Genomic DNA, 106,055 nt, shown 5'->3' with positions numbered 1-106,055 from the left:
AGATTGTGCCTTCATTTCCCTCACATGAACAATAAACAGGCTTTGCCTACTGCAATATTGCTCACTAAGAGATCCCTTCCTATAATGATCTCATCCAAGACAAAACCCACATTCCTTTTTCTGTGCAAAAATCTGAAAGATAATCTGGTGCTGCACGAGGCTTCACTAGTCAGAATTTGTCAAATCACATGAGTATCTTACATAAGTTGTTCTAAAAACAACTGTAGCGTCGGACGGCATCACTTGATTTAGTAAATTCAGTGGGCTGAGGTCTCTTAACCTTGGATCAACTTTGGAATACATTTTTGTAGGGATGCCAACAAAAGGGGACCAAACAAGTGACCAAAAAGTGACAAGCATAGCTAGAAGACATTCACATAATGCCTCTTATAATTTGGCTATAAAAAAATACCTTTTTAAATGGCTCATAATTGAAAGAATTTGAAAGCAAATACATTTTCACTACAACAGACATAAAAATGTCTCACTTTACTGCTTTTTGGAAAACTTTTTCATGTGAAAAGCACAAGTGAGATTTTAAAAATGATCTCTGCTAACAATCAGCATGTTTGTCAGCATTGTCATTTAGAGCATTAGATCACTACTACAAATATGAATTTACTACCTGCAGCAAGTTAGTTTAGCTTAGCTTAGCTTAGAGGAACTTTCATAAATCCATTTGTTTTCTTCCACTTGTCTAAATCAGGATCGTGGTTGGAGCCTGTGTCAGCTGTCATGGGTCGACAGGCAGGATACACTCTGGACAGGCTGTCGCAGGGCTAACACAGAGAGACAGACGGCCATTCATGCTCATATTCACACCTACAGCCCATTTAGAGTCACCGGTGGACCTAACATGCATGTCTTTGGACTGTGGGAGGAAGCTGGAGTATCCAGAGAGAATCCGTGCAGGCTCAGGGGGAACATGCAGACTCCAGACGGGTGGCCCCAACCAGTCATGGATTCAAATCTAAGATTGTCTTGCTCTGATGCAACAGCGCTAACCAACCCACCACTGTACCACACTACTGAAGCTAGTAAATTGAAATTAAATTAAAACTACATTTAAAAAAATGCAAAAGAAAGTAAATATTGCATGTCTCCAGGATTTTTTAATTTTTTTTTTTTAACAGAGTGACAGGAAATCAGAATATTTGACTGGAAGTAAACATAATGTTGGCTTAGAAAACATTGGGGACAATTTTGAAGCTAATGTGCAGCTTTGTTTCCTTATACAAATGTATTACAGGAAATGAGACACTGCACAAGACTGAAATGAATTTTGCATTGAGTAGCTTAACTGTTTTACAAAGTGGAGAGGCAGGTATTTACAGTGATAATCCTACCTAAGTAAAAGGAAAATATTAGCTGTAAGATATACTTAAAGTACATAAAGTAAAAGTAATCATTATGCACAATAAAATATATTATGTTTAATGGATTATAACTTTTCGTGTACATCAAATTAATGCCACAACTGAGGGATGGTTACTCATATACTGTTGGGTAGTTTCCTCTTTAATAACCTGGCGTCATACAACAGTAGGTTTAAATTTAGCTAAACAATAAAGAACTAAAGCCTTTGAAGAATGATACTGGCATTCAAAATATAGTGGACCTGAAATATAAAGCAGCATAACATAGAAATACTTAAATAAATGAAAGCACCGTGAAACTTGACTAATTGTACTGTTATTTTCCACCACTGAACCTTCTGTGTGCTCATTCAAAGCTAATGAAAAAAAGAAAACAATAAGAACGGGCTAGTTTGTCTTAAATCCCAGTATTGTGACAAAGCATAGTTGATCTTTGGCATAAGCATAACAGCCTGTATATACTCTCAGAACCTCATACACATGCAGCATGTGCTGCGGCCATGAAGACAATTAGAGAGAACATATATCAGTGAATTTGACCCTGACTTCCAACTGTAAAAGCTAATGTTTTCTTTCTTTCTCCACCCTCCTCCACATTTTTTAATTCCACTCTCTTGTCCATTGTGTGTGTATGTGTGTGTATGTGTGGGCAGTGAGCAGTACTTGGATGCTGCTCTCTGCCTCCTCCACATATCCAAGCGAGTTATGTAAGAACTCTAAAGAGTAGCCCGTATGGTACCAGGAGAGTATTTATAAATATGCCTCTGTCAATGCAAAAGAACCCCACTACCCCGGAGATGTGTTAATGCTAATGCCTGATGTATAAATGCTTACTTATAGAGCACCTCCCTGCAGCACCTCCCCTTGTTTCTGTCTGCATGCCTTCTGGCATTGTTAAGAAACAGCAGAGGATTCAATATATGTACAGAGGAGGAAACTAGAAGCGCATGAGCCACTTATCTCAGAAACAAGAGCATGCTGTCCTTCTATGTGTGAGCATATGTTAACACCTTTCACCAACACTTGAGTGAAATTCATATGCATATCGATGCAGTGAAAGAATAGGAAAACAACAGTTTAGGAAAGATTTTTGCCCGCTGAAATAAACATCCTCAAACTACATTTGATTTGTCTCTGCTCATCTGCATGTGTGGTTAAATTATAGGGAAAGTGTAGTAATTCTAATTCTAGGCAGCGGGATAACTGTTTTACATCATGAAATCAGGTTTGTTTAAGCTTGAAAGTCACTTCATGTAACATGTGCTCCAGCTGGGAAGATTGTGATTGTGTGAAGCTTCCACACAAACAGACTGCCCTCAAGTGGCCAGTACCAGAGCATACACCTCTAACCTTTAGTGTTTAGTCTCGGCAACTTTCCAAAAGAAATGTTTTCCAGAGATCTGCAGTGAATAAAAGCATTTGACATTTTATGCCCACTTTTATGAAAAAAAACTGCAGTTAATATATGTGTATGTGACTGACTATTGTTATAGCATTCGTTATACCTAATAATTTATACCTAGTAATTAGTAAACACAATGGCAATAGAGCACATCACATGCTAAAATACTTGTGACAGAGCACAAATTTCCAGTGTTTTGAAACTGATCTTTCACCATGATAGCATCAAAAGGTTGAGTTCAATATCTTAAAAAATTCAGGAAAATAGCAAACCTCTGGTTTGGCAATATTAAATAAGATTTAGTGAATAAACGGTAAGGAAGAAGACGACACATTTATAAATCTCAATAAGAAATGTAATTAATTTATCATTTTAAATGTAATTGTCGGATCTCTCTCAATCAAGATGACTATCAATAATAAGTAACTCGTCTCCCATGAGTGTGATTATTTACGGATTTTTTCCAGAGCACTAAAATACACTTTAAGACCGACCCGTCAGAATTTTCTGGCCCGTGATTGGTTAAACTGTACGTCCGTCAAAACAGACCTTCAGTCAGTTGGAGTGAAGGGAACAGGTTGGAAAGAGCCCGACGGAGGCTCGTACAATCAAATACTGTTGGTTGCAGGTTGTAACCGGACTTAACACACAAGCTGGTGAGGATTTGTACTGTGTTTTGCTTAATTTATGTGATTTTTTTTTTTTTAAATATATATGGCTTTGTTTTATGCTTGCCGTGAAGACGGACTTGCTTTCCGACGCGTGAAGAATCAGCTCGCGCATTCAGGAGCTTTGGCTTGGCAAGATTATTTTTGTTGAGCTATCGCGTTAGTACTAATGTTAACGCAGGCTAGCCCACCGCTATACCATCATGTGATAGCTATATACATTTTGATATTAGCTGGGGTTGAATGGTGTTTTATTCCTGTACCTAGCTTTGTATAATAGACATTACAGTCACAGTTTCACCTCTTAGATTGACTTCTTAACGTATTAATTCCCCAACAACAAACGGCATCATGCTCAGTGAAATCCTGTGCTATACGACTTTACGACTAGCTTAGCAACACGAGGAAGCTAATGTCGTGCATATTGTTTATACCTCCTATTATATGCGTGGGATAGCTTATTAAACCCAGTGTACCACCTTAAACAACATTTAGCCTTTAAATAAATATTTAATAGGGGAAAAGCATGTTTATGTTCCTAATACACGTGCATATAGATTCATAAAGCAAAACAGACGTGTTCACTGAGAAATGTCAGACAACGAAGAAAAGAAGCATTTATGAACTTTTATAGAAGATTGGCATTTAAGTAGATTTGGTTAGTGTTGCTGGTGGGTACTAAAGAAAAGACGGGGCCTTTCATAATAAAAGCTTATTCCCGTTTTCATGATTGGCTCATACACTATATTGCCAAAAGTATTCACTCAGCCATCCCAATAATTTGAGTTCAGGTGTTCCAGTCACTTCCATGGCTGCTTCTACAAACATCTGTGAAAGAATGGGTCGCTCTCAAAGCTCCGTGAAGTACCAGTTTTCAGTGTGGTACCATTATAGGATGCCAGCTGTGGGACAAGTCCAGTCGTGAAATTTTCTCACTACTAAACAGTAGACAGTGGTATTATAACAAAGCGGAAGTGACTGGGAATGACAGCAATTCAGCCAGTGTTTTCAGTGTTTTTGTTGAAAAACTGGGGGCTGCATGAGCTTATAATGTTGTAATGCTTTGTATTCACAAGCATCCTCCTAAATACATTTCTATTGCAGGTCTATTTTAGTTGCTAATTGGGGATTAAAGCATAAAAAATATTTTGACAGAGCCCCTCGGTACTGGATGGGCAACCACAGGGGTTTCCTGTCGTTAACAAATGGTCTCTAGTGTTAATGGAGGCACCCGCTAGAAATGTGGTGATAGCGATCCATTCTGGTGTCAGCACAGCCAGCACAACACACACACACAGGTGTAGAGAGCAGTGGAGACATGGAAAAACGTGTCGGTGTTGATCCACTTGGTGTTAATGGTTTTCCAAATGACAGAAATCCGTCTGTCACTTTAATGCTGCTAATGTAGATGAAACGCTCCGCTTACATGGTGACATCTGAGCTGCACAGTTGAAACGAAGCATTGATGCAACAAATTTGTGCTGAGTATTTTTTTTTATAATCGAATCATTTGAGTTACTTGAGGAACTGTTGCAGCCCGAGTTGGATGCAGTGGTATAAAGCACACAGCCACTGGACTCTAGTGCAGTGGCTGTGTGTTTGCTGGAGTGATGAATCACGCTTCTCCATCTGGCAATCTGAAGGACGAGTCTGGGTTTGGTGGTTTGCCAGGAGGTACTTGTCTGACTGCATTGTGCCAGGTGTAAAGTTTGGTGGAGGGGAGATTATGGTGTGGGGTTGTTTTTCAGGAGTTGGGCTCGAACCCTTAGTTCCAGTGAAAGGAATGAATGAATTGGAGTGGAGAATGCGAGCCAGGCCTTCTCATCCAACATCAGTGTCTGACCTCACAAATGTGCTCCTGGAAGAATGGTCAAAAATTCCCATAAACACTCCTAAACCTTGTGGAAAGCCTTCCCAGAAGTGTTAAAGCTGTTACATGCATCCAAGTTCATATGCATGTGAAGGCAGGTGAACAAATACTTTTGGCAGTATAGTGTATTTCTGAGGCATCTGCCAGTAAAAATGATAGGAATGATTAAAAAAGGTCATATCTTACCAAAAAAACCCACTAAACATATAGAAGATGGATGGATGGTTGGAAGTTGTTTGCAATGGAATCCAGTATTTGCAGTGGGTTACTGGATGAGTAGTTTGTTCACTGTTAAAGTAATTCCCTACACAATCTTGTACTTTTTTTTTTTTTTTAAGTTATTTCATTTTGTTTTTCTTCTAAAACAAGCCTTGGCTTGGTAGCTGGTCGGCTTGGTTCGAGACTTAAAACTCTTTATGTAAGGATTTTTTGAAATGTCAATAAATGAATGAGAAATTTACTTCTGGAACCGGAGCCCTCAAAAAGATGGGCAGTCACCATTGAGTTTTATAGGAGTCTGTGGTAACGCGGCTCTTGGACTTGACCTCAGTAAAGACTTTCCTGAAGAGGTTCTGAGCTTATTTGCTTATTTTGGGTCATGCTGTGTAAAACATTAAGTTCATTTTGTAAGTTGAGGTCATTCTGAGTCTCAGAAAGAAGGATTATTCAAGATATACCGATTGGCTAACAGCTCCAGTTTCAAAACACCAAGCTGGTGACAGTGAAAACGCTCATCTCGAGGGTTCAGAACGGTCTCTGGATTGGATAAACCAGTGATAATTAGTCAGCACACCATTAATTGACTGTCTATTTTTCAGGCTCCATCCCACACAGATTTAGTTCTTAATGTGAACGGGGCATAAACTGATTATTAAGTTATGTGGTGGTGTAGTAAGCTGGCAGTAGTCTTAAATCTAAGAGTTAATGGATTAAATTTTTCCTCTTTCCTACAACATTTTTTTAGCGCATTACAAGTAGACATGTTTAGCCTATAATTATGGGTGTAAACTAGTGTGTTAAGTGATGTTGCTGTCATTAAGTCTAAAACCCGCACTTTGACTGTACTTAAGGACTAAACCAAATGTTTCCTGTTTCCCTTTTACTTGACGCTGTTTTTTTTTTTTTTTTTTAAAGGAAGTGACTGCCTTTTTCTTTTTGCTACAGGAAGGGCTCAGTGCAGCGTGGGTGCCCAGGGATCCACTGCCTGAGTGTGGGGAGAACAGCGGCCGAGACCCCAGAGACATGAACCACACTAAGGGTGGCCTGGTAATCTTCACCGCCAATTCACATCCCTCAAGCCGCGAGCTGGGCAAGAGGATTGCAGAGTACGTACAGAGGTCATTGGTGGCATATTAGACATGTAGAGCAAACAGGTTAGCTTAGAGTGAACAGCCCATTATAAGTCCTTCACAAGCAGGTCTGTCTCCTTCCTTTAGTCTCATATGATAGAAAGTAATATTTAAACTTGAATGTACCACATGTGTCAGGAAAACAGGGTTTGCGCTCACTTCCTCAAAGCTAAATTTGGATGTGCTTTGTTTCCATCCTCCATACAGGCGTTAGTTAGCATTTAGAGCATGGCTGAGCTTCACAATGTCCATTCATACACAACAAAATTTAATTACTCAGCAAAAATAATGGTTTCAGAATGATAATTTCCTGCAGCTTGGTATAGTGCCCAAGGATAAGTGTGTGTTTAAACAGTGAATATTTAAATTTTGCAAAGGAGGTGGAGACATTATGTTTATTTCACTTTTTAATAAAAAAAAAAGGTGTTATCTATGACAGCTGACTGTGGTACCCTGAATGCAGTGAAAAGGTTAATTTTCAGTTTTCTTGCTTACATAATTTGCTGAGAATTTCCAGTTAAATGCAGTAAATTGTGTTGCATATACAACACAATGGCAAAAATCAGTCTGCGTTTTGCCTGTGAACATGAATTATTACTGAGGATTATAATTTCAATTCTAATTTAATTCTGATTTTAAAATAACATGTGGTTGCATCATTAGTATTTTGTCATGTTAGGTCTAAACCAAACATGCATGAATTTCAGAACCTACTTTAAATGCACACAGTCCAACCCTGGACTCCACATGGACATTTTAGTCTGTTTGTGTTTATAGGACAGTCTTGGGCTTTGTGTATTGGACATTAATGCCTCTTTTCCACCAGTACCTACTCGGCTCGACTCGGTTTTTAGGGTTTTCCATTAGGTGACACTCAAGCGAGTTGAGTTAAGCTGAAAATGTAACATCAACAGACTGCATGCCACTGATTGGCTAGAGAGTGATGTTGCTAGATGAGTCATGAGAGCGACTCCTTCTCAAGAATTGAACTCGCCGTCTTTGAAATCCGGCAACAAGGGAAACTGCTATACAGTAACCAACAAAGGCACTCTTGTTCTTGGTGGCTGATGACAGAATTCAGAGGAAGCTAGACGAACCGACCGTTTGTGTTTGTGTGGCATACAAATGATGTCACAGGAACTTTTGGCCCGCTGTGCAAAAACGACGCCACTTGAGGTGGTACTGAACTGTAATGGAAAATGACCAAAGTTGAGTTGAGTGAAGCTGAGTAGATGTACTGAAAAAGAGGCTTAAGCATCTCACTGTGTGTGAGGGGATGCGAAACACTGCTTGTTAATACATTTCTAAATGAACAGTAGATTTTGTATGGTTTAAAGATTATATGTGGTTATTTCTTTTTCTAATGTGTTCTTGTTTGTTTGAATTTAAGTAAACTTAATTGCTCCATCTTGTTTTGTCATTTTCTTTCTCAGGCGGTTAGGGGTGGAGCTTGGCAAGGTGCAGGTGTACCAGGAAGCTAACAGAGGTAAGATGATGTCTCAAAGCAGTGTTGGGTAATACATCTTACAAGATTAGTTTAAAAAAAAAAAAAATCATGCAGTGTATTTTCAGTTTGACATATGCTGTGGTGGCTAGAAAACTACAATGATGCACCAGCAAAATATTCTAGGTGTAAATTGCTCTGAGAATAAAAGTGTGGTGCTGTTGAAGTTCTGCAGAAAAACTCTAAAGGCAGATTATGACCTTAGACTTAGTTGGAGTTATAGCAGAGTTGTAAACGACTGTATCATCTGCTAAAATCTAAAACATTTGATGGCTCCACAAAGTTAAGTGGAGAATATCTCTGGGCTTTTGACAGATAGCCCAAACAAAATGGACAATGGGCATTTTGTGATGGATAATTTGTTATTTCTGACATTTTCTGAAACAAATTATTTCAACAGTAATCTGAGCAAATGGCAGAATAATACATTGTAGAAAAACTGTTGGCTGCACCTGTCATTTTAAATGCATCTTAATGTAGAAAGAAATATAGAATAAAGTATACAGGCATTTGGTTGTATCACAAATATGCATGAAATCAGTACTAAGAAAAAACATCCAAGCCAAGACAGACGAGGCCACATGGAGGACTGCACAGTGATTAATACCACAGTCTTTCTGTGCTTGTCATCAGGTTAATTGTTATGTTCAAAGTTAAAGCTTCAAGTTCTTTGATTTATTTTAAGTCTGTTACATAATGAATAAAATGTAGTGTTATGACATTTGGCTTTTACCAGTAATGACTGCAGATTCATTGGATTAGTAGTTTAACATGCCCAGAAGTGTTGCATTTCTCACACAGTTTGTATTTAGGATGTGTGTGACTAGTCAACTAGCTCATTAACTAGCTAGTCTGCACCTAAAATATTAGTTGGTTAAATAGGTTTTTCATATTTTATCAATACAAACTGTTGTTCTGAGATTTTCTGTGATGGAAGACGTTAACAAGCAGAAGTAACCAGTGTGGTTCTGCAGTGCTTTGATATAGAAAATGAATGATTGTATGGGTGCGCTTTCAGAGTAAACTGACATGTAACCACTTAATCAAAGTGGTGCTTAACCACACACTTCCTGTTTGGATATAATAGTTGTATGGACAACCTTTAATGCTGTCCATTAGATTGTGCTCACTTTAGAATGTTTTCCTTACTTTTAGACTAGTTGACTGGTCTTTTTTTTTTTCTTTTTTCTCCCTTGTTAAAACAACTGGTAAATTAGTCGCCTGGAACTTCCCTAGTCTGTATATATATAAAAAAAAACAAAAAAAAAACAGAGGTAGCTTACAGGTCTGCAGCTAATGCAGAAGTGTGTTAAACATGCATTCTTTCTAATGGCTAGCAAGAAGGCAACTGTTCTGCTTGCAAAAAAAGTTTGATTGTATAGAAGCTTATGGGAAAATGATCCTTAACTGCCTTGATCTTTGACATGAATAAACACTTTGAGTTTATGGCCTCTTTTGCTAGTTTCATGTTTCATTTAATGAGACATGGTAGTCATTTTTGTAAATTATGGTCTTCATTAGAGGAAAAATTAAGAATAAAGCAGGTTATGCTTTGTGGCAGCGCTACCTTGTGATTGACAAGTAACTACCACATGACTGTACAGTGTTCCTGCACCAAGATGGCGATGGTGAAAATACTCAGGTCGAAGCTTCACAATGGGATTTTGCTAATGTGTGATGTCACTGTGGCTACATCCATGTTTCATCATCTTTGGTTTGTCTGCATGCTTTTGACTTGAGGAAACTCTTAGATTTTTTTTTTTAGTGAACTGTGCAGAAGCCCTTATCTGGTAGGTTATGAAACAGTCAGATATATTTCATGTTACTTTAGACCACCACATCAAGTATTCCTTTAGCTGTTGTCAACCTAGCTCTCAATTTTGTAAGAAAAGGGTAACACAAAGACAGAGAAATAAAAGTTTCGTTTGGTATCCGATTTAAGCGAATGAGAAGTCCAAGCCCCAGCTATGTTTTGATTATTGTAGGATATTTTAGTTGTTGCACTTAATGTCCTTCATGCCTGATGATTCCTTCTAATTTGGTGATTACTTGAGCGTATAAGAAACTTTGTATGTTGAATTTGGGGGAGGAAGTTGCTGTTTCTGTGGTTCTCAATTCCTAATGGTATAGCTGTTGAGGAGGCCACTGATTCTCAAGCATTATTTTTGAATAGCTGCTGCTTGAAGCTGTTACCACACAATGCTGGAGCAAGTTAGACAAAGTATTTAATGTGGCAGATGCATATCTTAATGACAGTTCAACTATGATAAAGGATTCAACAGTGTTGTCATCATCATCATCATGTGTCATACATAGCCAGATGGCCGTTGATGCCACATGGCATTCTGCACTATGGACTCCAGCACACAGTTTTCTGGTGCACACAAGAGACCCAAAGGTCAATCCAGTCCATTCTTTTGACATCATCTATCCATTTTCTTCTTGGGCATCCTCTCGCTCTTCTTCCATCATCCGAACCATAGAGAATTGTGTTGTCAAGGGTACCTTTGGCTCTCATAATGTGTTCGAACCATATCAGTTTCTTCCTTTTGACCATATCCATGAAACTTTCATGGGTGCCAAGAACCTTTGTAATTCATTTTCTGATCTCGTGGTTTGAGGTGTAGCTTTTTCCAGTTTATGTTGAGAATGCACTGAAAGCAGTTCATCTCAAAGGCACCTGTTCTTTTTGTGAGATGTGCATTATAGGAGGACTGCAAGCACTATTGTGCATAGCAGCTGGATTTTCGATTTAAGGCTGATTCCTCTGTCTTGCCAAACTGTTTTCATACTGGCAAGGGCTGCTGTCGCCTTAGCAGTTCTGGCTTTTACTTCCCTAGTGGAACTTCCATCTTCAGTCTGGATGGCCCCTAAGTAGGTCACTTCAGGCACTTACTCCAGCCTTGTTCCTCTTATGTCAGTTGAGACTTGTGTTGGATGCTCGGACACCATTACTTTGGTTTTCATGAAACTGATCTCTATGCCAGACCTTCTGCTGGTGCTATCAAGTGATGGTATCTGCTTTTCGTGATCACTTTTGTAACCAATGATGAGATCTCTATCGTCGGCAAACTGCTGATTGCTTAAGAGTCTTTTGCCAACTTTCATTGATTCCCTGTACACAATTAGAGCTTCCTGAATTATGTTCTACAGAAATATATGTTGCAAAGTGTTGGCAAGAGGAGGCATCCCTGACTAACTCCAACAGAAGTAGGGAAGCATTCACTGAGCTCGCTGCTGCACAGTAGATGAGTTAGGTGCATTATAGAATTCCTGGATACTGTTGATGAGCCCTCTACGTATGTTGAACCTTCTCATCACTGCCCAGAGTCCATTGTGCCATACTCTGTCGAAGCACTTCTTGTAGCCCATTAAGTTATGGAAAACTGTTTTCTAAGATCTCTGTACTTCTCACAGATATTTTAATAATTTTTATTTAACTGTATTTTTCACAGATGGACAAAATTTAAAAATGGGAACAATTGGTCATGCATGTACTTAAAGTATCAGGAAAAAACAACAAGAGAACAAAACCAGAAAAGGGGAAGAATTGCTAGGGATATCACACTGGCTTACATAATGCATCCATTCCTCCCAGGTTTTTGTAAATTGGTCGGCCCATAAGGTTAAAGAAAAGGTAATTCTCTCCATTTCTTGAATGTTATTCACTGTGGCGAGCCATTCATTCTTAGTTGGGGATTCATTTTTCAGCCATTTATGGGTTATTTCTTTCTCAGTGGCTGCAAACAAAATCCTTAATATATAATTATGACTGACAGATAAACTGCTCACAATGCTACACAAATAAACTGTAGAAAAAGAGAAATCAATTTCTCCTCTAAGTACAGTCTGAATGTTGCCCCCCCCCCCCCCCCCCCCCCCCCCCCCCCCCCCAGTAGTGCAAAATTCAATTCAGTTTTATTTATATAGCACCAAATCACAACAAACAGTTGCCTCAAGGTACGTTATATTGTAAGGTAAAGACCCTACAAGTTGACTGGGCAACTTTAAAATGTATGGTAGTGGTCTGCCAGCTGTTCCCGCACTTTCACCAAGACAAACCACTCATTCTTTCATCCGTCAGCGCATACTTTACTTTCAGGGTTATAACAAATCTTAACAAGTTTTGCCTACAAAATTCTCTCCAGGCACCTGTACTGGTAGAGGTCAAATGCATCAAGCAGGTATTCTGCCAGTCATCCTCTGAAATGGGAACCCAGACTCCCACAGACTTTCTCCCACTTAGTTACTTAGCTGAATGGTTTGTTTTGTTTTGTTTTACTAATTGTATATTTGAGTAGTGTCTTGAGACAACTTTCTGATTTCTGTTGGTTTTGTATGTGTCAGTAAATATGTCAATTACACTGGAGTCCTTTTGTATTTCTGATTTTGATCTTTTCATCAACATAGGCTCTGACTTCTAAGTACCTAAAATAAATAAATTAGGTTTCAATTTACACTCCTTAAACCAAATTCTGATTGGTACCCTTGACCATTGATTTAGGGTCTTCGGGAGTGCTATATATGTTTGGTTCCCTGAAGAGATTTTAAAGCTATTTCTAATTGTGAAATTTCTATGTTCTTCCATTTTGCAAAGTAACTGGGATCACAGCAGCATGCTAAGGATTGGGCAGCTTTATTATAGTCAAATAGACATGGCAAGGATCTTCCACCTTTTTCTTTAGGAAGTCGTAATATTTTTAAACTGAATCAGATTCATATGGGCGGGCAGAAGCCCATATGAATCTGGAGAGCCACTTGTTCCTTCATCTGTTCTCTTCCGCTTATCCTGTTCAGGGTCGGGGGGGGCTGGAGCCTATCCCAGCCGTCATAGGGCAAGAGGCAGGGTACACCCTGTCCATGTCGCCAGCCTGTACAGGGTGTACCCTGACAGACAACCATTCACACCTAAGGGCAATTTAGAATCACCAATAAACCACTAACTGCATGTCTTTGGACTGTGGGAGGAAATTGGAGTAGCCGGAGAGAACCCACGCAGACATGAGAGAACATGCAAACTCGACACAGAAAGACCCTGGCTATGCTGGAATCAAACCTAGAACCTTCTTTCTGTGAGACAGCAGTGCTAACCACCACGCCACCATGGTCTCGTCCCGTTCAGATTGTCCCGTTCAAATTGTTTTGATACTTCAATCAGTATCGATTGAAAAAGAAATAAACATCGCAGAAGTATATTCATTTTTATTATTTGAATTCTATTATGCATTTCTAAGGGCAGTTGGGACCACCTGCTAATATCTGCCTTGATGGATTTATGTAGAATATCATAATTACTTTCATATATTTTACATGTATCTTTAGGTATTTGTATCCCTAAATATTTGATACTTGGAGAGCCCCATTTAAATTAGAAGTTTTCCATTAAGTCCCCTTGAGGGGCAAGATGGTCATTTAAAATTTGTTTTTAATTTGTACCCCGAGTAAGTTCCATATTCTTTGAGGAGTAACATGAATTTAGGGATGGAAAACTGTGGAGCAATTAAAAACAAGAAAAATGTCATCAGCATATAAACAGGTCTTCTGTTCAAGGTCTCTGACCATTATTCCTTCTATCTTCTCGTCATCCCTTATTAACTGCGCTAGGGGTTCAGTGTGTAAAGCAAATAAAGCAGGGCTAAGAGGGGCCTTCCTACCAGCAACCCCTCTCTAAGCTTGTATTCTGAGAGAGGTTCTTGTTTATTTTAATTCTGGCATTTAGCATTCTATACAGAGTTTTAAAGTCTTTGTCAAAACCAAATCTGTTCAAGGATAGATGTAGGTATTCCCACTGGACCGAGTCAAACGCCTTTTCGGCATTTTAACTAATTACTGTTGCTCTAACATTTTTCTTATTCACTAAATCAATTACATGCAACAAATGACATACGTTATCCTGGGTCTACTTGCCACGTACAAAGCCAGTTTGGTCTGGTTCCACAAGTTCAATTACTATATCTTCCAGTCTTTTAGCCAATATTGATGCATATAGTTTGTAATCTAGGTTTAATACTTGGTCTCTGTGAACTACAATTTTTCTTGTCTTTCCCATATTTAGGTATAATTGAGATTCTTGCATCCCTCCAGGTTACTGGTGTCTCACCTTCCTTAAGGGTATAATTAAAGCAGCCAAAAAGTATTGGCATTATTTGATCCTTAAATGACTTGTACCATTCAGCAGGGTATCCATCTGTTCTGGAGTCTTGTTAGTTTTTAATCTAGAAATTGCTTTCTCTACTTCCTCCTTTGTGATTTCTGCCATTAGGATCCTGTTCTGTCCTTCTCCAATAAAGGGTAAGTCTGTCGATTCCAAACGTGTATTTATTGCCTCAGGGCTGGTTGTATTTGGCCCCTTACACTTCTAGTTTTTAGTTTAACTTATTGATCTTATGATTTCTTATTTCATATATGGTGCTTTCTGCTTTCTTAATCTCCACGCTAATAGTTTTAGGCCCTTGGGCCATTTTCATAATATCTTTGTTTAACAAACTTGGCGTTTCACTCCAGTTCCTCATCGTATGTTTTATTTCTTTTATTTTATTTTTTTTTAATTAATTTGTTCTAATAAGTGGGGCCCCATTTTTAATGAGTGTTCCCTCTTTAAAGCTGCAAGTTTGTCTTGCAATTCAGACAAATTTTTACGTTGTACCTGTTATATCACATGTAGGCTATGAGCCTGATCACTGATTTTATAGCCTTCCACGGGATACTGGGCGACACATCCCCAGTATTATTGCTATCCATGTAATCTTTAAATTCTTCTCTATAATTTCTTTACATTTCTTATGATTTAGAATGCTTGTGTTAAGTCTCCAGAGTGCAGTTTTCTTTTTATTACACAAAGATAAGTTTAAATAAACAGCTGAATGATCTGAAAGGGCTTGAGACCCAATCCAGCAGTCTGTGATTGTATCGTAGTTAAAAGTGAAAAAAGAATCAGTTCTGGAATTCACCCTCTAAAACTTCTCCAAACATCCATCATTCCCAATTCAGTTAAATTCATATTAAATACTTCTCAGATAAAAGAACTGCCCTGGTCTGGGGGTATGTACACATTTGGTAGTGCGATTTCTTGCTGATCATAGTGCCCCTTATACCATCCCTCTCTGTCGCTGATTTCAGATGACACTTGAAGGTTTACTGTGTTAGAAATTAGTATTGCAACACCCCTCTTTTTATGATTCTTGTAGGATGAGTAAAAAGTGGTTTTGAATCCTAGTTTAATCTAATCTAATTCCCCTTTCCCGCAAAATATTCTTATTTGTGCAAAAGTCTTTGCCAGGAGTTCTGCAGGATAATCATGGTCGAAGTAGACCATGGTCACCATGGAAAATCTCCATCTATTTCCATGCGGTGTGCAGCACCATTTCCTTGGTTCGAAATTCCTGGACGCATACAGCTATTTTCTTTGGTGGCCTTGAACCAAGGTCTCTGTGGCACTGTTGTATTCTGAGTATGATCGAGGGGGTCCAGCTCCTTTTTAATAAAATTATCTATATAGTTCTGGATGTTGTTTCCTTCCAGGCCCTCCTGTATGCCATATATGTGGATATTGTTACACCTGGAACGAGCCTCCATGTCTGTTGGCTTCATCTGTAAATTATCTTCGGTTTGTAAAGACTGACTTAGCGACTCTTTAAAGTCCGAACTCCGTTCTTCTGTGCTAGCTGTGCGACGCTCGGTTTCCCTCACCCTGTCGGTTGTTGTCTTCTGATTGGTTATTATGTCACCTAGCTTCTGATGGAATTCCGATCTGTTGTTGCTTAATTTTTTTCTCAGATCATCTCTAATGTTGTCTCAGAAGTTACCCAGGCCATACTTCACCTCTGCACCCATTAGCCTTATGTTTACACGGATGATGGCAATAATAGCTTCCACATCCACCGCCAAGTTTGGCTCATGGCCGCCATCACAGATATCATGATCCTCAGTACCAGTCCCTTCGATCGTTGTTTTTTCAGTTTTCTCCATTCTTATTGATAAAGTTCCGTTACCCCTCTTTCGCTTTTCCCCTTTTAGCATTATTTGTTACTAGTTTTGTTCATAATATTAGCTGATTCTGGGGAACAAAATCCGACCGACCGGGTAAAAATTATTTATGCTTCCATTTGCCTTGGCTCCTTCCTGGAAGTCTGTACTTCTCACAGAGGAGCCATAAATTGAATAACTGTTAACATGCGAACCCTCCCTTAGTTACACTGCAATAGGCCGAGGCTACTGGGGGTTTCTTCTTCACTCACCTCTTTTCACTCTCTACACCACTTGGCATTTAATCATTAGTTATTATTAATTTTTGGCTCTCTACCACAGTGCGTCTTTTGTATTTTCTCCCTCCTTTCACCCCAAACCGGTTGCAGCAGATGACTGGCCCTCCCTGAGCCTGGGTCTGCCAGAGGTTTCTTCCTGCTAAAAGGGAGCTTTTCCTTCTCACTGTCGCCATGTGCTTGCTAATAGATGGTTGTTTTGATTGTTGGGGTTTTCTCTGTGTAATTGTAAGGTGTTTAACTTACAATATAAAGTAACTTGAGGCGACTGTTTGTTGTAATTTGGCGCTATATAAATAAAATTTAATTGACTTGAATGTAGAGCTGCCCTTCCAGAAACCTGTTTGCTCCTCAGCTACTTACTGCTTGGGGCAGTAAGCGCTTCAATAAGATCAGGAGTATCTTGATGGCGTGACTGTCTAGACTAATGGTTCTTTGGTCGTCACACTTGAATTACCTTTCTTGGGAAGTTGAATAACAAACAAAGTGGTCCTCTCTTCAGGCCATTCCATAGTCTGCACAACTTTGTTGTGTACTGAAGAAAATTGTAGGGTTGGGGAAATGACCTCTTTAGTAGTAGTAGAGATGATTAGATATAAATTCCACACCATGGGTTGCTTGATTTGTTTGCACCTTTGTGGCATTTGTGGACGATCGTCTCCGTTCCTTCCGTGTTTTTTGGACATTTGGCTCAGTTTTGAAAGTATTTTGTTTTCTAATCTCTTTTCTTTGGGAGGCACATTTTTGGAATGCCAGTATCTGTGATTTCACACAGTGAGGAGGTGGTGGTGGTGGTGGTGGTAGTAATGAAGCCGACAGGCTTTTGTAGGCTTTGTTACGGGATAGGAGTGTGTACCGGTGCGGCTCAGTGTGTGTTTGTATGTGCATATTCTTTCGCTGCTCTTTCCTGCTCACATCCTGTTTTTGTTTCCATAGAAACGCGGGTACAGATCCAAGAGTCAGTGCGAGGCAAAGATGTCTTTGTCATCCAAACGATGTCAAAGTAAGAGAGAAGACAAATATGCATTTGGAAGTTTCCCCCTGAAACATTTTGCTCATATCTGCTGTTAATACTGCCCTGCTTGGCTCTTGCTTTGCTTTTGCTGTGTCAGGGATGTCAACACCACTATAATGGAGATGCTGATCATGGTGTACGCATGCAGGACATCCTGTGCCAAAAGCATCACGGGCGTCCTCCCCTACTTCCCCTACAGCAAGCAGTGTAAGATGAGGAAAAGGGGATCCATCGTGTCCAAGCTCGTTGCCTCGATGATGTGTAAAGCTGGTAAGTCCAGGAGAATACCTTTACCAGTAATGCAATTTCACATATAGTAATATTTCAGATACATAATCTATATAAACCAGTGGCATGTTACAATCTGACTGTGTTTGTGTAGGCCTCACCCACCTGATCACCATGGACCTCCATCAGAAAGAGATTCAAGGCTTCTTCAACATCCCAGTGGACAATTTGAGAGCCTCCCCGTTCCTGCTGCAGTACATCCAGGAAGAGGTACTTTTTAAAAAAAAAAACCAAAAAAAAAAACATACCACACAAATACATAATTTCCATTTTTATTTTTTCTAATCTTAAGCTGGACAATTTTGATACTTGTTAAATTTGCTCCATCCACCTGAGTCATAGATACTTGATACTACTCATGCAGTTTACGATTATGATGGTAGATCACACCTAATGCTGCGTTTCCACTGGTACCTACTCAGCGCGACTTGGCACAGTTTGTAGAATTTTGCATTAGGTCCAGATACCAGTTACTTTTTTTTAGTACCCACTCAGCCAGGGCTCCAAGTGATCCGAGGCGATCTGAAAATGTGTCGTCGAAGAACAGCATGCTACTGGTTGGCCAGCGAGTGTCGTCACTAGCTGAGTCACGAGATCGACTCCTTCGCCAGAATCAAACGTGGCTTTTTTTAAAACCCGACAGCGAGGGAAATGGAGACCCACAAACCAACACTGTGGTCCAGAGACAAGGAGCAGACAAGAAATGAGGAAGTGTATCAGGTGGTCTCAGAGCTAATGGACGCGTTTGAGTAGCATGCAAATTACATCATGTGACTTCTGCCCACATTGCTATATTGACTCCGCCCACATTGAGGTGGTACACAATTTTAATAGAAACAAAACCGTGCTGATTCGAGTTGCGCTGAGTGGAAACATGGCATAAGATTACACAAGTAGTTTTGTGATTTCAGCTTTGTGTTTTTTTATTTCTCATTAATAGAGACCTGTTTTTTTTTCAAATTCATATTTTTAATCTTAGAGCAACTTTAAAGTTCCAAATAATGTCACAGTGGGTATTGGTGCAGCCCATTATTTTATCGTCTCTGTAATTTTAGCTCCTCTCCCTTTAAAGCACACTTTCTTCTGATTGGCTGACTCTCACTAACAAAAAGTTTGAACAGCAGGTGGGAGGGGCTGCTGTGCCAGAGAGGGCCACGTTTTGTTTATCTGCTCTTACTGATGTCATTCAGATACCAAAGTAGAATGTCTAAAACAGATAAATAGCACTCTGAAGGGAGTACTTGTATTTTGACCTCATTAGTTGACACGTTGACCATATTTAACATGAGCATCCACCACTGTAACAGCATATGTATAAGAAAAAACAAGGAAGCGTTCCACTTTTATTCTGATCCACATCCTGTCTGTTGTGGCTCTGTGGGTTGGATTAACTTAGAGATTCAAGGAAACAAAGACAAATGTTTTACAGCACAACCTTCTTGCAGGTTTTCCCCCAAAATATTTTTACATTAATAATTTTAAACGTTTGATTTTTTTTTTTTTTTTTTTTTAAGGCTGATGAAAGTGCACAGAGGGTGAAACCCTAGAGTGGCTGTTTTACTGACTGCTTTAGGGCTTTTCTGGAAGTGCATGCCATTACATATGGTATTGAGTTCACTGAAATGGAAACTGCCTATTGAGATCATGGAAAACAATGGATATAGGGTTAGAAGACTGAGTCAGATTTTTTTTTTTTTTTTTTTGGTTTGTTTTTATTTTAAGGCTTAAGCACACCTGAAGTAAACAACATCACTGCTGTCAGTTACAAGTAGCAAAGAAGCTCATTATGAACAAGGGTCACTTTATTCAATAGATCTGTCCTTTCAGCATTTTTGGTTTGTCCATTGTATTGCTGTGATTGTTTATGAAGGCAGATTTAATTTAGAAACCTGTAACCCCCACAAAACATTGCAGTACACACCTGCTGAATGATGCTAGATTTCCACTGTGCCAAACTATCTGAGCAGGTGTTAACTCCTGGAGAAAAATATACTGTACTTCATTCACCTGACCTTCAGCATGTAGAGAAATGAGTTGCTTTAGTGTTTAGTTCTGTTGCTAAACTCTGAATGGATAAGTGCAATTGTGCACTTGACTGTACACAAATCTGACACCAGTTTTGTGTGTTCCCCTCAGATCCCTGACTACCGAAATGCTGTGATTGTTGCCAAGTCCCCAAGTTCTGCCAAAAGGTATGCTCGCTCCGCTCACACGAAACCACCTTTAACCTGTGCTGAACTGAGCAGCATTATAATAAATGTTACTTATGTTAAGTAACATTAATTATAATGCCATGTTTTTGCCTTGCTCATCGCTTTCTTTTTCCAGAGTAGTTTCATTTTTCACACAGTATGGAGACAAGTCATGGCCTGTATCTTGTTTGTGTGCATTCTCTTGTATACAAACCTCCAATCCTTACATAAAGGAGAGGATTAAGTTATGAAATGCTGCTGACTGTGTGTTTTTCTCTGTGTGGGTGTGCAGGGCTCAGTCATTCGCCGAGCGGCTGCGTCTTGGTATAGCAGTGATCCACGGCGAAGCTCAGGACGCAGAATCAGACCAAGTAGACGGGCGACATTCCCCGCCCACCGTAAAGACCACTGGAGCCATTCACCCCAGCATGGAGATACCATGTAATGCACACAAAGCAACAAAGAACTGCTCACACACTAGACTTTGCACACCCTGTGTGAATAACAACAGGACTCGCCCTCTCTGTTCCAGTGTTGATCCCTAAAGAGAAGCCCCCCATCACTGTGGTAGGAGACGTCGGAGGACGCATTGCCATCATTGTGGTGAGAGATGGCGCACGGTTTCCAAACTTTGGGTGTGAATGTAGAAAAATGTCTTTACTCTGCAAACTCGAAAATACCTTTGAGTGAAAGCGGCAGCAGTAAAGTGATCCATCACTTTCAGAAGGTAATTTCAGTGGTAATTGGAGCCATCTTTGTAGTGTCGTTATTTTGAAACCTTTATCTCAGTGAATGAGGAGAAAAGCCATAACCTGAATTTCAGTAGCCTCCGGGACATGAAAGCAGCATCTATAGATTCACTGCTCAGAAGTGACTAAAAAAACTTGGTGACTTTGCCCCAAAATAAAGTTTAAAAGTATTTTTCCCCTGCTCACACCAGTAACAGCAGTGAGCCCTGCTTAACCCTGCTAACTCACACTGTGAATACAGATAGCCAAGCACGGTTACCTCTAGTTTTTCCTTAAACTGTATATATGTATTTTATGTACAGTCTATTATTTTTCATGTTTTTATTTTATGATAATCAGTAGATATGATAACCTCAACTTTTGAAACTGTCATGAACCAATACTGTGTGCATGCAGCAGCTCAAAATGCTGATATGTGTCCTGGTTTGACTGTTGATTGGATCTTTAGGGCAGAGGCGTGCGAGCCCCCACCTTCCCTCACAGAATCCTCTCATATTTGTTAGTTCACCAAACATGAAGCAAAGTTTCCCCCCGTGTTGTTCATCTGAATTCAGTCACATTGGAAACCTGCAAAAATTGGCTTGTAATGTCCAAGAGGGTGAAAAGGAGTACAACCAAAAGCTGGAAACTGTTACAGTAACACACTTTGATAACTTACCATTAGGTCTTCTGATTTCACTTTTCTTCAGCCCTCTTATTTTTGCCCCATCAAAGTTGAACCATACAGCTCGATCTGAGCTCAGACAGCAGTAAGCTTGTCCTCCATTTCTAAAGGTAGCATCAGGAGAGAATCCACTGTTTGACTGTTTAACTCGTTGCATAATCTTTGTGTGCAATCAGCTCTTGTGAAAACTTTGCTTCGGGTTTGGAATGAACACACCATTATAGTGTAGACAGGAAATGGTGACGCATGTAATCAACAATCCCTAACGATCAGAAAGGGCGGGATGTAACTGAGTAATGGGAACATAATCACCTGTTTGCATTTGATGTTTTTCTTTGTCATATTTCAGTAAACTGAAATCTTGCAAGGTTCTGGCTGGGTGTGAGTTTGCAAGTCAGTTAATCCTAAAACTGATCATTAATAGGAGCACTAGAAGAATTACTGAATGTAAGTGTCCTGAACAAATTGCCACTGATGTGAACATAAGTTTAATATATATGAAAAACTGAGAGGATGTCAAGTTAAGCAAAATGATTGAGGCAGGTCAGTAACACTGGAAAAGGTTTGGTGTGGCAGACTGTCCTTAGTGGGCACCATCTGCTCTAATGGGCTTAATGTTCTCGTCATGTTTAAAACATGACTCTGGCCCACAGGATGACATCATCGATGATGTTGACAGCTTTGTGGCGGCAGCAGAGACGCTGAAGGAAAGAGGGGCCTACAAGATTTTTGTCATGGCAACACACGGCCTCCTTTCCTCAGAGGCCCCCAGGTTCATAGAGGAGTCGGCCATCGACGAGGTGAGCCGGCAGCATGCTGATGGTGTTCTTAGGCTTTCTTTAGCATGGCGTCCCCCTCCTCACATCTCTCACTGTCCCCAGGTGGTGGTGACCAACACAATTCCCCACGAGCTCCAGAAGCTCCAGTGTCCAAAGATCAAGACGGTTGACATCAGCATGATCCTGTCAGAGGCCATCCGCCGCATTCATAACGGAGAGTCTATGTCCTATCTGTTCCGCAACATAGGAGTGGATGACTGAATGACCTGAATCACACTCTCTCACACACACACACACACACACACACACACACACACACACACACACACACACACACACACACACACACACACACACCATCTGCCTTCTCACTCCTCTCCTGACACACACAGATGAATGAGTCAGCACACTGATGTGGTGTCTGTATCATAACATACAAATATGAATGCTAACTTTTCCTTTGATTGCAGCTTAACAGATGTGATTGAACACTCACTTACAAACATACATATCTAAACACACATTTACACACAAAGTCTTGTTCATAGCTATGACCACACACACTGATTAATTTCTTTACTGGACACTGAAGGGTCACTGCCGAGCTCTCCACTGGCTGTGCTCTACACACCTCAGTACCTTCTGTAGTTAACTCTGTCTTGTCTTTTCTTTCCCTCCTTCCCCCAGAGAATGTTGGGGTTAAATCTGTTCATGTTAGCTCACGTTTGTTAGCTCTGAATGTCTCTGATGTTAATAATAAAGGAGATTGTACTGATCGTGTCAGTGCCTTTCACAAGACACAGCACATAGGCCTTCACTGCTCTGTTACACCACTCACTAATTCACAACGACCCTCGTTATCAACCCTAACAGCTGATTAACTTGTGTTGCGCTCATTTAAAACCAAATCTATTTTTCATTTCTGTGGTGTCAGAATGTGCAACTAATACAGCTCAATTAGGCTCATCCCAGCTAGCCATACGTTTGATTGGTTGCCATAACATTTAATGTTAATTTTGTGTCAGATCTACTAATTGCTAATGTTGAACTGGGTTTAACAGGAAATTTTTTAGATCTTGTTAATTGGACAGTCCATTTAATGGCGGTGTACCTGTAAAATATATAATCATAATTCATCCATATAAGTGTGCCATCATCTCAGCGCCTCATGTTTAATATTTGTTCGTGCCGCAAATAAACACTCCCAGGCAGACGGCTCTAGATGGTAAAAACTGATGATCCAGTTCCAGATTTAAAGTTCAGTCGGTGTGTGGTCAGAGGTTTGAGGTTGTTCTTAATAAACTGGAAATCTTCAGTCCTTAGGTCCCTGCGAAGGAGACCCATGAAGTTTGCTTCAACACATTGTCCAAGATCCAAACTGTGGCTAAAACAGGAAAAGTACCTTTTTCTGACTAGCAAAACTTGACTGAAGCAGGTCTTTGTCACGTTATCAGATACTCCCAAAATGTTTTGTATTTATTTTCTGGACTTAATATGAATAAAGATAACCTATGAAAGGAAAGTGTCTCTGCTCTGTGGTGGTTTGTTGCTTCATAACTGGGAGCATGTTTCCTTGCAAGCACCATGAAAGGCTGTTTGCACACTAATGTACTATTATTAATGTAAGTTCTATTACTCAGTTTCCATCTTAGTGGAATGGATGAACTATAAAGTATGAGCTCAGGCAACTATACACAATCACCATTCAGTGGGAGACATCACTGTGGCTATGGTTTGTGAAGCTCTTGAGGTTTTTTTTTTTTTATTTTTTTAAAATAAATCCTTTGCGATCTTGGTGTTTTTTAAACTGGACAGGACTCCCACGTTGTCCCATCGTCTCACATTTCTATACAACTGTCATTTTACAACTAGAGCCATTGCCCCCTGCTGGCCACTACAAAGAATGCATGTTTAAGGGGGTTGAACATGTCAGCTTCACTTTTTTAGATGCCATGGTACCATCCCTCTTTCTATATGTGAGCTGTAGCTAACAAGCTCCAACCGGCTCCATCTCTAAGTTGCTGCTAAGGTCACTATTAACGATCTGTTATTATAAATGAACCATATAGAAACATGGCCATAGTTTCAAATGATGAGATCACATGCAGGTAAAATACAGGGAATCCCTGTAAGCTAAAAGCTCAGACTTCAGACTGCTCTAAACACTTTCTGGTGGGATTTTCCACGTTGTTATAATCCCACTAACAGCTGACTGTGGAATATTTAGTAGTGAGGAAATTTCACAACTGATCTTATTGTACATGTGGTATACTATCACGATACCACGCTGGAATTCATTGAGCTCCTGAGAGTGACCCATTCTTTCACTAATGTTTGCATGCCTAGGTGCTTGGCTTATACACCTGTGGACATGGAAGTGACTGGAACACCTGAGTTCAGTGATTTGGATGGGTCAGTGAATACGGTTATGGCTCACAGCTCTAGCTTTGAGCATAGCAGCCCCACCCATCTGCAGTTCAAATCCTCTGTTAGTGAGAGTCAGCCAATCAGAAGAAAGATGGCTTAAAGGGAGCAGGAAGTCTGTTTAAAGCAGAACATGAACTGAGAGGTTTCACTGAGGCCACTGTACTGCTCGTCTTCCTCCTCCAAGACTCTGAAAGAGCAGTTATTGTGAAGTAAGAGTCTGTATGCACACTTCAAACATAAGCGAATAGTGGAATATGGAGTTGAATAAAATGCTGCCATTTTTTTTTTGTCATATTTTATCTTTATTAATGCTGACAGACAGGTATTGGTTTAGACAAACATGGTGGCATCAACGGAAGAACAGAACCAGGCAGAGAAGGAAATTGTTTCAGACCCGAGAGGCACTCAGGGGTCTGCTCACACACTGTCAGATTGTCCCGCTCGTATTATTTGGCACCGCACCTCTGTTTGCCTTTCAAACCGCATGACAGCCCTCTCCAATTTCAAGCCGAGGGTTAATATCTTTGAAAGCAACGGACCGAACTGCTCCAAAGTGCGGTGAATTTTGGCTCTTGCAACATATTAGAAGAATGCAAATGAGAAAATTCCAACAAAAAAAAAAATAAAAAATGTAACACATTACAAAGATTCTCATAGCGCTTTTGTTTCTTGTAATTTTAAACCTTTTTTGCAACGTTTGATTCCAGTTTCTTAAAAGTTGCTGTGTGACACATGTGATGTGCGCACCAGATTGTATCTGCTCCACATAACAAGCATCTGTTCTTCTAGTTCTACAGAGTCTGGGTGCAAAAAAAAAAGTGTGCCAGTGATTACAGGACAAAACATGCTTTTAAGCTTCCCACCTTGAGCATCAAAAACGGTCATTGTGTGAACAAAATCGGAAGCATCTTGACTTTTGGGTCCTAGCACTTCAGTGCAATTTGGACTCTGAGGCTCATCAACGCAGGGCAATTCAAAGGCAGGGATAATAGGAAGCACGTGTGCAAAAATCCATCCGTCCGTTTTGTACGACTTCACCAGATCTGAACTGCAGAGTCAGCAGTTCAAGCAAAGTTACCTAGACCTCCCTCTCTCAGCCACCTCCTTCAGGAGGGTCACTGAAGTATCCCAAGAGATGCACTCTCTCCAATGCATCCCAGGTCTGCCCCAGGGCCTCCTCCCAGCAGGACATGCCTGAAACACCTCACCTTGGAGGCATCTAGGTCAGATACCCTATCCACCTCAACTGGCTCTTTTTGATGTGAAGGAGCAGCGGATCTACTCAGAGCCCCTCCCAAATGACCAAGCTCCTCACCCTATCTCTAAGGGGAGACTAGACACCCATCAGAGGAAGCTCATTTCTGATGCTTGTATCTGCCATCTCATTCTTTAGGTCACTGGCCACAGACTGAGGTCATAGGCAGGTGGGTGGGGGGCAATGATCAACCAGTTAAATTGGCATTTTGCCTCCACGTTCAGCTCTCTCTTCGCAAGCATAATTTGGTGCATCATCTGCATTGCCGCAGACCCTGCACCGACCCGTCTCTAAAATCTCTGGCTCCTCTCTTCCGCAGTCGTGAACAAGAACCGGAGATACCCGTACTCCCCTTGGGCACTCCACCCTTTTCCGGCTGACAACCATCAGATTTGGAGGTGCCAATTCTCATCTCAGCTGCAAATCACACCATTGTAAGCTAGAGGTCACCAGTCGATAAAGCCTAAAAGACCACATCATTCGTATAGAGCAAAGAAATTATCCCAACGCCACCAAAGCCTTTAAAGCCCCTCGGCTACATCTAGAATTTTGAAGGGCAGCCCTGGCGAAGTGTCTGACTTTTGCAAACAAATATTATAATTTTGACTAGCCTGAGTGAATGCTGTGAAGGACCCAATGAGCAGTTTCTTGCAGTGAACATTCCCACTGGTGTACTAAATGTGTGTGACAACAGCAATACATTCACTCACTGGCACACTGACATGCCTTTGGATAGATATGTATTCGCTTAGTGAGGCATGCACTGAAAAAGTGAATGTTTAAAAAAAAAAACAACAATCAATCAGTTACGACTCCTTGAACTGTACAAAGTGGTTGGACAACAGGCACTATCCTTAACCTTTAAGCAAGGCACTGAACCCTCTAAACGTCAGAGGCCGCCTGTTGGAAAAATATGAAGTGGGGGAAAACAATGAGCTTACCTAAAATATTAAGAATGTGGCAATGTGTCTACAGTCTGTAACATGGCGTACAGCTACAATCAGTCAGTATTATGGCAGTTTGTCTGTAATCTCTGGCACATCCTTTAAACCTATGACAGGCTCATTTTGTTTTTCCAATGCAGACACCGAAGATGGGCGGGCGTGATGGGTACAACAACTGACAGTCAGCTACAGTTAGCAAACACGTGAAGGCTTTGTAGAGGCAAAAAGCAGCATGTTAACTTATAGGTCATAAAAAGGCAAGCTGATCACTTCCTGTGTTTAGACGTTTTTAAACCCAAAGTGACCAGGGTTTTAACTGGTGATGCGACAGCTTTTGTACAGCTCACATTGTTTCAACATAGAGATGAAACTGTAATAAAAAATACTTAAGAAATAAAAAATACTCAAGTGAGTTGCTTATGGCTGATTTTCATTCCTTTAAAAATGCTCTTTCACTCCTGTTCCCATCCATTAAGACAACACTTTAAAACATACTGCAGGTGTGGAACAAATACTTGGTGTCTTTAAAACAAAAGAAAGAAAGAAAACCCAACCATACACTGAGTTTGGAGTCGTTCCTCCGTGTTCATCAGCCAAACAGTTGTACAAACATAAAAATAATTGCCAGGTGGTTAAATGTCCTCATATTCCTGTTTGCGTCTAAATCCCTCAACAGTTCTTGAACAGAGAAGTGTAGAAAAACATGAAAAATTTGCTCCCGTGTCTCACTAGATATCTGTTAATGCAAATACTGTAGGTCACAGGTGGAGCACAGATTCAGATCAGCTCCAACTGAGTGGGTGTGAAGAACGAAGCCAGGCTGAGGCCGAAGGCAGGGGCAGTTTGGTCCAAGCAAAACAGGCGTTTTTTTTTTTCCTATTCTTTTTTTTTTAAAGCAAATACCTCAAGAAAACATGCTTCTACCTAGCAATTGGTAAGCTTGGAAGTGCAGCATTTCATTTTCAAGCAGAGCAGCTTCATCTGAGTGGTCATGATTTGTCAAAATTATTTTGGGTTTGAAAGAAACTATTTTTTTTAATGTAGCCATGCTATAAGCTCAGTAAGGTAATACTCAGGCACAGCAGTGCTTTGAGAGAAATGCTAACACTGGCATGTGAACATGATCGCAGTCCCCCCAACAGGTTAACGGTTTGCCATGTTCGCAAAATGAATCCAACATGTTAACATGCTGTCATTAGCAACCTAAGTATTTGATGAATTTAAATTTATAATCTGCTGCTGGCGCCTGATTATAAATCGGTACACTTCCTCTGAGTGCTGTGAATATCTGTACAATGGGTTTGAAGATAATAAGAACAAAGTCATAGATCAAAAAGAGACCATCCCCAGACCCAGGGCGCTAGCGTGGCTAAAACAAAATTTGTTTTTTGGGGAATAGCTAGAGAGGTTGGTTTTGACTTGTCAACTACAAAAACGGCTCCATTTATTGTGAGTTAAGCTTAAGTAGGCTAATTAGATCTCTGGATTGTACTCCACTTGTGGTATTTTCAAGTAACGTGACCTAATCAGAGCTTGCCAGCAAGCTCTATTGTCTTGATTAACACGTGAGCTGGTTAATAACAACTACTGCGGTGAATGACAGCAGCAACATACAGAATCTGCCTGTTCCTCGTGTCCAGAGCGCCATTTTTTCCATTCACATACATTCAAATCTCATATTTGGAACATTAAACAGTCCTCATCATAATGTTCACATTATCTTTAGAAACATATCGAGCGTACTGTAACCACAGTGTGACGGGTTCAATCCGTAGCCAATTATTCTGATCTCAGCAAATCAAGCTTAACCGTAACTCTGTAAATCTTAAAACACTGATCTGACCAAAGATGAGTTTAGGAAAAAAAAAAATCATATTCTGAGTCGATGACGTTGACACATTGGTTATTGAATTCCTGAAGAATCACCTGACCTTTAATGGCTATAACAACACTTTTAAATTCAACCAATATTTGGACTATGTCAGGCATGTATCACTAACTTAAATTCATTTTCTACAGGTATAATACTGGCATTGGGACCCTCTACTTTTCTCCTAATGTAAGATATGTGGAGTGTGTTTACATGCACACAGTTTTGTGAATAACGCTGTTGCTCATATCCTTGTGAAGGTCTTGTTACTCAAACACTTCTTAATGGCTAAGCTATCCGGGGACAGCGGCAGGCTTCATGATGGTTGTAGTTTTTGATTTTGGGAAGCTAAATTAGCATACTGATAGCTAAAAACTTTTACCGCCAACTTACAGGCTAATAAGCTAACCGAGAGGCCCAAAATAATTTTGGTCTAGTGACATTTGACTAGTCAATATATAATGTTCAAACCAAGATAACTACATTTACAGACATTAAAATTACTTCAGAAAGTGATTTTTAGCTGTTATATTTTCAAATTATTTTTTTAATGTTCGCAAAAATAAAAGAGAATTCAAATGTCCCGTGTTTCACTGTGCTCTCTTCAAGTAATGTAGTCAGTTTATGTTCTGAACATGTAAGTCAGTCAAGAAAAAGCGGAGTCATTTTTAATTCAACATAAGGTTATCAGTGGCGGTTTTCAGATAATTTTTATACTCGCTAGTGTACAGAAGAGGATTTAGGGCCACTGAAAAAATATTTTTGGGTCATGAGAATCTTGAAATTAAAGTCAGAATTATGAAATTAAACTTGGGACTTTAAGAAAAAGTCTTTTTTTCACAGTTCAGGAAAAAAAAAATCTGATATTAAAATCAGACTCTTTTCCCCCTCAGAATTCTGTAAAAATAATAAAAAATTTTGTTCCCAGTGGTCCTAATCCTCTCCTGTACTAATGAACTAATAAAAAGTGGTGATTTAAGTGTTACAGTCAGGTATATAATTGTTTGCAAAAACTTAATTCCAGTATTACTGTGCAATAAAGGGACATTACTATTAGGGGTGGACATTGGCTGCAATAGTAATAGTTAACTGCCATCAAAAACTTTCCTTAATAATTGGACTTACAATTTCTTTTGGGACATGTAAATCTACATTTGTGACTTCTCTAATCTTAGTTTAGTTTGGCACCTACGATTTTAACAAGTCGGCCAGTCAGTTTCTATCTACAGCCCAACCCTGCCTCTAAGAGATGTTTGCTAAACAGATGTTTCAATATGCGTGGCGCGAGCTAAGAGAAGCTTTCTGAATCCAGAAAGGAATCCTTTCCAATACGCAAGAATATAGTGCGTGACTGACCTGAAAATCAGGTTTGTGTGCATGTAAACCCACAGGTTATATAGTAAACACCAACAGATATACACCATTAGAAGCTCTACAAGCACAAATTAGACTATTCACACCCTGTTTGCCATTGATGTCGATAGAAAAGAGATGAAACAGACTGAGGACTACCGAACCGTTCCCTCCACAGTAAGGCGCCATCATTCGCTGATCGCACAGCCTTACTCTTAGATTCCAGATCCACCTAAATGCTTAAGCCACTTAAACACTTTTAAATAAATGTATAGAATATATACAAACATTACGCCACATAGTTCAGACCTGAAATGCACACTCCTTCCTTTACTTATTCCACCGCTTTGCAGGATTATGGTAGAAAAGAGAAAGCAAAAAGCTGGGGTCTCAGGGGGCATCTGTAATCTCACAGGTTTGATCAGAAATTCGGAGCCCATCTTTGTTTCATAGTTTTTATTACTTTACTAATGGCGGTAAGGTGGAAATTTGCTTTTCAGAGTTTTGTTGCGCATTACCACCAAGGTTCCACGTTTCAACAGGCATGGTGTCTCTAAAAATACGGTTACCACTTCTCCTGGTAGTTCCAGATTAAAACGAGCACTGCCACAGTACGGAGAACACGCTCGTCCTCTTCTTAAGGATCCAAAAAAAAAAAAAAAGAGATAAAAGGGATGATTCAACAATCACGTAGTCCAAAAGTTATAGAACAGCAATCCTTTGTCCCCTCTTGCTTGTTCTGTTTTGTTCTGCTTCATTCCCTCTGTCACTCTATAAAGCACTTTGTGACGAGCCTGGTTATTAAAAGCGCTTTTTTTTTTTTAATGAATTATTAATAGAACCTGGGTAAGATGCTCCACGAAATGAGTTGTTGAATATGGTTTCTGTGTTGATTGCCAAGCCAGTTGCCAGGAAGACACATAAGGAGGATTCTGGATATGACAGGAGGTGCATTCTGGGATTGTTGCTGACTGACGGAGCACTAAGCCACTGGCAGATGTCACACGAGAGGTTGCTTCTTTCCTCTCTTTCTTGTACTTACTCTAATTTTTCCCCTCCCCTCCGCTACCGTTGCAGTGAATGGTTGATTGGAATAAATTACAGCCCCGCCCCCATCGGGATGAAGGCGGAGCTCCTCCTCTTTCAGTCACAGACAGGAGGTGGGAAGTAGCAGCAGTCTAGGAGGGTTTGGGGGTCTTCAAGGCATCCACTTTGGTCTCCAAGTCTGTAATCTGTGGAAACCATAGTTGATGATAACTTAAATCCATTTAATAGTTGCTTTCTATATGAAATGTACTAGATGTACTTAATATACTAAAACATTATGAACATGGACCTAAACATTGGTGATGGACTGACACCATAATTTGTGTGCCCCAGTGAACTATGACAGCGGCCTGGCACTAGAGCAGGGCCCTGGCTGTGACTCCCCTAAAGGGAATGCAGGCCTTGTTATTAGTGTCCCCTTTGCTTTTCCTGCTCTGAAAAGGTTCTCTCACCTGCGTCACTTGTGATAATGTGACATTCAGGTGAGTCTACTGCATACCTTTTCCTGCAGGTTGTCGGTCTCCTCTTTGTGTGTTGCCTCGGTCTCTTCTTGTGCCCGACGCTGAGCCGTCTCTTTCTTCAGGTACTCGATCTCCCTAAAATGTGCACGCACACACACACACACACACACACACATTGAAGCGCTGATGTCTTTTACTCCCTTCACCTTTTTATTTTGTCCCTCCATCCTTACTTCTGCTGGTATTCTTTAATCAGACGCTTGGCTTTGCTGTATTTCCTCTCCAGGGTTTGGTACTGAGCCTGAGTTTCCTTCAAATGTTCATCCACAGCCTGAAAAGACACATGCTCGCTGTGAGTAAATGACAACAAAACTAGTTTTTGGGATGACAGTGAGCTCATCGCTGAGGTGATGAGGGGCAAAAAAAACCAAACTTTATCTATTCACGCCTCTTTGATTTTAAGGTTTACCATCTGAGACATTACCTTACACAGGGACTGTGCCTCCATCCAGTAGCTCTCGAGCTTCTCCATCCTCTCTTTACTGTCCCGGATGTTTTGCTCCAACTGAGCACGCTCCATCCTCCAACGCAACTTATCCTGCTCCGCATGAGCCAGCTGGAGGTGGTGGTGGTGGTGGTGGTGGTGGTGGGGGGGGGGGGGGGGGGGGGGGGGGGGGGGGGGGGGGGGGGGGTCAGTGTGGGAGGAGAGGTGGGATGTGGGAGGCATTAAGTCATCATAGATCCAAAAAGAACTGGTGTTATGCATGTGTACGTTCTCATCTGCAGTGCAACCTGAATGTGCAGCGTGTGTGTTTTTCCCCCTGCATGTTTAGAAGTGTGTATTAAACAGGCTCACCTTCCTCTTTAGCAGCTGGATCTCTGCCTGGGTTACTGCATGCTTAATCTGGAGCTATAGACAAAGGGAGAAACAACCTGAACCAGCACGCTCTCTTTTAAGCACACTAAACCCAAGCCAGGCAAAACTGAAAAACTACGAGTGAAATAAAATAATTACATTCAACATACAAATATTTAATATCACACACGTACCTCCTTGAATTTGTGGGTTAGTTTCTCTGGGTCCAGCTCCAGAGGAGACAGCATTTCCTGGTTCTCTGCCAGATCGAAAACCTCTATAGAGTTTGGAAACATCGGACTCATCTCCTCCTCCTCGTCTGTTGCATATTCACCTGTCTGCAGGTAAACACACACACACAGAAAAATAGTGGCAATATTCTATACATATTGTAGGAGTGGGTTTTACAGGTAAGAGGTCACTGATGACTGTATCCTCAATATAGAGCTAGAGCAGCTCATTGGCATAAAGAGTATAAAAGACTGATTTAGCTCTCAGGTTTGAAAAGCGAAGCAGCACGGGGTGCTTTAAACCCTCATTCTTTTCAATAGCTACTAGAGGGCAGCTCCTGCAGTGGTGGTCCTCTGGGAGAACAGTATAGACTTTGTGACGTCATCCATTGCTTTCTGAAGTTCTGTGTTGAAGCCTCAAAATTAGACATTTGGCCTTCAGACAGAATGCAGGTTTAAGGCACTTCCACACTGACCTCGTTTTTCCAACCCAGAAGCTACGTCCATGTTTTAAACACTGTGTGGAAGACGGCCCTCGGCCCTGACCTCTGTAAACACTTCCCCGATGGGTTTATGGGCTCAGTTGTGTGTTACGGGTCATACTGAATAAAACAATAAAAGCCCAGTTTGTAAATTTTGGTCATTCCAGGAGTCAAAGAAGAATTAGAAGCTCGTGCATGTGGCTTCACAGTCAGATCCATCATCCTTTAAAATGCTTAGATGGTGATGGTGAACACGCTAACCTCAAACCTTCATAACGAAACTTTCCAAACCAGCTAACTAGCTGCTGGCAAGAGCTTCATACTCATGGCACTGGGTGGTGTTGAGAAGGCAAATAAGTGACAAACAAACAAAGTTCATTACTCATTCCAGTCATCTCTCTCTTCATAAACTGCTCTGCAATCTAATTCAGAAGAGTACCTGTCATTTAAAATGATATAAATGACAACCGGGTCAAGCACGGAGTTGCAAATTAAGTGAAAGAACCGATCTTCTCGGTGGTTTGACAGTTCAGACTCATTCTCCTGGAACAAAAACGCAGCCGGAGCATCCGTCTTCCTCTAAAAGCATTCGCACAATCGATAACGGCCTGCTGATCATTTGTCTTACTCTCCTCTTCTGCGTTACAAAGTAAATTAGCCTCACATTAGCTCACGCCCACCATGTTTTTTCCCAGCTAACAAATGCATTAACTAAAACATAGATTACTTAATACGTCACTGCTTTACATAATCACTGCACTGCATCTTCATATCTGCTTACACAAATATGAGGTAAACACTGTAAGTGACTGTATTTATTACAAGGCCGCATCAAACCAGAGCTCATGCTGCTGTCTAAATTGATATGCTCTAATAAATGCAGCTGGAGTGCTCTGTGGCTTCTCCACCGGCCTCGACTATTTTCCCCAGATGAAAACTGAACTCTTTAATTTCAGGCTACACAGCGGCGATGAGGTCTGAAAGACCACCAATTGAACTCTGTGTGTTTTCTGAGTGTTCAAAATACTTTATGTTAATTTAACGATTTCAAATCAAAACTTTTTTTTTTTTAACTCTTTTTATTGGGACAAATCACATTCTGTCCCTTGAGGAAACAGCATTGTGCCGCTACATTAATTAATGAAATTTGAGACCACAAGCTGGGAATTTAAATGATTTCTGTTGGGATACAGTTTCTCTCTCTGACCACAAGGTGGAGATGCCAGACTGAGTTGGAAATAACGTGGTAGCACACCAACACATTTTTCCATACACACACTTTGGATTTCCTGTGGCTGACAGCCACTTACAGATCACCATCAGATGGCTTGTGAAGAGCAAATTTCATGAACACAGACAGGATATCTTCGTGAAATAGTCTGAGCACGACGTTGTCCTACAAATACACACCAAGCGTTTTTGTACTCTGTGTTCACTGACTGCAAACAGCTACAGGAGGAGAACTCCTGCATATGTTTGAGCATACACTGTGTTTACGTCCCTCTCAGGCTGAGAGCGCTGCTGCTGCAGTGGGCCACGTGATTTGTGTCAAGAGCCGCCCCTAGCAGCGTGTCAACAGGAAGACCACATACAGCGCAGCACAATGAAATGTCATGGAGGGAGTTGCCTACTGAGCCATGTCTACGCCGCTGCTTGTCGAGCTATGCCGACAAGCAGCGGCGTGCACCTAGCTAAAGCCAGAATGGCAGCTGTACTTAGAAAATGATACGATTGGCTGCTTCTTTTTTCCTCCCACATGACACGCAGAGGTTTTAGCATGTACCTCTTCATCTTCATCCATGTACTGTTTGTATCTCTGCTCCATCATCTCTCTCTGCCACCTCTCCTGTTCTAGAGTCTGCTGGATCAGCTGAGCCACTTCACTCTGTTCCCCCGGCTTCTCCCGGCCAATCACAAACCTAGAAAACGTTTAAAATAAATTAATCAATAATAATAATTGAAACATTTCACAAGAACAAAACTGCATACGCTGAAACGCTCAAATGCAATTGTGAAAACTGGTCCAAAAAAAAAAAAATTCACATATAAAACGGCAAGCGTGAAAATATAAAACGCACCCATGACAAACCTCAGAGTTTCAGTACACACCAACAAAATAACCTGCAAAATATGCAATTCATACCACAAACGGGCAGCTTCCGAAATAAATAAATAAATAAAATTAAAAAATCGGAATATAACATACTAAGAGATAAAAATGAAGATAAAAATAAAGGCGTGCGTGTGTGTGTGTGTCTGTGTGAGACACACCTGACTTTGCCGGTGGTATTGCGGAGGACAGAGGCAGCAAAGCTCTGAGTAACACCAACCAGGCTGGTCCCATCAACCTCCACTATCAGGTCATTCACCTGAATCCTACAGAGATACAAAGAGAACACTGTATGCAGAGCGATGTTTGACAGTCTGAGGTGAACACACGTCTTTTTCTTTTTAGCTACATCATCCACATACAAATGTACGTATGAGCCTGTTCACGCTGATGGAGAACTCTGAAGTAATATTTTAATGCAGAAAGTACACATAATGCGGCACTTTGGATTTCAGACAACTAGACAACATTTTGCATCAGCACTGGCACCATGTAATATCCTAGTCTGTCACATTTGTGGCCTTTGCTTATTCTTCTAACAAATTTGTCACAAAAAGCTCTAAAATCTGCTGTACACCAGTGACCAGAAGATAACAGTAGTGAGCAACTAGTTTGTGAGCAGATTGGCGCAATCATCAGCTAAAGAAGCAATTAGCCAATGCGTAGGAGCCAGAAACTGCAGTTCCTCAAATGTCCACTTGAGGCAGCTACAACACTGAGTCAATACCCACAGACTCCTTTTTTTAAAATGTGAATTTTATTGCAGAAAAAAATGTTTGCACACTCTATGTAGCTAATTTTCTCCATGTCAAGTGTACAAGGTGGTAAATTTTTTTGCAAGTCACTTGTTCTAATCTTACTAAGGCTTAAAGTTGGGTACGATTGAGGGTGTGGCCACTTTAAGGAACAGATTTTCATTTATGTTTCATTTGTTCAGTTGTACATAAAGACTAACGATTCAACTGATCCGTTTCTCCACTAGGCAAATTTTGCATTAAGTCTGTTATTCACTAGCCAAAATTAGCATCACTGTGCAATATCACGAATTACAGATGACAACCTGGCTAGCCAGCCAGCGCTAGTGTTAGCTTATTATTTCCCAGTTCTACCCTGTCTCCTTTGCATGGTCATATCATTTTCTGAGAAAACAAGAAAGGAAAAAAAAAAAAAGAAAAAGAAAGTGTTGGGGCTACAAAACACAAACTACTGGGTGACATCATGGTGGTTGCTTCCAACTTTTAGATACAGCTTTTGGTCTAAACCAAACACAGGACAGGTACACACAGCTGGAGAAGGTACCTGCCGTCTCTCTGTGCAGCTCCACCCTCAGTGACCGTCTTAACAAAGATCCCCAGTTTCTCCAGGCCCATATCAGCTCCTGCACCCATACCAATGATACTGATACCGAGGCCGTCACTGTCTGAGAGACACAAACAGCAGAACCAAAATGCTGAAAATTAAAACACAGATGTGCATCTTATTGAATTTTAGCCTCATAAATATATCATTACTGTTAATTAGAATCCCTTCACATTTATTATGTTATTATCACCAATCATATTATACAGTGACAGGAAAAAAAAAACAAAGCATGTGGGATTTATCCACATTCAAGGCTATTAAATAGTCAGAATTATAGCTATTCTGCTGTGCTGAAAGCAGCCGTCACGCATGGTTGCTGGTTCAAATCCATTACCTCTAGAATTACTAGCTGCTAATTAGGCTAATCTGCGCTAAGTTTAATCCCATAAGGGGATAATGGAGCTGTTAGCAGGCAGATTGTGTATGTCCACTAACAGCAGGCTGTCACTCTTGCATGGATTTGTGTGAGTGTGTGCGGTTACATAAGAGGCTTGACTGAGTGACTCTCAGTGACTGCAAGACGTGTGCAAACCTTTCTCCAGCTCGACAGGAAACAGGTCCAACTTCTCGACCCTCTTCTCCAGCTCGTACTCAGCTGAGGCTGCCATGGGGTCAACATCATCGTTACGTCGGTCGTAGTCTTCATTAGAATAGGTGGTGAAGACCTGCACAGAGGGCAAAAGGTCCGATAGCCTCCTTAGGTTGCTGCAATTTGATTAGCTTTTAATTAACTGCTGGGCAAAAAATTTTTAACCACAGATGTACCCAGAAAGTTCCCTGAGGAGCGCCTTCGTAAAAGTCTCAGATGCTCATTCTGACTCTGAATTTTTGACGCTAACAATTTTTAACATTTTCATGTATACGTTCCAAACATCCGTCATACAAAAAATGGAAACAATTAACCTTAAACATCATCAATCACACTTTGAAAATAAAACAGTATTTTGCAAACAACTGTTTGGGGATATTTTGTTCATGTTGTTGTTCATGCTCTACACATGTACAAGGATGGCTACTTTTTTAGGTCTACCTGCTCGTTAAAGCAAATATCTAAATCAGCCTATCATGTGGCAGCAACTCAGTGCATTTAGACATGGTCAAGATGATCTGCTGAAGTTCAAACCGAGCATCAGAATGGGAAGAAGGAACTTTTTAAATGTATTTTTTGGGCATTTTTAGCCTTTACTCTCTACTATCACTGTCCAATAGACAGGAAAGTAGGGAGAGTGCACAGTAAATGGTGCAGGGCAGAGTTGAACCCAGGCCCCTGCAGCCTTTCAGCATAAGGGTTGCTTTCTCAACCAAGTGAGCAATAGTGGCACCCAAAGAAAGGTGATTTAAATGCGACACACACTGTGATAAATGCATCGGGAGCAACTCAGGGTTCAGTATTTTGCCAGTGGACGCTTTGGCATGCAGACTGGAGCAGACTGAAGCAGCCAGGGATCAAACCACCAACTTTCCAATCAGCAGATAGCCTGCTCTACTTCCTGAGCCACAGCCAAATGATGCCAAAAGTCAGAGGAGAATGGTTAGACTGTTTGGAGCTGATAGGAAGTCAACAGTAAATCAAATTACCACTTATTACCACAAAATATGCAGAAGAGGATTTATGAATGAACAACACATCAAATACTGAAGCAGAGGGGCTACAAAAGCAGAAGGCTACACTGGGTGCCACTCCTGTCAGCTAAGAACAGGAAACTCAGGCTACAACTCACACGGGCTCACCAAAAATTGGACGATAGAAGACTGGAAAACGTTGCCTGGTCTGATGAGTTTTAGCTTAGCTTGGCTTAGTGTTAAAGCCAGTGACCACATTCATATGCTGCAGTGCGGGCGGCGCGGGTTCGACTACCGGCCTGTCACCAAGTGTCTTCCCCTGTATCTTCCTCCCCATTTCCTGTCTCTCTCCACTGCTGATAAAAGCCGCTGTGGCCAAAAATGCAAAAAAAAAAAAAAAAAAAAAAAGAATTTGGCATAAACAATATGAAAGCACAGCTCCATCCTGCCTTTTATCAACAGGCTGCTCGTGGTGTAATGGTGCAGGGGATATTTTCTTGGCACACTTGGGGCTCCTTAGTACCAGCTGACCATCATTTAAAGTGCACAGCCACCGATATATTGTTGCTGAAAATGTCCATCTCTTTATGATCGTGAATCCATCTTCGGATGGCTGCTTCACATCATATCACAAAGCTCAAATCATCTCAAAGTGGTTTCTTGAACATGACAGTGAGTTCACTGCACTCAGATGGCCTCCACAGTCACCAGAGCAGCTTTGGGACGTGGTGAAACATGAGACTTAGATTTTTAGCTGACAAAATCTACAGTAACTGTGTGTCATCATGTCAATATGGACCAAAATCCTTTCCTGCACCTTGTTGAATCTACGCCACGAAGAATTAAGGCAGTTCTGAAGACCTCTTAGTTGCAAAACGATTAACAATCACCAATTAATGCTCAATAACAATCATAACAAAGAATCAACACCTTTCTAAAATGGTTGTATGCATGTATTTACTTATTACACTTATTACAATATTATACATGTACCATCATTATAAAGCAACATTAGCGTCTGCTTAAAGCTAGCAGTGAATAAGGCCTATATGCATCCTCTTCTAGCTCTGGATTCATCTTGATCAACGCCTAAGAGAAATTTAGAGCTCTCTAGCTGGAACGACAGCAAAACCGTAAAGGTGGAGGACAGAAAAACTAATGAGCTGAAGGGAACTGAGGAGCCTCATAATACATCTCTTGGCACTTTTCATAGTCCATACAGTGATTCAATCAAACGCTGTTTAATAAAAACAAAAAAAGTGCAGCTTTAGCTCTTTTTATTCTAAAGCCATAGGGTTATATACACTGTATACAGAGCAGGCCATGTAGGAGCTGTGTCTTGGTTTGACAGTTAGTATATATGTATGCTGGGGAAGTACACCTCCACATACTGTACTTCCCTTGTTTTAAACCAGTGCACTAGATCTCCACTGTACATCATCATCATGCAATACTGGAAAAGCATCCATAAATATTATCTGGAAAAAAAATCCAATTCATTGTGACTTTAGCTAAAATCTGTACACTCTCACTATACCTGTACTGTACTGTGCTCCATATATCTTTCTATTGAAGTTCATCCCAACCACCCACTGCCCTTCAACCACTCCAACCCCTCCACCGCTAAAAAAGGTCAGCAGCATCTGTCTCCCCGGTGACCATCTCTGTGATCACATGGCTTCATTTCCATGGCAACCCCAGGCTTGCCCAGCGTGATTCTGGCACTGACTTGGTTTCTGTGTGCGTGTCTGGTAGATATGCTAATGTGTGTGTGTGTGTGTGTGTGTGTGTGTGTGTGTGTGTCTGTGTGTTGGGGGGGGGGGGGGGGGGCAGTGAGAGACAGAGCTAAAGGCCTTCATGAGGAGGAGGTGCTTGTAGCAGTATTATTTACATTCCCTCGAGTGTAGGAGGTACACACACAAATACTGTGACACAAACAAGGTCAGAGGGCGGGATTGTAAAACTGTTTTCCTGTTGTCACGTTTCCTTCCTGTCAAGCAACTTTAAAGCTGCATTAATGTGTGTGTCTGTGTGTATGTGTGTCTGTGTGTGTGTGTGTATGTTCCCTTAAGATGTCAGAAACACAATCTCTACTTTTCCACAGGAAAACAAACACACCAACAAAGACCAAAAAACAACACAGGCAGAACACACACAAAAACCTTAAAGTAAATCACACCAAGTCACTGTGCTCTTAACTGAAAGGCTGCCCATTGGCTGATCTCAAAGTTGACCTGTAAAATTAGAATGGAGCCAAGAATCATACGGCAAAGTAACAACACGGATGTTAGAAAAAGTTGATTTCTACAGGAGAATGTTAACATTACAACAGGTGCCTTTAAAAAAAAAAAAAAAAAAAGCCAAAATCACCAGGAACAAGGTGCCTGCAGGCTACACTGAAGCGCCCAATATTATGCCCTAAACACAATTTGGACATTTTGAGAACAAATGGGTTCTTCTGCAGTTTACTCATGTATTAACTTAAGACTGACAGATTTGCAGGAAAAAAAAAGTCACTGATGGAAGCAGCAGAGTCTCTTATTTAGGCTACATAAAAAGGCTACATCTTATTAATCCCATAATGCTCTGTGATAGTGTCTTTAATCATTAGAATATCCTGCCTGGTAATCCTCCAAAGTTCACACCTCTACTTTGTAACGCAGGCTTAAATTTATAGTCTCAGATTTCAGTGAGATAACCCGTCATCTTGGTTATTGTTCCACAGGAAAACCACCTCCAGTGCCACAGACCGCTTTGTAACCATTTGCAGACTATTAGTACTACACAGCATTTAACTTTAGTTACACAACTATCAATTTGTAAAAATCAGTGGAACAACCCTTCAAGTCTTTATGTGTAATCAGTGTGACCAAGAGGGTCCTTATATACACTCAATATATCAACTCAAACATGAGACACAGCCTAACCCATGTTCTCAATTAAATCACTTTTAATGTATTTTAATTTAGTTAGGCTACTAATCAATATTGATTTCTCAACACAGGATCAATAAATTCAATTTTATCTCTTAAAAGAGGCAAATATATGCTGGTAGTTCATGCAAATTATAATAATGATAATAAATGCTTGGTGTCAGGCAGTGGCAGTGTGCAATATGTAATTTGTCTACTCTGCTGATTTGCCCAGCTAGCGACCTAGCTAGCATAAAAGACACGGTCTTATTATAACAGTATTCAGTTCACAGGTCATTTTAGTCACAGCACTCAAGGTTTTAATACAACAATGAGCTGCACTTGGTTTGGCAGTATGGCTAACAGAACCTGCTGCAGAGTCAGAGACACACACACACACACACACAACACTGACAAATATTAAAATGTACATTTTAAACTCATTCACTGAACTTCTGTTGTCATCAAAGATGCATTACTCTTTATTCATTCAAATTAGCCATAAAAGGGTATTAATATGTAGTTGTGAAGCATTCAATTCTTGCCATTGACTGACAGTGCTGTGAATGGGCAGCCTCTGCAGAACTGGGCCAGTCACAAGCTACAAACTTACTACACACTGGATAAAAGCCAAGCCACCGAGAAGCTCCCCGGAGGCCGGGCTGGGCCTGCAACACAGTCCTCTGTACAGGGCTGTGCAGTCTCTCTGTGCTTTTAGCTTATTGCAGTAGGCTGTGTCTTCATTCAAGTTAGCTTACAACCACTCAAAGGTGCCAAACAAAAACCACACAAACAGCTGAAATGTAGGACACAACATCAAAGCCTGTCACTGCGCACTGCAACGCAACTAATGACTGAATAGATTTTAGCATCCACCATCAATCCATGTGATCCTGTTGTTTTAAAGCAAGACATTATGGCTATGGTCAAAAACCAAAAGCTATAAAAAAAAAAAAAAAAAAAAAAAAAAAGCTAAAAAAAAGAAACAAAAAACAGGAAATACAAACCCATGAGCTACAAGAAGAAAAAGCAGGCTAACACACAACTTATCCAAGAAGGCTGAATAGTAGAGCCTGGCTGCTATTTGATTCTTAAGATGAATATTGGTACGATATTAAAAATCTGATATAACAGTTATTTAGGAGTCCTTACTAAGTTTAAAAATGATCTTAATTTAATGTTGCGACAAGTTGTGGATTACTCTTTTGTGCTCTGCTTGACTCTGCTGTTTGCCGATACCGATATATCAGCAAAGCCGATAACACTGGCCAATATATCGGTCGCGCTCTACTGAATTGTGTTCAGCCTCTGTTAGTGTGGCTGTTTGGATATTAGGCCTGTAGTTGGATCAAGTCTTCAAGTCAGGTTTTACTGATGTTAGACATTTAATTTTACTGATACAGCTTAAAAAGAACTAAATGGAATAGGCCACTATAATTCTCGATGGCATCTCAAATATAAAAGAAAGTGAGAGGTAAATATTTTGGGTATTCACTTTCTTAAACAAAGCTACATGAGATATACACATTATTATGGCAGCATGTCGCTGGAACCAGCAACCAGACAACGTAGCTTAGCTATACTGTAAACAGGAGGCAACAGCTAGCTTGTTTTTGCCTGAGGTAATCAGCCACACACACAAAAAATAAATACATTAAAATTAAAAAGCTAATTGTGTTATATTAGTAATGTCAATTTGTGAGCGTCATAGGTCCTGGTAGGTAGGCTAATTGTTTTTGGGCCAGGCTAAGATAAGCTAACCACCTGCTGGGTTTTCATTTATTTACCGCAGAGATTTTTAAAGTCGTATTAATAATGTGAAACACTTTTTTGCAAGAAAGCAAAAAAAACAAATTCTGAAAATACTTTGGATTTACTCTAATATTTGTGGGCTTTTCGTAGTCTTCCTAATATTTAGCTATGGAACAGTAAATCTAACAACAAAGCAGCATTGGGATATTAGCTCAAATCATTCACCAGGTAAAAGAAGCCGAAGGCTTTATAGTTCTGGTTTTTGATATGAGAGCTTTGACTCCTTTTTAAAAACTCAGTTTCCACGTGATAATAAACTAAACTGTTTATGGAGACAAAACATGCCTTTTGCAATTTTTCCACTGTAACGTGTCATAGAGTAATTGTAAATGTGTCTGTTAGTGGGTGTTCTCTGAGAGGTTTGTTTGGATTCTCCTGCAGGTCTGTCTGCCTCAGCATGTCTTTAAAACCAGTATTTTGCTGAGGCCTTTGTAAGCCAGAGGTCAGTCACAGTGGCCCTGCAATTTCCAGCTTTAAACTGTCCATTTAAAGCTTCTTGAGACAACTGTTGCCGTGAACTGGCGTATAAATAAAACTGAACTGAATTTATGTCTCGAGTGTATCTGGATTTTACACCTCTTTGCAGTATCTTCACTTCAGGGTTATTATAGTTAACGAAAACGAACGAAATAACGAAAACTGAAATTGAAAAAACATTGTCGTTAACTGAAATAAATAAAAACTAAAATTAAAAGGAAGAAACGACAACTAACTAAAACTGAATTGTGAGTTTACAAAACTAACTAAAACTAACTGAAATTATAGATATTGTTATTTTATCAAAAGTCTTGTGGATTGATATGAAATAATTTTTTTCCTCTCTCCGAGTTTAAGCTCGGAACGCCGTCGGGCAAATGGGTGCGCATGTGCGTGCGTGCGCACACCGCGCTGCTCCTCAGAGAGTCCCATGTGGTTTTTTTTTTTTTTTTTTTTTACTATGATAGCACAGATAGCAGCGAGTGTCTTATTGTGGATGATGTTGTGGATGATGTACGGAACACTTCTTAGTCAGGAAAAAAAACACCAACATCAAAGTAGACCTGAGAAGCGCACACAAGGCAGCTACGGAAACCGCTCTCATCCTACAAGGCAACCCGGCCTGCACCTCCAGAGAAACGTGACTACTCGTCGGGTCAACGCAGCCACAATGTTGTGTTTAGTCCTTGTGCGTTTCCGGCTACTTTATCAGTCAGATAATAACAATCAGGACTAATAATCAAAGCATCAATATAAGGACTCACAAATGTCAGCAAATTCCTGGAGGGAGCTGCTGAAACTATGGGAATGGACGTGAAGAAATGAAGAAAGTGAAAAAACAGGGACAAATATGTTTGCACCCTAAAAACTGAGCACAAAGAGCGAGGACCAAAAAACCCCCAGCACACAACCACAAGGTAATTAACACATGCAATCCAGCTATACATGCATAAATGCGGACATGAGGTCGGACACTTCCGTAGGCTACATAGGCCGCAAAGACCCTGCAAGTCTAATCAGCGAGCATCTAACCAAGCTAGCTCCAAAACAGAAGCAGCATCAGGTGGTGAGAACATCAGGATGCAGCTGGATTTGAGCTTTGACTCCTTCAAGGAGTTTGTTTTTGTCAAACACCACATGTAGCTGTTGTTAATCTGCTGCACTGAGGCTGAACTTTATTGGGAGTTTATTGTAGAATTTATCGAGTTTTGGAGTTCATATTGTTAGCAGTTTCTCCCTGTTGATGTTCATGTGTGTCCTTAATATTACACACATTTAGCATGTAGTTCTGCTGTCTGTGAACAGTTGGTTGCTGAATTTATTTCTTTAAAGGGTATCTTTAAAGCGTACCTGATTAAGTATGAAAATACTAAAACTAATACTGAAACTAACTAAAACTAAGCATAAAACCAAAAATAAAAACTAATAAAAACGAGCAAAACCACTCTGAAAACTAACTAAAACTAACTGAATTAGAGAAAAAAAAGTAAAAACTAACTAAAACTAAACTATAATGTAAAATCCAAAACTATTATAACCCTGCTTCACTTACTAATGCATTTTAACTGTCCTGGCTGTTAGCACATCCTAGCAGGTAGAAAGAGCGTCACACCCCTCTTTAAGCATAAATGCTGCAGCTGCTGTCCGAGGTACTGATCCAGGGACCCCCTTTGAGGGGCGAGCTGTCAGAGAGATAGAGTTTGATCTGAGTTTGCTGCCTGTCAGCTGGACCAAAAAAAAATACCATCACCCTACGTAACAGAGGAGGTGGCCGTGTCTTGATAACCATTGGAAAGAGCATCTTATGTGGATACCACCTGCATGAAACGGACGCAAGCATGGGTCTAAATTAAGGTTTGACAGATGGATCACAAGAAAATTCAGGTTGAGTCATATCTGGTGGAGACAAGTCCTCAGGCGTTGGCACTCTTCTGGGTTGTAATTTGGCTGTGCTGAATTGCAGCACAGAGCCAAGAAGCAGCTGGCAGTAGAAACTTTCTCACTGTATGCTGAAAGGATGCAGATTTGAGGACTCCAGATTGCAGGTCTTCAGGTAAACACACAATCTGAAGTTTTATTTCCCACTGTGAAGTCTGGTTTTGGCAGTGGACCTTTGTTGGATTTCTTTCTACTGTCTTTCATTAATTGCAGATGGGATCAGTCTTGTAGCCAGCCTTTGCTGGGTGGCTCAGGGTGTAACTGTGTTGTGCAACAGCAGTTGTCAAAAATGAAAAACATGTAAAAGCAGAGCGCTATCACCACGTGACCTCGGAGTGAACCTCGAAGGGCTCGAATTAAATAAACAACAGGCACCAGATTTAATCGATTTTAATTAGAGATGTGACAGCGAGCACGAGTTAGTGATGTGGGCAGAGCTCCTTTGGGGATTTGTATAATTGTTTTAGCCACAATTTGACTGTGAAGCATGCTGCATTTGAGTTTCTGCTCATGTCACAGTTAGAGGGAAGCTGAAACCCTTCCAGCGCTTCCTGCCACATCACAATGACACTCCTCCCTCCTCCACATTGCTCTTCTAGTGATCAAAGGGGGGCTATTATGCTCATTTCCAACTCCATATTTTTATTCTTGGACTCTACTAGGGTTACTTTCGATGACTCACAGTTCAATATAATCCTTGCTGATCTTACTCTTGCCACAGACTCTCAATTCATCAACTTTATGAAACACTTTAGTTCCTCCATTTAAGCTCATCCAGTCCCTAAGCCAGCTTTCTCTGAGACATGGTAATCAGCCAATTAGAGCAGCAACTCAGTGCATTTAGACATGCAGACATGTTCAAGATAACCTGCTGGAGCTTAAACTGAGCATCAAAAGGGGGATGAAAGATGATTTAAGTGACTTTGAACAAGGCACAGTTGTTGGTGCCAGACAGGCTTATGTGAATATTTCAGAAACTGCTGATCTACTGGGGTTTTCCTCACACAACCATCTCTAGGAGAATGGTCCGCAGAAGAGAAAATATGCAGTGAAGGGCAGTTCTGAGTGAAAATGCCTCGTTGCCGGTTAGAGGTCAGAAGAATAGTCAGACTGCTTGGAGCTGATAGGAAGGCAACAGTAACTCAAATAACCACTCGTTACAACCAAGGTATGCAGAAGAGCATCCTTGAAAGCCTAACATGTTAAACCTTGAAAAGCAGATGGGCTACAGCAGCAGAAGACCACACTAGGTGCCATCTGGATGTATCAGCGGTCCAGGTGTAATGATGTGGGGAATATGTTCTTGGCACACTCTGGGGCCCTTAGTACTGTTAGTATTGTTGCTGACCATGTCTATCCCTTTATGACCACAGTGGGGTACACTGATGGCTGCTTCCAGCAGGATAACACACCACATCACAAAGCTCAGATCATCTCAAACTGGCTTCTTGAACATGACAGTGAGAGTTCACTGCACTCAAATGGCCTCCACAGTCACCAGCTCTGAAGTCGTGTTCCACCTTTGGGATGCAGTGGAGAGGGAGATTTACATCATGGATGTGCAGCTGACAAATCTGCGGCAACTGTGTGATGCGCTTCATCTCAACATGGACCAAAATCTCTGAGGAATGTTTCCAGCACCTTGTTGAATCTGTGGCATCAAGAATTAAAGCCGAGCTGAAGGAAAAAGTGGGTCCATCCCAGTACTAGCACTAATACAGTAGCTGTGAATGCATATGACAGAAAATTAGGAAAAGCATAATAAGTCTGCTTCAAGCAGTGCATTCATTCCTGAAACTGTATTAATATCAGTCAGACCTGGGAGCGTCATTAACCCTCTAAAGAGATTTTTTTTTCTTAGCTCACATAATCACATAGACCAGGTATCTCCCCCCCCCAAATCCAAACAAAGCTCTATTCTGTGATTCTTATCAGCCGGCTTCCCTCGCTTATGTGCCCGTGCTTTTTTCAAGGAAAACAAACACACCCATCCACATTCCAACTGCTGCTTTTAACAGCCTTACAGCTGCAGCCCTGTGCACAAGTCAGCACAGACACCTCCACTGTGTGTGTTTAGATGAAATGCAGGACAACCTACAGTGGCTACTTAAACGTGTTACATCATTGATTAACCTTTATGATTATGCTGTGCTCTCATGCCAGTGCAAAAAAAATCACAAGACCTTTCAGACAGGCTTTTAACCCGTGCTGTAATCACATGGCATTTCAGCTGCAGAGGAAACCGTATTAAGTGATGTGTCTGCAGTAGCAGGCTGTAGACTTGCTCAACACTGGAGGAGGTCTGAGCTGTGCTGGCTGACTCTGAGTTCATGAAGTAACTCATGATGTAAGAACAACAATTACTCTGTTTCTGACACCGGTTGCTAACGACAGTCAACAGTGAGTCTCTTTGTTCCCCGCAGCAGAACACCTCTCTGAACCCAGAAGACAGGTGGCTGGTTCAAATCAAACTTGACCAACACAAACTCTGTTTATTCCAACAATTAAGTCAGACTTCAGCTACTGGCTTTAACTGAAACGATAGCTTGTGGGTGTTCTCCCAGTAGTACGACCAACGGATCTTCCTGTATCTGGTTGAGATCCAGCACTCTTTTGAAGGGGGCCAAGTTTCTGTCAGACGGGATGTTTACGTTTCCAAGTTTAGCTAGCTTGGCACCATGTCAGCAATGGCCAACTCTTCTCCTGACAGAAGATGCCCCTGGGGTGAGGCCTGCTGACAGACTATTGTTCGCCGGTCCAGCTGAAGCCATTGACAGGTAGCTTTTTTGGTCCTTGAGACTGAGTCATCTGCACTGCTGGTTAGCTGTGATTTGCTCCACACAAGAAAATGATACATTTCCCCCTCATAAACCTCCACTCCACTTGTCGTTATATCTTGTATAACGACAAACTTATGAGTAGGAAGTGAGTGTGTGAGTGTGTGTACAGACAGGAAGCTTGTTCATGGCCACACTTCGATAAGTGCTGAGTCTAGCGTTAATTGCTGAAGCTGCTGCCCATTGTCCCATTTTAACTTTATTTCCCTTCTGAACCAAACTGATGATATCTGCTGCATCAGATTTATTAATAATTGCTTTCTTACAGCTGCCATTTCTTTTAATATAGTATTGTTAAGAAGACTGAGCAGGTATCACCGTCAGTTTTACATGATTGCCTCATCAATATCTCCTTAATCTTCTTTCTCATTAACGTGTCTCTGAGATGATGTAATGTATACAAATTTTGAGGGTTTTGCCAAGATAAAGATAACTAAGTCAGAGGTGGATGGCGTCATCAGACTCTTCACTAAAGTATTAATACATCAATATAAAAATATTACAAAGTACTCTTCCACAAGTTAAAGTATGCATGAAAAATCCTGATTGAGAAAATCAGTATTCAAAGCAAAACGTAGATAAAGAATTAAGAGTGAAAGTAGGTTAACACTGTGTTGATTATTTATCCCAGAGACATGAGACAGACTTTTTTAAGCCTTATTTTGGTGCAAAGTTCTCAAACTTTTTAAGCGAATTATTATCAGTTTTTGTGGTGATTTTTTTTCCTGTTGTTTTTAATGTCCCAGTGACCACTTAAGTTAAAGTAAATGTCTGAATAAATGCCCCAAAGTGTCTGAAGGTGAAGTGGTGAGACTTGCTTGATTTTGGCCTAGCTTAGTGCTGTCCCAAAGATGACAAAATCTACCATCAGCTAGTTCCAGGTGAACATTAGAGGCAGTGCAATCACATACAAAGACAAAGTCATAAGCATGACTGAATGGAAGCACGGCCAGTTTTTAAGCTAGTTTACTGGTAACATCTGTACATGTCCACTCCATCAAGTGTTTCTATGAACTCTGAGCTCATGTCCATGCTACAGTGGATAAACTGGTAAACAGGTCTTCTTCTCTCTGCTTTGACCCTCAGGCTTGATTAAAACTGTGCTGCTCATCCCCCAAAATTGAGTTTTTACAAACAAGTCTGTGTGTGTGGTTCTGAATACAGTAACAGCAGCAGAGGCTGCGCTTTAAGCTAGCACGGTGTTGGTAGTTTGCAGGTGTTATGCATGTCTCTAGACCCACATCTATGTGTTTTAGCTGGAACTGTCAAAACATGTGGAACAACTGGTAACCAGCGCTACTCTTGTTTGAGCTTGCAGCGCTGAAAACCTTCAGTTCTGTGTTTCCACAGAACGGAGTGTTAAAGACAAGGTAACCTGTCACCATTATCTGTGCCACTCATCCGGGCTTTTTCGGTATTTGCATTTATTTTGTGTGTGTCCCTTTGTTGTGAACTCCGGTTTCATTACCCTTCCTGTGCCACCAGTCAACATTACACCTGCACATATCAGGCATCAAGATGTGTGCTGCTGATCTTTTTGGATACGAGTGCATCTTTCTAGCTTCCACTTTAGCTGAATTCCCTTTGCATAGCCAAAGAGCCATGCACACAAACATCAATGTGGGGCCATAAATCCTGCATTATTGACTTCATACAAGCCAACTACTCTGAGAGCAGACCTCAACTTCAGCTCGCAAAACACAAAAAAGGAAAAAAAAATCCTGCAAAAACAAAAAACCTAGATGTTAAATCTTACGAGCTGGTGCACCTTTATTCAACATCTCTCGTGACCCCACTCTCGAGAGATGATGCAGATGAAGAGATGAAGCGGGCATGGAGGAAGTGTAGCTTGAACATGGCCGGCCACAAACAGCTGAATCACTGTGACTGAAAAGTTTTGCAGCCTGCTCTTATGTTTTATCGGCAAGAAATCAATCTTCACTGTAAATTTTTTTCATTCAAAGTTAAATATGCGTTTCAAGCTATATGAGTTTGTTTAATGGTGTGTATATGTATATATATATATATATATATATATCTGAATCTGAGGCCTGAAAGTTACAAATCTCATTGGGTGTGATGGCCAAGCAGGTAAGTGAATCAGTTACCTTTGTAGTAAGCAACACAGCCTCAGGCCACAGCTCCACTTTTAGCTGCTCTGTGGCTAAAGAGGTCAGTAGTTAAAAGTTTCCAGGTCCAAGAAAATGAAAGGAATTCCTTTTTTTTGACGCCTGGCGTGAAATAAAACCCGCTCCTCCTGCTACCCCCCCATATTAGCAGACATGACTGAGCAGGCAAAGCGACACTCACTATCACTTTCCTTTACACAGTCCTCCCAGTGACATCGATTCAACATCGACATGCTGCGTTTCAATACCAGCGCAGCTCTCTTCCTTCCTGTTCTGATCTCTGTTACATGGTATATTATCAAGCTCTGTGGCATGTTATTCACTGGTCTGTCAAACCACATTAGGAATATGCTGCATTATTACTGCAGGTCGAGACAAGCTGCGCAACCAGCTGACTGCTGCAAAGTTGTAGGACAAACGAGCGTGGCTCTCGATCGGAGAGAAGAGCTTCTTTTGAATCGAGAGCCGTATGAACACACACGTATGCGCGCACACAGTTTGAGCTCCTGCAGGAAACACTGTGGCGAAATCAAAGAGCGAAAATCCCCTGTGCACCCTGTGTGTGTGATGAAGGAAGAAGGAAGTCGCTGAGTCTTTTTCAATCATTGTAGGGCAGTCTTAATTATTTCTTTAAGTTTCCATGGTTTAATAGATTGCAGAGCATGCATGAAATGCATGCTCTTGAGCAACTTCTTCTTTCTCCCACTGATTATCTAACTCGCTATAAAACCAAGTGTCTTGTGCTTAAGATAATGATCAGACATCTGCAGCCCAAAATAAATCATGATATAAGCTAATTAACATGCCGAGTAAAATGGTCGGAGTCCCATTTCTGGCTTTATGATGACAGGACACAGGACATTAGCTCCACCAGTTCCAATGGAAATCAGCTGTGGGTGTGCGGCTGTGGCTCAGGAGGTGGAGCAGGTCATCTACTAATCAGAAGGTTGGTGGTTCAATCCCAAGTATCCTTGGGCAAGCTACCGAACCCCGAGCCACCCCTGATGTGTTCATTGGAGTGTGATTGTGTGTGTGAATGTTAGAGAGCACTGATATGTAGAAAGTGCTCAAGTAGAGTAGAAAAGCACTGCTAACTGCTAACCTTATGTTCCTGCCATTTTGGTACGTATAAGGCAGCGCTCTGGGGGGGTTTCATTGCCGCAAACAGCCCTTACTGCTGTTTACTAGGGTCGTTGTGAGGGGTGAGCGTGAAACTGAAGTTGTGGGCCTGAAAAACCAGAACACATAGCTGCAAGATGCTAGAACCCTGAGGCGAAGGGGACTGCAGGGCAAAGCGATAATTTACTCAGATGAGCCGATATTTTGAAAATGGCTAGATTTTCAGGAAGTGCTGATATTCTCAATCCCCAGAGGATGAATCCTAATAATGAGATAATTCCATGGCCTTTCCACCTCTGCTGACATCATCCCAAAACATACACATCAAATCTAAAACTCTAATGAAGCTGATTGTGTTGAAATTTCAGCGACATTCATGCTCCCCAGAGAACGTCCATTTACATCAGCTGTCCTGCTGCTTTAAGAATAGCATAAGAAGACATGGTTTCATATTAATATTTGTAATGAACACTAAGAATCTGTGCACTGCTGGACAGCCGGAGGCGTTTACTTTAAACATCACTAAAGCATCTATAGCCGTGTCTGGGAGATGAACCCACAGAGGAAGTGACTCAAGATTGAGTTCCTCGTATGAAATCTGAGTGCTCAGTCCAGCAAAATTAAGACTGATGTGTGTTAGTTACAGTGAACACCTGGGAAGGGAAAGAAAAAAAAAAAAAAAAAAACTCACCCTGATTGGCTCAGTGCTGAAGCAAATCTTTCTATTGGGTGGTGGAGGCTCCTCTTCCTCAGGAAGGCCTGGGATTTCTGAGCAGCTGGTCTCTGGCTGATATGCCTCCTCATCATCTTCGTCTTCCTCATCATCCAGCTGGCTTCCCCCAGAGTCTTCCTCCCCAAGCCCGCTGTATGCACTTATATCTATCAGGTCTCCCTCCGAATAATCCTCCTTCCTTGAGCCATCCTCATCATTCTCATCCTCTTCCTTGGCCTGCTCCTCAGAGTCCCCTTCTTTCTCCTCTGATGAAGGAGAGGAAGATGGAGGCGCTTTCTCTCCATTTTCCAGTGAGGCATGAACCTCAGCTTGTACCAGCCTGCCCCCGGCCTCAGATCCAGCAGTGGTGTTGTCCTGATCTCCGGACTGTGTTTGCAGCTCAGGGGCTGTCATTGTACTTGAGCCCTTGGCTTCAGTCGCTGCCAGCTGGGCATCTGCCTCTGGTTTGGCCTCCGATGAGGAAGAGGAAGACGTGACAGTCACTGAGGATGATGAAGAATAGGAGGAGTTGGACAGCTGGTCCCCAGAGTGTCCAAATCCATCCTTCTCCTCATTCGTCACCGGTTCCCCTACACTCCTCTGTAGGAAACCCATTTCCTCAGGTAGCTCTGCTGCCTGAGTAACTCCTGCTTTTCCCTCCTCTTTTTCTTCCTTACCTGGAGGTAGCACCTTTGTCTGGAAGAAAAGCACAGAGCGATCATGCACTAATGCAATCCAAACAGTTTCTAGTTCAAGAGCTTCCCTACAACTAGCTTACTTGCAAAGTTTTACATGTTTGAGAAAATCATTTTCACCTTCCTCTCTGCAACCTCCACTCTGGGTGGAGGCTTGGGTTTTGGTGCCAAGGCAGGGGCTGAGCGGCGCTGGGGGAGGTAGAGATTGTTTTGCAGTTCACCCTTCTCAAATGCGGCGCTGAGCTGGCTCACAGTGGGACTGACGGCCTCACCCGCCCCGGCTAAAGGTGCAGCAGAGGGAACAGAAGGAGCAGTGGGAACGGGGGGATCATCTAGCCGGTCCAGGGCTTCGGTGGACCCATTAAAGCGAGCCACAACATCCAGACGGCTGCCTTGAAAGCCCGATGCCCTCTCCTTCTTCAGCAAGATGCGATTAGTGGCAGCTTGCTTCTCCTGAAGGAGTCACAAACAACTAGTCAGTCCAAGCTGAAACGTCAACCATGTGAGTTTTAAACACACACACACACACACACACACACACACACACACACACACACACACACACACACACACACACACACACACACACACACACACACACACACACACACACAAAACACTGACCTGCAGAGTCCGCTGCTCAAAGATCCTCCTGGTCTCCTGGAGCTTGGAGAAACCCACAGATGAGCCACTGCCCTCCCTACCAGCTTTAGAGTCAAAACGGTTGACCCTCTCAGAAACTGTGCCCCCAAGTTTCAGCAGGGCGCTGTGGTCCACGTTCTCATTGAGGCTGGATACCCTCGGCAGGGACAGTTTCACCGCCTGATCCTTACCTGCCAATGACAGAAAAAACCCAAGTACAGGCTAATCCCATTTATGTTTACCAGAGTATGGTGGTTTTACCATTACTGAATTTTGACTGCACAAACTCACAACTCATTTGTCTTTGTTTATTCACTCAATGCACAAGCATTAAAAAAAACACTGAATAACACAGTTTCTATGCCTGCTGCTGTCAATAACACAGTCTGAACTGCTGCCGGCCAAATCTAACAGCTTTAGCAGGAGCTAAGTGATTTATGTGAGCTGTGTGAATGGGTTAAAAAAGAAAAATAAAAAAAATCTGGCCATGGATCACTTTTGAATTCATTTCATAACCAAAACCTTGTAAAATGTGTTGAATATGCACGTGATAAATAAAGTTAGCAACCTTACTAAGTGCTGATCCATGTAGGAGAGGACTCAGTCTTACTGCAGTATAGCACTAGTGCTAGTGGAACTGCTAGGGCTGCAAATACAGAAGCTGCAATGTTTTCACTTTTAAGGAAAAAGTCTTTTGAGGATATGAGAATGAGGATCTTTTTATTAATGCATTCGGATGCTTAGTTCCAGTTTGTCAGGAGGCAGAGATGAACTGAATCATTACAACAGAAAATGCTTTGTAGCTGACAGCTGACTGTCAGTGGGTATTTGTGGTTCTGGTTTTGTAGGTAACCCTGTTATACATTTCCCACAGCATCATATGTCAATCACATGACCAACTACCAACTTCCCACTGGACGTTCCTTCAATCTCACCTTAGAGTGACATTAGTTTAAGTTGGGACTGGCCCACTTCATTTCACCAACCATTATTTGGCCTGTTATTGTCAGAAGTCAGAAAAGGAGTCATTGCAGTGACATGCAGTGTTGTTAGGGCTGGCTTACCTTTCATGTTTGAACCAATACTGTACGGGTAACCACCAATACCTTTTTTCAGTATTCTCCTCAATAAAACTCTCCACGTCAGCACTGGTATAGCAGTAGTTGACGAAGTTGAAACACGAAGCAAAGACACTGAAGAGTTTTTTTTTCCAAGTTTTCTTTCCAAGCTGTTGCATATAACCTGGGAATCTCAGAGCTTCTGTACCAACATATCATTAAAATGGTGGTGAAAATCAACACAACTGTACACTTCTGTGTTTAACACAGCCTCGACGACCACACTGCGAGTGAAATAAAGAGGTGCACAAATAGCCGAAATGTCACAAATGCATGATTTGCATTCGCAAGGACGACAACAGCAGGTGACAATGGTTTAATCCAGGTGTGCTCTGGTACAAAAATTTGTCACCAACTGATTTATTGTTGATCAGCTCTCAGTGGTACCATAAGAAGTACCAAGTTCTATACCCAACCCTACATGTTGCCACATTGCTGCGAGTCCCTTCCTGTAGGTACACTGCTTATTTAAAAGGAGTTGAGAAAAGATTACTTACCAATCATTTTGGCTCCGTCCTCCTCATCACCAGGAGACTGCATCTGCATGAACATGTTCTTGATGCGATGAACGTTTGAGCCGTATTTACGGCCCCTCCCGGGGGGTCGGGGCAGGGGAGCAGGTTTTGAGGCAGGGTCGGCGCCTCCATTGGCAGCATTGTTGAGATGGTCTGTGGCCTTCTTCAGCGCCGCAAGACCCGCCTCGTAGGCGTTGCGGTGGGGAGAGGGACTTCGTAAATTCGAGGTCCCGCTGCTCCCACCGGAGGCCCCGTTGCCTCCCGTGGCCGACGGAGGCTCAGTCTTCATCATGTTTGGTAAGTCAAATGCCCCGTGGTGAATAGCAGGTTAGCAGGAATGAGGGGGGCAGCATCCTGGAGCTGTTTGATATTCACCTCCTGAATAAAACAGAAATGGACCAATCACATCTGTGCATCTGTTTAAACATTTTTAATGATATGAAACAAATGAAATTTACATCTTGCATTTTGCAAACCTCTAATCAGCAAATTGCTGTGTAACAAAGGCAAACATTCAGAGAGGAACCACAGATGTTCACAATGAACAGCTGAAAGCACGCAGCAGGCCTTCAGTTTGTCCCATTGAAGTAAGACTTTAGCCAAAAATCCCAAACATTCAGTGATGCCAGCTTCCCAAGGGTAAGTCTCTGCTAGTTCTCACCAAAGACCTCTTGGCTATATGCGGTTGGTCAGATGAAGTTTTTGATACATAGAATTATGTTGCATATGACTGTGATTATGTTAATGGCATTTTATATCGAGTAATCATCAGAAATCTATAATGAACAAAATTATTTGTGCCAGCTGTGGAAGCCAGCTGGCAGATAAAACAGAGCATACATGAGCTGAACATGAGCAAACTTGGCATCAAACAGCATCACAATTGGCCCTCTGTGTACTTCATGACACCCACATGGCGCTGCTGAAGCCGTCAATATAATCCAATTAAAACAATGACGCACTGTAGATCCCTCCCCCCCCTTCATGTTGGTGTTCCAAATGCCAAACTTACTTTGTGACAGAGGCGGCAGATGAATACATGGCACGACTACAGAACACCCCCCGTGGTCCCCAGATATCACACTGTTTTCTCATGACTGCCCCCTAATTTACTGGTTGAGAGCGTTTGTAGTTTGTGCCGTCAAATCTTTGCTACTGAGATGCCTGATGTTTTCATCAGACTTGATTGACTCTATAAAAACTTAGAAAAAAAACTGTAACAGCGACAGCCATTAGACCAAAATTTATTTTAAAAGGAGTAACAAAACATCAGCAAACTGGACGAAAGCAGACAGCAAACAGAAATGCAGTTATTGGTCAAATGAGATAACGAGTTTAGCAGGTTCAAGGAAGGTTTCCTCTTGATAATTTGTTAATGACTCAAAAACTTGATATAATATGATCATAATTTTCTTTAATATCTGCCTGGCTTTTTATGATTTAAGGTCATGGCAGCAGTTTGGGCTCTAGATTTAAAAAGGCAAATTTAGCAGGAAAAAAAAAAAGAAAAATAAAGACTGGGAAGGACACTTTGTTCTTTTGCTGCTGACATGTGACAATCAGCACCACCTTAGCAACTAGCTGCTTAGCTTAGCGTAGCATAAGTAGACAGTTAACCTTGTACAATCTAAAAAAAAAAACCAAAACAATTTCCCCAGCACTTCTAGTACACGTTACAACCAAGCGGCAATTGCCGGGGCTACACAATGAAGCCAAAACCCAAAAAACTGCAGTTCCTCTAGTGACCACTTGAGGCTGGCTCCAAAAGTGAGTCAATCTCGACAGACTCCCCTGTTAAAATGTCTAACTTTACGACACTAAAAAGCACATGTATAGCTTGGTACAAGATATTTTAACCTCTATAGATTGTTTCCCTCCTCACAACAACTATACTGGGTATGATTTTATTTATTTATACATCTATTTATTGATTTTTTTAAATAGCTAATGTGTTAAGCCCTATAAGGTGCTTATGGGCATGGCTGCTTTGTGCTAGCATGTCTTTTGTCCTGTCTCCCTCTCCTCTCTCAGATGACTACTCCTCCCTGAGCCTGGTTCTGCTGGAGGTTTCTTCCTGTTAAAAGGGAGTTTTTCCTTCCCGCCAAGTGTTTGCTCATAGGGGGTCATTTTGATTGTTGGGTTTTCTCTGTAATTACTGTAGGGGCTTTACCTTATAATATAAAGTGCCTTGAGGCAACTGTTTGTTGTTATTTGGTGCTATATAAATAAAACTGAATTGAATTGTATTGAATTGAATAGGCCTCGGTCTAATAATTTGCGTCACTGGACTCGACGTCTCTACCACTTATTGATATTGCCGTTGATCTTTTTCGGAGCGCTTGTTTTTGGACTTATCTGACAGATATTATGGCTTGCTGTGTGGTGCAGCCTGCCCGAGAAATCTGTGCTTCAGCTTCGAGATATTTTATTAGTCTGTTGCTTTGCACTAATTAGCACGCAAGCCTCTCAATCCAAATATGGCAACTTCTGGCTGCAAGAAGCAAACATGGCAGCAGCCAAAACACTAACATTGAGGCCTTAAAATGTAAAACCAGAACCAACAGCTGACATCACAGTGAGTACTTCTTTTATATGCAGTCCATGGTTACCACTTTATAGCAATCTTCTATGTTGTCTTCATAAAAGGTGTTAAGGAGTTACACGCAAAGTCCCTGCCGGTCAGGAAGCATCAAGGTGTTAAGAAAAGTGATTCTCTTTCTGCAGTTTTTGAACCAAGCTAAGGTAAAAATAAATTAAAAAACAAAAATGGGATGGTATAACTAAAGAGGTCCATGTAAAGAAGCTAAGATTCACAAAAAATTCACAAATGAGATGTTACACATTCACCAGCTGATCTCTGTCGGAGAACTTGTAGCAAACAGGATTTAAGTACCTCGGATCACGTGGATTAAGCATCACGGAGGTCAGTGATTAAACAAATTATGTTTAATCACTTTACTATGTCAAAGATGGAAAAAAAAAATGGTTTTGCATTTTTGATGATTACCTAATCAAACCTGGATGTAGCCAAGAGTCACATCTATTTGTGGGATTTGTGTGAAAATTCACAGCTGAGGTGTGAAGATTCAAACTGTCATTTTCAATACATTGTCACAATGATACCTTTAATTTAATGATCACTTTAACCTACCATTACTCAATGCAAAGCAAACACAACACCTAGTCTAACTGTGAGCTGCATTTCTTTGTATTTTGTCTCTTTGAGTTTAAATTAAAAAAAAAAAAAAAAAAAAAAGTCTAAACCTGGAATCAGAATTTTGACAAAGGTTTGTACCAAAGCGACCCCAAATCAGGATGGCCCACAATACAGCAAACCCATGAAGGTGTGTTTGATTTGTCTTCCACAACTTGAATTTACAAGGTCACGACAAACTGTCCAAACCAAACTGCTACATAACAACGTTTTCCAATACCTTCTGAGGTAAACGGGTAAACAGCTTTAAAACAATTCCAACTGCATGTTTTTATTGTTGGACCTGCTGGAATACCTTTTCACTTTCACCTTCTCATGATATACTTGGTGCAGCACCTCGGTTCATCTTCTGAAGCAAGTTGTTCTAAGACAGCTTCATTCTGACTGGGTGCCCCCACGCAAACAGAAGGTTTGGACAGCGGGCGGGCTCAACCTCTGTGCTCACGACCAAAGCTGTGTGCCTGAGATGACGTATGAAGATTATCCACTGTACCATCACGCAGAGCCGAGAGTAGAAAAAAATGGTTGAAACAGCTGAAGCCTGAGATTTTGCCTCGCTGGGATCACTCGTGCATACGCCAACCTCAAACTTCGGTTTAACATTCGAACATTTGCAGTTGCACATAAAACTCCACTCATTCCCAGTTGCAGCTACTTTCAAACACTTTGCAGCAACACGCATCTGAAACTGAAAAGCAGCTTAAGCAGGCTGGATCATGTTATTGTTTGGCTTTCCATGACAATGCTAACAAACTGGACGTTGATGACTAGAGCGTGGGTCAGATGTAGATATTTTGTATGGAGACAAAAGCACTAATTACAAAGAAATTATAAGAGAAAACAATAATGAATTCTATGTGTTGTTGCAGCCTTTTTGTAAACATAGCTGAAAGGCAGTCTGGGTAATAAGAAGCAGTGTTTATAGTACAGTCTGGCCTCACACTTACTCCAGATGGCACTGCTGGTCATGGGGGGACAAATACACACACACACATACGCGTGCACACACACACACACACACACACACAGTCTTGTGACACTGTCTTGCTAAATACTAGATTCTCACATACTGATCATGTGAATTCAAGTGAGCAAATTGAACATAAAGCCAATGACTTTCACACAAACCCCCCAAATTCACACACACACACAAACAGCTTTTAGTGTTCCCGGCCTCTTTCCTGTTATTGTTAAAATGAAACTCCTGCTCTGATTGATAAAACACACAAACCCCCAAAATGTACAGCACCAGCAAACAGACTCTAACTCCAGTCTCCAGCGTGATGTGGGTGGGCCTGTCTGCCTCTTCATTCGTTGGTGTTGCTACTAGTTAAGGATGGCAACTAAATCAAGTGCGAGTATCATGGTGCACAGCGATGAAGAGCAGCTCCGTCCTCCTCCTGCCTGCCCTTCATGCCTCGCGGTTGGGGGGTTGCTTCCTGCTGTTCAGTCTAGCTTCTCACTACCAGCTGTGCTCTGGTTTTCCTGTTTGAGAACAGAGACGTCTTCACTCTTCTGGTTCACGCCACTTGCTGCTTTTTGCCAAGATTTTGATTTTGATTTTTATTAAAGGACACAGCAGAGGCCTTTAGTTTATTACAACCAGTTGGTCTCACCCTCGAAACATCAGTCATTGATTTGCCTCAGCACTTACTGACTTATCTAATCTCTAACTAGATAACAGCATATTGCATTCACCCATACCCAGACAGAGCTCCCATCCTCCACCCACAGATGCTACACACACACACACACACACACACACACACACACTCAGCATCAACTGAGGCAACACAATCTAAAATAAAAACATTGCACCACAGCCACTGCCTGCCTGTATCCCTGCACCAGCCATCCTAAGCATGTGGAGGCAAGCGTCTATTGACTTCTAATCTATTTATGGGAGGTCCCTGAACGCCTCCTCCCATCACTAAATACAGGCTACATCACACGCACACAGCCTTCCCTGTGTTTTTCTAAGTGTTTGGGTGGTTAGTATGGCACAAGTGACCTTGACTCATGACATACAGTAAAACCGAGGCGTGCTCGCTTCACTGTAACCACTCACATCTGTCTGTGTGTGACAGACGCTGCAGTAACTGAGCCATTTGCTTGAAACTGGCATGATAATGTATTGCCCGTTCAGACATGAGTATTAAAGTCCTTAAGTCCTGCATGTCTACGTGCGTCACGCACACTGTGTCCAACAGAAGGCACATTATGGTAAACACAATGAGTCCATCTATTCACACGACAATCCCTGCATCTGGAGGGGAGACTCCCGGGCCTAGTGCAAAGGTTCATTCTGGCAGACACACTGCCTGCGTGCTCCTCCTGCTGCTGCCGCTATTGGCAAGCTAGAGAGAAGCTTTGTTGGCATAGACATATGCTGCACGCACCAAACTCCTATCAGAAAACTGCTCATTTTACTGTGGCGCTTCTTTTCTTGCAAACACGTCAATCGCTGAATGAGATTTAATGCGCATTGTTACTCTTTGCACGCCTTTCAACAAATCGGCGTGTCTGCGGCGCACCGAGCAGCGTTTACCGCGTGCAAATGTCAACTATTGTTTGCGGGTCGCGTGCTGCGCTCCTACTCTCCGCACGTCAAAAATATACACCGTAGCAGGAGGCGACGTGCACACGGCTCGCACATTATGATTGGATTTTGATTTGAAATAAAGTGGTTTGATGAATGAGTCACGCGCCGAATACGACAGAATAAGCAGATGAATCCAAAGAAGTTTGAGCTGATATATCAGAAGTGTTTAACCCTGCTGGGAATGACTTGAATATGAAATATCACGTTTTTGTAAGGGAGTTTGGCGAGGCGTTCTCTAAAGGTACATGAGAACCGGGGATCGGGTGTTCCGCATGTCTTTTCCTGTTGTGTTTAATCAAGTCGTTTATAATCCAGGTCATACAGTGACCGCACAGAGCTGTGGCTGCTTCGTACGGTCCCACCGGCCGGTTTCAGGACCCAGAAGCAGCCGGTTGGCAGGCCCCGCTGAGCGTCTGCTGCGCTGCGTCGCTTCCTTCCTGCAGCCTCTCTCCTCTCCCACAGACAAATGGCAGCTTTTTTAAACGCAGGTAAAACGACGATACGAACTAAACCGTCTGCTAATCTTTGCGCCGCTTCGCTCCGTCAGCCATACCTTGTATTCCAGTTTGTTGAAGCTGCCCGGTGCCCGTTATGATCCGCGGTGAACACTGTCCATTGTCCTTGTGCTGTTGCTGCTGATTCCTCCTGCGAGCGAGCAGACTGAGCGCCTGCCTCCTCTCTGCTCCTCCTCCTCCGCCCCCCTCACATCATCTGTTTTCCTCCATCCCTCTCTCTCCTCCTCACCCCTATTCCTCTGCCTCCTCTTCCTCATCCCCCACTCTTCTCCTTTGTAGCACCTCCTGTATTCTCCCCAACCTGTCGTTTCCTGCTCATTCACACCTTCATCTTTCCACATTCTATCCACACCCTCCTTTTCCCTCCTCATTAATCAGCGTTCATCAGGTGTGGCTGCTAACGAATTCACTAACCCGAGTTATTATAGGATCTAACCAGCAATCAACAACCAGCTGGCCTTACATACACTGACCGCTGGCTAGCTGTTTTGGTGGCTGGATGACTTTTACAAGCTGTTTGCATAAATGACAGATCAGCAAGTGGCGCTTCAGCTACCGTAGAGCTGCAGCGACCTCTGCTGGCAGAATGTGTCAAAAGCAAGGCGCAGTTACACCACTGCTGCAGCAGCTGTAAGAGAAGAAGAGTAAAGCAAAGCTGCATTTACGCTTTTTGTTTGCGACAAAGAGGTGTTTCCAAACTTGCATTAGGTATAGTTTTACTTTATATACAAGCAGGTGGGTTTGTCAAGTGCTGAGTCACCTACAGTGAGTCACAAGATACATAATGTGGGGTCTAACAAAATGACCCCAGGAACGAAGTAAAAACTATATACAGAAAACAAATTATTGTGGGATCTTATCTAATTTTTCTCATTGAGCCTCAAACACTGAGGCTATTTAAATTAAACTATCTGAGAAGTCTGGAGGAAAATGTGCCTTTGAAGGAAATGCATCTCACGGACGGCTGAAATGGCATTAAGAGTCCCAAGAATCTTCCTGTTTACAGGGGACCACAAACAAAAACACCACACAACCAGTTTAACAATGTGTGGGTAGAGTTTGCAACATAGACTGTTACAAGATTGCTGCAAAGAGGGAGCTGAGTGTGAACGCGAAGCTGTCGATTTACCGCTCAATCTACGTCCCTGCCCTCACCTATATGGTCATGAGCTTTGGGTAGTGACCGAGTGGCAGGATGAGCTTCCTCTGGAGGGTGGCTGGTCTCTCCTTCAGTAATAGGGTGGAGAGTGCAGCTGTTCGGGAGGGGCTCAAAGTAGAGCTGCTGCTCCTCCACATTGAAAGGAGCCAGTTGAGTTGGTTCGGGCATCTGACCCAGATGTCTCCTGGGGGCCTCTTGGGTGAGGTGTTCCAGGCATGTCCTACTGGGAAGAGGCCCCAGAACAGACCCAAGACATGCTGGGGAGATTATGTCTCTCGGCGGGCATGGGAACAACTTGGGGTCCCCCTGGATGAGCTGGAGGAAGTGGCTGGGGAGAGGGAAGTCTGGGCTTCTGGAAGAAAATGGATGGATGGATGGTGCTTATATGGTTTTCATTTACTGCTTTTTATTTACAGTATTATTACTGTATTTTAATTTACAGTACATTATTATTGCTATGGTATAGTTTACAGTGCTTTTATTGCAGTATTATTGTATTTTAATTTATAGTACTTTTGTTTTTAACATTGTTTACTTTAATTTATGATGCTTTTATGGTTTTTATTTACCCTGTCATTGCTGGATTTAATAATATGATGTAATGAGAGCTCATGTTCCTAACATGTTCATGTCAGACACACAGCTCTGAACATGAGCGCAGCACCTCAGCCTACCTACTGTTCAAACCTTCTGTTTGCGAGCAGGAACCAATCAGGAGTCAAAGGGAGAGACACAGACAGAAGATGAACTGGGAGGCAGCACAAAGCTACTTTAGCACACAGTTAAACATATGGCTTAATAGGTTCCCTTCAAGTATTTAGAGTAAATTGAGCCTACTTACCTTTCATGTCTTACAACATTATAAAACCCACACATGTAATGTTTTTATCTTCTGTGTGAAGCACATTGAGTTTACATATAATGAAATGTGCTCTATAAATAAAATTGCCATTGTCATGCTTGGCCAGGTAGTTAACTTTTCTGTACTTCTTGATTTATAGTTTGGCATTTTGTAAAAATACAAAATATTAGAAAAAAGGCCAATAAATGTGCAATTATTTTAATTTTTTTAACAAGAGAGTGCTGATCCTCAGAATATTCAAATTCATAACTGAGGGGTTTCCCTGTAAAGACATTTGAAACTGTTGTACACTGAATTTCTAAGGCCAGTAAATGCAACTGATGAAGAATAATGAGTTTTTAGATTATCGTCATTTAGAACAATAATAATCTGAAATAGTAGTAATACTATGTTGCCATCTGGTCATGATGTTTTGCATTAAACAGGCTGCATGCAGATTTATTTTAGTCACTAGCAGGTTGTTTAAAAGATACATCTTCAGCATTGATATTTATCAATATACATTGATTTGACCTTTACAAACAGCCCCTGGTAAGGTTCCTGTAAAGGAAAAGGCAGACTTGAAGCCCAGCAGCTTCTTGCTGCAGCTGCTATCGTCCAAAGAGCAGATGATGGCTGGATGTCAGTAAGCTGTAACAGACAAATGTTGCCAGAGGGGGGCAGCAGGATGTTTCTGATGTGGTAACATGTCAGTAAGTACAAAACTTCCATCCTTTTCTCTTTTTTAAAGCACAAATATTATTCAAAATGAATCTTTCAAAGTTTCTGCTTTTTTTAAAAACTATTTTATTACACCTGTGTAAGCTGCTTCTAATGATAACAACCCCTCAACTCTGTGATGCTTTGTATCCATCGTGTTATCTTTTTCATATGTTGCTGTAGTTAAATGTGATTTTAAACCCAAGTATTTCACAAGAAGTCCTGCTACTGTTACAGGTTGCATGTATTTAGTTTGCCATGTCACAAAAGAAGCTGTGCAAAGAACTGGAAACATTCATTTATAATCCTGTTGGTGGTGACAAAGAAGACTAGTGAGATTTTAAGCCAAGTATTCATTTAGCATCAGACATCTTACAAATTATAATCAGCCTTTGGCATCATTATGTGACAATGTACAGGATGAAGAAGAGAGACTCCTGAGGAGAGAAAGATGCTAATGTGAGGACTGCAGTATAAATATCATATATACGAGCTTCTCCAGGTAGCCTGATGTTCCTTTGACAGCAGCTAATATGAGACTGCAGCCATCCTCCTCAGATTAAAGAAACCCCACATCAACAGCTGCTGAAAAATAACCGACTTCACAAGAATCTAAAAACTTGTTTTGCAGCATTTCACAAACCTCCAAACGGTTACATCTGAGCGCTGATGAGACTGTAAGAAGAGCCTGCAGCAGTGATCTAAATCCTGAATCATTTCTGTCTTTACTGGGTAATTTTTCCATATTGGGGTTTAAGCAGTTATTTCAATTAAACCATCTGAACTGTGACAAAGGAGCACAAAAGAAGATGGATAATGATGCCGCGCTTATGAAAAGAGCATGCTGACAAGCCGCAGAGCTCCGTGTCCTTGGATAAGTTAAATAAAAAAATAAAGTGAAACTGTTGTGTAATACAGCATCTCTCCCAGATGTCACAAAGCGTCTGGACAAAAACCACAAAAACCACGAGACGAATCAGGCACCGAACACGCTGTCCCCACACCTGTACCGATCAAAAACACGCCGGCCTGCTACGAGTCCTGATTTTAATGCAACATCTGCAGAGAGCTGAAGCTCTTTTAGAGGAAAGAGAAGAGGAGCAGCTCGGTCAAGAAGAGTTTAACAGCTGAGACGTTGGCACATTAAAAACTATTAAAAAAAAAAACTTTTGACTGAAGTCACTGGACTTTGATGCTAACAAAGGAACATGGTCTGAAGCCTTCTCCAAGTCCACAAAACACATATACTCCCACCTGCCCTCGAGTACAGAGCTGATCCGGTGCTCTGCAACCAGGACAAAAACCGCTCTGTTCGTCCTGAATCTGAGGTTCGACCGATGGACAGGCTCTGCTCCCCGGTACCCTGTAATGATCGAGAGGCTGGGGAGTGTCAGCCCCCTGAATTTGGTCCCCATTCATAAGAAAGAAAGAACATCACTTTCCCATAACTGAAATATAAAAACAAAAATGACCACCACACTAACGTGTACCAGGTAAAAGTGGTTTAATTCACTTGTATAGCCATCCAAACACGATCAAATACAGATTATAGGTGTAGGCAGGCACAAACTGAGTAAACTCTGTGTAGAGAAGTAGGCACACAGTATAGTTGTAAAATAACCCCACAGTGCTGGAGCCACATCAGTACTTCCAGTACCAGCCAGTTCAACTCTTCCAAATGCATCTTTGTGAAGATTTCCAGGAAATAGAAATTGTTGTCCAATTTCAAACTTACTCCCAAATTTTTATTATGGGGGGTGGGGGGTTACAATTCAAAGCAAGAAACCTAATGTGAAGTCTCCCTGGCATAAACACCTCACCCACTGTATTCACAAATCTATTCACACACCACTCAGATCAACAGGCCCCTTCAAACCCTCCTAGTTTTTTTTTGGTTTTTTTTTTCCCCCCCTTCTCTCTACTTCACTTCTACCATCCGCCACAATCTTGTTGACCCCGCCCACCCCGGAGAGGGTCAGGGTTCAGCTGTCGACGGTGTGCCCCGACCAGGTCTCGTGTTTGGTTCCAGGATTGAGATGGGTTATGGTCACCTCCACCGCCTGGACCTTCTCATATTTAGGAGGGATGGAGCACACCTTGTAGCTCACTTCGTCGCCTTCCACCAGCACGTACTCGCCCTCGATGCTGGAGGAGAGAGAGTGAGAGACATGTTGGATTAGCTGTGCGTGAATTCAGATTTGGGTACGTTTAATAGCAGAAGCACCAGTGACACAAGCTCAGCCTGAGCAGCAGAGACCTTTTTGCACGAGGACTTGATAAATGATCACTTCCTGTTGTGAAACGATGAGGGCGTTCCCAGAGAAGGACTGATTTAACAGTGAGAAGGTGCCTTCTTCAGGAACAGCATTATTTTAACACGCCTGCAGGTTTTTCGATAATTCTCAGCTTCTAATGCACGAGAGGCTCGAGCTGTTCCCACGAACTGTCAAGGTGCACATAAATTACCAACAATCATTTCATGTGGTTTAATTTTTCATATCTATGCTCATGACTCATCGCTCATGTAATTATTCACCCAGCAGCACCTAACAGCACGATATATACGCAAATCCTGACACATTACACATTTGGTGGTATTTAAGCTGTGCCAGACATAGTTTAGATATATAATATGTGGTTTTAATATCCATTTATATTAATGTTACATGGGCTTAAAGTGCAGACAGTCAACTTTAATGTGAGTCCTTCAACAAAAATATTGCATTATTGCATGCCTGAACCGTGCTCTTCACACACCCTTCTTTACCATGAAAAGCACTGCACAACCATCCGCCATTGTTGTTGTTATTGGATGTCAAAGCCAGGCTTACCAGCTTGGCAAGAAGTACCAGTGTGCTTCAGAATTTACCAAACTGTTGATTGGGCCACTCCCAGTGTTCCTGCTCACTCTCTTATGGGTTTGCACTGGAAGCTCCTCAGATTGCCAGATATTTTAGCTGATTCATTTATGAAGAATTAATAAAAAAAAATTTCAGCTTTAGTATCAATCATCCAAAAGGAGACCACGTTAAAAAAAAAAAAAAGGCTTTAATTTCTCAAAAGTTTATGTAATAACTTTGTCCAACCCCTGTAATTAAAGCTGAGAATCTGCTCTTCAATCACATCGTCACTGTTTGGTTTAACATCCACTGTGCTTTTTTTTCTTTTTACAGTTTCAACATTTACTGTCATTTTTAAATACAGGATTTCAATATTTTGCAAATCCTTGTGGTTTTTTTTTTTTTTTTTGGTTTATACTTCAAGCGTTTTAGAAATGGTGTCAATTAAGCCTTCTTGCTGAGGATAAGCTATCAGAGCACCTTTATAACCTCAGTTATGTTTGACAAACACGCGTTCTCCAGAGAAACAAGGGGGCAGAGTCACTCAGAGGCTTTTTAAGCTATTTTATTGGGTCCTGTTCAAAAGCAGACAATGAGCTGTTTCTTTTTTTTTTTTTAATATGCATGTAGGTGTTAAGTGTGTGTTCATGTGTGCACTGCTAACATCCATGTGTTTTAAGCCTGTGGGTGAAAACAAAAGGGTCATTAGATATTCTGCTGTCCTCCTACACACACTCTCGCAGCTACTGCCATCGTGCTGCGTTTCCCTTCACTCCAACACAGAGCACTGACAAAGTTTGATACCAGTGATCTCTCTTTCTCACACAGACGCACACGCTTACTCTGAGATGTGGACAAAGATGTCGGCGCCCCCGTCCGATGGTGTGATAAATCCATGGCCTTTGGAGCGGGAAAAATGTTTACACACGCCAGTAAACACGGGACCCTCTGCTGCACGAGCCGTCCTGCACAGAGAGCACATCACACACACAAAGGGATGGACGAAGTGAGCACAGGGCAGCGTGATGAGTTAGCAGAAGCAGATCTCTCTGAGTTTTAGCAACAAATTGGCTGAATTAACTGATTTCTGGCCACCTGAAATATAAATGTTGAAAACATTTAGATATCTTCCTGTAATTTTCTCAGCTGTGTAATCATTAGCGCGCGCCCACTATGAGTTTTAAGCTCAGAGATCAGCCTGTTTCTCACTGATATGCACCGCAGGAGGCGAAATGATCTTCTCCCGACAAAAATTCTTATGCATGAGTTTATAGCTTCAATCTTTAATTAAAGAAGCAGATAATTTAGAAAAACTTTGCTGTTCATTTGGTTTATGCCTATTCAAGCAGTAGTAGAGCTCAACTTGATCCATTTTGTGGTGGGAAATAGCAGCACTGCTTCCAACGACAAAGTTTTCTGCACTGATCAGAAGTTCCCACACATGCGATGGTAGGATTTCATTGTCAGTGGTTTATTTCACTGCTGACACAGAAGGTCTCACTGAACATGCTAATCTGACAGCCTGATTAACAAACTGATCACGATGCAGCGTCCAGCATGAGATTATTTACCAGTAACTAAAGAACGCAACAAGACTGACTATAGTGGAGACATAGCAGCAAATATTACACTCGCTTCAATGACTTGTGAAGTTGTTTCATCTTGTTTAAATCTGTGTGTGTGCGTGCATGTGTGTGTCCTCACGCTGAGCAGGTCCTGTTTCTGCGTGTGGGCAGAGGGCTGGGGATGAGGTAGCCTCTCATGGGGGAAGGCGAGCGGTCTCTGCGTCTGCAGCCTGGAGGCTGCAGTGATTCTGAAGGGAGGGGAGAGAAAAAAAAAACCCCCAGTGTGTTACATTGCAACAAATTTCACACTACAGTATGTTCAGGGGTTAAAGAAAGGAAACTTTCTGTGCCTGTAATACATCTCGCAAAACCAGGAAAAAGAAATTATAATAAATAAACAAGCCTCAGATTCAGAGATGCTGACGCTCATCCACGCTAGTTCACAGCTTTAAACCGCCTCAGTGTGAGTTTGAGGTCATCACTTGATGAAGCTAAAAGGAGCGCATCATCTGCAGCTCTGCTTTACAAAATAAAATGTTTCTGGTTTTCACATACATGTACAGCCACATTGTTGCTATGCAGCAGTCACAAATCCTATGCAAGAATATTTCCCACAGACATAATTATCTATAACTTTAAGAGCTGAGTATGGTACATCACTGTGCTGGTGCTTTGCTACTTTTACTGCATCAGGTATCAACATGAAACACTTTACAGTTGGAAATCAGACCCTTATTACCACACATGCCATGACATTAGACAGGTTACTCTGTACAAATACTTAGGGGTACGTAAGTATTTGTACTAACCTACCCCCTCTAAAGTAAAGTGTTGATTTGATATTCACATTTAGGGATGATGATGGTTTTTGCTCTGAAAGATGATACACAACATGTTGTGCATTTTGTCTAAAAGTAGCTAAAAAGTACATCTTTACCTGGGGAACATGGGGATCTTGGAGAAAGCAGTGGAGGGGTCACAGGTCGCGACCCTTTGATGGCAGCATCCTGAGAGGACATGTTGGAGGAGGCGGAGTCAGAGGGCGGGGAGGGAGGATGGAGGTGACTCAAAAGGGAGCACGGAAGAGTGTGACAAACACCTGGAGAAAGGAACGGAGGGTGAGAAGAGGTTTAGAGCACATCACACAATATACTCACAAAGAACATGTAACTCACTCTATGTATTGCATAAGCGCGCACACATGCACGCACACACACACACACACACACACACACACACACACACACACACACACACACACACGATAGCGTGCCAGTCTGAGCCAGGTTCTTTTTTTAAAATTAAAAAAAAATTTAAAACAGCCTCCACACCCAAAAAGTAAAAAGTACTCAAACGGCACTCAATGATCTCATTACCATGGCAAAGTTTGATGACAGGCCAATGCAACCTGACAGACACGGAGAAGGACAGCAGTGCCCTTATTCACCTCAGCCCAGGACTTACATCAGCTATTACATCACCAACTACAGTATGTCAACCAATTAGTGGAAGGCAGAGAAGAAAGCCTCCACTCTCCTTTCCATTACAGCTGTATTGTTGAAAGAGAAGAAAAGAAACGGTGAGCTTGTGGACTCATCAGTGTTTCAGTAATTCTACAGAACAAGGACGGTGTTTTTACACATCAGTTTTGGACAGTGTGGGGAGAAGCAGGTCAGCTCATTGCCCAAAGTTGCCTCACATTTAACACACACACACACACACACACACACACACACACACACACACACACACACACACACACTCCTTTATTTAGGTGAGGGACCTGACTGGAGAGAGCACACAGGAGGCAGGGCACATGATGCCCACCGGATAATTACCTGCATTGTTCTCACATGGGCACAACTGGACATCACACTGACTGTAGTAGGGAGATGGGAGGTCAAAAGCTGTTTAATGTCTGATTGCACTGGACACTTGCGTTTTTATAACCCTGCCAGGTAAGGTCTAGAAAAGTTAAGAACTTCAGTGCACATATAAATGTGGCTCAGCCTTCCAAAAACAGGGACCAACACAGGTTAGCCCACTTGTTAAAAAGTCCTCAGGACTCAGTGTGTGTAGCGGAAGAACAGAAATTGAGTGCTTCATCTTCTTTTAGCTCATTATTTTGGTTATCTGATGCTAGTCAAGTTACAAAAGGACTTTTAGTAAAGCTCTGATCAAAAAAATAAAATCACTACAGGCACAGAATCAAACAGTAAATTTGATGACACACAGAGTGGAGCAATGAGGCTACGTGAAGGTTAGTGCAGGTTCAACATAACTAATGGGCCAGTAAAACGAAAATATGCTGACAAGTTGACTAACCAGCTGCCGGCCTGTTTTTGGACCAGTGACAGTTTAAACCAGTCGCTTCAAGGATGCTTCTATGAATCCTCGATAGAAGCAGTTTTACTTTTTGGGGTTTGTTTTTTTTGCAGTAAAGATGGAAACGCTCATCGCAAGGCTTCAAAATGACACTTCACAAACCAACGGGCAACGTCATGGTAGCTACATCCTACACTTTTATACATCTATGCTTGGACCGAGCAGTGTATGCGTCACCTTCAGTGATCCTTTCAGCTTTCATCCAGCTCTTTGATACTTGTATCAAGATCAAACACTTTTGAACAAAGTATAACACCATCAGCTACAGATGCATCTTTTTTATAAAGCGATAACGTGTTTACCTGCAAACATACTGCACATTGTACTTTAACGTCCTAAAGCTAGCATAAGCTGTGGCAAAGTGCAGCCTCACCGAGGTGACGATGGGGCTTGAATTTATTTTATGCTGTATGCATTCAGGCAACATTATAAAGGAAAGCCTAAATTTAACTGTGGACTGGCAAAAACAGTAAACCGAGAAAGTTTGCATTACAACAAAATCAGAAGTTCAGCATCTTCCTGTATGTCACATAATGGACAGAAAACAGCACTGATAAGGAAGCAGTTTGGCACAATGATAAAACAGATGCAGGCTGTATGCCTGTTCAGCTCTGTGGAATCTGGTTTCTGTATCAGATCAGGATGAATGATAGCTACTGAAAGGTTGGAAAACAACCACTGATATCTCTCTGTAACAACTGTGTGCAGAGAAACCAGAAAAACCAAACAAAGCACAGGGCGGTTTGCTGCTAATGAACTACAGCACGAAGCTTCCTAATCCTGACAAGCGCTCTGTGAGCACTGAGGTCTCTTATCTCTGATAATTTGACGAGTAGATGTATATTTATCAAGCAAGGTTTGCTCAGCTCCACGCTCTGGCAGCAGTTTTATAAACACTTTACAGTTTTGCAGCACAGCGCAGAGCGAGCACGGCGTCTGATCCGCATTAACTCAATAGACACGAGGTTAATGTAATCACAGCCTCTCAGGACAGCACGCAGCCATCAACACACACATCAGGCTTCTGTTTACACTCTGACCAAGGCACCCCCCTCCCCAAAGAAACTGCAAATCTGTATAGAAAAACATAAAAATCCTTTACAGCATGGAGAGAACATAACTGCCCGAGAACAGCAGCGGGGAAGAACAGAGGAGAGCATCCTTCGAAGGAGAGGAGAGGGACGGGAAAAAAAAGTGGCAGATAAGAGATAATACCCCGAGGAAGGTTGATGATAAGGTCGAGTCCAGATTTAGCTTGTGAAGTCTTACTACTTATGAATGCTGTTGTTAAAGGGCCAAGATCATATTTTTTGCACGTTTCACCAAACACTACAAATCACGCTGTTGCTAATTTCCCGAGATCAAAGATGCTGCGCAGTCCCCTGGTTTTAAAACCCATCAGCTAAAACAAAAAAAACAAAAAGGTGACTTTTCACATCAGAGCAAAGTTGGAAACTGTCGAGAGCAACCGAGAGGTCGACCGGGTCCAAAAATCACACATTACTCACTATACATACTTAAACAATAGCCACTCTATTATCATCTCCCCCACCCTCTCTCACACACACACACACACACTAGATAAAGCCTATGTCCAGTGGAATTTTCCATGATAGTTCTCTGAATACCACACCACACAGAGACCCTGCTGACAAAGCAAATACCAGCAACACACACACCCCCACCCACACACACACACACGGATCATGCAGACATCATCTGTCAGGCCAAAGCACACACATAGCTAATTTTGGTGTGATAAACAGTGTCCGTGTGATGAGGTTGTTGTACTGTATGACACTGGTTTAGAGTTTCAGTGGTACATCCTCCTCAAGACCACATCTAATCATCTAGAGCTGCACCTACAGAGAGACCTCAGAGTTGGTGATTTTCTGCTGCACAGGATTGTCCTGCGTACATTAGTTACAGTACATTTTAATTCGTTACACGGTATTTGGAGGAACTGGTAGGATGAACAGTGACAAAGCCCTATGTCTATGAAAGCCCTGGATTCATCGGACCTAAATGGATTTGTTTGGGAAATAATCGTGAGGCGCTGGCACCAGAATAACTGTTTAGTCATTCAGTCTTTGGCGAACAGTTGAATCTAAGTCTCCACCTCTCGTCCCACTGACATGCTGACTCTAGATGAGGCATAAATACCAGTGAAACAGACCAACACAGACACAGGAGCACAGAATGAGGTGGAGAGACTGATGGATGTGAAACTCTGCTTTAAAAGCCTCTATGAAAACATCCGGCACCCATAAGCACATCGAGTACAATCAATCCGCCTTTTAGCCAATCAAGATACCAGAGCAGGAAATGGAACGGAAGAAAATGAAATGTTACCATCAACTGAAAATTAACAAAAATAATAAAATAAAATACACAACAAGTAATACACAACAGGCTATCTGCAAACCTGAGGCCAAACCAGCACAGATGGCAATACTGAACAGGACTGATGTAAATAAAGGGTTGGAAAAGTTGGATAAAAGTGTGAGAAAGTAAAAATTTGAATTTTGTTTTTCCATCTCTTTTTAACCCCGTGCCTGGTCTTTTTCCTTTACCCACTGCTTTGTCTCCCTCAGAGGTACACTCAGTTCCTTGTTCACATCGGGGGGGAAAAAGTAAAGACGAAATGTCATTGAGGACAAGATGACACACAGCAAAGTAAGGAAAGAGAGCTGACACAAACTTAGCAGGAACTTTGTAGAAACAGTCCCAGGGTGGAGAACTGTTACTGTGGGTAGCAACCTTCTCCAGGTACCTGAACACAGGACAGTCACTTCTTTGTTTCTCAACTCCACATTGAAGCATTTTATCGTTAGCTTTGCCTAAAAGCTGCACTTGGCAATAAAAAGCTGTTTAAAGGAATAATTTAGCTTTCTTGCTAAGAGTTATGTTGCAAGACTGATGCCATACTGTGGGCATGTACCAGAAACAAGAGAACAGGAATGCAGCTTGACCCACATTCAATGTTGCTTTTCTAAAGTAAGGGATAAGAAAGAATCCTGACAAAACAAATCCAAACCAAATTTATTTATGAAGCACATTTAAAAATAACAGAGTTAACCAAAGTGCTGTACATATGGAAAATAAAATAAAATAAATACACCAAACACAAACACACACACACATCTAAAATATATCTAAAAAAAAAAATCACAGGATTATAAAACAATATAACAGCTCAGAAAGAGAGCTCTCACTCTGATTTGAAGGCCAAAGAATAAAAATAAGTTTTAAGTCGCACTTTAAAAACATGGAGAGTAGAAGCTGACCTAACAAAGGGACAACTCGTTCCATAGTTTAGGGGCTATGGCTGAGAAAGCTCTGTCCCCCCTGCTCTTAAGCCTAGTTTTAGGAACACTGAGAAGTAGCTGGTCTGCAGATCTTGGTGACCTAGAAGAAACATAAGGTGTTAGGAGTTCGGTGAAGTATGATGGGGCCAGCCCATTTAGAGATTTAAAACAATAAGATCTTAAAATCAATCCTAAAATGCACAGGAAGCCAGTGAAGGGAGGCCAGCACAGGGGAGATATGCTCAGTTTTAGGAGTTCTAGTAAGAAGGCGAGCGGCTGCATTCTGGACCAGCTGAAGGCGTGAGAGAGAGGACTGGTTTATACCAATGTACAGGGAATTACAGTAGTAAGGTCTAGTAGAAATAAAAGCTGTATAACTCTTTCAAAATTATTAAAAGATAAGAAGGGCTTGACCTTAGAAAGAAGCCTCAGTTGGTAAAAGCCTGATCTCACCACAGTTTATCTGTTTCTCCATCTTTAGATCAGTCTATTATCACACCAAGGTTATTTACCACGGGCCTCACATAAGGATCAAGTGGGCCCAGGTCCAATTTTGCAGTACTGCTTGAACTACTGGGTCTAAGAATCATGACCTCAGTCTTGCTTTTGTTAAAATGTAAAACATTTAAAGCCATCCAGGCTTTAATGTCATTAAGACATTCAATTAATATTTTCAGAGAACTGCCATCGTTTCCTCTCAGGGGCAGATAGATTTGAGATTCGTCAGGGTAGAAGTGGAAGGAGATACCATCTTTTCTCAAAACTGATCCTAGGGGAAGTAGATATAAAGAAAAAAGGATCGGCCCCAAAACAGAACCCTGTGGAACTCCACATAAAAGGGGGGCAGATGAAGAAGTTGAGCCTCCAAAACTGACTCTAAAACTTCTCTCAGACAGGTATGACTTAAACCACTTCAGAGCTATGCCTTTTACCAATCAAAGCTGGTCTTACTATTAAATTGATACTGTACTACACAAAAATGCCACCAGAGGACACTCGCAGAGCTCAGTGAGCTGTTAAACATGGCGACTCTCCAGTAATTTGTAACTAGTCAACTATGTGGGAGCATTTCTGGTTTAGTCCTGTTGTTAAAGGTGAGACAGCAAAAACAAAGCTTTGTGAATGATTGGCCTCTGGAAAGTTTGCCGTCACCACCAACACGTCATGTCTGTTCTACCGCAGCAAGACATATTTATCAAATCCTCCAGGAAGACTCTGCACATGAATGTAGTGTTGTCTCTGGCTTCTAATGCATATGCCCAACATGCAGGAAAACTGTTCCTGCTAAAGGTGGAAACAATACAATAAGGTATTTGGACCCATTTGGCAAAACAAACAAACAAAAAAAAAACAACAAAAAACACACTGTCAAGTACAACCATTCTACAATAGAGGAGATGCAGCTCAAGGTGCGAGACTCAAATGTAAACAAATGGCTCCAAGCATCGCTAGCGACACTCCGTATGACACAAAGAGCAAACAGTGGATGAGATTAGTGATGCGGTTACATGGTAGAAAAACAGGGCTGTAAGCAGCTGTTTAAAAAGACTGACCCAAGATACAACATTTAGATAAAACATTTTTCCACCTGATCTAACAACACTGTGGAGCTGCTGCTGCTGAGTTGCAAGGTTAAGTTATTGTTAAAGTGTTCAGCAGTTAATTTAAACTTTTACTTAAAATCTAAGACTAGCTGGGTTACTTTGGTGCTTACATTTGACTGATGCTGTGTCGCCACTAGTGCACAATAATACTGCTGCCTCGCTGGTTTGATCCTTCCCACTTTTCATCCATTATCAGCACAGGGACAGGGGACCGGTACTGTTAGGTAACCAGTGTTATACAGTGATAACAGGACTAATTAGTTTAAAAAAAAAAATTATTTCTGGTGCCAGCGGGGGTAGCAATATTGAATCCTTCAGTCAGCTAATGCCTCCTGTATCCCTAGCTACAATGACTTAACAGCTCAGCTTTTTTCTCCTCTCTAAACAAAAACACTTATTTATTGTCCACCCTGGTGAAGGAATAAAAGTATGAACAAAATCTCTTCCAAGCTGCTAAAGTGCTCCTTTAAATTTACTGCTTCTGAATCAGGGATTCATACTCCTCCATCTGACATCCTCATTTTGGCCATTTTCAAAAGACCTGCTGCATTAAAATAGAGGCTCACATTCAAATGATGGGATACAAATAATTTGAGATTTATTTGAGCCATCAATAATGACTTAGTGTTTGACACATAATCTCTGAAAGCAGTGGCAAAAGGCCAAAGAACCTGGCTTCAAATTGTGGCGATCTGTTCTACCCCAGCATTGGTCCCACTGAGTTAAAATGATTCCTAGCTGACATCAACCACTGTCACATGTTCACATCTGCACTGCGACATTTCATTACTACGCCTAAGAGGACCTTGAGCCTTTGCAGCTGATGGAGGCCGAGCCGAGCCATTGTTGCATCTCCATCCTTAAGCAGTCGAGATGAATAAAGTAGACGTGTGTGTGTGTGTGTGGGTGTGTGTGTGTGTGTGTGTGTGTGTGTGTGTGTGTGTGCGTGCGTGCGTGCAAATGCCTCCGGGCCTCTCATTGAAGACCTCTATGCATGGACACAAAGGATGACAGAAGCTGCTTTAGAAACAGTAAGAGCCTGTGCTGAAGGCTCACATCAACCTTAAGGGGAGTATATGAAGGCACTGTGGGTGGGTGTGTTTGCAGCACTGTGTATGCGTGTGAGGCCAAAAGTGTCTTGTGTGTGTGACAGCAAAAGATGGTCCCGATCCCTCACTTTGACGATGACTCACCCCCGCCACGTGCGTCAATGGATGACTGTGACCGTCAGCAGAGTCCTGCTCCACACCTGGTTACAGGAGGAGCATCCAGAGACCTGAGCCCAGCTCTTTTTGAATTTGTGTAAACCCAGGAATCTGCTGTATGTCAATCCCCTGTGTTCCCATCTCTCAGAGCCCATAGTGACCACGCATGTGCCTAACAATACAGAAACACACCTGAAGCAATAAACGCATCTGAAAATGTCAATCAGACTGGTTCTGGATTTCTGTTACATATCTGCTCTAAAGTTATTACTCAATAAAGAACTCAGACTGCAACTAGAAACCAAAAAGCTTCCAGCACCAAAATCCCTCATCTTTTTCCTCCAGATATATCAGATATATTTATATGCAAAGAGACTAGCTCAGCACCAAAATACAAACTTATGCTCCCAATCAGCATAATTATACTATGAACAGAAATATTATAGCACAACACACGTTCCCACTAAAATTGCAGCAGTTTTAATTTTATTATGAGGGATTTTCTTGATTTAACAGCATTATAACATCCTTGGTGCACAATGAAAATGTAGCAATTACACCAACCTAAAAATGAGATTTTTTGCTCATCAGTAAACCATTTTAATATTAAATAAAAAAAATGGGATTTAGGTACTCGTCTCTCATGTATATTGATGAGGACTGTTAGACAGAAATCAACAGCGGCGGCTCGTTTGAACCAGCGATTCATTCATGTGGTTTCTTCTAGTCGAGAGCAGGTGAGGAGTCACGACGCCGCTTTTGATTCAAGTATTTTCTTTAAACTCCTCTTTCGTTGTTAATCTTTGAGCTCATAAATTCAGCTCCTTAACTTTAAGTGAAGCAAAAAAATAAATTAATTAATGTTGGGGCACACAAAGAAACGAGCCGCTCAGTACACAAGGACGCACCTCTTCAGCTTTTGTTTATATTTTGGGCCCAACATGGAATGACAGTGGCGTTATAGCCCATGAACCAACACGTTTTCTGCTGCTGGACAAAAACCAGGGGTTTACCTGAAGTATTTTGGGACACACCAAAGAGGTCCTAGACTTTCACCAAAGGAAAAATGACCAGGACTGTGATTAAAAACTACTAATTTGGGTTCATCATAGTTAAAAGATAGCCCGTGGAGTTTTTGAGCAATAGTCCTGCTGCACAGAAATCCTTTTACAAGCAGGTATTCATTGTGTTTGTACTGTACACATGTCTGCAAACTCAGATTATACTTCTGCTTATTTACATGAAAACTCCACTGGGTACCTAAACAGCTTTCCTACCTTTTTCTTTAGACTGCTTCTCTCATTCCCACGTCCTAACAGCTCTACCCTCTCCTCTGGGTCTCATAGCTGCAGTTTGAGCACCATTTCCCAGACACAGCAGGAAAAAGGAAGCAGCCTGTGCGATCAGCGGACAGAGGAAATGCTTTCACTGCTGTGTGCGATTTGAATTTTTCCAGTCTTCAGTAAAAGCCCATAAAGGTGGCTAACTTTCTATTTTTATAGAATGATTTGATAAAGTTTTTATCTGAAGAAAGAAATTTAAAAAAGACCTTTACAGAGAAATGTGGTGTTGAGGATTGACCCTTAAACCCGGGTAAGAAACCCGGGAACTTTTAACACCCTGCGTAAATATTTTTCTTCCTCATTAAGGACTCAGCTTCCTGGCATTCCTTGTGTCTATCTTAAAAGCATGAATCACCTGGAAAATGTTGACATTAGGCTGCACAGACTGCCGGAGAAATGGAAAGAGGTGCCAAGATTTCCATAAGGTGATAGATGCCTTAAGGAATGAGAGGCCAACATTTTATTATTATTTGTTTGTGCCTGACCTGGGTAACTGACCTGGGTAAACTAAGTTAATTGAAACATGTTATATATTACTTTGAAAATACAAAAAAAAAAAAAAAAAAAAAAAGTCCACCTAATGCCAACACTGAAATTAGAAGACATCAGGCCAATTATCTGATATGCACCACAGCATGGCTCACTGATGAAACGTACTGCACTGGAACCCAGTTCAGACTGATTGCAACATACAGTAATGCCTCTCATCAGTTTATTGGAGATTATTTTGCTTTCCTATTAGTTAACTTGTGTAAAAGGTACATTTTGTAAATGCATTTATTAATATACACAAGCTGAGATAGTTGTGATTCTGAGGATTTAAATATATGGCTGGAATTTGCTTTTTATAGGACTTGGTGTATATAAATAAATGACCCACAGATTGAACGGTTACTGATGGAGGCAAACAAAAGGATACCATATACTGCTGGATTAATACGACCTATAAAAAAGTACCACTCAGAGTGAGCTAACTGGTAAATGTATAACTGAATCCCTTTTACAAATCGTGGATGTTCCTCTATCACGACACTAAATCAAAGTAAATAACCAACAATGAAAGTTAAAGTTATATAAGTTTCGTGTATTTAGTGTTACACTGATTATGTTTCAGATATTAGTTGCATTTTTCTCACTGAGCCCTGTCCCCTTCAAACTGGCTAGAAGAGTAGCAACTCCACATGTTTACTGTTAATTTAGGACCAACTGCTGTTTGAGAAAAGTGGGTAAGTATCGCTCTGCTCTCGGGCTGAATGAATGTCCTTCTCCACACTGACAGGCATCTGCAAACGTTTCTGAGTGAAGGTCTTGGAGGGCTCTTTAGATTTTGGCATGATGAAACCCCATACTTCAGTGGCAAAGAGAGCAAGAGACCCTAAACGCCTATCTGCTTAATAAGACACCTTTACCTGAAACTCCCAAAGGTGGTTTGAGTCATCAGCACCTAATTTTGAACACCTGATTAAGAAGTGGAGTATATTTTTCCATGAAATGTTTGTTCAAGTACGTTTGTCAGCCTTAATGTGCAAAGATGGTCGACTTTCCTCATTTACTTCTGCTTGTGAAATTCAAGAAAAGGTTATTATGAGACTCACTTCAGCAAATCCTTTAAATATGAGAAGTTTGGGGTTCTCAGTGTTCGCTATCATCAGCTCCTGGATGGATACAGAGCCATTATAGAGCTCTGTGCTCAATACACAAAATGAACAATGAGCAATTAAAATAATTATGCCTACAATAAGAGCACAGAGACTGAAAATTGCATCTCCTGGCCCGCTTACAAGGCTCTCTCATCAATCGCTAAATTACACAGCAGTTAATAACAATGTTGAAATGAACTTTGCAGTGAACCCATTTTCTACCACAATCATTCATTTTACATCATTCAGTGCCATTTACCAGAGGATCCAGCAAGGAAGCCGACATCTATGTGGTAGATGCGCGACACGGAGATAATTCCTGATGATCATTTGTGCAGATAAAATTACTTGTCACAACATCTACATTTATCCAGGAAGGCACTTCCAGCAAACACACATTGTCTAGAAGAGCAATGATCAAATGTAGCACTGGTTTCACCTTCTTCTTGAGATTTTAGAGACCATGTGGGTTTTGTTTTGTTGTCTTTGTTAAAGTTAAAGCTAAAATGTGCAAAAAAAAAAAAAAAAAAAAAAAAAAAATGGAAGTATGGACTCTGCTGCTTCTGCTGAAATTTTTAAGGTTTAACAGGCAAAATATAACAGGTGTCCACTGCTACACTGCAAACTGAGCTTCTGATTGTGTTTTAGCACTTTTTTTAAAGCTGCCTTCATGTGGGGAGGTTTGGTTGTTTGGTCTGGAGCCGGATCGTGTGAGAAAGACGAGGAAAACAAAAGAGTGAGGGGAGTTTGTGGGGGTCACTGAGTAATGCAGCTTCCTCTGAATGAAGCCTGCAGTTATTGCTGCTGACAGTTTGGACATGAGCCACATTTTCATTTGTCACCTTGTGTGATTAATGAAGTCCTGACCTAGACCCATACTGGCATATCCAGTGTGAAACTTTAAAGCATGTCAGTTAATATGGATACAATGTGTGTATTTATTAGGTGTGTTTTTTGTTTAGAAGCCTTATTGTACATATACAAAAAGGATAAATACAATAAAAACAGACTTTTGTAAAACTTCACTTGCTGCAGACAGCAAACAAAATACACCAAACCAAATCAAACAGTGCAACCTGATCCTGTGCATCCTGACTTGTGCCTGCGGTACCATCACTCAGCTCAACTGTGCAACACACATATCTGTTTACAGCTTCCTGCAGGATGCATTTTCCTTGTCAAGGGAATTTTTGGGGGGCCGCCTTTACTCAAACGCCACAGACATTTTTGTTTATCATATGGTCAGAAACAGCAGGGAAACACATAGATTTCTATCAAATATTGTAACACAGACTCGTTGCCACTAGTCTCAAACGACTGATTGTATTTACTGGTGTAGTCACACCCAATGGCCCCTTCTTAGCCAGGAAAATCTCTGCTATGTAACATGATCTCTCTAAACAAACAATAAATGTAAGTGCTATATGAAAGGCGCCCATCTGCATAAATATTCCATTATTGACCTAAATTGTCATTTGGTTTTGTATACGTTTCTGTATATGTAAATGTTTGATAGCTGGGATAGGCTCCAGCCCCCCCACAACCCTGAACAGGATAAGCAGAATAGAATGGATGGATGGATGTTTGTGTAATTAAGTCGTTAAAATAAGAACCTTATCAGTCTGAAAGTAATGCGTAAAATTTGTGACATTGTCGTGTGCAAGATCATAACTGGTAGTGTTAATAAAAATAAATAAATGTAAATCAGCTGCCTATTTAATGACTGTCCTGTGGGTGGACTGCAGCTGGCAGCTGCAGCCTCTGTAGCGCCACACCGACCAGTTCTCTACCTGCTAAGCAGGTTCTAGTTGAGCGGCGCTCCAGCTCACAGTCAGAGCACAAGAAAGACTTCAGTCAACAGCTGCAGTTCAGTGACGCTAGTCTGTCCAAATGTTGGGTAAGAGGCTCTGTGGAGGCACAGAGGACCACCACAACACTGGATGGTCAGTCTGCAGGTAGGTTAACAGGGGAAGGGAAGGGCTGGGGCTAGCTGGTTAGCTGTGACTGAAATTTCCAAACAAAGACCAAAACACATCGTCACTGAATCTGTGTGTCAAAACAGCTTTTTGGCTAGGTGTGCATTGATGTGCCATTACACTTCACACCAATGTCCCATTTCCAGGTGGGTAAAAAGCTTGTCTTTGCTCCCAGTGGCTCCATTGCCTCACTTCCTGAAGCAACTTGCAGAATAATGGGAAAAGGAGAGAATAGTTGTTGAGGTCAGTTCCAGGCTACATAATCCACAGTCTCACCTTTAAAGTGGACAATGCCAAAAAAAAAAAAAAACAAAACAAAAAAACATATATATAGATATTTAAAAAAAATATCAAAGGTTAGGTATTGTTGCCCACACACAAGGTGCTGTCTGCACCTTGTTCCAATCACTCATGGCATTTTGTTGTCCCACACATAGACTGTGTGTATATAAAGATTTATACTGAGTGGGTTGGGTCAGTGATCTGAAACATAGTCCAGAGGGGTTTACTATGAAGCCAGATTAATGGGTTAGTGAGCTATGTTGAGCTTAAAGTCAGAGTTTTTTGTGTCATGAAAGGGGCTGTTTTTACCTACAGTAATTTATGCTGAGCATATAACTGTGTTGGGAGCAGGTTATGTTCAGAGTTTTAGTTTAAAGTTGGTGTGTTTTCATCGAATCTGTTATTCACAGCATGTTTTAACTTCAATACAGATTCTCTGCTAGGAGAAAACATTTTACAAGTGCAAGTTGTTAAGCCGTAGCTTAATAAACCACTGAATGAAGCGCCATATTGTCATGGGAATGTACAAAATAAATGTTATACAGTAGAAATTGCCGAAGTCGGATTCAAACGGCCCCTGGAATTTTATCCGACTAAGTCAGATAAAATCCGATTCTTCAAAATATCAGAGTTTGGGGAATTTCGCTGCAATTGCTTTCTGCTTCATCCCTGGATTTGCTTCCGCAAATTTTATAAATCTCATATTTTCAATCACCATTTTATCATCATCATGGAGTAAGCGGGACTCATATTGATCATTTTGTGCGTAAGAAGAATCGCATGACCCGCAACACACCCATTTTTATGTGAATGTGCACAGAGCCTGAAGCAGAAAGCCCTGCTTAAGAGATAAAGTTGATAACCACTGCTGGGATACCCATTATCTCCAACAGGGGTTTTAGGCTGTGTCAAGCCAGCTAATGCAAAGAAAGCCTGGCTGTTGTGAAACATGTTTGTATTATAGCCCTCAGCAGCCATCACGGCTCTGTGGTATCACCGATCACTGGCAGTGTTGTCGTCTGTGTTGTTATCAGTTTTTAGAACGAGCATGCTGGGATGGAGGAGTCACTCACTGCAGACCAAATCCAGCTACAAAACAAAAGGAACCTGAACATCACAGCCAGGGAATAAGAGGAGGAGGAGGACCCATCAGGGTACCGTTCTCCACCCTCTAAAATACCCAATGTGGGACCCAAACAGAGAGACGTTTGATTTAGCTTTACCTTAACTATGTAGCATAAGTGGACAGATACAAGCTAAACAGATAAAACAGTATTAAATCATAACTTTGATGGCTCTAAATGTTCTTTAGCGTTAACCTACAGTTCAAATATATCATCTAGTTTGTTGTTTGCTGTGTGCCCAGTGGCACAATTAATAATAATAAAATAAATTTTAGAGTCGAGGCAGACGAGTATCACTGCAAATGCACAGTCACATTATGCTCTAATTTGAAAACCAGCAGTCAGAAGTCAAAAATATATCCTCCCTCTGCTTTCTCTCATTTGACAACGTCAGTACTGCCACTGCACGCACACACACACACAGACACGCAAATTTCAAAGCATGCAGCAGCCCGGGCATGAAGTTGTGTGCATGCACTCAGACACATCTGTGTTGCAGGTGTCTGCATTATCTGCAGAGTCAGATTCCACTGATTATGAATCCCATTAATGCTGATATTAAGTTAAAGCATCATTGTGGAAATTAGATAAAAATGGCCTTGACTGGCTCGGTATTGCCATCGCCTTGACTACCATCGAGCGTTTGGCACAACGCTAATGTGGCTCCAGATGACATCCAACCTGCAGCAGTCAGTGCTGGTGACAGCACTTGGCAGGCATCATGTGACAGGTGATGGTGACCCAGGGTGTTTCTGTTTAACTCAAAGGGGAATTTCCACATGTAAAGTGAGTTGGAAAAAATAAAAACTGATTCACCAGCTGCTAGCAAACACTGCTACATGCAGTATTTGTATAAACGAGTATGCTAAAGTAAGATCTGCATTGTTGAAGTTATAGTCAGATTATCAGCAGCTCCAAACGTGACAGCTTGTAGTGTGAAAATGTATCAAACATATTGACGTGACTACGTTTCAGTTTGTTGTTATCAGGTAACTCATTCAGGGTTATTATACACACGCAGGTGTGAGATTCTCTGATAATTGGCATCTGTTTAATTAAAAAAATTCAGTGTCTGAGGTAGTGTTCTATCAAAGGCTGGAAAGCACACCTAATCTATTACTACGACTTCACTTTGCTCAACCTGGACCACAGTTTGTGCTGTTTTACAGAAATACAGATCTACTCTTTTCCACGCTGACAGTAAAAGACAAACGCTTCTGTTTGTTTATGTTAACACACACTACTATGATAAAACTCATACTGTAGTTATCAGCTAGTTTCTTACAAAAATAATACGGATGAGAATTACTATGAAAAATCCAGAGAAACCCAACAACACTGTCTACTGGAGACATTCGATTTTGTTGGTCAAGAATGCAAATATCTTATGGGGTTTTCTGGGAGCACCTGTGCAAAAGGAAAGATCATAAAAGTCTGTGCGAGTCCTCTATTGTCTCAGAGACCGTCCTCTGACTGCACAACCAGCCCAGCTGCTGGGACAAAGTGGAAACACCTTATCAGGGTGCAGCATTAAACTAAACATCAGCGACAACTTGTCTGCCTAAAAAAGTAGGGAAAAAAATCTGATTACTGACCAACTTTATGTATGACTTTTGTCTCTTATGTGTATGGAAACATAATGGATTTTCAGTCATGATTGCTAACTTGGCTCACGCTAACCTAGAAAGAGTCTCAGAAAAAAAAACAGTTAAAAAACAGCATGTGTTTACACGCAAATCTCAAAAAAGATCAATTCACCAGTTTTCCAAAGTGCTTCCTTCTTGGCAACACACAAAGTTTCCCAAAGTATCACTGAGTGGCAAGTGGCATGCATGCATGCATACAAGAGCCATTCCAGTCATCTTTCCCTATTCTAAATGGAATTTGCCCCCAAGGTAAACAACAGGAAACGTATCTGCACACAACAGGCTCACATGCACTTGACTTGTGCATAAGCACAGACCACAAAACACGACTCGCTCCCTTTGATCCCGTTTTCTCATCCAGTTTTATCTCCCAGCTTCTCTCTATGCTTTCATTTACCCATGATAACTTTTTACTGCACTCTGCTGCACAAACACACAACGCACAATGGTTGCATAACTGAAGCTGTTGCATTTACACATGAATCATCAGTCCGGTGATCATTTACTAAACCAACAGGAAAATAATTGGTAATCACTTTGATTGTTGTTTTTGTGTAAGTTTGGTTTAGTTTGAGATTTTGAAGAATTGCCTCAAAGCCGGTTGGCTTAGCTTAGCTTAGCATAAAAACTGGAAGTGGGTGGAAACAACTGGCCCTGTCCAAAAGGTGAGAGATCCCTAACCCAAAGACAAAGATTGTAATGAGAAAAAAAAGATATTACAGTAAAGTTTGGTTTTCCAAATACTTTGGTCCCTCCTCACTTACACCTCTCTCTCTCTCTCATGGTCATCTGTGATTTATTGCCTACAGCCATGTTACAAGGGAGGTTATTATAGCAGATCATATTGCACAACAACATGCAAAGCCTTCCAAATAAGCTCTAACTCCTGCATTCACCACCATAAAAAAAAAAACAAACCCTGGTGAGCTTTTAAAGTGGCCTTATAGCACAGTTATTGTTTGAGGGTAGCTTCTACAATCTGTACTGCCAACATTCATTGTTCTCAGTTTGCCTGAATACATTTCTTTTTTTGTTGCATTTTTGGCCACAGCGGCTTTTATTATAAGTGGAGGGAGACAGGAAATGGGGGGAAAGATATGGAGGAAGACACGCGGGCAACTCGAACCCACACCGCAACGCAGCATGTGTATGTGGTTACCGGCTTCATCACTGAGCCAACCCGGGTGCCCCCTGAATACATTTGTTACCCCCACTTTAGCCTCAGTTCAGTCCTTCAGCACTCAGTTGGCAAGACTGGTGTTGTGTTCAAACTAATTACAGGCAGGTTTTCAGCTTAAGAAAATTAAATTAAGGGATATCAGTGATTATACTGAAGAGTACTCCCACTCCTCTAACAACGCTGGGCGCGGGGGGTGAAATACTAAAAATAAAAGCACAAATAAAAGCAGGACCCAAGATGCTGTCTTTCATCCCCAGTCAGAGGCTGGTGCCTACAATACTGACAACCAAACCACTGACAGTTCTGTCTGTGATTATTACGCCTCAAGCAAAGATGACAAGCTAGCCACGTGAGTCTGGCAGCCATGCTGTTTCATTTCCAAACTTGCACTCTTCAAATCCAACCAGTGCTGACTCGGATGATGTCGCCAGAGGTCTAGCCAGCGGCTGATCGCCCGGCACTGTGCCATGCTGGGAATTTCACCAGTTTGCCCTTGTAACTGTTAGTGCTATTAGCACTAGCGAGCCTTCATCTGATACCCAAGGAGAAGGAGGACAAAAGAAGTGGCCGGCCTAAACAAAGAAAACAAACAAAACTCCCTGCATCTCTCATGTCCTGTGTCAGGGCATTGAACAGCCCTGACACAGGACATGAGAGATGCATGTGGTGATTCAGCTGATCCATCTACTGAAATGGTCTCAGTCAAGAAGCCATTCTTAAGGAAGGGAAACAGGGAGAAAAAGCCGAGCTACGCCACATTACAGTGAAAAGCAACAGGTGTGATGAGGGATGAATCCAAATCTGAAATTTTTGGTTCAAAGAGGCTGACAGAGGAGGTCAGGAGAGAGGTACAACAGCGAGTGTCTGCAGCCATCTGTAAACACGGTGAAGGTTCAGTCATGGTTTGGAGCGGCATTTCAGCCAGTGGTGTTTGAGATCCTGTCAAAACTGATGAAATTATGAACGCAGAAAAGTATGGTCAGATTTTGATCTACCCTCAAAAAAAAAGGATAAATCCCGAGTGTTTTGGGTTCGGTGTGGGACTGAGGCTGATCACAAACAGGCCCATTATTCCCAGAAATATATTCTACTCTTTGTTTTTACTGGTCAAGGATATCTATCATAGTTTTGGCACAAACTGATAAATCATCATGTCAGGGGAAGTGACAGAGGATGAAATGTAATAATAAAATGTTATTTATTATAAATAATAATAATAAAATAAAATGATTGCTGATAATTTCTAATTCCACTTTAGCTGATATCTAAAATAATATCATATGTACATTTGAGAGGTGATTCATTAAAAGACAAAGAATAGAATAAAGCAGTGAACAATAAAAGAGACCCAGGACATGAAGGCATGCTGAAAAACAAAAACCTGCACCATACAGCTGAAACTGAATATAAAGTGCAACATTGGAGTTAAGCTAAATGTAAACATGCAGTGACACACACACAGCTCAACCTTAAACAGCCAGCCACATCCTCACTGAAACTGTGATGATAGCCAATCACTACCCTTCCTTAGAAATCAGGGACTTTTCCCCTCACACACAACCAATGAAACTCAATGGTGTGCCCTGCTCACCACATCTACATCAGGTCTGAATCAGAGCTCAAAAACACAGGCTCACCCTCCTCCTTTTCTATCCTCTGTGGGTAATGCACGAACACACACTCACACACAAACATGCACTTGTTCAATAATGAGCTGCTGACAGATACTGGCAACATCATGCGGCTCTTAAGCGCCCACAGAAGCTCATCTTCCAGGACTTCATTAGCTCAGAATGGGGGCGCTGTGCTGAGAGAAAGCCTTTTCAAGTCTCTGAATGAAAGCTTCTGTCTTTCATAAACACACACACACACACACACACACACACACACACACACACACACACACACACACACACACACACACACACAATTAGCTCAGGCTGGTATCTCCTTGGCTGCTTTTGAGCCCCAACCCCCCAAGGAAATGAACGCCAGCCCGCGCCAGGAAAACACGATCACTGATGGGAAGCAAAGACTGTGGAAATCAGTGAACTTCAACGCCACTCATAACTTCGAAACACATAATAACGTTAAAAAAAATACTTGATATCTACACAGTAGCTTTGTCCATTAAGCTTGTGCATACAAAGCAAATTATTTACCGGATATATCTGAACTAAAAGTTGGCAGCCACCTACTGGCAAACCTAGCTAGCTGTTGCAGAATTTAGCCGCCTGTGTTTGAACCCCTCACCTGGTTATCCCCAACTTCAGCACTGGCAGCTGTTCTTCAGGTGGAGAAGGTCCAGAAAGCTGAAATTTCCCCTCTAAGTACAGTTCAAGGACGTGCTACAGGTTTGTTCCTCCGCTGCTGTAGAGAGTGTGGTGGGGATGGGTCCACAGCCTCCGGGAGTCCAGCAGAGTAAACTTGCTCTTTCACTCTCTCGCTTTTTTTTTTCTCTTTTTTCTCAATGGGCGTGACAAAGCTGTAGTGACGTCAGCTGTTACCGTAATGGGCGGTACAGCGGGATGTCAGAAACAAGCAATGTGCCGTAAATACACGATACAACCCGCAAAGCGCTTTTGTTTCAGGCGTGTTTCTACAGAGGACCACCTGTTCCAAAAACGATAAAATGAAAGCATATGCCTCCGCTTTTATATTCTGTTTATTGCATTTATATGAAAGCTAGAGAATCATAATCTGACGTTTCAAATAAATAGAAAAAGAGCATTATCAGCATGCTGTTTATTTCCAGAAACCTCAAGGTTTCTGAATGTCATGCAGTACAATAGTTATTGTTTTCTTTTTCTGCATTGTTGTTACACTGGATTGAATAAATACTTCACAGAAACACAACTTCTGCCTAGCTGCAAAGGAAATAGAGCCCTGACTTGGGAAACTGCATGCATGCATTTTTTTTTTTCTGAAGCCTATGCAACTGATACTGGGATAAATAAACACACACACACACACACACACACACACACTGGAGCTACATACAAGAACCCTGCTAAAAAGTGGATGGACAGTTTAGAAAGTATGTCTGTGTAGATTCAAGCTCCAGAGACGACAGTTTAGAAAGAAATGGTAAGAAATGTTTATCTCTTACATGACAAAAAAGCTGATACACTTATTGCCATTTCATGTTTTGGTTTGCATTTAGTTTGTGCACACCTCTTCCAGAAAGTTTGTGTTTTACATGAAGCTACACAGTATCAACTTTAACCATTATTAAAAAAGAAAGTGAAACTTGAATGGGCTGGACAGGAAATAAATTGGAAAGGGTTCACGTGAAACACCCTCTCACATTCAGCAGAGGGAGACATAACCTACTGACTTTTTTTTTTTTTTTAATTTAAGCTCATAAAAACGGGAATTAGTTTAACACCAGTGATGTTTTTTATGCACTGAATGAATTGTGTGTAAATATAAGTACAAAGGAATGGGACAGTGGAAACGTGCTATGCATACTTCAGTTCCATTTGTCCTTTAGGTGACAAGAAAAGTGCTTCATGAAAAATGACTGCAGTGAAGAATGTTATTCATCACAGCAGTCATTTTGAAGGAGGATAGTGTAAGATGACTTTCAAAGAGCATCCATCAACTGTAAAACTGATCTGGCACTCAGGATTGCAATGCATTAAAAAGCAGCACATGAAAAACACCTACAAAGGTCTATAAGGTGAAACAACAACAACAGAAACCAAAAATGTAACAGTTGAAGTTTAGAAAATTGTAAATACATATATAAATAAATTGTCTAGTAACACGTTCATATTATGAAGTGCTGCATTACTATATATATATATATATATATATTTTACATTCTATATATATATATATATATATATATATATATATATATATATATATATATATATATATATATATATATATATATATATATATATATATATATATATCGGACGGTATATCGATCGGATGCATCGCTTAATACAATGGGTTGGTGCAGAGAGGACAATCTCTGCATCAATGTGGCAAAAACAAAGGAGATGATCATGGACTAGTCAGACACCCCCTCCTCCCCTTGAACATTGGAGGATCTGCAGTAGAAGTGGTCCGCAGATACAGGTACGTACCTGGGCGTTCACCTAAGTAACGATCTCACCTGGAGCAACAACACTTCCAGTCTGGTCAGGAAGGCACACCAGCGCCTCTACTTCCTCAGGAGGCTGAGGCGTGCTGGACTCGGAAGCTCAGTCCTCTCCTCATTCTGCAGATGTGGTGGAGAGCGTCCTGTGGTCCTGCATCGCTGGACCACAGCTGCTCTGCGGCAGAGAAGAAAGCTCTGCAGAGGGTAGTAAAGGCTTCTCCACCACCATGGACATTTACACCTCCAGATGCAGGAAAAGGGCCACCTGCATCCTGAAGGACCCCACACACCCAGCACACACACTTTTTGTCCCCCTCCCCTCAGGCAAAAGTACATATTGCATGTATGTTTATGTGTGTGTGTGTGTGTGTGTATGTATACACAAACAGGTGTATATATTGTGTGTTTTATAAAGATATGCATACATGTATGTATATATTTTCTTTATGTTACTGTTACTTATATTTATTCTTCTTTAAATTACTTGACTGTCATAACTATTACATGGGCAACACTGGGACCTGAGGACAGAATTTTGTTCCACTGCATGCAAATGTGATGTGAATGACAATAAACATCCTTGAATCCTTGAACATATGTCAAAAATCAAGGCCTGCTGACATTCAGATCCGATCGTATATCACCCTATGTTACATTTTGGGTATACGCTGTGTACAAGAGAAACTTGAGACCTTATTGCAAAGTAAAAGTGATCTTCAAGTGGATGTGAGCTCACTATTAACCTATATATTTAGTCCATCATGTATATAAAATCATTAATTAATTAAAAATAAATAAATAAATAAAAACAGGGCAGCATGGTGGTGTGGTGGTTAGCACTGTTGCCTCACAGCTAGAAGGTCTGGATTCAAATCCACCTTTGCCTTTCTGTGTGGAGTTTACATGTTGTGTCTGTGTGGGTTTCCTCCCACAGTCCAAAGACATGCACTTACTGGGGTTAGGTTAATTGTTGCTTCTAAATTGCCTGTGAGTGTGAATGGTTGTCTGTCTCTCTGTGTTGGCCCTGTAACAGGCTGGTGACCCATACGGGGTGGACCCTGCCTCTTGCCCTGTGACAGCTGGGATAGGCTCCAGCCCCTGTGTGACCCTGAAGAGGATGGATCATTAATAGTGGACTAAATGTGTTGGTTCCTGTTGAAATCACATTCACTTTTAGAATGGTTTTACTTTGAAATCAGTTCTCTTACTGTAATACTCAGCATACACACACAAAACAATGTGGGGGCTGCCTTGATGGCACTGGTTACTCAGGTTTGCCCTCCCAGTTGTAGCGATGGTCTGCTCAGTGACTTGGGCCCCACCACAGAAAGCTCACAAGCTTAATGCAGCTGAGGTGGGAGACTGGACCTGCTTCTTTACCAGGTGTTAACTGTTCGATAAAGCAATTATCCAGTCAGCCAATCACATGGCAGCAACTCATTGCATTTAGGCATGCAGACATGATTAAGAAGATCTGCTGAAGGTCAAACCGAGCATCAGAATGGGGAAGATTTAAGTTCTGTAATTTATGTGTTTTTGTCAAGCATTATAGAACCTCCCCAGCAGTTATAAAGGTGCTTTGAAAGCTTATCTGGCTGTAGTATGTGTCCTCAGCCCAAGGGTTTAAAATACAACACCATTTCCATCTGCTGGGGAAACTGTTTGAAATGTAAATAAGAGAGTGCAATGATTTGCATATCAGGTAAAAAAAAAAAAAAGAAAGGCAGCTTTCTTCTCATATCTTTAAGCAGTCTTCAGGAATAGTTCTCCAGGCTTCTTGAAGGACATCCAAAGCTCTTCTTTGGATGTTTGCCTTTTGTCCTGTTCTCTGTCAAAGATGATCCCACACTGCTTCAATAATGTTGAGCTCAGGGCTCTGGGGAGGCCAATCCATGACTGATAGTGTTCCATTGCGTGTTTTTCTATCCAGGTATGCTTTTACTGCACTGTCAGTGTGTTTGGGATCATTCTTATACTGAATAATTAAGCTGTTACCAATCAGAAACTTTCCAGATGGTATTGCACAGTCGATCAAAATCTGATGGTACTTTTCTGCACCCAATTTGAGAAGATCTCCAACACCACTGGCTGAAATGCAGCCCCTTCCTTATTAAGAATGGCTTTCTTGACAGCCGCCCTCCCACAGAGACCATTTCTGATGAGGCTTCAGTGAACAGTAGACGGATCAGCTGAAGGGCGAGATGCATCTCTCAGGTCCTGTGTCAGGTCTTTCCTGGAGATGCCCCTGGCTCTTAAGGACATAATAGTTCTTTGGGAAGCACTATTTTATGCCTGTCAAATTGCATTATCTTTTTTTAAAGGTTTTTTTTTTTTTTGGTCTTTGTTAGATAGTGAAGGGAGACAGGAAAGTGAGGAGCAAGAGTGAGAGATAGGGAAAGACTCGCAGCAAAGGGCTGCGAACCCAGGCCGCCTGCACCACAGCCATGTTCACCCACTGACCCCCCCCCCCCCCCCAGTGCCCAAACTGTGTCCCCTTTGACATGTTTTATAGACTCAACTAAAGAATTGGGTACAAACTGTTTTTGTGACAGGCTGCCAGCAACAAAGTTCCTAAAGATACAATTTAAAATTGACTCAGCTAATGTGTCTGTTTTGTGTAGACACCACAATGGCTCACCCCTTGAGTTAGGTGCTTTTTATAAGGTTGAAAGAGTCATAAGTCAGTGTTAAGTAGTTCAACAACCAAAACCTCCTTTCTGTGAAAATGGTCAGGTACAAGGACTGGACTTAAAATGAGTGAAAAAGCAGCCAACATCCAAAGAAAACCTTTGACAGACCCTCAGAGAGCTGGAGAGCTATTGCTCACTTAAAGAAAATCTGGCTGCTATAAAGCAAAAAGTAAAAATAATTAGGGGTGACTCAGGACTTTTGCACATTACTGTATGTGGTCATGATTTTTTTTATTTTTTTTTTTAAATCTATAAAATTGCTCCAGAAATGCAGCAGTGCAGAACTTATGCATGTCTCTGATCGTGAAACGCGTAGTACAAAAATGATTTACACTCTCGTTAATCTTGTCAAAAATGTATTAAAATATGTGGGAATGAGTCGGTCTGCGTAAACGAGCCACTTCTGCATCTCGCCTACATTTAGGTCAACACACCAAGAATGAGCAGCTGAATGCTGTTTATTACCTGCACTCAAATCCTCATCGCAAACTGACTCAAGTCCATACAAAATCTTAGAGAGCTAACCCTTTCTGAAAACAAGCAGCACTCTATAGTGTACACGTTTAACTGAATGCACATCTTCATTTCATGCTCATATATCTGCAACAATGCAATTTTTTTTTGGTTATGATTTAATTTTTAAAGTTTTTTTTTTTTTTTCAAATCTATAATATTTAAAACCACTTGTACCATTTTGTGTTTTTTTCCTCTCTCACAAAAGGCTAATATTGGTCGACTACTGCTGCACACTTTGGGTTTTATTGCTATTACAGCTGTTTGAAAGGCTTGAGGAGAAACATCAGCCCGGAGAAGATTCCTCCTCTTGCCCCAGGAGTGCACAGGAGGATGATCTCACCCATGTATTATAGCTCAAAACCTTTTTAATAACCCATTATTAAACCATCTGCAGAAACCTCTTAATAGTGTTGTGACCAAGCAAAGCCATTTTATATGCACTTTATATTAAAAATGAATGAAGCTTAATGAGAAAATCAGCCTATTTTCTCGCATCTCCTACAAGTGCTTCGGGTCCTGAGCAGCAATGCTGTGGTGGATGTTAATGGCACCAGGCTTCAGGTCACACATTAGCAAAATACAGCCCAGGGTAGCATCTCATATATTTCTACTATAACACAATATGCTTGAGTGAGCTGTGCAGGGGTGCATATCAGATAATTAGGAAGATGTAGGCTTATTCAAAAAGCTGACACAGCATTCAAGTGGACTTTTTTTTATGCAAGTAAAAATTTCACTGTAAGCTCAGAGTACACCGAGTGGATACATGTGCTTGTAAAAAATACCACGTCAACATTTTCTAACAGAAGCTTCTTGCTTTCTGAAACAAGGACTCAGGTCTTCTGGGCTTTCAAACAGACTTTTGTAAAATAATCTGCTAAATTCAAATCATTCAGCACTGTGCGCGCCATGTTTCAGTTCAGTTGTTCAGTGTGTAGCGAGCCAGTTTGGGCCTCTGGAAAGAAACGTCGCTGAACCCTGAAGGATCCAATATAAGCATTTGAAAATGTGTTTGTGTAGATGGTGAGTATACTCATCATGGGGAGTACTATTTAGCATGTGAAAATATTTATAGTGTCTTTTCCAACTTTGGAGGATCTAATGGGAAGATTATCCCAGTGATTTTGTCAGGGTTATATCTTTGTGAATTTTTTTTTCCCCAGAAAGCCCCCCCGAGTCTGGGAAGGTGAAATGTCAAAAGTTGACCTCAAGCTGCTCTGTTGGAAGTGTCGGATCCTGTGTTTGTTTTCGCTCGACTCATTCACATGCCTTTGGTGGTGATGAAGTGGAACACAGACACAAACTAGTGAAACCAGGGCATGTTTGGAATGAAAACAGGGCTCAAGTTTATGATAATAATAATAAGACAATCACAATGAAAATGTTAGAACAATGCCAGGTATTCCTACAGCAGGGGGCAGTCAGACTGACTCAGCCTTTACAATCACTCAAATGAAACAAATTTATTGCATATACAAATGTTCAAACTTTTCTTTTGAGTCACCTTAAAGTGACTCAAAAGAAAGTGAGAAGTGTTTTTAACTATGAATACACATTTTTCTTTCACAGTCACCCTGACCTCATTCAGTGCTGTGTCATGTACAAAATCAAAGAGTTGCTCATTGACTGATGCACTTCATACAAACCTGATTCAGTGTAACAAAACTGCCATAAAATTAAGAAACTTCAATGTTGCTTTATGACAATCAACAATATTTGTCTTTCACTGACAGGTTTCACCCCCACTTGGCACTTGCTAACTTGGGACCCTGTGTGCTTATACGGACACCCACGCAGACACACACCCACCTGCACGCACAAGAGGTGGATGATGTTTGAACTCGGGATGATTACTCCCTCCTTCTTATCTCTTCTACAGGCTGACATAAAACTTTAATGTGGGACAAGGTTTAAAAATCTGGACAGACAAATGGACATTTATCTACATTAGCAGCAATATTACAGCCATAGAGCAGACAAACAGCGCCGCAGCCAGCTACATTAAAGACCCCTAAAACACGGACCTAAGCAACTCTCCCTTATTCTTGTCTGGCTTATACACAGGCGGCATTTGGAAACAATGCAGAGGTTTTTTTTTTTTTTAAACTTAGAAATATGACCACATGATTTTTGACTTCCAAACGGATCCAAAGTTTTTATACTCACTCAACTAGTACAGTTACTAGTACAACTACTGCACACAACAAAGTGCCAATTTCATGTGCTGAACAGAAATTCCAGTTACACTTGAATAAAGTCACCTGACTGCACTGTGCCTCAAAGTTTCCTGTGTATAAGAACGACCTCTATTTTATCTACTTGAAATTATTATTGAGTGTCTATTATACAAACTGCAATTGACTTCCCGACTCAGTGTATACTCTTGAGAGACAGGGATGGGTTATCTTCCAGCTACTCCTACTAACAGCACAGAATAGATGTACATATTATCTGAGTATATATAATATACAAACAGTGTACACAGTCTCTGACAGCGGTGGACAGGATGAAGGGGGACAAAATGATAGGCAGGGCTGAGCCTGTAGTCTCTGTTTGGTTCCCAGTGTGTGCGTTACACCCTTTCCACATCAAAACTACAACCTGTGTGTTTGCCTTTTGTGCATCTGGGTCGACATGTCTGAAGCAGGTCCTCCGCTCTGCTCTGCTGCCTGGTCTGAAAGAGGGTCTGCCACTGCTCAGCCCTGGAATGACTGGCTAAACACGGATTACAGCTGGAGTATTAATGGGATAGTGTGATATGTATATATGGGTTAGTATAGGAACTGATTAACTTAAGGAAACAGTGGTTTTACCATAGCCCACTGTTTGTCAGTGTAAAAACAACACTGCACTTTTGATGACCCTGCAGTGAAACAAACCCTGTAAATCAGTGTATACTGAACTATAGCTGCAAACCCGAATCTTATGTGAACAGTGCCAAATGTGGATTTAAATCGACACTAATGCTCTGGCATGTGAACGGTCAAATGCAGGTTGAACCTGAGGTCCTGTGTATTATACAGGGCGTGGAAAGCCGTACGAGACTGAGAATGTGAGTGTGCGTGTACATCTCGCTGTGTACAGGGGAAGACTGACGGGAACATTTGTGCTCCTGAAAAATAAAAGGAAAAAAAAAAAAAAAAAAAAAGACATTCAGACTTTTATAATGGGACTAGACTGCAAAAGGTATAGCTCATGTCACCACAAGTCCCACCCACCATGCTGGGTCACATTGTTCTGCTGTACTGTATGCCAGTCTTGGAAGCGATGTTGGACCAGGGGAGCAGAGAGCGCAGCAGGGACTGGGCCTGTCGGTAAAGCCTCTGAGGGATGGAGCAGGGGCTCAAGCTGGCCAAGGCTGAACCGATGTGCTGGATATAATCAGTGGGACAGGAAGTCAAGGAAAAAAAACCCAAAACAATACCACATTTACTGTCCCCCCTCCTGAGTGTCTGAAAGAACAAAGACTGCCTGGAGGTACTAAGGTTCACAGGAAATGAAATAACAATGAATAAGTGAAGTCTTTTCCTGCTTCCACAAAAGGATATAATATCGTCCAGGGTGGATGACCCCCATTGATGTAGAGCACATATGTGAATCCGTCTTTGAGGACGCCTCGTATGGAGTAGTAGTAGGGTAGGTAGTGGTGCTGCCTGAAGTCCCTGTTCTCATAGAAGTTGATGGCAGTGTTGTTAGTAGTGAGGACGTGTAGGTAGATTGCCTTACAGTGGTCCTGGGCTGTCGTTGATATGTGCTCCTTCAAACTGTCCAGCAGCAAGGAGCCTGAAACGTTTGAAGTAGTCAGAGATTCACTGAGATCCAGGATTTGTGACAGTGTAGACTTTGCCTTTTCTCCCCAGCATTAATGTACTACAACACCAAAATGAACTCAAGAGTCACAGCAGGCGAGTTTTAAGTCTAGTCCCCAAGTGTGATGTCTACACTCCTGCACCCAAACACACACACAGTGGATGAACCTGAAAATATTAGCTGGGAGATCAATTCATCTGAATGTCCTCGGTCAAATCATCAATTTCTCTGCTGAGACATTTGTCTATACTTTGTTCTTTTTATCCTATATTTGTTACATTCTTGCTAACTGAATGTGTTAAATTAGCTGCAAACAGTTAATACTAAAGAAATTTTACAAACATGAAAATTCTCAGGGATGTTCTGCAGAATAATAAAAATCCAACAATGTCAAAGGTGCACTGTTGGATATTTAACTGCAGCTTTGCACTTGGAGCAATCTGTCCAGCACATCAGCAGCACCTCCCAGCCTCGGCTGCAGCCTGTATATAAAAGATGTACATTACTTATTGGTTTTGTGGACCCCTGTGTGGAAGCATTTTGGCTGTTGCCATCTTGTTGTTTTGACCAAGTGGAGTTTGCATGTTCTCAGTGTCTGCGTGGGTTTCCTCCCACAGTCCAAAGACATGCAGTTACTGGGGTTAGGTTAATTGTTGATTCTAAATTGTGTGAGTGTGAATGGTTGTCTGTCTCTCTGTGTTGACCCTGCAACAGGCTGGTGACCTGTACAGGGTGTACCCTGCCTCTCGCCCTGACAGCTGGGATAGGCTCCAGCCCCTGTGTGACCCTGAACCGGATAAGCGGAAGAGAATGGATGGACTGTATGGAGGAAATAGCAGAGAATGCAAGTTTAATGTAAAGGGAAACTTTTCATTGCACATCCCTACCATCTTCCTATGCCGGGCCAGTTTGGTTTGACTGATGTATGAATATGTTAAGAATGAAGTCCCTGAAGGTATGTAGCTTTTGGGGGGAGCACCTCAGTAAGTGCTTACCCTCAGGGGAGTCCCGAGAACTGTTTTGTATGAAATCTTCTTGAAAAACTCTCGTAGCGACTCACAAAGTAACTTCAACAATCATGTTGTGTTAAATAAAACTCAAAACTAGCAAATTAAATACTGCCTCTACATTAGATAGTGTTTACTAAGGTCATAAATGAGGCAGTCAGAGAGATTTACAATCCACCTGCTGTCCATCAGAGAGACTGCAGGTTTAAGCCACTTACGCTCTGGCTTCACTTTCCAGATCTAGAGGGTGTGTTCATCTTGCATATAAAACCTGTGGTTTTAGCCACAGCTGCTGACTGTGTGTCTGCTTACCTATGCCATGTTTCCTGAACTCTTTGACCACTCCCAGGCTGAGGATGTAGGCTACCTGTGTGTCCACGGGGAAACTGGAGGCCAGGATGTCTCCATCCTAACACACATACATAGAAGCAAACAGACAAATACACAAGCTGATTATTTCACCATCCACAGTGGGTGATGAAATAAAAACTACACTCAATTCAGTACTAATCTCTATTCAAATAATTCTGTAGCTTTATCATCTCAAGTTAATCATCCATGCTCTAACTTTTCTCCCTGCCCATTATCTACAATGGCAGATTATGAACACTACCCTCTAAAGTGAGAGAAGCAAATTTCTGACAATTGTCAAGTGGAATAAGTTGAATTCCAGTCTTTAGTAAATGTACATCTGCCAGTTTTTGTACTGTTTTCTCACAAGTCCCATCTTGCATTGAGAGTCGCACATTTTAATACATGCCAGAAATTTGCATACACATTCAAATTTGGACTACAACAAAACACGACAACATTAATGGGGAAAAAAAAAAAAATCTAATTCATTCTGCATTGTTTATAGAAAGCTATGAAAAGATTACATGCTACAGCCCTTCTTTCATTTGTTTCTTCCTCATCACCCTGTTATCCCTTATTTCCAGCCGTATCAGCCTTGTGTTTTGACTGAGAGACCACATAACAAAAGTGGACCTCATACCTCTTTGTGTACTTTGGTCCGACCTTTGATCTCGGCCACAATCATTCCCACGATGCCTCCTCTGTAGGTGGCAGCGAGGGAGAAGAACTTCTTGTTGGAGGTGATGTCTTGATACCATGAGTCTGGGTACCTGGAATCAAAGGTCAGACAGGTCTCTGTCAGCTACTCACACTCCAAAAGGTCCAAATTCTATAAACAAACCTCTGCTGAACTTATGTGATGGCACACACTCATAACCTCACTGGGAATGTTTCTCACGTGATTGCCGAGTGCAGTGATAGGGACTACACCAATGCCAATCAATAAATGGAAAACAAGGTGCTTATGATGGCTCCTAAACACACTAATGACACACCGAATATGAACACTTACTCGATTGGGAACCAATCACCACAGAGCAGCTTAACGCTATCTATGTCATCGTGGCAGAGGAAGCGGAGCTGGACTTCACTGAGGGCTGTGGGAGGCACCACGTCACTCATTCACACCTGCAGGGACCAAAGAGAGAGCAGGTGAGGCTGCGAAAGCACAAACAGAACACCTGCCAACAGCGTAAATGCGTACAATACTAAAAGATACCCCTTACCAATAAGTATAACTGGGATATAAGTCATTTGCTGAGTAGCACTGAAGCATGTACAACACATTTCAGCGTACAGCATACAGGTTAGCCTTAGCTGCCGCTAAGCTAACGTACCTTGTTTCTACGCTCGGCCCGGAGGAAAGAGAACAGAATTAAGTTCCGTGGGTATCACTCGGTACAGTCACTACTACGGACACAGCATGATAAAGCACCAGTTCACTCCCGACTCTCAAAGCCGTTTCATTACGGAGCCACTGCCACACAGGGGTGCTACGCTAACCGGAGCTCTCCGTGCTTTGATAACAGCTGGATGTTTTCTTCCTGTTTGTGGCGGCCGCACCGATGACGTCACTTCGGAGGCGTTTTCTTCTTCTGTTCAGTCTGTCGGCATCGAATGTTTTGGTGCTTTGTCGCCACCTGCTGGGAAGAAAGATGTTCTACAGCGACAAATCCTTTCCCACAAAGGGATTTGATTCAGTATTTTTATCTTAGATGAGATCCAGTTCATTTCTAAGGCTATTTCGCCACAGTGCAAAGTTTACATTATTCTGTTATAACTGAGCAATAGTGATCAAATGTAAGACTGGATTTAAGAACATAAAGTCATCAGTCTGTGTCATGGTTTTTACACAGGCTGGATCCAGGAAGTTTACAAATGATGAAGCTGTAAAAGATTTATTAACAGCAAGACTAGAATGAATAAAGGGCAAATGTTTATTCAGACGATTGCTTAACAGCAGTAGCGGGGCTCAGGCAGGCTCTGTGAGAAGGGAAACAGCAGCCAATATGGAGAGGTTGTCTACAATTGCTCAATGATTTTCAGTATTTGTATCCTCACTTGTCCAAGGAAACTGTAGAACAGAGAGAGGGGGGTAGCTGGTGAGCAGGCTAGGGCTTGGAGGCAAAGCGAGAAACAGTTTAACTTGCAAGTCTATAAGTGTCCCATTAATCCTAAACAGTATGTACAGGTTTAGGAGTGACATGCTGCTATCAACATATTTCAACAGCTTGATCTGCCACCCACTGAAAACATTTGGCACATTTTGAAACAATACACAAGAAAGAAGGTCCCTGAGCTAGAAGTCAGAGTTGGAGTTAAACTGAACAAATTATTGCCGGGACAAAAGATGTTTGGGGGGAGTTTCCACGCAGACTGACAGAACTATGGAAACAGCAGATTACTGGCTACTCTGTTACTGTCAGCAACATGAAGCTGCCACATATCACAGACCAGTTCGTGCTACACTTTGTGTCATGGAGTAAATACTTTTGGACAGTGTGCAGCGTTCATCTTGCAGGTTTACACAACATATCACTACCAAAAAGAACAATCACAGCTGCTGCAACATTTCTGGTGAGGTGCTGTGGTGGCTCCATCAGAGGCTGATTAACTGGGTCTGATTTCAGTCACTCATTGATTGGTTCATCTCTACTATAAACCCAAAAGACCCAAAACACAGAACAAAAAACATTCTTTTAACTTGTGCTCTAACGCAACACAAATGTGCAGCAACAGCAATAAAATGCATGCAAACACACATTATAACATGAAGAAAAAAAATGTTAAATTAATTTATAGTTGAGATGGGATAACTTTCAAGAACAAAAGTGCACAAAGTGAATATCAGGACTGATAAACCTGAAAGAGGCTTTATCATTCCTAACATTTAATACACTAATCAAGAAAAGTGTGCTGTGCTTTGGTTTGTGTCTGTGTGTAATGTAACACTAAATGCAGCAGCTGTGTGTGCAGTGGTTTGCTCGACCTGAAGCTGCTGTTCCTGAACTCTGGTGTATTGACGCCACATCCGAATAGGTTCAAACCCTCTGTGAGCGAGCCTTACAGCTCCTTCACACATGAGGCTGAAGTCTGAGCTGTAACCACAGCTGAAGCCCGGCAGAGCAGCTGCTGCCACAGCACCACATTTTGAAAGAAGGAATGAGCAATAAATGGACCGCGTACACGAACGTACATCTAAGTACAGCGCGTACATCTTTTTCTGTAGCTGCTGCAGGCCTAAACTGGCAGCATATTTTAACTGGACACACTAACTGAACTGTCTGAAGCTCACAGCGACTTATTGTAAAACTCTTACTGGGAGTTTTGGAAAGATCTGCCCGTGTACCTTGACAAGACAATAAAATTTCCTTGCAAGTTGCAGCTGTACAACATCTAGATGATAAAATCATCTGATACTGGACATTGTGCGCACACAAGTATAAACATTAAGACACCGACTATGCTTGCAGCTTTCTAACTTTAGCATCAAATTTAGCATCAATTAATTAGGAATCACCATCTCATAATCCACTCACCCACAACTCAGCAGGGTTTCCCCACATTTGCTTTGGGGAATGCTTTGATGTATCAAGTACCAACTGAAAAACAGTTTAAAAAAGTGACCTGAAGAACTGCCTCACTATGGTACCACAGAAATTACAGATCAGTCCACAAACCAAGTCCAACTGTGGCTTTGACTTACAGTATAACAAGAGATTTCATCTGAACTCTGAAGCCTCATCTCCAGGTTTGGGTGACTTCATGCACTTTATAAACATGACATGTAAAAACCTCTCACAAATCAATTTACTAGTGGACAGCTACCTTGCTCTTATTTTGCAAGGTCAGTCACTGCTAACCATCTAGCCTGGCTAGATGTTAGCAGATGGTTGGCTAGATGGTTACCAGATCGCTGTTGCAGTGGCTCTCAGCATTATTCAGCTGCTGTTCCAGAGTCTCTTATTCTACGTTTCACTGTCTTGGACTGCAGCAGGAGATGGTAGTCCTCTTTCTGCTCTGGACATTTTACATGAGCTGGAGGGCCACGCTACCAGAGCCTGCAGCAGGTGCATCACTGGTTCATGTGCTGTTGCGCTGAGGTCACTGAAGCTGCAGAGCAAAACATGGGCCACCATAAGCAGATGCAGCCCAAGCTGCACCATAGAGGTCTCTTTCAGTCCTCTTACACTTGTCTCTGCCCTGCATGCTGGATCCCATTCAGTGTGTAGGTGAAGAAATCCTCCAATCCAACTTTCAATTTTGGGAAAGTACAGGAACTCATAAGACCTGCCAATAGGATTTGTGGTAAGGACCACGTAGCCAAAAAAAACCCTCCAGTATCTACAAGATGCTGTCTGCTCACACATGAAAGCATGCAGCACAGCTGATGAACTTACAGCACAGGCCTGATGTGCTGCCTCCAGGCTGAAAAACAACCCAGTCTGCATCAGATCAGGTTCCTATGAGCTTCTGATCATATTATATTATTTACTCATCAGAATCTGGAGACTAATATCAATAAAAGTACCTTTAAGCAGTGGCATCAAATAGAAAAAGAAAAGTACTTAACATCGCTGTTTTACTTTACATTCTAAGAATCTTAATTTCTTTGTAAATAAAGTGAGACGTTATCCTTTCCAACAATAGAGTAAGGTGTCCAGGATCTAGGTCTGACATCAGTTTTCTTTAAATTCCAATCTTTTAAAATCAAAACAAAGCTTAAGATGCATAAATAGCCAGACAAGGAGGAAGGGGAAAAAAAATAAATAAAAAGTCAGAGAACCTTCGTTTGTTGAAGAAAATCTGCAAGTTAGGTTCACAGAGTGTGTTATGGCCTCAGAGTTTAAGTTCAAATGAGCTAACTTAGTTTAACTTAGAGAATTAAACTGCTTTCTGGAGCAGGGCTCCAGTTCATTAAGTTAAGAGTAATACTTTTTACTTGTTTGAGCTGCCAAAGCCACAGACCTGTCTGTTAAGGGTCATCGATGAGACTCAGTGAATTTATCTTTTAATTTAAACTTCATTTAACCAGGAAGTGTCCTGGTTTGGCAAAATGTTAACTTTGGCTGAACGTGTTTGTTGCTTCCAGCTGTTTGAGTTTAACCTCTCCAGTTTGTTTGATTTGTGCACATGGATATTTAACTATTGAAGTTTCTCTCATTTAGATTTAACTAAGTGGTCTTTACTGGCATGAAGGATGAAAAAGTATTTATATTGTCAAAGAAATCTGCATATAGATGATTGTAACATACCTTATCAACTGCAGCCATTTCCGCTTCTCTTTCTCGTCGGTAAAATGACAGCTGAGAGTGTTTTTTTGTTTTTGTTTTTTTTTTCGAGTTGGATCGGTTAAAACAAACAAGGACACAGCATTGCGGCATATTGATCACAAGACAGTTTGGACCCGGAAATGGAATTCTACGTTATCACTTAACAACAGGATAGAAGGAAGAGGGTGGACTTTCTTATAAACTGTATTATCATCCTTGGGAAATTTTTCATTCATGAGGCCAAATTCCATAAAACCCAGACAAAGTTTTATGTATTTATAATGACTTTCTGTTATATCTCAAAGTTCTTAGTAGAATGCTCAATAAAAATGCCCTCAAACTTTTCTCTTTGATTGAAGAATATGATTTAAAAGCTAAAACATTAGCCCTTTTATTTTGGATTTATTTTTTTATTTGTATTGTCTTATTTTAGCCCCCCCCCCCCCCTTTTCTTAATTATTGCACCCTTTTTGAACTTGAAATTTGTTATATTATGCCTTGCTGTTTGTAAATGAACAAAATATTTGTGTTCTTGCTTATTTCTGAATTAAAAAAAAAAAAAAAGTAAGAGGATGGCATTCCCGGGCCGGCAAAGGAGGAGCGAGAGGGAGACGGCTGAAGGATGATTCAGACACACAAGGACTCTTCCCTGCTGAATGGGAGGAGGGGGAGCGCAGTGTGCCAGTGTGCCTGTGGACTTGGTGAGACTGGCTGATAGACTGACATCACACAAAGACCAAGTAAGTCCTCATTTCCTTGAGAGAACCTTGCAGGAGCTGCTCTGTACTTTCCTACTGCAACTAATTCTAACACTAACTGAATCTGCTGTGCCTGTTATACACGTGCATGTTAATCAAGGTGACAATCCAGACTTGTACACCTGTGGGAGAGCCGAGAGGCAGAGTGACCTGGCGAGGAGGAAGGAGAGGAGGACTGTCACAGCCACTACAACCACTTGGACTCACTCAGCCTACTCAACAGAGGAATAACCTGCCTAGAGGTAACTTCATATGTTGTGGGTGTGGCCAGACAGGTCACCTCCTGAGAGACTGCCCTATGAACCCTTGGGCTGGGCCAACAATATGCAAGAAGAAAAGGAGCTACTTGTTGTATCCTTCATCAAGTGAGCCTATCAGATCTGTGGAAATACAAGGACATGAACATTCTGTTATTTTTGATACAGGGGCCACCTGCTCATGCACTGGAAATGAGGGAGGATGACTCCCCTCGTCTTCATCTTCTGTGAAAACCTAGGCTTCTCTGGAAAAACCCAGGTGATCCGTTAACTCAGCCAGTCCAGATGAGGGTGGCAGGTAAAGCTATTGGCTCACAATTACTGTACTCAGCTGACACGTCAACAAATCCATGGGAGGAGTCATCCTGTGTTCTGTAGAGACAAAATCATGTGCACCACCGATGAACTGTTTGCAGACTTTCAAATGAGGAAGCACGCAGAGTGATGAAGGTGCAACCAGACACAGAGACTGTGTCTCAGGTTCAACCTAAAGTGTTTGGTTACAGCCAAAGACTGAAGACTCTGTGCTAAACACATGATGGACTATGTGGGAGCTCGGGTACGAACTCAAGTGAAGGAGGCTGAGGAGCTGAGGAGCCCAGATTGCCCAACATTTGTTGTTTGATGAGGAACACGAGTCCAAAGACTATGAACTGATCCAAAAAAAAACCAAAACATTTTTCTTTTTGCTGATGATGACATTATTATTGGTCCACAGGGCGTGGCTGCTGCTGTTACTCTACCTGATGAACTGAAAACTGGTAACAAGCACCAAATGCTGCTCAACATGTCATTCTGCTGTTTGCTTGTGGACATGCTCTCATGCACTGCAACGAGGGTTTAGGAAGACAATGTTTATTTTAGGGGGGATCTAACAAACAATAAATGCATGCTCATTCCTAAAAACAGTTTATTAGGATTTCAATGAAACACAGTGATGAAGGTGTTGAGATTAAACTATAGTAAATAAAAATGTGTAAGTTAAATTCAATTATTAGTCGAGTATGATTAGTTATTGAAACAGGTTCATCTCAACTGAGTACAACAAATGTGGGGAGGGTCAAGTTTACCCAGCCTGTTACAGTTGCACACATGCACACATCTATATTCAAGATTCAAGATTCAAGATTCAAGAAGTTTATTG

General features: G+C 41.5%; 4 protein-coding genes across 6 annotated transcripts; 1 reads left to right on the top strand and 3 right to left on the bottom strand.

Annotated features, from left to right (window-relative positions):
- Positions 1-3,320: 3,320 nt before the first annotated feature.
- On the top strand, positions 3,321-22,893 carry LOC115784603 (phosphoribosyl pyrophosphate synthase-associated protein 2). Of its 2 annotated transcripts, none has more exons than XM_030735892.1 (12): positions 3,321-3,434; positions 6,481-6,641; positions 8,099-8,151; positions 17,367-17,433; positions 17,543-17,715; positions 17,828-17,943; positions 19,870-19,925; positions 20,218-20,366; positions 20,458-20,528; positions 21,992-22,138; positions 22,220-22,389; positions 22,442-22,893. In XM_030735892.1, exons 2-11 carry the CDS (start codon positions 6,559-6,561, stop codon positions 22,376-22,378), a joined length of 1,074 nt encoding a protein of 357 aa, XP_030591752.1. In that variant the 5' UTR covers positions 3,321-3,434; positions 6,481-6,558; the 3' UTR covers positions 22,379-22,389; positions 22,442-22,893. The 2 variants fall into 2 exon arrangements, with proteins under 2 accessions (XP_030591752.1, XP_030591753.1); XM_030735893.1 differs by having other exon boundaries at positions 22,438-22,893.
- Positions 22,894-24,825: 1,932 nt separating this feature from the next.
- On the bottom strand, positions 24,826-61,468 carry ppp1r9ba (protein phosphatase 1, regulatory subunit 9Ba). The gene is made up of 15 exons (XM_030735313.1): positions 61,353-61,468; positions 54,966-55,361; positions 53,333-53,541; positions 52,829-53,161; positions 51,993-52,709; positions 37,047-37,179; positions 36,452-36,572; positions 35,314-35,418; positions 34,826-34,961; positions 32,525-32,668; positions 32,331-32,384; positions 31,959-32,090; positions 31,708-31,805; positions 31,513-31,609; positions 24,826-31,198 (listed from the first exon to the last, which is right to left on the bottom strand). The coding sequence occupies exons 2-15, from the start codon at positions 55,273-55,275 to the stop codon at positions 31,145-31,147; spliced, it is 2,643 nt and encodes an 880-aa protein (XP_030591173.1). The 5' UTR covers positions 55,276-55,361; positions 61,353-61,468; the 3' UTR covers positions 24,826-31,144.
- Positions 61,469-65,521: 4,053 nt separating this feature from the next.
- On the bottom strand, positions 65,522-88,572 carry carhsp1 (calcium regulated heat stable protein 1). Its single transcript, XM_030735894.1, has 5 exons — positions 88,386-88,572; positions 69,377-69,538; positions 68,579-68,687; positions 67,717-67,839; positions 65,522-66,179 (listed from the first exon to the last, which is right to left on the bottom strand). The coding sequence occupies exons 2-5, from the start codon at positions 69,456-69,458 to the stop codon at positions 66,017-66,019; spliced, it is 477 nt and encodes a 158-aa protein (XP_030591754.1). The 5' UTR covers positions 69,459-69,538; positions 88,386-88,572; the 3' UTR covers positions 65,522-66,016.
- A 7,849-nt stretch (positions 88,573-96,421) lies between these two features.
- naa60 (N-alpha-acetyltransferase 60, NatF catalytic subunit) lies at positions 96,422-100,174 on the bottom strand. 2 transcript variants are annotated; one of them, XM_030736453.1, is made up of 7 exons: positions 99,961-100,174; positions 99,636-99,751; positions 99,264-99,393; positions 98,582-98,678; positions 97,001-97,235; positions 96,671-96,836; positions 96,422-96,564 (listed from the first exon to the last, which is right to left on the bottom strand). In XM_030736453.1, the coding sequence occupies exons 2-6, from the start codon at positions 99,743-99,745 to the stop codon at positions 96,680-96,682; spliced, it is 729 nt and encodes a 242-aa protein (XP_030592313.1). In that variant the 5' UTR covers positions 99,746-99,751; positions 99,961-100,174; the 3' UTR covers positions 96,422-96,564; positions 96,671-96,679. The 2 variants fall into 2 exon arrangements, with proteins under 2 accessions (XP_030592313.1, XP_030592315.1); XM_030736455.1 differs by having other exon boundaries at positions 99,850-99,978.
- Positions 100,175-106,055: the final 5,881 nt, after the last annotated feature.

This window comes from Archocentrus centrarchus, chromosome 8, assembly GCF_007364275.1.
Source record: "Archocentrus centrarchus isolate MPI-CPG fArcCen1 chromosome 8, fArcCen1, whole genome shotgun sequence".
In the NCBI taxonomy this organism is placed as follows: Eukaryota; Metazoa; Chordata; class Actinopteri; order Cichliformes; family Cichlidae; genus Archocentrus; species Archocentrus centrarchus.
This window is presented reverse-complemented; position numbering and strand designations above follow the sequence as displayed.

Excerpts from the sequence above, each read along its gene's own strand:
- carhsp1 (XM_030735894.1), bottom strand. The coding sequence starts at position 69,458 with ATGTCCTCTCAGGATGCTGCCATCAAAGGGTCGCGACCTGTGACCCCT. Across the intron at positions 68,688-69,376 it reads AAGATCCCCATGTTCCCCAG|AATCACTGCAGCCTCCAGGC; the intron begins GTAAAGATGTAC and ends CCCTCCCTTCAG. Across the intron at positions 67,840-68,578 it reads AGAAACAGGACCTGCTCAGC|GACGGCTCGTGCAGCAGAGG; the intron begins GTGAGGACACAC and ends CTCTCTGTGCAG.
- ppp1r9ba (XM_030735313.1), bottom strand. The coding sequence starts at position 55,275 with ATGATGAAGACTGAGCCTCCGTCGGCCACGGGAGGCAACGGGGCCTCC. Across the intron at positions 53,162-53,332 it reads TTGAGCAGCGGACTCTGCAG|GAGAAGCAAGCTGCCACTAA; the intron begins GTCAGTGTTTTG and ends TGACTCCTTCAG. Across the intron at positions 34,962-35,313 it reads AATACCACCGGCAAAGTCAG|GTTTGTGATTGGCCGGGAGA; the intron begins GTGTGTCTCACA and ends AACGTTTTCTAG.
- naa60 (XM_030736453.1), bottom strand. The coding sequence starts at position 99,745 with ATGAGTGACGTGGTGCCTCCCACAGCCCTCAGTGAAGTCCAGCTCCGC. Across the intron at positions 99,394-99,635 it reads GGTGATTGGTTCCCAATCGA|GTACCCAGACTCATGGTATC; the intron begins GTAAGTGTTCAT and ends CTTTGATTCCAG. Across the intron at positions 98,679-99,263 it reads GGACCAAAGTACACAAAGAG|GATGGAGACATCCTGGCCTC; the intron begins GTATGAGGTCCA and ends TATGTGTGTTAG.
- LOC115784603 (XM_030735892.1), top strand. The coding sequence starts at position 6,559 with ATGAACCACACTAAGGGTGGCCTGGTAATCTTCACCGCCAATTCACAT. Across the intron at positions 17,944-19,869 it reads TGCAGTACATCCAGGAAGAG|ATCCCTGACTACCGAAATGC; the intron begins GTACTTTTTAAA and ends TGTTCCCCTCAG. Across the intron at positions 19,926-20,217 it reads TCCCCAAGTTCTGCCAAAAG|GGCTCAGTCATTCGCCGAGC; the intron begins GTATGCTCGCTC and ends GTGGGTGTGCAG.